General features: G+C 39.3%; 2 protein-coding genes across 12 annotated transcripts; one reads left to right on the top strand and one right to left on the bottom strand.

The window, feature by feature from the left end:
- Positions 1–46,185: 46,185 nt before the first annotated feature.
- Positions 46,186–63,468, bottom strand: C18H5orf22 (chromosome 18 C5orf22 homolog). 8 transcript variants are annotated; one of them, XM_030041659.2, is made up of 10 exons: positions 63,384–63,429; positions 63,289–63,341; positions 60,699–60,844; positions 59,348–59,497; positions 55,246–55,708; positions 53,159–53,221; positions 50,811–50,932; positions 49,825–49,891; positions 49,081–49,220; positions 46,510–47,670 (listed from the first exon to the last, which is right to left on the bottom strand). In XM_030041659.2, the coding sequence occupies exons 1-10, from the start codon at positions 63,397–63,399 to the stop codon at positions 47,538–47,540; spliced, it is 1,353 nt and encodes a 450-aa protein (XP_029897519.1). In that variant the 5' UTR covers positions 63,400–63,429; the 3' UTR covers positions 46,510–47,537. The 8 variants fall into 8 exon arrangements, with proteins under 8 accessions (XP_029897521.1, XP_029897522.1, XP_029897519.1 ...); XM_030041661.2 differs by lacking the exon at positions 46,510–47,670 and adding an exon at positions 46,186–46,370 and having other exon boundaries at positions 63,289–63,468; XM_030041662.2 differs by lacking the exon at positions 46,510–47,670 and adding an exon at positions 46,186–46,367 and having other exon boundaries at positions 63,289–63,468.
- Positions 63,469–63,491: 23 nt separating this feature from the next.
- On the top strand, positions 63,492–139,888 carry DROSHA (drosha ribonuclease III). 4 transcript variants are annotated; one of them, XM_030041655.2, is made up of 33 exons: positions 63,522–63,565; positions 64,951–65,123; positions 66,231–67,088; positions 70,366–70,458; positions 71,429–71,660; positions 72,576–72,717; positions 75,558–75,712; positions 78,776–78,856; positions 81,639–81,725; positions 81,833–81,919; positions 84,920–84,991; positions 87,161–87,242; positions 88,307–88,381; positions 91,762–91,931; positions 96,546–96,670; positions 99,880–99,979; positions 102,976–103,083; positions 107,788–107,895; positions 110,337–110,475; positions 111,148–111,208; positions 113,149–113,208; positions 115,185–115,284; positions 118,060–118,162; positions 120,631–120,701; positions 121,781–121,825; positions 124,865–125,022; positions 125,879–125,984; positions 129,677–129,818; positions 130,786–130,868; positions 130,982–131,085; positions 133,146–133,238; positions 134,081–134,127; positions 137,102–139,888. In XM_030041655.2, exons 3-33 carry the CDS (start codon positions 66,238–66,240, stop codon positions 137,230–137,232), a joined length of 4,011 nt encoding a protein of 1,336 aa, XP_029897515.1. In that variant the 5' UTR covers positions 63,522–63,565; positions 64,951–65,123; positions 66,231–66,237; the 3' UTR covers positions 137,233–139,888. The 4 variants fall into 4 exon arrangements, 3 of the variants coding, with proteins under 3 accessions (XP_029897517.1, XP_029897515.1, XP_029897516.1); XM_030041657.2 differs by lacking the exon at positions 64,951–65,123 and having other exon boundaries at positions 63,492–63,565; XR_005930801.1 differs by lacking the exon at positions 63,522–63,565 and having other exon boundaries at positions 63,810–65,123; positions 130,960–131,085; positions 137,102–137,204.
- Positions 139,889–144,179: the final 4,291 nt, after the last annotated feature.

The following is a 144,179-nucleotide window of genomic DNA, read 5'->3' as shown; positions in this document are numbered from 1 at the left end:
CAAAAATGGAAACACATTTGTGTTAGCAGCTCCCTTGCTGGTTGCAGCACTCAGTGGGACCAGGCTACTCATGGTGTCAAGGACTGCCTATTCAAATGTTTTTCTCCTATGGGATAACTAGTTCTGTAAATATGGATCTGTCAAGAGAGTATAGGTGCATGGGTAGTTATAATGCAGAGACCATCTTCTACGCTTGTCTGTTAGAAGAACCCTTAACCCTTCAGTGCTGTTAAACTGAAGACATGCATCCTACAAATACCTGTGACATCTATGGAAATAGTAAGACAGAGTCCATATACTTTGGTGCTCAGGTTTTGCCTTGAATCTGCCTCTAATTTGTTCTGTTGTCTAAGAAAAAGAACAATCATTTCTTCAGTTGCAAAAAGAGCACCCAAGACTGTACCATATTTCTGTTTTCTCTGTTTTGATGTGGTCAGTTTTAAATGTCATCTTACCAGCTTTCAAGTGAAAAAATAGTAGTTTGGTCATTAAAAAAACAAAGTGAAGAAAAATAACCATTTGCCTGTGCAATTTCAGTGATTTAACATTGAATGTCCACATTAAGACAACTAGACCTGGCTTTTGAGATGCCACAGACTTAATTTCCCACTGACCTGAGTGGCTTTCTGCCCGACACAAACCTCAGGCATAATGCAAAACAGGAACTATAGATAAACAATCATCCCACATCCAAATCTCAAGGGTTCAGATTTGTCCCCCTCCCCTTTTCCTGACTGCTATTAGTCCATGTGTTGCTTATTTCATCTTTGGTTAGGTAGAAATGCAAAAGGGAAAAAAAGAGAGAGGGAACAGATCTTTTTATATATTATGTTAGTTTTACATAAAGCAACACATTATGCTTCACTTTTGCTTTGCAGTCTCAGCTTGCAAGAAACAAAGAGTTTCCTTATCAGAACTGTCATTTCTCATCTGTCGTTACCAGTGAGAATTGAATCTCTCAGTACCAAGTGAAAAAAAGGCAGAGATTTCTAACTCAGATGTGTGATCTTATATCATAAACACTTCTTCACATGTATCAGAACTCTCTGGTATGAGAAACACATAACCTGGAGAGACGTCACCAGGACCACAACTATGACACCACACGCTCCTGGACCAGCACCTCAGCTGTCTGCCTTTGACATACCCCTCTTACTACAGATTTACATTACTTAATTCCAATTTGATTCCACTATCATGCCCAGAAACACTTCACAGTGGAATGCAAACATGAAGACATCAAAATGGAGACCCACCTAAAACCAGTTTATCATGCAGTTAATGGCCTTACAGAATAGCATAATATTAAAGGCATTTATTCCAGTGATTTGTCTACAGGTAAAAAAGCTGAACCTCCTGTACTGACTTGTCGATGTAAGAATGCTTTGGCTAATCTAGTTTCTTTTTGTTTGCACTTTCATTAGTCTTTGAAGTTAAATAACAGCCTTGCACAAATTTTGACTGAAGGAGCACTAATAACATATCTTAATGAATTCCTCAGTTTCCTCACTTCTGTTTTATACCTTCCCTGCCCTGTAACCTTCTGACCACAGATGCCACTCTTCCTCTATCTAGCTGACACTCCTTCCAAACCCATCTCTTGTCCCCAAACTGACATCCCAGTTATTGTTCACTCAGCTACTTAGAGTTCTTTTCTTGTTCTCCATACCCCATTTCTTCTGAATCTATTCAATCTACTGTTTATTAAATTAAGCTCTCACTACAAATTAGGTAAACCAAACACTGGGCTGCATTAGGAGAAAGATGGCCAGCAGACTTAGGAAAGCTATTATCCCTGCTCTGTTCAGCACTGGTAAGGCTGCCCTGGGATACTGCATCCAGTCCTGCACCTCCCAGGTGGAAAAGAATGTGGAGAAATGGGAAAAGGTCCCACAGAGAACAACCATGTCGGACAGAGCCTGTGGGCAGGTGCCCTGTAGGGAGAGGTGGAGGGAGGTGGACTGGTTAAATTCGCTGAGATGAGACTAAGGGGCATCTAGAGCTACTTAAAGAGCGATACAAAGATTATGGGGCCAAATGACTCCTGATAGTGTCAAATGATACAACAGGAAGCAGCGGTCTCAAATTGTTCCTTCAGAGGTTCAGATTTGGAAAAACTTTTTTCACTAATAGAGTTGTGCAGCACAAGAACAGGTTATGCAGGGATACTGTGAGAGACATCTCCTTTGTTGGAGGTTTGGAAGACCTGGTTAGACATAGCCACAGCTGACCCAGAGTCAGCAGTAGTCCTGGCTTTGAGCAGGAGGTTGTTTTAGATGACCTCCAGTACATCTCTTTATGACCTGTGATTTGATTAAGCTATGCCAGCCACCAGTAAGCTAGAAAGTTTATTTTCAATTCCTAGGGAGCAGATAATGCTGTGACCCACAAAGACCCTTAACTGAGCTTTAGTAATAGACTCAAATTCAATGGAGTGAAACAGCAAAACAGAGACAATTAAGGTAGAAAAATATTTGTGGAGTTACCAAACATCTCAACACTTTGTCAGCTGTTTACTCTCATGGTTTTTATAGAAAGGGAAAGAAATTTTTTTTTTTTTTTTTTTTTAGTTCCTTTTTCCAGTTTTTTTAAGTTTTGGCTTGTGACTCGTTTGTCTTTGCCAATAGGCTGCCTAGCTCAGTTCCTGTTGATGAAGATATTAGGGTGATTAAACACTTCTTTGTGGTGATTTAAGCTCTGTTTTGTTTTGAGATCAGGGAAGCAAACACATTGTAGTGTAAGTGACAGACAAGAGAAAAAAAATCTTTTTTTTATAAGTTGTGTGGTTGGATTTACTGCAGAACACAGCTCTGTTTCCATTAGCAGAAGCTGATACAACATGTACTCTGGATTATCTGATGGAAATCAAGTATTCTTCAGCTTTTAGTTGGATTTCAGCCCTGACATACAGTTTTAACCTTCATGTCACTGAAGTCAAAGGGAATTCAGTCACCAGCCAGAAACTGGGGACAAAAGATGAGAATACAAGAAGCTAGATCAACACTGAAACAGTAAATAGAATTTAAACATGTTCAACACATTCTGTAGGTTAATATACATGGTAAATCACAAACAGACTGCCTCTGCACCCTCCTAACAACAGGACTGTATTGGAGAACACTGTATAAGGGTAAATTGTTTCCAATAAGTAAGGGTTATTTTCAAGCCCCATGACTAAGTGCTTAGAGAATGGATTACATGTTGAAAGATTAGCAAAGGTCTGGTCTACCAGCTAAGATAGCAATGCTAGAGGAGAGATACTCAACACCTTCCAAAGATAAGTGAATATGAGTAGATTTTCTAAATGACACATGAGAAATGTGATACACCAGCACCACTCAAAATTGCCTTTTTCAGCAACATTTTTATGGAGTGGTATTTAAGGTATGTCTTAACCTTTTAGAAACAGGTCCGTTTTCAGAGTTCCCTTAAACTGGCAGTGGAGTTATCTCAAAGTACCTAGAAGCTCTAACTCTTACTGTGTTTTTGAAGAAAACATGCCAAGTGTATTTCTGCACCTTTAGCTACATAATACTCTAGTCATTTTCAGCTTAAACTTAATTTAACTGAAGTATTAGGTCCCCAGAACATTAAGACACTACTGAAATAAAGAATTCCAAGATCAAAGCCGACTGCTTTGTGATGAAATCATGAAGAGATGGAATCAAATCACAAAAGCACCTTTTCCTCCTCTCATACGTATGCTGTCCACCCACCTCCGCACTGAATACTTTGCCAATTATATTGGCATTTCATGTTGTTTTTTCTATGTGATTTGGCATTGCACTTTTTTCTGTTAGAGTGGTTTGTCCTATTTGGCCTAAATGTGAGCCTTTGCCTGGGATCCATTTTATAGAATGAGCTCAATTCTATAGACAGCTGGTGTATTAGTGCCACTTTATCCTGCTACTGGGGCTAATCATGAAATGGTTATTGCTCTGGATTTACAGCCTTGCAAAGAGTTTTATATAAGAAGAAGGTTAGCATTGTAAAAGTTATTTCCGTCTATATTGAGAGAGTTAATTCCCTCTCTGCAGCTGAGTTTTCCCTCTCAAGTATGATTCCATGGTAACATACACACAGCTACTGCAATGGTGAAGTTAATCTCAGAAGTTAATTTTTCCAGTTGCTAATGTTCTGCAGCAAATATTTGTTCTGCCCAACAAAGTCATAATCAATAATGCTACTTGGTCCTCCACTCAACCTGGCCATGACTAGAGATTTAAGCCAATATGCTCTTTTGCTTTACAAGCTGGGTAAAGAAAGTGAACCTGAGATTGTAGTTAATATATATATAAATAACAAGAAACAAATTAGAAAAGCTGCACAGTATGGAGGGTAATTTAGACATGTAAAAGGCTATTACACATTTAAAGAATACAGTGCTCAAAACAGCCAAAAAAATTTTCCTTGGAGTTTGTTTTTATTTATTTATTTAAGCAAAGCTGGTATAACACACATTTAGCAAACAGAAAAGATGAGTCTTCAAATTGCATTTCTGTCTTTGGTTTTCACAGAGCTGACTACACTTTTCACAGGAATTTTCACTACAATTTTCACTTGGAACACAATTCTGCTAAGGTTTTGCTTAGGGTATTTGTGAAAGAAGCCTGGGCTATTGATAAAAATACTTGGGGTGTAGCTCCTTCAGACATCGAGTAACTTCTTCTCTGACTTGGTTATTCCAGTGTTGTGGCTGCCACAAATAGCATACAACCTCCCTGACCATGCTGGCAAGATGAGGGAATCCCAGTACTTTACGGACCTCCTCCCTGACACCACCCTGGCGTAACCTGGAACCACAGGGCCAAACGCATGCTTGAGCTGTCGCCCATTCCTTGCTCCTGCTGCTGCAGCACTAGTTAGGTCAATGCCACTTCAAACCTGTGAGGCCTTCTTGCACCTTAGGGTTTCCCTGTGGGAAACTTCAAAAGCTCTCCAGCCAGTTATCTCAGTGTTTCTATATACCACTGTTGTTAGAAAAATATTTAATCCAGGCCTCTCTTGCCACAGTTTAGACCCATTCCTCCTTTCCTACCTTTTGTGGATATGCAGAACATATTTTTCCAGTTTGACCTGTCTCTTTGACAGTCGTTATGTCACTCCTCAGTCTCCTCAATGCCAACAGCCCTAGCTTTCTTTTATACAGAGGTACATGCAATCATGTCTAACAAAAAAACAAGCTCTCTGTTCTATGTATACTTGCAAAACAAATGTCAGGATGTCCAAGTACATAGCATGAGTTATATAACACAACACATCCAGCACACAATGTGTCTACGTTTGCATTTTCTTGAAAATAACAGCCAAACAGAAAACTAGGAAAAAATCAAGGTTGCTTAGTGGGAAAGGTTTCCCTCTGAAAAAAAATTAATGATTAAGGGGCTCACTCAGCATGATACTTTAACATATCATCCTTGAAGATTTAATGGGAGTGAAAGTTTCTTACCACTGATATATTTTTTTCACAACTTTGTTTTTAATTTAGCAGACTTCACACCTAAATTCAAAGGAAAAGAAAAAAAAAAAAAAAGGAAATACTTTCATGTATTATTAAAGAAGTTGGGTTTTAAGATGTTGAGATCCTAGTAGCACATAATAGAAATAATATTTGGCAGTCTTTGTGTTACTTTTACTTTCTGATCTATTTCCTATTATCTTCTGCTTCAAGTAGTACTTTTACAAAAGACCGCTGTACAAAAGAGACTAATATTAAGAAAAATACAGACTTCTAATGTCTAATGGATATAAGCTTGGAGGTAAATATGCTAAGGGAAATTAGAATAAATCATACTTTATAGGTAATGCACCACAGAAATTTAATAACTGCTCCAGGGGAGGGGCAGCAGTTCCAAAATTTGAGTTACAGGAGGTGGATAATATCTTGAAATAAGAAAGTCTTGGTATCCTCAGTGCTATGCACAATCAGATGTTAAAGCATGTTCTGATATCAGCATTTGTGGAAAATTTCAGCCGACATCTTATTGCTCACATCAGGGTCGTTCCTTTATACCGGGAGGACACCCACAAGTTCTTTGCTGAATAGCTTTGATAATAAGTGAGCTATAGGATTTTAGTATTGAAAGCAGGATATTCTGTGAGGTCCCCCCTTGAGCATCAGTGTTGATATAGAACATCCAGAAATAACTGGATAAAATAATAATTATTAAAAACATCGTAGATATTTTATAACTGTCAGTGAAAAATCTAATTTGTTAGACTCTTTGCATATTTTATGCATTTAACATGCACTGTAGGTGGAGTCTATGATCAACTGCAACTGCTTTCCAGTTAGGGAACTATACTCCCAGTACTAGTATGAACATTTGTATTATGCAAAATGTGGTTTTGATTTGCTCAAAAGCTTCCTAATTCTGGACAATCTCAGGTTAGCATTAATGTAGTTAGATCAGTTTAGGCTTGTAGAATATAAGGAACATGGTATTAGTGAATATTCAAGAAAACCTTATTCTTGAGGAAATTTCCCAAAACCTTATAGGAACTCTGTTGCAGAATGAGAATCTCCAGAGGGGCATTTAGTAGCCTCTTTAACCAAAAAAAGCCTTTTCCTTCTTGCCTTACTGTAGATGGATTCCAAAATAAGCAGCAAATAGGAACGGCAACTGACAGATTTTTTTCACTGCAACTCCCTTTTTCATATTCTAAACAAGTGCACAACGAGCCTGTGGTCCTGCTGAAAGTAGGATATGACCAGGTTGTTTTAAGAACTATAAATAAGGATGAATTGGATTTGAATTGACAATCTTTTTTCTGTTACTCTTAACTTATAAGTGCCTGATGTTATATAAATATTGTCACTTCTTAATATCTAAGTATGAGAGAGAAAAATGCTTGTCTGTTTTGGTTGCAAAGACAGCCTTCCAAACATGAACAGCTGCTATTTTGTCTTGGCCTGAAAAGCTCAGCTTTGGGCTGCATACACATTTTCCATTAACATCAGTGTGGCATTAACCTGCAAGTAAAGTCATAGCTAAGGGTCACATTTGCAAACAGATGAGATGTACACTTAAATGACCACTTCTGTTTGCAGGCAGTATGAGTGTGAATCAGACAGTTGCATGTGTAGCAAGCCAAATGAGCAAATGCTAGAAAATTTCAAGCACATTTTCCCTCCCCAAACAGAGATTCAGAATGAAATGCTAAGTATACTAACGGGTGAAAATTGCTAGTGCTTTATCATGTCCAACTTCCCATTGGCAGGGACTGGAATCAGCTGTGAATTAAGTTATTGTTATTCATATTGCTGTTCATGTCCTTCAGTCTCTGCAAATGCCTAAAGGGGCTTAGGGGAGTAAGGTGTTCTGCTGCCATGGTTGAGAAAATGCAACTGTAGAGTCCTTTGAGTGTCTTTGTTTAGAGTAAAATGTTGATATATTCAGCCTGAAGACATCCTTCACCATTACATTTGCTAGTTAAGATACTTTGTAAACAGTCTAAACTGATGTGCTAGTCTTCAATATGATACAGAAGTTTAGTAAAGGTACATTTTGATAAGTAAAGAAATCAGACTGAAAGTAAGACTTGTAGTACCATGTAGGGTCAGTTTAGCTTTAGTTGGTAAAAGGATTACATCAAAAAGAAAATTTTATTCCTGACCTGGCATATAGGAATAAATAAAGGTTGTTACTGAGTTATCTTCAGTTTAAAACTGTTAGAAACAGGTATGTACAAACCCTTTAAAATGATATGGCAGCTTATTCCTCTCTTTTTAAAATGTAACTGAAAAAGACAGAATACTAGGGAAGAAGATTTCGAAAGACTCCAGGCTGGTTGACAGAAGCATCTGTACCTTTAAAAAGTCTGTTATATGCAATCCAGTAAAGATCAAATGATGGTAATAAAGGACAAGGGATATTGTTTTCCCAAAAGTTTCAGTAAATGGGACCCATGTTTTTGTTATTAAGTGATCTTCTTTCTCTAGATTTTAATACTTCAGAATCATCGAAAAAAGGCTGCAGAATAACTACACATTACCTGTACTTGATAGTAGTTTTTTCTATGAACAGTAGTAACTATATAGTGTTAATAGAGGCTGCCCAGTCAACAGTTTTCTACATGTAGCTGTACAAACTACTAGTAAATGCTGAAGTCCATTTAAAGAATCAGTCTCCTCCCATCCCCTCACTTCAGTTCACCATATATTGCCTTCTTGGATAGTCTGAGATGGCGCATTACGATTACAAAGGTAACTCATTTCAACCATAATTAACAGCTAAGCAGAAAAGCAATTTTTAAGGCTCTTGGTACATTATACTACTAATGGATTTTCATGATCATAGGTAGGAGTAATTGAATTTCCCAGCACAATTTAGAATTATAATAACCATATCAAAGAATAACTACCTAAAAATGAACAAAAATACATTACACGCACACTCTTCTCATTTTTACAGCTTTGATTAAGCCTTCTCCCTGCCTTTCCATTTATTTGGTCACTTAAAATTGTATGCTTATGTAAAAAAAAGTATATATCCATTTACTGTAGTTAAATCTGTGTCAACGGTATAAAAGTGCTTAATAAAGGAAATAATAAAGAAAAGCGAAATAATCCTTGTGAAGTCATTATAAATTCCAGTAAGGAAAAAGATATATTTAATTTCTCCCCCTTTACTTCCCTCTTTCCTCCTTCTTCCCAACCTTTCCTCCAGCAGCAGCACTCCAAAATACATTTCAGGCCCAAGAGACAACATCGTAGTTTTCAGAGCCATTTGATGTAATAAGCAAAAGTGGATGGAATAAGAAGAGAAGCATGCAATTTAATGCAGCTCTGACCAGCAGAATGTCATAGCAGAAGCTTGGAGGCTTACCAGTAATAGGAGTTGGAAATTCTAGAATTGTCTCATAGACAATGTCATTGTGATAGTGCTGTGATCCTAATTATGTCCACAGTTTTAAAATCAAAAGGAACATGTCAACAAATGACAAAAATAACATTAGGGCACACCTGTGATCTCTTCACAGAGGTTTATTTTGTTCAGCCAGACTGAAGTATTACAAGCATCCATAATGCTATTTATAAAGTCAACTCTGTCCTGGTTTCAGCTGGGATAGAGTTAATTGTCTTCCTAGTAGCTGGTACGGTGCTATGTTTTGAGTTCAGTATGAGAAGAATGTTGATAACACTGATGTTTTCAGTTGTTGCTCAGTAGTGTTTAGACTAACGTCAAGGATTTTTCAGCTTCTCATGCCCAGCCAGCGAGAAAGCTGGAGGGGCACAAGAAGTTGGCACGGGACACAGCCAGGGCAGCTGACCCAAAGTGGCCAACGGGGTATTCCATACCGTGTGACGTCCCATCTAGTATATAAACTGGGAAGTGGGGGCGGGGAGTCGCCGCTCAGGGACTAGCTGGGTGTCGATAGGCGGGTGGTGAGCAATTGCACTGGACATCATTTGTACATTCCAATCCTTTCATTATTGCTGTTGTCATTTTATTAGTGTTATCATTATCATTATTAGTTTCTTCTTTTCCGTTCTATTAAACCGTTCTTATCTCATCCCATGAGTTTTACTTCTTTTCCCAATTTTGTCCCCCATCCCACTGGGTGGGGGGGGAAGTGAGTGAGCGGCTGCGTGGTGCTTAGTTGCTGGCTGGGGTTAAACCATGACAAACTCTCAACATGCAATACTCCTTTAAGGAACAGCTCCAACAGATCTGTCTCTTCAGGTGGCTCTTTTACAAAATTTTTTTAGGAGACTTAGGAAAAAAACCACAAGGTTTTCCAAAGAACACTTACTGGAACATCAGAAATATGACCTATTGGTTTTCCACTTATTTGCTATGGGAAATTATGCTTGACTTTCTCATCATTGATCTTGAAAAATCAGTCTTTTAAGAGAGCTTCAAAACTTACAGGAGGAAAGCAACAAAAAAGTTAGTCAGGCAGGCATCTTTTTCTCATAGTGGAACGTGAACCAGATAGAATCTAATCTCAGAGTATTTCTCAATATTGCCTTGCAAAGTCATAGCTGTTTAATAGCCATCCTCTGGTTGTTTTCTCATTTGAGCTACCTGATGATACCAAATACTAGAAGCAAACATAGGTTTTATTAGAGTTTATTAGCTTTTGTTCCCAGCCAGTTCAAGGATGATACCGTTCAAAAGCAGAACAATTACTTTCCAGCAGTTTGGACATTCTGAAAAGCAAGCTCATAGTGTCAAAGGGGCAAATCATACGTGGAAATTTGAGTCTGAAACTTTAGGAAGAGCTGCAAAGTTGTAACTGTGACTGACAGCACTTTGTTTAGGAAGTGTAATTAGTGACCTTTTTGCTCCACTGCAGGGAAACAGTCCGTTTTTTCAGCTTGCATCAGCCACAGTATTCCCATACTCCTTTGGCCAGTAGTTGAGAAAATAATTTTCTTTCTTTTTCAGTTGTCCAGTTGTGTGTCTTCAGTGACCGCAATTCATTTGAAAAGGCAACTCACATGTACAGGCAACGGTCATGCACCGAAATCATTGATAAGGAAACACAACAGGAAGCAGTTCTCCCATCCCAATTTAAAAATCACAGCCCTAAGCTCGTGTGTCAGACACCTCTTCCCGGTCAAGCAACTCATGTGTTTCCCGCATGGGAAGTTAGAGCAGCAGCCCAGATGTGCCCGAGGAGACTCCCCCACACTCCCCAAGCTGGCACGGAGAGAAGTTAGGATGGCATTTTCCCCCTGATTCTGGCTGGTTTCTCTCTGACACGTAAGGAGAAAACACCCTCATCCCCACTCCCACTCTGCGAAAGTGGGGGAACAAAGCAGCTGACCGCAGCCCTCCGAGCGTGTTCTCCAGGGAACAACGAGCCGCGTATCGCAGGCCTCGCGAGCATCACCCAGGCAGGAGAAGAGAAAAGATGGTGAGCTAGGCCAGCTGACTCGCTTAGAAAGATTTACCAGACTGCCATCGGCTGAGGGCGGCAGGCACCAGGTAAAAGGAGAGCTTCTTTCTCCTTAAAATCCCTTCCAGCGGGGTGGGGTTCAGCGCCGCTTCTCACGCACCCCTCAGGCTGGCCTTTACTGTAAGAGAGGCCCAGGGGGCCACGGGCTGGCGACGTCCAGGCCAGCCGACGCCTGCGGCTGGGCGGTCGAGGAGGCCGGTGGCCGGGCCAGGACCAGGGCCGGGGCTCCAGGGCAGGTCCCGGTCATGAGGGGAGGCCCCCACCGAGGCCTCACGCCCAGCTCCCGCCCGGCAGCCGCAGCCCGGGTCCCACGGCGGCGGGCAGGCCGAGCCCGCTGCCGCCGGCAGGTCCCTTCCCCGCCTCGGGAAGGTCGAACAACGGCACGACCGCCTCCGCGCCGCTGCCGCTCGCTCCGGGATGAGTGCCTGCGGGAGCTCCCCCTGCGTAGCCCAGCTAGGGAAAAGAAATGCGATGGTGCTGAGTAATTCGTAACGCCATGCCTTACGTCCAGCTGGAGCTGGAGCATTAGACGACAACTGCTCCGAGGGACTGAGACAGAGGAGGAACAATTTTATATTTAACTGAGAACCTAAAGAAAACAGGCTTGGAAAAGCTCTTTAGCGGGCGTCGTCGAGCGCTGCAATTTGTGACGTGTTAGCTAGACCCGTTTGGCAGCCTGTAACAGGTGGGAGACAAGGGTGCGCATCCAGAGCAACGCCAGACGGAGACGAGTGGGCCCTGTCCTGCTACGGATGTTCTGCCACCCCCCTGGGATGTGCGGTAGGTCTGCAGCACTGCGGTGAAGCTGCAGTCAGAAAGTGAAAAACCAGGATGCTTCAGCTATGGCCTCGCATTTCACAGTTAGGTCTGTGGCCAGCAGTGCAGCTGTGATCCCTGTGGAAAATAAAATACAGAGCTTGCATTCCGTTCAAAACAAGGCCTGTTAATTTGTTACAAAAAAAAGAACAAACCCCCAAACACCAAAACATACATATGCAAAAAAAACCCTTCCTTTTTTAAGAGCAGCCTCTATTTCTGCTTGCTGAGATGATTTCAAGCTAGCCAGTTTAGGAAATGTGGGCACTTCAGCTGCAAACTTTGTTGGCCAGTTGTTGCCACAAAATCCATCAGACATTTGGGCAGTCTGCACTGAGCCTCAGCAGCCACTGGGCAAGTCACTTGTGTGAAGGCTGTCACAACTCCAGTGATGTCTTTGATGCAGGAAAAACATGTAAAGGACAGGAGTCTCACAGCAAGATTAAAATTTAATAGATTTAATTGCAGCTTCTGGGTGACACTTTGGAAGAACTTATCAATTCAGTTGCTGATGAATTCATTTTAATATCCTCTCCTGCTTTTTGACCTATGTGATAAGGAGTAAATCATGCGTAGCCCTGAATGACAATTGACACCTTGCAGCTGCTGAACATGCAATAATTAGCTTTTGTGAACTGACCTGTGTTGCCATGTGAACAGATATACAGATTCAAACTCTAATGCAGGCAAGAGGATTTAGCTGGTAGAACTAAACTCCAGCAAATGTTGGTCTCAGGGAGAGTTCACAACCATCACCACAGTTTGTTGACAGCAGCCAGATTAATTTTGACTGCCAGAAAGAAAATTAGTTGGAACCGATGCACAGTAACAAAGCTGATAGCATCCATGGTTAGTAAAGGCAGATTTTGCTTCTAGAGCTTCCTGTTTATTAACAGGTCTTTACAATGCACCCAAGAGATAACACACCTTTTGCAGAGGCTGAAAGGTGAACTACAGGCTGGGTCTCCATTTCTCTATTTAGACTAATCCCTAACCTGAATTTACTGAGGTTCACCTAGAACATCTATTCAAGGTAAATATGTAGCACTAACTTGGAGAACCAATACCATTTTTTACCTTTGAACACCCGGATTTTAAAGTTATGTCCATCTTACTGCACATTAATTCTTTCCCCCACAACACAGCCTTTCTAGTTTTATACCTTCCCAGACACAGCTGCATTTCCAGAACTGGTCTATGACTATCCAGTTTAATTTTTATTCATTGTGAGAGAAGCTTTGTGTTTGCCTGATATGCCAAAACCTGCTTCACAGGCTTGAAATATTCCCAGATATATTCCTTATCCATTCTGAGAGGGATGGGATACTTGGTATCTCAGCTCAGCATATTTAAGCCATAGCTAGGCAATTCTTTTGAAACTCATTAGATAATTGGCTAGCCCAAATATTGTAGACATTTGAAAAAAATTGTCATAGCGAAGTGTTCAGAGTGGTGTTTGAAGTTTAAGTAGAAAGTATTTTCCTCTCCCCTGTGCTGTCATCCTGCTCCACAAGTAAAAACATACAGGAAAGAATAATAATGAAAATTCTGTTTCCCAAAGATTTGATACAAAGCTTTCCTTGAACAATGTAAGATCTTTTAAAATGAAAAAAAACCCAACTACCTAGCATTCCTAGCTGTGTCAGACAGTTATAAGCTACGTTTATTTACATGTACATAAGTTTTATCTCTAAACCAAAAAGATAATAGGCTGAGATTAAACATTTGGATCAACAGTTGTCAGACCTTCTCAAATGCTGAGGCTTACATGGGGCATGGATGTATAGGCAAGCCAGAGTACATTTACAGATTTGTGAAGTTATAAAGTAGCCCAAATGTTATACCCAATGGCTATGTGATTTAGAGTGCCAAAGGTTTATGATTTGGAGACTTTAAGTGATTTTAGTTCAAGTCAGTTTCAGCTATCAAACAACTGGGTTTCCTACAGAATATTTTTCTGATCCACATGTCTGTGCCTTTGAAGCCTGAGCAGACAGACAGCTAGAAGCTGATAATGACAAGGAACACCACAACTTTCTGATTTATTAATATCTGTGGGTTTACAATACAGATTACCTGGATTAATCTATGAGATGTACATCCAGTGGAAGAACTCAGAGAAAGCATTTGTGCAGTGGGTGTTGACACATGCACAGCCTATAGCAGAGTCCTGAAAGTCACTGGCTTCCCTGTTACCACGTGACAGAGTGCCTCTATCCTTGAGAAATAATATTTAATGAAAGCCATAAATCTTTAATATAGTTTAATCTAGTTTGCACTATACACCATTGCTCATCTTCTTTTGCCAACTCTTATCTTCTGCATTATTGCCGCCACTTGAGCATTTAACTAAAGTGGTATTTAATATTAAACTACAGGGTTCATCACTTTCCTTGTTATCATATCCTTCAGCACGCAAAGATATATTTTCATTAGAATCAACACTAACAGGTGCTTTAATTGATGTTAGGTATGCTAGGTCACTAATCTAATGGTCTTCGCATTGTCTTCTCTGTATGGGTTAGCTTCATGTATTAATACAAACTCTTTTTGAACTGAAGATGTGGGGGTTCACAGTTACAGGACATTAACTGTGTAGCATTTATTGATTTGTTAGGATTATTATGCATTCATCTTTTGTCAATGAAATAATTTTGGAAGAGCTTTTTCAAATCTACCTATCATACACAATGATATGTACATTTTGTACACAAAATGAAACATGGTAACCCGATTTTAATTCTACTAAAACCAAGAAAATAGGTTCTTACAGCTGTACAGAAGGTGTATTCAAATGTATCAGCACACAGGTTCAGCTGAATTTGAACCCATTGTGTTAATTTGTGGTTAAGAAATATTGTAGTCTATAGCTGAGCTGGGTCTTAACAGCAAAGATAAATCTTAACAGAAGACATCTCTTGTGGTAAACTGACAGATGTATATTCAGCTTCACTGGGCTTCTATCTTCCTGTTACATAGGTGTGACATTTAAACACTACTTAAGAGCTTGTTACTTTTCACTAAGGTGCTCTGAACTGTCAAGAAAGACCTGCAAAGATATCTAGACTTGCAGACTAGAGCTGCCAAAAATCTCCTGGCTGGTAGAATTTGCAGTAGCACAACGCTTCACTATGAAGCACAATCAATTGATTCTTAAGTGGCCATTATTTGCGAAGTAGACAGTCTGTTCATTAGTGGAACTGATGAAGAGTGAGATGTTAACAGAGAGTATTTTACTGCCAGCTTTCAGAGCTGCAAGAGGAATATGCAGGGGGAAAGTGAGCCTTCAGAATCTCCATTCCTCATCATTACAGCTACATCCTTAGAAATGCAAAGAAAGCAGAGGAACAGCTTTGATGACTTGCCAAAGGATGCCTTTTACAGCAATTCATGCCTCAGTCTAATCATATCATGGTGCTTTTCTTCAGATACCAGTTTGAGACAAGTCTAGCCACTAGGCTCTTATGCCCCTATTTAGCCTTGATTTATCAGAAGTTTATGATTCTTTCTCATACGGGAAAAATCCCAGTCTTTTCAAAAGTGCAGAACCATGAACACACGCAGCACTGCTGTCTTCTAGTTGTAGAAGGTACATGTCCTTCTTTCACAGCCCTACACAAAAGTGGACTTGATACTACCTGTGAAGAGTTATCAGGGTGTATGAGAAACAGCTATCTTCTCCTTTCAGCCCCTCAGAGGTTAACCCTTGCAGTGCAGAGATATAACCTCCTCCCTCACTGCAAAACTCCTTTGCAATCAGGTTTCGACCCTGAACCTTTAGAAGTATGGTATGGACAGCTACAGTTTAAGAGAAGGACGAGTTACCAAAGACAGTAACAGTAAGACTTTTAAAATGTCAATAATTGGTCTTAAAGGCTTTATTTTGAAGCTGTTGGTGAGAAACAAGAAAACAGCCAAGTATGGCTTCATTTCTATCACCTCTGCTCAGAAACTGGTGAATACAAAGGACAGGATGATGGACCTTTCCATGTCTAATGGATGATAGGGTGAATTCTCAGTCGTACTCTTGTTCCCCAGCCTTGGAGGGGAGTTTCACCTCAGGCAGAAGGATCACTAGACCTAAGTGTTTAGCAAGGAGGTATCAACATAGGATTTTTCTCCATTCCATGAGGCTCTAGAAATTCCTAGTTCTTTTGGATGTTCCAGTGACAACATGAGGCAAACTGTAGCATTTGTTTAGTCATTTGACAGACTGCCACATATCTCAGGAGTTCAGGCAGGAAGTTAAAAACAACAATTAAGACCCCCTGTCTCAGTAAATTTGAGATACTTGAGGAACAGATCTTTTGGGGTGAGGTTTTGTCCCTTGCAGACCAGAGCCTACCATGTGAATACATTTAGAAAAAGCTGCAACAATGTTTTAATACTGAAAATATTATGTAATCGAGCTGTTAAGCTCTCAGTCCAAACAAACCTTACCTTTTCAAGCCTGATGTACCTCCACTTACAGACAATAAATTTTAAACTCCATTATGACATTTTGACAATCATAATCATTTCTTCTGGTTACATCTTCCTGCTAACATGCCATGGGATTTGCAGAATTTACACTACTACCACAGTACCTGTAGCACACTTGTTTTCATTAATATTTCAGATTCTCAGAGACCAATGAGGGATACTATTAGCTCCAAGTACCATGTGACATTGAAAAAGAATCTCTAACTTATCTAAATTTTATCTGTGACAATCTGCATTTTAGATATCAGTTGTGATTTCTGCTATGTTCTGCATCTGTTCATAGTTTTGGCTTGTATCTGTTCCGTGCTGCAGTTTTCTTTGGGTTTATGCCAAGCAGTATATGTCTGAATATATTTACAGTTTATTATTTATTTAAGGAAACTTGGCAAGATAAGTTTGGGTTTTTTTTTTCAGTTCAACAACATTTCACAAGCCTTCCCTCTGTTCTTGGAACAGGCAGTTTGAAATGTGAGAATTTGGTTAGAACTGAACAGTTTCTTCCATTTTCTCTCAATGATACCTTCCAGTATATACCCAGTGGTAGCTGTAAAAATACATTACAAGTGGAAGCAAGTATGCTCAGAATAATTTGTTTTGTCTGAAATTGGACATGCTCAATGCATTGTAATAACACAATTTCCTTTTTTTATGTAGATTGTGTACAATGGTGAAATATATATTACATCTGATGATCCCTAAATAGTTAAGCAATTGTCACAGCACTGACAAATCACCACAGAGCAGAACATTTAATGCAGCTGCTGGGAGCCCATATTATCCTGCAGAAATAATAAATAGGTTGCCTATTCATCAACCGCCTCAGGTTTTTATTCCTAAGTAGTTTCTTTCAGTAAGAAGTCAGCTCATCCATTGCCCAAATATATTGACCTACAGTTATTACTTCTCCATTAAAAAAAAAAAATCAATGACATGACCTGTCTCAGTCTCTTCACACTGAAGTACTATAATATAGAGTCTTACTTCTGAATGAATCAATTGTGCTGATATAGACAAGAATCTCTTGCTTTAGGCTTGTGACCTCCGACCCAGTAAAGGCAACAGAACTCTTTCTGTCAAGGACAATGGGTGAAAAATGGGGTTCCATTATGCATGAGTAGCTCAATCATTTATTATTTTCTAAAAACAGGCTCTCGAACCTATGCCACCATCTTCTCGCAAAAAAAAGTACAAGCTGGTACTCAGCTGCTTTTGAGGTTTATTGCTAATTTTGTTTCTGGTGAGTATATGTGGTTCTCCTTCTACAAATCAAGTGACAGTACTGCATGACAATTGGACGATGACCTGCACATTTCATGGGAATGCACTGGCTATGAAACGGAATCACTTCTTTTGCCTGGAGTTTTGAAGTGCCACTTGATTAAATCAGCCTCAGGCAGACTTGGAGGCTGGAGTTCTACTCCCTCCAAAGCAATTAATGATGCTAAGTTACAAAACTTAAAGCAAAGCATTACATAGCACAGTAATTTTAAAGGGAATGCATATCTTGCAAGACAGATGCTCCGTAACTTAAAAGTCTTGTTTAATGAAATTAGATATCTGACCTTCTGCATTGAAATGTGTCTTGAAGAACCCATGCTCCAGCCCCCCAAAATCACATCCATTTTTGCTGTTCTAACAGCAGTCAAAGGAAAGGGGTTATGAAGTCTCTTCACTGCACATACCAACTTAGTTAGTTAGAAAGCTTACAGCATTATCAGGCCCACGGATGAATACACAGTGTTACTGTGTTATTGACAGAAACAGCAAATACATGGATTATCCTTTTAGTCAATATGTTCCTATGACTTTCTCCGGAGGAGGTGGTGTTGCTGTAGCAGGACTACAGTCTACAGCTTTCTCCTCTGAAGCTGCTTTTTGAAGATAATAGGCTACCCCAATCTCCTCCATGTCATCGCAGTCTTCCCAAAAATCTCACAGAAGCGTGGCTGCCCGGCCCACATCACCTCTGTGCTGCTCCTTGCACACGCTGATACCAACAGACTTTCTTTGAACACAAAAGCGTGTTTTACCCCAATGCTCCCTTCTCCAGCTTTCATAATTTGACTCCACTCCCTCAGCATCTCCAGCTTATGTATCTAGAAACCTCCCTCACCTCCTTGCAAGCTCTCAGCCCTGTCCCCAGCCTCTCTCTCAAGGACCTCTGGGAAGGGAATTTGTAAGCTTGACATACTTGGACCCTTACTGCCCAACACCTGACAATATAGTCCCTTGCCCAGATGCCTTTTCCTCTCTCCAGCCCTGGATTTCCCTTATATTCCCAGTGTAGCAGCCAGTACTTTCTCAATAATCAGAGCCCCTCTGCTACAGGAGCAATAAGGAAGTAGTATCACCTGCTTGTCCTTGAAGCCTCAAGTTGTTCTGGCAGCAGCCTAACCCCCTACTTTCTCCATCTGTGCACAGAAGACTACTTTCCTTCCTTGGCTATGACAATTTTGGAACCAATGGCAGTCCTTGATCTAGAAGATCTCAGTTATAGGATCAACACTCCTATAGTAATCCTGGACTTATTTGGCTTGGGAGTTCTACTCAAGAGATTAACACTGTCACTCTTCCTTAATGTATACCATGACTAATGCTTGTCTTTCCCTTAAAAGCACATGTAGGCATAAAACAAGATACAGAACCTTAAAGATTTAGATGTTTTCTCAACTGCCGTAAGCATGCAAGTTGAACTACAACATTAATATTTAGATAAAGCCATACATTTTTTATGGTCTTTGTGATCAAGTAAATCCCCTGATGATATTGAGAAATTCTGCTCTGTAATTTCTAGTTATGAAGGAGAATTCATAAGACTCTTTTTAAATTGAGATGAACAAGAGTTTTGACAACTTTGATCATTTCTGTAGTTATGCCACTACTTTTTATGCAGAGCCAAAAATATGAAATAACTTTCAGTCACAGATGCCTCTCCTAGGCAAGAGAACTTTTGAGGTGTGCTTGTACATCATTTCCTGATGCATGGAAAGAACTGAAGGTTAAGTGGCAACAATCAATACCTCCCCAAACTGCTTCACATTATTTTAGCTACCCTAAGGTTTAAACCCTGATTCAACATTTTCTAAGTTAAGATAATGAAAAAAGAAACTTTGCAGATATTTTTATTTTATGAGAGCAACAGAAGTAAGGACACATTTGAGAATTATAACCGAAATAAATTGACTTTTTTTTTTCCCTTGCCCCTTCCAACCTAATAAAAACTGCAGCATCCCAAAGGTATGTTCTCTATTGCAAGAAGACTCCTATTTTGATGGGTTCTGTAGAGCATAAATAACCTTCCCCAAACTGTGGTGTTTATCTCTGACATGAGGCCTGTCACCCAACGTAAACAATAGTCTGCTCTTAATGTCCACTTTATAGCTTTGTCAGGGCTTGCAGCATGGTTTTGTTCAGTCTTTGAAGAATCTTCTGTAAGAGGTGATCAATTTTTCCCCCTGGTTCACATGTTACTATTTAAAATGTATTGTGGTGAACTTTAAATGAGAGCATAACAAATTAAACTAGAGGAGTCCCTAGGCATTTATAATGTTAACAGCTGGAGGACTATAACAAATATTTTTCCAACTTAAAAAGCTCTAGCTCATTAAGTGTGAAGGAAAGTTCATTTCAGATCTTCAAATGCAACAGCCTACTAAATAGTCAATTAACTTTTGAGTCCTGTCTTGTTCTCCAACCTAAATGTTAATAGAACTCTATTAATTGAACATTATACCTAAGACAGAACAACAATCCATTTCATACCTAGTAATTGTTTAAATGAGCCCAGTTATAGGCCACCTTTAATGCCACATGTATTACATTCCTAAGTTCAATGCATGTACTGTCTGCATTGCTGCCTTTGAGATTAAGTTCTGTGCAGTAACGAGAACAATGATTATGCTGCAATAGTAAGAGTGATGGTTACAGACAGTCAAGGCTACATTTCCTTTCACTTTCATAGCAGCAATTTTATCATTTCACCACTTTTATCCATTGCTTACTGTTTTCAATCCTGCATATTGCAGTTGGTATACATGTGGCTGTTTGTCTTGATTTTTTATGTTCTTGAGGACATCTTAACATGCAGAGTCCACACCTTAAAAAAATGCACTTGGGGAAAAGAGCCACAGGTTGAGCTGCAGCTTGAAGCACAGAAAGTTTTTTGCTCTGCAGAACTGTATGCTTCACTGTAAGTAGCATTAGACATGGCAGAAAAATTTTCTGCAAATTGCTCAGAAAAAAAGAAATTCCCAGAAGTAGAGGTAGGGAGATGATCATTTGCAAAGAAGCTTTTAAACTGAAAGGTACCATGGGTGGAGTTTCAGCTCAGATACCCCACTACAAAGCAGGGAGTAGCTCCTTGTTGACACAGGATAAAATTAGATGAAGTGATATGACACTGTATTTAACTGTATGCTAGAGATCTTCACAGCCAAGCTCAGGGGTCGAGTTGCAGAGACGGAGTTTTCTGCACTCCATCATTTCTCCTTACTTATAAAAGAAGGAATATTAACTTTAATTAACAAGATATACTGAAGAGGGAAACTCCATAGATTTGAGGGAGGAAGATACTTGCACTAAGGAAAGGGCGTGCACAGAAATGTTCAGATTCCAGGTATATATACACCATGTTATCTTCAACAGCAACGGCTACTGCTTAGTTTTTAAAACACGATAATATTTATCACAGGTGTTTCACGGATATGCACGGATATTTCACAGGACAGATATATTTTGAAGAAAAAATTCTTAAGTGGAAAATAATGAAAAAAACCTTGTTCACCAAAGGAAACTGCAGCCAGTTATCATAACCCTCCAGAGAGGTGGGAGGCTGGCAGACCTGAGCCTGAACAGGGATTCTGTTGAACAACTTTCCTTGGGCACGGGGAGACTGAACTAACTTCAAAAGACCTTGTTTTCACCCTCCTTAGCTTCATTTTTTTCCTGTTCTTAGAGGAGTTTTACTTGTGTGTAACTGACTCCTTGAGAATTAGTTTCATGAAACAAGAAGTGCCAGATCAGAAATCCCCAACCTCACTCGAGGTGCAAGGACGCAGATCAGGACCACCCTGAGGATTTAACACTCAAGCATGGTGCTTAGGAGCTGCATCTAGCCTGGGAAATAGCCTCCAGGTCCAGTATGTTTAACTGCTTTTCCTCTGAAGCTAGTCACACTATACCCAGAGTCAACTTCTATCCACATGGTAGTGAATTCTGATTTAAACAACATTGCTCCTACTCACTGTCCTGCCCCAAACCTCAAAAAGCATATCACATTTTGAGACAACATGCACAACCATATAGAGAGAGAACAGAATCTATGAAGCTATTTTGTCCAGGACAAGAGCCATGCTAATTTATGCCTTGGAGAAATCAATGTTCACTGTTGAATCTAATGCCAATAGCTTGACAATTTACATACACCAACAGCTTTTACAAAAAGAAAGAAAGGGCAATAGCCCATTTTTCATTTTTCTCTGCAGTACACTCCTCCCTCTCTCTTTCTACAGAGTAAAAGCACATCTTTAAAATGTTATTCCCTTCCATATCTCCTTCTGAAAAAATCTCAATTTTTATTCTAATATTTAATTGCTATACCCTCTCACTGGATGCTGTGCCCTTTCAAGCAAGCAATACAGGCCTGCATTTCTGTTTCTCTTGTGAAAGTCTAATCCTACTCTATAAAGTTTATAGATTACACTAGCATTTTCATATCTTTTCTGTTTCAGAAAATCAGAATGTAAAGATAGTTTTAAATTTCTTTTACTTGAAACAGAATAAGAATCAGTGAGGAAAAAATGTAGCTTCATCTTCATCCTGAAGAATGGTTTATTTCAGAGAAGAGAATAAGATGGTACCATAACTGTAGTATTGCAAAATGCCAGTTTCATTCAACCTGTCTCCACAGGAGAGATTCAGTACAGATGGATTTCAAAACAACAATGAAAATGAAATGAATGTTAAAGAGCAATTCAGTTCCTATGTGCAATCTCAAGTTACTACACTCTTCGTATTCCTATGTGAATGCAATTTGCTGCTTTTATTCTAGCATAATTCAATTGTCTTAAGAACTAAGATCACAACCTCTTGAGCAGTGAATGAAGATAACAAGAGCTGTTTAACCTGGAATACTAAAATTATATCTGAAGGCATTACCTTCTGAGGAGACAACTGCCTCAATAAGTAGGTACCATGAGAAATGTTTCCTAGCAGAATGTTTTTACATCATGACAGTTCTTTCCCAATTCTTGAGCTATTTCAGCTGAACAAAGTCTGAGCCAGTACCTACATGTATTCAAAAAAATAAGAATGCTACCATCTTTCCTGGTGAGTTTCCTTGTCTGTGTTGGTGGGTTTAAAGCTCTCGAAGATTCATCATTTTATACAAGATGGACCAGGATGGATTAGTACAAGATCAAATTTCTTTAAAACAATTAGGCATCTCCTGGGATCTTTTAAAGATCTCTGGTCCACATTATGAGAGAAAATGCTTTCCAAAAACATCTTGAAGTTTCACTCAAAATAATCTCCCTTGAATGTATTATGCTGCTGTTCACATCCAGAGGGAAATTTGAGCAACATGAGAAAACGGGGGATAGACACTGTCTTAATGTTCAAGAAATTAAAGACATTTCAAACCCAGTAAAAAAGTCTAGATTGTAAGACCTAGTAAGTAAAGACTTGACAGAGCAATATATCTTTGTAATTCTGTAGAGGTGTCTGCTTTGAAATAGATATTCTTAACCCCACCCCTGCCACTTTACTGGCATTTCCATCCACAGCTTAGGACCACCTCCTGGGCAGCTGTCAGCAGAGGGAAGTAAGACACAGGATTTACCTGGGATGTTCCCTGAAGAGAGCATTGCACAGTCCATTAAAGGCTAATATTAGCAAGAACCTTTAGCAGGCAACAGCATGCAATCAGGCTTTTCCCCAAAGAAAGCTTATGTCCTGCTAAGGAAAAAAACCAAGTTATTTTACACGGTGTATCAGTCTATGTGCACTCCTTCCACGTTCTCAGAGAGGTGTTTTTGACAGGACAAGAGGCAATGGGTGCAAACTGAAACACAGGAGGTTCTCTCTGAACACTTTTTTAGTGTGAGGGTGACCAAGCACTGCACAGGTTGCCCAGAGGGGTGGCGGAGTCTCCATCCTTGGAGATACTCAAAAGCTGCCTGGACGTGGACTTGGGCAACTGGTTCTAATTGGCCCTGCTTGAGGAATTGGGTCAGACCAGGCGACCTCCAGAGGTCCCTTCCAACCTCAGCCATTCTGTGATTCTGTTTTTACTATTTTTGGGGCAGGTCCTGTGCCAGGAATGCACCTGGAGAGAACCTGGCTTACATTCCCAGATCTTTAAACTTCATGCAGAGGATGTAAGCATTTATGGAGCCTCTAATTTTCCAGGCTGAGCACTTCCCAACCCCACAGGGTTTCAGGGCACAGAAGAATAAATACTCATTTTCCTGTAAAGGACTGGCTGAAATCCTAAAGGCTTAGTAAGTAGCAAAAGAGAAATTTTAACTCATTATTCATTTCTGAAGGATCTGGCTGGAGTCAACAACTTCTGTTGAGCTCTTCTTATGCAAGGTGACAAATTCCTAAGTCTGAATTTTTATAAAGATGGTTTGCTAATGTCTTCTGATAGAAGTTCGAATCAATCAACACTTCACAAGGCTTAGGACTTGATTGCTTTCAGGTTCATGAAGTCTGCAGGCTGAATATTCAAGCAGTCAGGCCCTCTGACCGTTCTTTTGAGTCTCACTGTTCAAAAGCAGTAAAGATCCCAGGGAAGTAGCTTCATTCAGAGTAAAATGTCACCCACTCTTTCAGCAATTTTGCTATCACCATGTAACACCTGTGACATCTTGAAAATGTACTGCCTTGAGCCTTTTAATTACTCATGTGAAAGCTGAAGTAGTTCTCCCAATAAGGCACTTCTGGTTGCAAAACATGAGATGGAAAAGTGACTAAGACCCATTTCTGTGGCCAGCCAATAGAAAGCATGAATCAAGATGTTCCAGGCAGCATCAGAGCTTGCTCAGTCTAAGAAAACCTCAGGAGCTCATGAATCAGATGCAAGGAAACAGTCATCTCCACGCCTAGCTGCGGTCCTCTGTCAAGGCTGAGTTGCAAGAGAAAGAAGCACAACTACAGAGACAAGTAGCCTGAAGGAAGGCTCTTTTCCAGCTGAAGACCAACTTTCTCAATAGCTAGGGAGGAGGGAGGAGGATGCATGTGCAAAGAAAAAGTGGCGGCAGCAGCATATGCTTCCACTTGACAGTATATGCATAGACAGACCTACCTTCATAGAAGTGAATATATTTAGCACATTAGCACACAGTTCAGCACATTTCTGGCAAATATTTATAGGTTAGTCTGCAAGAAATGATGTTTAGTCAGAGAAACAATTACTATTCCAAGTACAAAATGAGGAGGAAACATTATTCAGTAACTATGTGAAAAAATGAATTGTATTTGTGCCTCCTTTTATGGGCACTTATGTAGAAGTATCAGAATAAAATGTTATTTTAACTTATACTGACATATTATTTCAATATGTATCTTTATTACACAAAATATGCATAATAGATCAATGTGAAGTGAATTTTATTTTAATTAAAACTTTCTTTGTATTTATTATGAAATCCAGCTCATGAACACTATTCACTACTTCTCATTCACTATACCCTTTTCATTCTCAGTGACTCACTGAGCACATCCCCTAAGAAAGGGAATACGATCAGTCAGGAGCTCACAGGTCAAGGATGCCTGCTCATAGGACAGTACTTCGTTGGGCTTCATACAAGAGAAACTCGAAGTTTGTTAATGTTGAAGTTTTCCAAAGCCTGAAGTACTTCCAAGCATAGGACCCATGATGATGCTAGCTGCACTTTTTTATTGTTATTGGAGGACACCATTCTGAAGTGATGAAGTAAAGATACAAGCTGAAAACATTGTGCTGTTGCAGCAGTTGTGCTGAGGGGTGGAGGAAGGCAGGGACAGCCTACTTTCCCACTGTTTTTTATAGAAGGAAGCAGAATCAAATGTGCTTGCTTTTTGCAAGAATTATTCTCTTACAAGAACCAAACAGACTCTAGATGTTGTTTTAGCCATTGCATGATTTTAGAAGAGCAGCAGGACTGAAGGGACCCTGAGGATCCTCTGAAGACAATGCACAAAAGTGCTTGTAATGACTCCTGCATTAGTAACTCAACAGGTGACAGTTGCCTCCTGCCCACAACTGAGCCAGTGCCGTTCTAGGAGGTAAAAACATTAAAGTATTTTGATTAAAATTGTGGCAGTCATTTTATTCCAGTCCTTCACAAGAACTGCTAATTCTTCATGTCTAACAAACATACTTCTACCTAGCAAGTGTACAGTTAGAACCTGTTTATTAGCTGTTCCCAAAGGTAGGGTAGAGCTGACTCCATCTACTGTGTTGATGATCAGGGGATACATACAGCCTGGATTTCCCATGTATGGCTAAGGAATCAGCAGGTAAAGGCCAGCTGGCTTTGGCAACCAAGAGAATCGACATCGGCAATCAGAGTTAGGCTCTAAGTAAGCTAGTCCCCCAAGAACTGTTGGCTTGCAGGACCTACAGTTCTCCCTCAGCTCTTCTGGAGGTCAGCAAAACACCTTGATTCTTCCTGTCCTGTGTTCGGGATGTCCTTGTTCCTGAACCCAAGGCTCCTGCAGTGAGATGCTGGAGTCAGACTGGCCTTCCAGTCTGTAGTATCCTAGTGTAACCTATACGCTAAAGCATTTCTGCCTGAGAAGACAGCAATCAAGTACCATTTTACCTCATTAGAAAGCAGGAGATTTCACATGCAAAAGCTTTGCATTATTGAACTGTTCTCTTACTTTAGGAATACTGGCTGATTCCCTAGCTAATAAGGAGCAGTAACAGTGAAGAGTATATGCTGTTGACTAAGGACATGAAAAGCAGGCAGAGCAATTTATGAGCAACAATGCTGGAGTATTACAGGAAGTAAGACCTCACTTAAATACAGTTAATATTAGGAAGCTCTCAGTGACAAGGTCTCAATGCACAGATTTTGTAACCTACTAAAAAGTCTGTCCCCATCCTTTTTATAAGCCCCCTTTAAGTATTGAAAGGCCGCAATAAGGTGTCCCTGCAGCCTCCCCTTCTCCAGGCTGAACAACCCCAACTGTCTCAGCCTGTCCTCACAGGGGAGGTGTTCCATCCTTCTGATCATTTTTGTGGCCCTCCTCTGGACCTGCTCCCACAGGTCCATGTCTTTCCTGTACTGAGGACTCCAGAGCTGAACGCAGCACTCCAGGTGGGGTCTCACCAGAGCGGAGTAGAGGGGCAGAATCCCCTGCCTCGACCTGCTGGTCACGCTGCTTTTGATGCAGCTCAGGATATGATAGGCTTCTGGGCTGCAAGTGCACATTGCCAGCTCATGCCTGGCTTTTCACCCACTGGTACCCCCAAGTCCTTCTCTGCAGGGCTGCTCTCAATCCCGTCATCCCCCAGCCTCTCCCTTTATTTCAGTTGACCACCACATTAAGTGGTATTCTTCAATAACAGTCAGTTTCCCAATTTTTCTAGTTATTTCTCCTTCATCTCTAGGATTCCACTATCTAAGTGAAAGTTCCTGCCATTTTATTTCATGCTTTCTCATTCTGAGGGAAAAAAGGGGGATATAATGCATGCAGCCCCTGGCTACATACATTACAATATTACACAGTTCCCATCCTGAGCAATAAGAGAAATCCCTGGGTGACCTTTTCATTATGAGGGCACCCCAAGAAATGAGATATCAGCCTAAAAGGATTCAGTGAACAAATGCTGTTTACTCAAGGCTACTGAGATTAAAAAATGTGCACTGTTCCAGGTTATTTTGGCAGCCCTTCCTAGTTTCACCTATATAATCCAGAAAATAGCTGGGACTGGGCAGCTAATTTAATCAATAGAGTAGTTTTCTTTCATAAGCAGAGCGCTAACTCCATGTCTCACTTAACACCACTAGTGTTTTGAAAGATCCAGGTTTCCAGGAAGCACTAGTCCCCACAATCCCACTCATGCTTCCCAAATGCACCCTCCAGTTACTCTCTTCAGTTTCAACAGTCTTCTTCCACCTCCGAGTTGATTAATGAGAATAAACTCAGTGGTCCCCAGTCCCTACTCGTTATAAATATGCACATCACAGACCACTCTCCAACACAGCCTGACTTCAGGCAGCTCCTCAGACCCATCCCACAGCTTCTTCATCCTCCTCTGCTTTTCCCTTCTCACCATGTCACACATCCTCTTCACCAGCTACCATCTGCTGCAGCCACTAAACGCCACTTCTGCCTCGTTACAGCTACCGATTCACCCTCTGAACTCCCTGGCTCCGCAATTATACGATTTCCTCAGTAGAAGTAGTGCTTGTGACATCTCCTTTTAAAGGTCTGTCACCATTCTTAACTCGCTTTCTATCTCCTTTATATCTGGGGAATGTTAAAATTGAAATATAAGAACATTTGATGAAGTGTAAAAATCTAAAAAGAGAGCTATAACTAGTTATACTGAGTTGGGGAAAACTGAAAAAAGCCTGAGGGTCTCAACTCTCTGGTGAAGCAGCTGTTGCCCTTAACAGCAGGTAGTTTAAAGATCAGAATTAACAAGTACCTAGACATCTCTAAATGGCACACTAAGCACTGCAAGTAAAAGTAAATGAAGTGTTAAGCTACCCATGAAAGCCTTTCATTTTCTCACAAGAACGAAGAAGTATATGACTATATAAGACCAAAGCAACTAATTTTATTTACAGATCTAGAACCTTCCAGAAGACTGAAAGAGGAAAGCCTGTCAGTAAAGGCCTAAGATAAGCTACCACAGCAATTAAATACTCCAGGAGAAAAAAGGAAAAAAAAAAAGACTATATAATTTTTATGATTATCTCCAGAGTCTTGTGTCTCAGTGTGCAGTTAAAGACTAGTAGGAATGAAATCTGCTGTACACATATATTACTGATCACTTAATTTTTATAGGAGTTAATGTCCAGCCCTTTTAAATGTCTTGAGGTCCCAGGTTTCACTTTGCAAGATGAGGTGGTGAGACAACCTTTAGCAGCTGTTTTATTTTCTAGTAAAAAAGCCTTCTAAAGTATCAAAAGGGCTTAACTTTCAAAAGGGTCAAAACTGTTATAATGTTCCTTTAACCCATAGAAAATGGAATAACTATTGTCTGCAGTAAAGGGCTGATTCAGTTGTTTTTGTCTTTGAAGCTGTTGCTGCTATTGCCCATGATGCACGCTTTCCTGATTCTCCTCGGACAGTCAGGCAATTTCTACTCAATCTCCAGCAGCGTGAAACTCATCAGTTCCAGATTACCTGGAAAACACTGTGTAAGAGCCCACATTTCCTCCTAGCATCCCCCTATCCCATTGTTAGAAAAACCTCCGAAACTAGTAAAAGTATATTCACATGTGAGTGTCATCAGAGTCAAAGTATGTCTTTCTCCCAGGCTCAGTGTTGCACAGGAGTTTCTTATCTTGGGCAAACTGTGGTGCCAAGAACAGCTGTATCCATTGCACTCCGAGTGACTGACTTTAATTTTAATAGTGTTTTCCTGCTGCAGATGTTCTGGAGCTGTCTTTGGTCCTAACAAACCTCTGGGTTGCTGATCCATGAGTTTCTTCTTCATCTCTGACTGCTGCGCTCTTTCTCATGGTTGTGTCCACATTTGCTGTGTTTGACCCTAGACACACAAGGGGTGACCCCTGGGATAGACAGCTTTAGTCCCCGCCCATGGCAGGCTGGGTGAAGATCGAAGAGACTCAGATCGACCAGAACTAAGGAGGCTTCTTTCCTTGTGCAGTTTTGTCTTCTGCGTGATGCCATTGTGTCAGAGAGACTGAGCAGCTACTGGACTTCTCTCCACCACTGGGAGGTCCAGAAGGGCTCTGTGTGTGTGTGTGTCTGTGTCTGTGTCTGTGTCTGTGTGTCTGTGTATTCTCTAGAGTCTAATAAAGAGTTGGCTCCTGATGCTGTCTTGCTGGGAGCATTTGTAAAGTCTCTTCCCGATTCCTGGTTTGCTTTTTACACAGAGCTTATGGGACGGTGAGGCTGACAATCATCCGCAGAGTTTGCTTGAAGCAGGTCAACAGAGTCAGCACTTATTTGGGGGAAAGGGAACATGGAGGACAACGGTCACACTCACTCCCACACTGTGGTGGTAGATGTCTCACTTCTTTAGAAGGCTACACATATCTGAGAACTTCTCCAGCTCTCCTCCAGACCGAACTGTTTCTCTGTCCTCCACCTTCAGAATGGATAGGACTTAAAGTGTTAATTCAGCTCCTTTGTCTTGATAGCTTGTTACAGAGTGCAAGTAACTAGGTCTGTCACTGTCCCTTCCTTCCAGGACTGGAGAATCAGCACCAGCATCCTTTGTTGTCCTGAAATCTTCCTCAGCTTATGAAGTAATTAAAGCTTCTAAACCATAGGTGGGAATATTTTTCTGCCCTATGAAATACCCATGTTACTTGTGTGTGTGACTATATATGATCTCTGGTTCTGGAAAAAAAAAAAAAATAGAAAATTGTTTTGTCCATAAATTTCTTCTCAGATTTATGTTTTGCAACTGGAAGCTCAATTTTCCTAATGTGGCAAATACAAACAATACATTATTTTCCTTGTATGTTACATTCTTATTTTTAAAGAAAAAAAAATAAATTCCCTCTCTCTAGCTATCATTGTTTGAAAACAATACATACAACTTGACCTTTATCAGCAGACAGCTCATATCTAATGCTATTCCATCCTTAGGAAATACATAATTCTGAAAATCAAACCTATATCATCAAAACAGTATTAATCCTGCTGGCCACAGGGAGAACTCTCAGAGAATAAACATATTTAAGATAATGTCAAAGGTACTTAATATATTAATAGTCACCCTTTCTATAACAGCTTACTAGTTCCTGTGTTTTCACTGGTCAATCAGAAATACACAAAGAATCAGGGACATAAAAATTCTGCAGTAACAAACATGACAAATGATGGAATAATAGTTCCTTCTTCCTTTTCTCTTTTACTCAGTGGAATACTCACTGTGATTGAGAAGGCTGAATAAAGTGTAGGTTGATTAAGATTGATGTATGTCTAAAAGATGAAGTGCTACACACTTTATGATAACAGATTGTGCATACAGTTATAGATCTGCACTAATGTACATATAAGGGATTGTATTGTACAGATTCCAGCTCTAGGATTTAGCTTCTAATAACAACAAGCTGTTTGTAACTCTATATAACATGTTCTACAAGTAAATCTGTAAAGCCATTGATGACATATTATTCATACCTGCCCTATACTTACAAGTTAAATGGCATAGTAACTTGTCTTAAGTGATTCTTAATATGCCATGTTGCAAAGTGTGATCAATACAATGATCGCTTTCTTTTTATACCTAGGTAACAAGCTGAACATAGGATGGTCATATTCACATAATAAAATAACTTTCTAGTGGGAACAAATGAGTACTGGCCTGATTTGAAAGTCATCAAAGCTAAGAAATGAGCACAGACAGTAGAAGAAAGCTTTCAGAAAAATATACATAAATATTATCAGGAATAAATAAACTTTTTGGTGCAAAACCTGAACATTCTGGAAAGCTATCTTTCATTCATGCAAAAAAGCAAACAATTGCACATAGCAAACTAATTTGTAAAATCCAGAAGTAAGTCATGCTTTTTTACTATCAGGGAAGAAAGCTAAATGTAGTAAATAAATTATTTACAATAAATAATCCAGCTGTTAAAGCCCTTTCATAAATTTTATTGATTACTCCTGTGGAACTATGGACATCACTAAAAGGGAGGTCTTGGAAGGAAACTTGGAAGCTGTTGTGACTTGCAGACTACTGTGGTGGGCTTTTTTTAAATGAACTTTTTTTTCTTTCACATTAGACATAAAATATGACAAGGACTGCTTCTGGAAGAAAAACACAGAAGAAATTAAGTACAATAAATCACCAACCCACAATTGTTAAGTTTTAGGCAGTATTTTAGCATCCTGGTTGACAATGTTTTTCTTACTACTGCTAATTTTTTTTTTTTTTTTTGTATCAGAAAAATGTATTTTTCTTCTGAAATATGTAAGTTGGAACATTTTGATATTATTTCAACTAAAACTTTTCATTTTTCAGCTGAAATTATTTTTATTCATGCATTTCCTTAATGTTACTCAAAAAAAACATTTCAAAGACTCCACATTGAAGCAAACACATTAAAACCATAAGCAATTTTGACCAATTCAGTATGAAAAATTTTTACAAACTAGTAAAATTACAGATAAAAATGCTGAAGTTTCATTATTTCCAGTTGTTCTGGTTTCGGCTGGGATAGAGTTAATTGTCTTCTTAGTAGCTGGTATAGTGTTATGTTTTGGGTTCAGTATGAGAAGAATGTTGATAACACACTGATGTTTTCAGTTGTGGCTAAGTAGTGTTTAGTCTGAAGTCAAGGATTTTTCAGCTTCTCATGCCCCGCCAGCAAGATGGCTGGAGGGGCACAAGAATTCGGGAGGGGACACAGCCAGGACAGCTGACCCAAACTGGCCAAGGGAATATTCCATACCATGTGACATCACATCTAGTGTATAAACTGGGGGGAGTGGGCCTGGGGGGATCGCTGCTTGGGAACTAACTGGGCATTGGTCAGTAAGTGGTGAGCAATTGCATTGTGCATCACTTGTTTTGTATATTCCAATTATTTAAGTATTATTATTATTGTCATTTTATTATTATTATTATTATTATTACCATTATTATTTTCTTCCTTTCTGTCCTATTAAACTGTCTTTACTTCAACCCATGAGTTTTACTTTTTTTTTCGCCGATTCTCTCCCCCATCCCACTGGGTGAGGGGAAAGTGAGTGAGCAGCTGCGTAGTGCTTAGTTGCTGGCTGGAGTTAAACCACGACACCAGTGAATCAAGAAGGAGGTGGATTTTTTTTTAAATGACCCAACCAATATTTACCAGCTATAAGTTATAAAATTAGACATCAGAAATTAGACATCAAAACACGAAAGGGAGAAATGGAAATTGAAGGAGCATCTTTTGCAGGGTAGGGAAGGACATAAGACACAAAGGAAGGGGATAATACAGCTCATTTATATTTGGGAATGTCTCCTAAAAACACTTTTAAGTGAGCAGCCTCTCTTCTCTTTCCAGTCACTTTTTAAAAGGTTACTGACCTGTGTCAGGTATTTACCAGAGTTTCCTCAGAAAACTGAAGAATCACAAGCAGCACCAAAAATAAACGCATTAGTGGGAAGTCATCCCCAATAGCATTTAGTGCTTTAAAAGTGTTTCTTCACCATGGGGCCAGTCCCAGGCATTTTGTTTACTGAGCAGTCCTCCTTTTCAGCTGTTGGACCTAATTATGAGGACATTTTGGCAAAGGGCTTAAGCGGCACAACTGTATAACTTACCATTCTCTCTTTAATAAGATGTCTGATGATTTTAGTGTTACTTACTCTGGATTGTGCACAGGGTTGTGACTTAAAGTAAGATATTTAATACTATGGCATCAGAGGTGGCTAAAGTAGGATATTTAATACTACGGCATTCAAGGCTTAGAGGTGTCTTGTGCCTTATGTGTTTTTAAGGCTGAATGCTGGACAGGGCTCGCAGCTCTAGCGCACCTGCATTTCCTGCTGTAACACAGAACCCAGGACCAGGAAGGGCAAAAGAAAGAGCCTGGAAGTCCGAGGCGGTAAGAGTAGCTTTCCGTTCTCCTCTTGCCTGAATTGAATGAAAGAAACTGTGTAATTGATTAACACAAAGGCAAATTAATAAGAAAGGTGTTTTTCAGAGTGTGTGAGGCCTGAATTACTATTGTCTAGAGTCAGAAAACAGCAAGTGAATTAAAGGCTTAGAAGCAAAGAGGAGAGAACCAAGGGGAAGGAACTAGATTAAAATAAAGGATAAGCAGGTGGGAGGGGAAGGAGCAGAGGTTTTGTTCCTGGGACTGCTTGCCTTCTTGAAATCTGAGAAACAAAGGAAAAAAAGGGAACTACTTCTATTCTTCTGCACTGTCTAATGATAAATGAAGTGACCTGTTACAAAAGAAGGAGCAGCATCCATAACCTTGTCAAAGGCAGGAATTTTAATGCACAGAATTTATTCTGTGGAACCTCCAAGAACAGTATCTCTTTCCTAGGGAATGAAGGACTGACCAATTTTCTTTTTTTGCTGTCAAGCAGCCTATGAAAACTGTAGTGTATCATCATACATGTTTTATAAACATATTTCTATTCTTCTTGCAATTTATAAACAAGGAAACAAAATATGCTCTTAGTGAAGTATTTCTGTCTCACGTGATATTGTTGCCTACATTGAAACTTTTGGTCTATCTGGGAAATGGAAGTTACTAATGCATCAGCTTTTGATTTGCACTTCTCAGGAACTTTAATGAACTAGCTGTGAGCAGTCCTATATTTACTTGAAATAAAATAGCACTTAGAGGCATGAAAACAGAATCCATCCAAGATCTGGTTTTAGTTACAGGAATTTACAAAATGCCACACTTTAACAAAAAAAAAAAAAAAAAAAAAAAAAAAAAAAAAAAAAAAAGAGAGAGAAGAAAAGAAAAGCATTATCTTTCTTTTTTAATGTTCAAAGTGTGAGGAAGGACTAAGATTTAGCACATCAGAGTTACTTTTTGAGAAGAATTAGCCCTGTATGCTGACTGAGGAGGACCACCCAGCTCCCAGTTTAAGGACTAGCCTAGAGCCAAGGTAGGGAAGGATTCGGAGAAGCAGTGAGCTGCCTGGAAGAAAGGGAAATTTGAGTTTGGGCAACTGGAATTACATAGATGATAGCAGAAATTCAGTGTTAACAGGAATTGGGTAGCTGGTGACCTGCACTACCTTTAAGAGAAGAAATAAATAAAGCTGAAGTAAAGAGAAGAAAGCCCCGAGGCAGGCTTTGATGCATTGAAGTTGGGTATTTGAGTTAGCTTGGACACTAGCGTTCAGAGCTGAGCGAAATCAAGCGGCAGGGAAGGATCACATTGTGTGGGGCAGAGCATTCCACAAGGCTTTCATACACCTTGCAGTCTTACTAAATTTGTGTTTTCCAAAACATGTTTATGGCAATAACAAGAATGGCTGGAAGAGATGCTGGGCAGCAAGCAGAGTAGAGAGAACATAAACATTAGAACAGAACATAGCATAGTGAGTTTCAGTGTATTAGCTCAGCTTCATATTAATAACGTTGCTGGGAGATGTTTCTTGACTGACTGACACTGTACACTGAATAAATCTAAGATTTAATATCACTTAGGGCAGGTGAGAGACAGACACATGTTAGACCTATTTAGAGTTTAGAGAACTTTTAGGAGTTCCAGCCCTAAGTTTGCATATAATGGACCTCATTCTGTAATGTAGTGAAAGTCAAACACAAATGTAATACTATTTTTCTCTGTTTTGCCAAGGGCCTTGAGTAAAATTATATGCTAATGATTCTGCTAAAGGTAAGCAATCCCATAAGAAAGCTCCCTAGCAGTCCCCTGTGGTAGAAGATGTGCAAAACCATTAGGACATTTATGGAAACTGCTGAAAATATGTAACTAGCATTTAGTGAGGAAGGACCAGAATAATTTGTCTCTCTCCAGTGAGGTGGCTCCTTCCTTGAGAGGGCTAAATATCACTATTTGAAATTAAGTATGCCCAAAGTGAATTGCAATTAAACTGTAAAAAAAAACCAAACCAAAAAACCAACCACAAAACAGAGCCAGATGAAAATTCAGACCAGAGCCATTTCTTGAATATTTGGGGATACGGCAAGTAGCAGCTTTTCCTTGCAGAAGAGAGTTCCCTTATCTGAGATAGGAGGGAGGTAGGAGTCCCTGTAAGGCTGCAGGGAAATGATCACCAGCGAAGGGATCCAGCACCTCCGTGAGCTGTGCTTGTGACAGAGAAGCAGGGCAGCCAGCGGCCCGCAGACTGAAAGAAAAGTACGGAATTAATCTGCCTTTGTGGGGGTGTTACGGTACTCCCCTGTGGACCCAGCCAGACTGCCTCTGTCCCGACATGGGTCTGCAGCTGAAGCTGATGAGGGTGAGGGAGGAGGTCTGTGCCAAGGCAAGAGCTGGGACTGGGTTTGCTGGGTCCCGACTTCCCATCTGCACTGGGGTGTGGGAGCTGCACCGCCACTGCGGGCACAGAGGAGTTCCTTCTGCAAGAGACACTGAAAGCTGAAGGCAAAAACCTGATGTTTTTCCCCTCACCTACCCTCCCGAGAGTGGACGGGACATGCAAAGAGTTTGTGGCACTAATGGGGCCATCAGGTGGGCCAGGAGGAGCCCTTCCAGGTGCTGCCCACTGGAGGCATAAGAAGACAGGACCGTTATCCCAGCTCTCCTAGAAATGGGTCTCTTCCCCCAACACTGACCTTGTTGAAGAGTGATTTTCTTCCTCAACAGCAGCAGCAAAAGGAAAATGCTCATGCAGTTGACTCTTTGACCCCCACAGTCCAGCTCTGTCGGTGGCTAGGGAGATCAGCTCACAGTGCAGTCATCAGGGAAAGGGAAGGGACAGAGCTGCCAGAGACAAAGACAGAAAGCCTGCAATGAGGGGAAGAAAAGGTAACAGAGGGCACGGTAACTTCAGCCATCTGACTCATCCCCTGTCCATTTTCCCTGAAAAAGCTCATTTCATTCGACAGTGCCAAGCAGGGAAACTGCAGTGTGGCTGGGGTGGAGAGCTGGTGATGCACAGGGAAGACAGTCTCTGCTCAGTATAACTGGTTTAAGACCCTATTTTGTATTGCACACAAATGCGTGATAGTTTTACTATTCATACCAAAATGATCAGGCTGATGGTGCGTATTGGAAGCTGAGCCACAATTAAGATAGAGCATATCTCTGCACACTTCTGCTGCTGAGGAATATCTGTAAATGCCCTCCAAAGTGGGCATCCTCACTCCTCAGTGGTGCCAAGGGGAGCAGCAGAGCTGGTGGGGGCATCTAACTGCAAGAGACAATGTGGAGCTGCTGTCTTATACGGCACTGCTATGCCGATATCCCCAGGTGAGTTTATTTCTAAGGGGCCTTCATGTCCCATCCTTCCAGCACTGATTAGAGGTGTTATGCATTACAATTTTGTTGTCCTGCTCTGCATAGTAGATATTGAAATAAGCTGAGAAATTGACGCAGACACATGTAATGGAGGATTTGTACTTCTGGCCAATAAATAAGTCATATCCAGCAGAAGCAATAAACAGAGATACCTGTTTCTGGTTTTGTTTGATTACTTTTTGCCAAAGTAGAAAAAAAACCTTGCAAATGTCCTCATAATGTAGAAATTAATGTATTTGTAATTATGTAAGACTGCCATTTTCTGGAATGTATTGCACAGTCATAGATTTCTGATTATACCAATCTGACATTCATGAACTGTGCCTGAAAGCCACAAATAACTTGGCTAACACATAGACAATTCATGATGTTACTTTAATTCTGCAGAACCATAGTGAACGTGTGTGTCAGCACAGACAGGATGCAGGAACAACCACAAAACCACAGACGAAATGCAAAGAGTAAATTTATTTTCGTTAACCTCACCAACTGGGGGATCCCCAAAGCAGCACCTAGGTAGAAGCACACAAGGGGGGATGCAAGTACCACTGAGCTTGGTCCATGCTAGAGGATCCCCTGGTTGGCAAGGTAATGAAACTAAATTTACTCTCTGCATTTCATCCATGGTTTTGCGGTTGTTCCTGTGTCCTGTCTGTGCTGACTCACACATTCAGTGTAGTCGGCAGGATCCAGGAACAGCTATGCCATGAATGGCAAAGAAATCAGGGACTGGGGAGACCATGACGGTGACTCCCCGTATTCCGGAATGGCCCAATACTGAGTGCTGGATCCCCATGGCCACTTTTCTGGCTACATTGGCTCCGCCAGAAGCCTGGCCTAAAATAGATGATGGGCTGGTCGTTACCACCCAGACAATTGAAATGGCTATGTGTGGATTGCCATGGAAAGTGGTATCAAAGTCTTCTCGCAAGGTAGCAGGTAGATTGGGACGGTTATTAGTCACCAGTCTTAGAGCTCTTGATTGTGAAGTTGTAGCATTATGGAGTAAAATGAGAGAGTTGGAAAGGGAAGTCGGGACTTTATAAGATGCAAAGGTGATCACACAAGAAGTAATCACTACTCAAGCAGAGTGGTGCCATGGGCTGCAAGGTACTGTGGAGTGGTTGGTAGCATGTATCACTAATAAATGAAGGGACAGATATGGAAAAAGTAAGGTTTCAGTTTCTCAAGTTTGTGCTCTCACCACAAAACTTTTGTGGGATCCCAAGGAATGGGATGGAAATATCTAGAGTGAATCTTCGGACTCCAAGGTTGAGTTTAAGTCGGATTTAGAAGGCTGGGAGGTGGTAGAAGCACAACCCCTTATAAAAATGGGGGGGCAGCAGGAACAAGGGGTTGGGGGAGTACAGATCACATGTATTTACACCCCAAAAGAGTTAAGGGAATTTTTAGACATACAGCAGCAAAACAGCAGGGTCGGCGGTCCTCTAGCATGGACTGAGCTCAGCAGTGCCTGCATCCCTGCTTGTGTGCCTCTGCCCGGGTGCTGCTTTAGGGATCCCCTGGTTGGTGAGGTAACAAAAATAAATGTACTCTTTGCATTTCATCTGTGGTTCAGTGGTTGTACCTGTGTCCTGTCTGTGCTGGCTCACACAGTGTGCTCCAGTTGAGATATGCTACCGTGATTTTAACAAAGAAACATCCAGACATAGCTAAAGACAGATAAATGAGTACATAAGAAACAAATAGGACTTTTATTGAAGTAAGACACCCATGTACTGTAATGGTAGTATTTACAGTCTTAAGGCTTTTATCCAGTGCATTACAGTAGGCCCTGTACCATTGCAGGGAAAATACCTATACCATGCTTGGGTCACAACTGTTATTAAAAAAAACATATTCATAAGATTAGAAGGTTTTTTTTTTTTCCTTAAAAATTAGGTACCTTATGATACTTTGTCAGTGCATTCTTCATGTTTTCGTATTTTACTTAGAACTATCCTATTTCTTTGCAAGTTTTTTTGGACATGCATCAGCTATTAAAATGGTAAAAAGTAGTGATGAGCTTTGAATATAATAGAAAATCCTTAAATACTCAGGAGGGAATTATCCCACTGCTTTTTCATGATCACAGTTTAGTCAGGGGATAGACTTGCAAAAGTTCCAGGTTTCTTCCAGCTTACTTCCTGCCCTCCGAGCAGCTTTCAAATGATGCATTTATTGCTCCACCTAGTGACCATAACAAGTATCTCCACGGTCAGGAAGGATTCCTCAGTTCAGGAAACAATTGCAGCTCGTGGGGGTGCAGGAATTGGAGGGTCACAAGAGGATGGTTAGCTGTTTAAAGGCTTTGAGCTGCATAAAACCGCAAAGCAAGATGATTTACTTTTCCAAACATCACTTTTGGATGACATAGAAAGTGTCTGCAAAAAGGATAGTGGTGAGTGATGAATCTAATGCTAAGCTGCATGAAGCTGCAAAGTGTTTATTTCATCCCAGTGTGAGATGCAAGTGAGGTTTGAGGGGTTTAAAATACAAGGAATAATTTCCAGTGCAGTCCCTAACCCAGGGACTAGATTAGGCTTGACTTGCTGTCTGAGCTTCTAGAATTTCTTTCTGGACATCCTTCACTCCAACCCTAAGACCACTCTTCTAACTAATAATAGCTAATTCAAAGCCTATCACTTTCAAGTCTCATTAGGATCATTGCCTATTACAGTATGGTTAAACTAGCAGAGCCCTAAATGTTTGTTGACCCTTGGGGTGACTTTTGACTCCTTCTAGGGTCTTTGGTTTCCTCAAGCAAAAAGTGAATGCTAAGTGTGATGAGCTCCTACATGAACTGGGATTCCAGCCTTTCCAGAGTTTTAATAGACTTCTTTTTATTCAGGCAGAAATCTAATAGCTGTGTCTAGCCCAGGATGGAGTGGAATGTCCTCATATACTGGCTTTTCTTCTGTTGTTTGAAACCAACAGAAAATTGTAAAATTCAATTTCACTTTTGTGATACCAGAGGCATGTGTGCATTCATAAAAATAAGACCTGGCCTCAAGAAGTATGCTTTTCAAAATGTGTCCTCTTGCACATGAAGATGATAATATGGATGAAATAGGTGACATTTGTAGTCAAGACATACCACTTGGTTCCCTTACTACTGCTGCACACTAAGAAATTTGAATTCATATTGCCTCTCCTGGTTTAGTACTAATACCCAGCTACTGTAGCTTAAGCCAGCTGATCTACACTGTCCTCCTCTTCAGAAAGTCTTCTGCATTCCTTCTGGTTTTCTTATGCATATGTAATCTATTTGTGCCAGAAGGAAATAGCCAAACTTCCTAGAGCATTCTTGCTTTTTGTACCCACACAAAGCAAAAGAAAGCACACGTGTTACCTTCTGCTCTTCTGAGCTTGAAGTCTCCATTCAGTTCAGCTTTAATTCTCTGTCAGAGGAAGCCAAAGCTTTGCCTTTTCAAGACTTGTTATAAAGTTTGTGTGTTCAAGAAATTATTGCCCATTTCTGGATGGCTCTGTGGCTTTCCTTCTGAGTTACCTAATCCTCCATCCATGCATAGATGCAAATGCAGTCATTGCCTATCTCCAGTTCATAAGGCTGCACCAAATACTACATTTTAAAACATAAATATCATATTCAAGCAAGGCTAGCTATTCTGTGCTTCAAAGCAGTAGTGGATAAATGCAGTTTTAAAAGGCTTTCCTTCTTAAAAAAAAAAGGCTTGTATTGCAAACAGGGTCATCTTAAGTGACTCCTGTGTCGATATCTCAAAGAGAAAAAAGCATCTTTTACTGCAGTGCTGAAAAATGTCAGTTTTATTCCATTTCTTGACATAGAAGAAAATCAGTGCTGATGGATTTAAGAATAAAAATGGAAATGAAGTGTCATTTTAAACAGTAATTTAAATTATAATTGTAAGAGAATCTCCACAACATTCTCAAACTTGCACTTCATTGTAATATGCTGCTGCTGTTCCAGGCTAATTAATCCAAGTCTTTTATCTAATTACAATGAATAAGGAGTATCATTACGTGTTCAAAAGATCATGTATAACTGGTATGAAAGTCTCAGAGCAAATAGTAGGTCTAAGATTAATGTTTCCAGGGAGACAACCATCTTGACATGCAGACATCTTGAGAACTACTTAACATAAAAACTTTCTCAATGATGTTTTCAGTTCTGTTCCCAGAGTCATCCTGGCAATGTCTTGATTAAGGTCAAGTAAGTGCAAAAGAGTAATGGTACAATTTCAAAAAGCAGAAGCAAGTGAAGATGCAGAAATCTGTTTTTGCAGTGTTAACCAAATTGGGGGTGCGCTATTCCATTCAGATGGCAAAGACCCTCCAGAAAACACAGCAAAGCAAAGGGCAAATTAAAAATCTCATCACTCAAGCTGCGGAGAAGGGTTCCCTCTCCTTTATTCCCCTTTTAGACGAGTTTCTGCCAGTGAGCACAACTTGCATTCCCTACCTCTTTAATCTTTGCCCCTCCACGGGAGGTGTAGCCCACCAAGCAGTTAATCTTGAGGATTTTTCGTCTGAAGCTGGAAATCTCGCCTGACAGAATGGTAGCCTTCCCTGGCAAGATCAAAATCTTGATACGTCTAAAACCCAGTGTAGCTGACGTTTCCGGGGGCCTGGGGGCAGCTGAGGCAGGGATGACCCGAGTGCGTGGTGGAACGTCTCAGCCCGGATGAGTGACTGCCAGGTGTCCCCCAGCCCTGGTGTGAGCCCGGCGTTGTTGTGCTTTTCCCCCTGTGACTTTGAATGTGCCGGACCAGCAAGGGGGCCCAGTGTGTCTCCCAGTTCATTTCAAGAGGGTTGCGGTCTACACGTTGGTGACTGTGTTCGAGTGGCCAGTCATTGCCCTGTTATCCTAAGCCCTGGTCAAGGGGCTTTACACAGAGCTGAGCATGGGAAATTTTATCAGTAATTTAATTATTACTGCTGCTTCTGCAGTAAAGGCTGGAGATTTCTGGAGTTGTTCTCTATGGTGCCCGGGGTTTGCCCAGGCTCTCAAATTTTAGAGGTTGATGGAGTTGTGAATACCTACCTGTACTAGCAACTCTGTTATAGGTGCTATTTAAAATCAAATCCACTCTTAAAATTGACAGCTGCTCATTCCTTGCAAAAAAATGTTACTGTATTCTTTATTTAAACTGAGTTAATTATAATCCTGGTGCCTTCATGGTGGTGTTTAAAAGCACTATTCTGATCAAATTTCTTTAATAGCATATCTGTACAAACCCGTAAATGGCTTAAGCTTGTTTCTAATAATTTTATTTTACCAAACACATACTTTAACTGTATTACTTAGGTGTAGTACTTAAGTAGGTAATGCATACTTCCAGTTCATTTAATTACAACCTTTTACTTTAACCTGAAGAAGTTCTTTACAATGCACCTTATTTTTTTCTTTTATTTTCTGAATGAAATATGTGAAATGTTAAATGCAAAAGTGTCCATTCATATTGGGATAAGTAAAAACTTATATTGCACTGACGTCCTCTTGCAAGAAACAGAAAAAAAAACAGCTGCATCTAGGACACTGAAAACATCCCCATAAAGAAAACTGTTACTTTGAGTACTTGTTGCATTTGTTTTGACAAAGGTCCTGGCTGGTGAAGTGTTTGCCTCAATATGTTCACAGTAAAGTGGGTCAGAGGAATTTCTCACCCATGTATGTTCTTCAAGTGTCAGCCTGTGGCAAAACTAGCTACAGGAGTTAGGCAAAAAATTAATTGTTGGTCATCTGGAGGGACCTGCAGAGAAAGGTAGAGTGGAAATTTAAAAAAATATATTATAAAGTACAGGTATGACCTTCTACAAGTAGCCAGCAAGTGAAAGCAAGATGAAAATGTTGCATTGTGCCAGACAAAAAAACCCAATGAAGATAGAGTGCCTGTTGTCTGACAGAATAAAATTTGGATAAGAATGCTTTTTCGGTAAAAAACTTACTCTTGACGAGTAAATTATATGTTGTAAAACCCACTTGCTATGTAGTTGCTAGATACCTCATGACAAGCAAATACAGCCAGGCTCAGCAAAGGTTCTTTAAAAGTCACCAAAACATGTTATAATAAAAATTAAGCCCTTGGGCTGAAATTCAGTTTTACCCATCCTAGCCTGAATAGGTGATGAATCAGGCAGTTTTTCATCAATGCTATGGACAGACAGGTTCCTGGGAAGGCTTTTGTTGGCTTTCCAAGCTTTCCTCTAAAGCCCTGCAAGCTGGCTATTGCATAATCATATAAGCAAAAAGCAACCCCACCTGAAGGTGGCTGGTTGCAGTCCACGTAAAAGACAAATAGCGACAAAGTAAGTGAAGGAAACATCAAATTATATCATATCTGTGGGAAACTGTGGTATAAATAGACCAGATGTAACCCACTAACACAAGGAACTATGAACCTGAACTGGAGCTTGAGCTAGACTTTAATTTGGCATAGAGCATCTGTCAGAGGAGTAGATGCTGGTTTATAAATTCAGCCCGTTCCAGATGAATCACAGTAAGTCTTTTCAGCCAGAAACGCAGGCAGCAAAGTGCTCAGTAGCACCTGCTTCTCACCAGTTCTGTCCTCTTTCTCAATGATTGCCTTCCTGGATGCCTACTTCCAGACTGGATATGAGCTCTGAGTTTCCCTTCCCTCTGTTGTCTTTGGGAAAAAATGAAGACTTAATCCTTTCTCCCCAGATTAGCATCTCCAAAATGAATTTGTTTGTACATCATTTTCTAGTATGAATTTCAAAGTACTCGGAGACTTTGCACTCGTACTTTATTAGAGAGGGATAATTTTCATGGCTGTAAGAATTATCTTGTCCTACTGACAGGTGCTTCTGAGAGTGGAAATTAGTGCATTGCCGATTGCAGAGAGAAATGAATATGCTCCATTCAAGCAGGAAGCTGTTTCTGCAGCGAGGAAAATATCTGAACCCTGAAAAGGCAAGTCTAGCAGTAAATTTTTTTATAACATGTCAGCAATGAACTTTCATCTTTCTAGTGGCTATGTAGGAGGAAGGACACAAAGGGCAGAAATTTCAGGTAGATTTTTTTGGTACAGCCAAATTCAATTAGCATCCAATCTCAGACAAGAAAGGCATGTAGAAACACTTAATTTTGCCTTGTTGGCCTTCCTTAATACTTCTGACCTGAAGGCAGCGGAAGGGAGGGCTACAGACTGCACAGTATGTGTAGAAATGCCCTAGAAGCGTACTTTGTTGTTCTGCCTGGACTCTAATACCATCCCAGGAGGTACCCGCTGTTGCAGTACCTTCTTGCCTTGAGAGCAGATTCATCCTGTCAGATCTTCTGAGAAGGACCAGCTTGATCCAGTGCCCCTCAATAGGCTGGGGACCAGCTAAAGGCCCTTCTTTTGGTTAACTTTATAACAAGATTGAAATTAAAGGTCTTTTTCCATCAGGAAGTCATTTTAATATCTAATAGCTTCATTTTGAAAGCTTTTTTAACTGTCTGAGGGCTATTAAGAATGTCACAAATTTATCCATTTGTTTAAAAATTCTACAACAGAATAATTCAAAGGCATTTACTTTGCCCTTTCTTGAGCTCCTTCCAGACCTTAACTACAGATTTCCTCTCTTTTTAAGTGTTTTCAGTAATGTGCATGCCTTTTGGCTATGAAAGAAAAGCAAGCTGTTAACTGAAGAGACAACATTACAATCTGCAGTTCTGAAGTAAAACTGGACTAGCTGATGTTTGTGTCCAACACAACATAAGTATGTAAGAGAAAACTGGTAACATTGGTGTAATCTTTTCCTTTATTGCCTAATATTGCATTTAAAACTAGCTTTTTTCTGTAAAGGTGCCATTGATGAAGGTGACTTGTGACAAAATCACAAGTATGCTGGTGGAACTAGGAGGCAGATTTGTGATTTTTGTTAGCCTTTCTGAACATGTGTAATTGAATTTGGATCTCTAACACTACTGCAGGGCACATTTCTCCCCACACTCCTTCCCATTGCACTAAAGGACCAGTGGTTGGTAAAAACTGCTCCAAAGAGGCAAACGTTCTTTCCACTCAACTTATTATGCAGTGATTTATTTCTGACTCACACCTGGCCCATCTTTCTATAAAGAATAGGAACCAGCTTCAGAGACTAAATTTGTCACTCTGTCTACCCAGTAGGTGAGGACACATCATGGGCAGATGGGGTTTTGGGTTTCTGTCTCATGGGGAGACAGAAGTGAGGGTTTGTGTTTGTTCTGAAGCACAGATCAAATGTTGTGAAATACCGCAATGAAAACATGACATGGCATTGTGCTCGACAGAGGTCAAGCCATCCTTCTTCCTTCATTCAGAAAAGCACAGAAGAGGGGGAACTGATTTAACAGTAAACTTTGCAAGGCATGTGATTTTTCTGTAAGGATCTTTCCTTGGGACAAGTAAATCACACACTGTAAAAAGCAATGGGCCCACACACCTGTCAAATCTCACAATGTAATTAGGGCTGATTCCTTTAAACCCCCCCAACTTTTACAACTTTTAAAGAAAGTACCCCAAACAGCTTGGGTAAAAAGGAATTCCCTTGTTCTACATGCAGTTTTACCTTCTAAGCCTGTGTTTGGAGGGGCTAAGTAGCCTTGTAGCATTTCTATCAGGAGGTAAGTTCTTGAAGAAGAGTATTATTTCTGCAAGAACTGCACTGTGGGACAGCAGTCAAGCAACAAGGCTGCGGATCAGGAATTCTGAGCCAAGAAACTGATTTGATGCAATATCATAAATAAAGTCCATATCTATATATCTAGATCTAAATCTAGATCATCTAGACTGGATGGTGGGGTTAACCCACCACACTCAAAAGCAAAGAGCTCATTAGAGGACTGACAGGTCTCTTTCCTATTGTAGTCAGAAACACGGACCAGACAACCAGCTCAACAGCACTAACTTTTCCCCTCTGTTCCTTCCCTCCAGCTATCCTGTGAGGGTTGTCTGCTTTATTGCATTGTCCTGTATGGCCAAGGACCTTCCCATTTCCACCGTTACTCCCTTTGGAAACAACTGGAGAATTAGAGAGTCAGTGGCAGGGCTGCATCCCTAGGACTGGGCTGACCTGAAAGCCTGTGCACATCCCAGCAGTGAGAAAAGCAGGTGCAGGACAGACCTGAGGGAGGGTGAGGAGAAGTCACCTTGGTGACAGTCATAGCTCCAAGGCTGTGCTGTCTGGGCCATTCCCTGGATATCTGAGCCCCCAGGAAACGCTCAGGACAGCTTCAAGGACCTTGATGGGATGGACAGGTAACAGGGCTCCACCCTGCTGCTACTCCTCACACTTCTCCCCTGATCCAACGTGGGGTGCTCCATGGTCTGCTGTTCCTTCAGGAAATACCCACCTCCTCTGGTATGGTCCTCTCCCCGGGGCTGCAGGGAAACCCCTGCCCCAGCGGGGGGGGGGGGTCTCTCCCGGGGCCGCAGGGCCATCTCTGCCGGGGAGGGGGGCCCGGAGCACCTCCTGCCCTCCTCCCGCTCTCCCCTCGGGGCTGGCAGGGCTGTTTCTCACCCCGTTTCCCTCAGCCCTTTTGCCCTTTCTTCCCCAGGCTTTCTTTCCCCGAGGCTGAGGGGCTCAGCTGTGCCCGGCGGTGGGGCCGCTGGAGCCGGCGGGAACCGGCGGGAACCGGCTGGGTCCGGCCCGGGGCAGCCCCGCCTCTCCCCTCACAGCCGCCGCACCCGGTACACGCTGAGGCGCTGCAGGTGCTCTGCTTTGAGACATGGAAGCAGAGTATCAGTTAGACAGGCAGAACTGTGCTATCACACCCTGCACACTTCTGCTTCTGGGGCTAACATAATTCTCCACAGTGCAGAAGTACCCCTGGCACCTTTGATCCAACAGGTTTTTTTGTTTGTTTCCTACAACCTCATTCAAAGCCCAGCAAAGAGCATCTCTTACTTTAAAGAAAACAAAAAACTTTACTCAAGCAGTATGTCATCTGAGTCCACTTGTTTCTGTACGCAGCATATGGGTGTTTATAATTTATGAAGTATTAAGCATCTTGGATCCAAGGCTCGCCACGTCTTTGTCACAGAATGCATAAGCACGAAGAAAATGGGTCCATGGTCATGGAATTTATTCTACTGGAAGAAAGATTTTAAAATTATTCTATATTTTCAATCTATAATATAGTAATTTATATCAACAGCAGAAGTAGTAAAAACTGTAAGAGTGCACAGTCTCTGTAGAGCAAATACTAATGTTAACAAATGAACTTAACTATTTCAGAAGAAATTACAAGCAAAATTTATTCATAATAAAAGACAATATTCTAGGTGGTATTTTCTCTTTCCCATTTCAGTTTCATTCCCAAATAAATCCTGTGGGGTTTTTTTCCTCTGGAAGTGGCAGTTTTCTCTAGAACCAGATTGCTTTCTAAATGAAATAGTTTTAAAACTGTTATTTTCCAAATAGCAATACTGAAATGAGTGAAAACCTGGTGCAGAAGGTTTTGCTTCTGACTTCAGTCAAGTTAAATCTCTGTTTCTGAAGAAAACATCAATTCAACTCTTTACAGGATTCAACAGATAAAAGCATGCAAATGCACACATACTTTTTGTCCTCAAAAATATGTAAAAATGAAAATACCAAGCTAATGTCATACATTAGGGATATTATCTGAGTCACCAAGGAAATAGTCTAAGGCAAAATAAGACTATTAATGCAACAGAGTATAAATATAAATGATATTCTGTGGATGGGGCAGAAGCCATAAGCTGCTCTAGAGAAATGATAGAGGGATGCCTGGTCATCTCGACCACAGCTGTTAAGAAAGATCACTATGTAAACTTAATGTCTTGATGGCATTATTGAAATAATTTTTTAAAAGATACAATGCAACTCAGGAACATGTTTGTTGCTCACCAAACTCCATCAAAACAAGTTTAATTACATTAAAGAAATCCATTTATTTTAAGAAATTATATATATATATATTTTTTTTTTTACAGCCACTTAAAAGAAATCAGGTGAAAAAATACATTTTATAGACAAAAAATAGTTTATCTTGCACTAATTTTATGAAGCACGACAGTAAAAATAATAATCACAGAACTAATCTGAACAAAGCCAAACAGGTAACAGTTCAGATGCAGCTGATTTGGAGAAAGCAATGCAACTCAAAACTAGCTGTTGGTCAGCTTGGGTTCTAGTGCCACCTGCTGAAACAATGGTATTTTTCCCCTTGCAACCATAGCTAATATGCAATTTAAATTAATTCACTGCATTAGAGGGCAATACATCAAGAAAGGTCACAAAGAAGATGAGGTGCTTGAGTAATCTAAGTGCACATCCAAGGTGCCATACACCGAACCTAGTAAATTGAGAACCTTCTCTTGAATGATGTCAACCTGCTCTGAAGGGCAATAGTCATCCAAACTTGATCTGTAACAAGGAATTGAAAAAAGCATGAGAGAGTACAGGTATCACCACCATCACCACATTTTGTATTCTTGTAATGCTCTGTGTCTAGGCTGAAGCTACTTTCAAACCGTGGTGAGTTCTGCCTCCCAGTATTCCTTCAAAGCGTAGTGCTGTGCTTCTCCTCACTACTTTCAATGGTAACAGTTTGCATGAAGTTGAATAGAAAGTCTGGAGCAGATTAGGAATGTGGCCTATTCTTCCTTCCAATTCTACTCTCTTCCTGACTCTGACACAGAATAAGTTGGCAGTCAAAGTTCAAGCAAATGATCCAATTAAAGGACTGATGGAAAGTTAAGATTGAAAAATTCAAATGCTACTAGTTAAAATAGGTAGGAAAACTTGAAAAACAAATCTTCACAATCCCTGTGATACAACATTTTGTACAGTATCTATTAATGAACTGCAAACAGACACTAGTAAAAAAGCAGAGCTGACAGATAAAAAAATCCAAGAAGTGTCAAGATCTACATAAATGATTCTCTATTTTCTCTCCAACAGTGGATGATGACCCTGCAGCTGGCACAGGAAATACAGCCTTCTTTTACTGTAGGTATTAGCCATACTATTTCTTGTTGACAAAAACAATTTCATGTCAGCTTCTGCTATTGTTGCCTGCCCTTTAATGGCACACTTAGTATTTTTGAAGTGATTAAATTACAACAATTTGTCAACAGATACACTGTGGTCTTCAAATTAAGTTTTCCCAGGGCAGATCCCTGGTTCTCCCAGGTCCCTGGCCTCAAAGTCCACCCCGTTCTCCCAAATAATACCCGTACAGTCCTGGAAGTATAACTTTTACCCCATGCAAAGCTTTACTAGAGCTTTCTAGAATATAAATCCCTTTCAGCCTATCAGATGAAAACCACTTCTATCACAAGTTTCACTGAAAACAGAAATCCTATCTGTAGTACCATAAACCCTAGAGCAAGAGAGTAAGGCATGTGTGATTTCAGCCCAGGCAGGCTTGTCCAAGCTAGCTTTGCTCTAACTAGCACAAGTAATAAAAGTAGCAGACATCTATGAGCCCCAGTGACAGCTATCAATCTCAACACACACAAGGCCTCATCACAGGCTTTATAAAGCCTGTGCTGAAGCTCATTAAGTCATCATGTTTTCACTGCTTTTGAAATCTGTGCTAGCTACTCTAAAGCCCAGTAAAACTAGCCCTCAGCACAGAACGTTCCCTTAGTTGTGTAGATACTGTCACTGCCTTATGATCAACATTTTCAACTGTCAATTTTCACTACACTGTAAGGCTTCCACTTTAAAGCAGAATTTAACATGTGCCAACCAGTGCTGTATTGATAGAATTATTTAGCTTTGTAAACACAGTCTGAGCATTTTAAAGTAGAAGTACCTACAAAGTCTTACCGAGCAACTGTCACAAGTGTGGGCTTAGGCATATCTTTTAGTAGAACTTTAATGGATTGTATGAGCCCTTCGATCTCCTCTTCAGTGCTAACATGGTGAGGAAGCTCCATATAATCACAAGTCAGACCAGCCTGATGGACCTACATGTAAATTAAACAGGATTTAATTTCTATTGATGAATTATTGATAAAGTTTATCTGGGTAAAAAGTCTCTAAGATACCATCCCTAGCCCAGTAGGTAACTTACACCTCGTCAGGCAGTTAAGAGTTGTTTTTTTTTCCCCAACTTGTTCTTTAAACAAAAAGAATAAAATTCTGGAGGTTGTATGGATTGTTTCATTATCTCCAGTACACTGTACCTCTCCTATGAATTCAGAGTATGCTGCAGACCTTGAAGATGACAGGTCTGATCTTTTACAAATAGCTACCTTAAGTTCTATAAAGTATATGAACAAACCCTGGTGAAATGAAACCTTCCTTCACAGGAAGCAGCCTGAGACATCACAGTCCTCAAAGATCACATTAATATTGCCTAAATATAGACAAGCAGAGTAGAATTTTAGAAGCTTTACGAAGAAAAGCTGGCCTAAGTAATAAGACATAAAAAAAACCCCAAAACCCCGAAAATCTCACAAAGTCTTGAATCAAGAAGCAAGTCTGAAATGAAGCATGATCTTTTCCCTCCTTGTTGAAGCTATGCTTTTGAAATCTGTCTACTTTCTGCTCTTTTACCTAGTCACCTACCATTTCATAATCTGGGCTCTCCATCCTGGTTTTCAAACTGTGAACTAGCTGAACAAGCGACTTCATTCTGGAGTGAAAACAAAACCAGAAGTTATTACATAAAGAGCTGGAAACACATATATTTACCTCAAGAGGTTGAAAAAAAAAAAAAAAAAAAAAAAGAAAAAAGAAAAAAGGAGAGAGAAAAAAGAAGGAAGTAGAAGTTATCATGGCCTAGGATTTGAAAATGTAATTTGCCCCTCTGTGTCATCTTGCACCTGAGAAAAATTTAAATTATCAGCACCATTGTACTGTTTCACCAGGTCTTTCTTACAAAGCCCCTATATCTGCCTCTGACAAGACCTCTTTGCACTTCTTTTAGGGTAGACCTGGAGAGAAGCTGTTGTACCTCAAAGTCGTATGAACTTGATGGGAAATGCTCGTGGTCAGTGTTACACAGGTCTGGCAGTAACTGCTGCATTTGATGGGGAAAATGAGGGATTTTCCTATCAAGGGAAAGCCCAGACTTTTGCTGTTTCTTTTCAGCTGAAAACACTTAGTTTAAAAGCATAGCAGATGCTGCTGAGATGTTTTGTGGACACTGTTGCTCAGGTACAGCTTTTCATTCACTTCCATTTTTCCACAAAAAGCAGAACCTTCGGGACAACCAAAGTCCTTCTCCATATCATCTGTAGTTTGTTGCTTTTTTGAGAGCTCTGCTTCACACAGATCACTAAATTTTTAGTCACCAAACGTGCCTCCCTCCACAGAAAATAGAATTTGCATGAAGCTGTACAAGGCTGATCTTGGAAGGCTTACCATGGCATTGAAGACAGCGGATGGCCTTTCCTTTTGTTCTGTCTGACTCTTCCCCCTCTAGAACTAAAGGAAAAATGGTAGCCTTGCATAGATCCTATCCAGGCTCTCTCCTTTTCTGTTAGCAAAGTGCTGGGCTAATCAGTTCCCAAACTACTGTTTGCATTTTAAGCCATTTAGAAGTTTCCTACCCAGGACACGAAGCCCACTTCTGTAGGGTCTCCTCATCATCATTGTCACACAAATCTGCAAATGCTGCTTCCAGATCTTCTAGCTGATGAACACGGTTTTCAACACAATCCAGCAAGCCCTCCTTTAAATAAGCACATACAAAAGTATGTTAGGAAAAAAAGAGGTAGGAATGTCATGGCTTACACTATGATTTAAATTCTGAAATGGTTGATCTACTGGAAGTGGAGAATCAGAAACAACTGATTCATTACTACAGAACATTTTTTCAAGAGGATCAGAATGAATGCCTGCAGAAGCTGTTATACCTTCAGAATATCACCTCTCTTTGCTCTGTCTTTCCCACAACAAATAAGTGCCACATCTACATTCCGGCAGTATACACTGGGGAGAGCTAAGAAAACGTATATGACCAATTGTTAGATTTGTTTCTATAGAACTGAAATGCTCAGATGAGTACAAGCTTTACATTTTTATAATGAAAGGAAAATTTAATTTTTTTATGTTTAAAAATAACATATTAAGTCAAATGGATTTTCAGAAAAACAAAACAAAATTTGAGATTTTGAGCTTCTTTCAACTGCATGCCTGAAAAGACATGGAATTAATTTAAAATGTCAGTTATTGCTCTGACCTGCAAAGCTTTATGCCCCTTCTTAAAAAGTTCAGAACACATAAAGAGGCAATCTTCTTGGAGTGAGGCTACGTACATGAATAGTTGTACATGCAAACATTTGCAGAAAGAGATCCTACATAACGTATCAAAAGAAAAACAATGCTTGGCATATTTGGTATTAAAAATGCTTAGTGCAGTGGTGTGTGAAGGAAATTAAAAAGCACTTTGGAATAGATAGGTAACAATTAAGAACACAACAATTCCCTCTTAGGATTCTGCTGTCTGTATCATATAACAGATGCTGCTTCTTTTGGCCAGTGATGTCAACTTTAGACTAATTTTTAAGAGGAGCTGAGGGGGTATCAATCATTCATAAAGTACAGATTTATGATCCTATCCTGGGGTATGAATAAGACACTTTTCTAAGCATCACCAGTAACTAACCTTAAAGACACGTCCCATCACCCTCTATGCTACTTAAAAACCAAAACCAAACAACACCCCCTAAAACACCACAATAGTATAATGTAGTATGATACAAATGTAACTGTACTCAGGAATTTTAAGAGACTAGAGATCTAGGATATTTTCTGAAACTTTGAAAAGCACAAAGTTCACTCGTTTTCTACCTTCAAATCCTTTAAATTGACTGTCTCACTATAAAACCATCCATGAATCTGGTCTTGCCTTGTTCAGTTCTATACCTACCATTACACACTGTCTGCTAACCATTTCAGTTGCCTCCTATAAATTTGTTGGCTTTTGTAAATAACTTATGCCTTGAAATCACATTGGGAACTTAAATCACAAGCGTTTACCCCTTTCACATTTAACTACCTTTTAAATAGGTAACTTTTTATTGCCAATTGACTAAGAAATATGAAAATCAATTTCACAACCTTCCCCATATCTCCATTTCTTTATACACAAAAAATATTAATATTATATTTTTATATATTATATATATAAATAAATATATAAAAATATATATAAATAAATATATAATATTAATTAGGATTCTTTAATCTGTGATAATTGTATGTGTTGAATCTCTCTGTAATAGTGTTCAGATGAGATTATGAAAGCAAAGACAAGATCTTGATTAGAAATTACTTGGTGTAGTGACCATTAACATGGCTGTCTCCATGGTTTGGGCTCAGGGCTGAATGACTGTTTTGGCAGCTACAGCAGACTTACATTTCCATGATTCAGAAGCATACAACGAAAAGTACATTACAGTGGTATAACTGTCCTTTCCACATCTAAATAAATAGGTAAAATACCAGTTAGGCACTCAGCACAGCTCTGACTATCAAAGAAGAGCAAATATGGGAAGGAAGGGGAGAGCCTGGAGGGAAGCAAAAAAAAAAAACCCCACAAACCACCCCCCCAAACAAGAAAAATACCCAAACCAAAGCCCTGTTGAGCCATAAAATGAATAAGATTGCGGATCATTTACTATGTTTTCATTTCTTCCTTGTCAATTACCACTTGTTTACAGAAATTAATTTTCACACTCGTGCTAAATATTTATGCAGTTCACACGTTCAAACAAAACATCTAATATGAAAGAACTCCTAAGATGCTGCTAATTAGTATTCAGCATGCTGCATAGCTTAATTGGAGACCACTTAATTAAGCACCTTTCATAGGTTCCTTTCTTGTCGTAACTGATTTTTATTGGGTAAACCAAAACAATCATTCTCTCATACATCCCACACAGAAATACCATACCTCTGTTGCATTTCTATGAGGCTTCTTGAAATTGTACAACTCCTGCAAAAGCTCATATTCTGTCTTTGGAAAAAAAAAAATAGAAGAGGCAAAAAATTAGTCTCTTCAAATGAGAAAGAAAATCCTCCAAGCCCTCCTTCAGAAAAAGAATTTGACCACTAAGATCATTCCTCTACTCTAGTACTGCAGACAACTCTCTATAAATGCAGGTGAGGAAGAGGCTGTGAGGCTTGAGAAAGCAATACTTCATGGCCTCAGCCAAACATTCTGCAGTTGCTTAACTTTAAACCTGACTTCAAGAACACAGCTTTAAAAGCTAAATATTTACAGTCTGTTAGTTAAAGAGTCTCTGAAACTAGACATACATGTTGCTGAACTAAGGTCCAATAAGATGCTCAGTAAAACTGAGATAATAAATTTAGGCAGACAAAACCAACAGGAAAGTATGATTGTAAAGGAAAACAGGATAGATAAAGGCCTCAGGCTAGTTTGACAACAAGTTCACAATTTGGGCTTGTCAGCCCTACTCCTTAATAATATTCAGGTTTAATTAATCAAGGATAAACAGATCTTACTATTTACTTAACAGCATTAAAAGGTGAACACTCATGGATTTTTTAGAGCAGAGGAAGAAAGGAAGGGTAGACCATTCAATTTTTACAGAAATACAAAGCATCTTTAGAGCAATGTTTTGGATTTTAGACTTTTTTGATGGTAAGACAACACTCTTCTGGATTGGTGAACTATATTTGCTTTTTAGCTTTTCCTTGGATTCTTACATTGCAAGTGTTAACTTGGGAAAAATTTTCGGATGGAGTTATTGTAATTTACAACAGAAGAAACAGTTAAGAAATATTAACTGCAAATAAAATCATTATATCAAAAAAGGTACACTGGGCGCTCTGCTCTGTGCGAGTACACATCTGAAAGCGGTTCCTAGAACTGAGAACCTATCATAGCACAAAACCAACCAAAAAAAAGCACAAGAAACAAAACAACCCCCCCCAAAACTCCTCCGTTATTTTATCCAGAATGTATTTCAAGCCCTAAGAGGTGTATTGAATTTTATTCTTATATGGCAAGACCCTCACAGTGCTTTCCCTTTGCTGTATGCTTCTCTCTGTGATTCAGAACAACTGGCATTGCACATTGTCTGAAGATACTGCAATCATAAATACTGAATATCAGAAGCTAACAAAGGTCAGGGATACTATATTCACTCCTTTATGGTGAACAAGGAAGCAGTAGTCTAGCTGAAACTCAAAGATGTCAGATGTTCTCCAGCATAGGCTGAAGTTAAAACAGCGTCAAGAAGAGACATTTAAATGCTAAAACCCATCACAATATTGCAGAAGAATTTGTAAACCTAAATGCCACACCCAATTTTCAGGGCAGATTAGTTAGTTCCTAAAAATCCTGTTCACATCAAGAAAAGCTGCTAACTGCTTTGCACCTTTGAGGATCTACTTATTCATGACTCTATCAGGTGAGCTACCTTTCTTGTGCAACCAAGTTATAAATGGAACACAAGGCAGAGTCTTAAGCTCAAAGCCATGGCATCAGAGACAACAGCTGCTTACGTATCCTTACAAAGGAAGTAAGTGTGACAGCCCCTCATCAGGACAAGTAACCACTCGCTGGATAATCAACACCACCATGCCTTTTGAAAGACAGAGTCTCCCGATACCATTGTGGCTTTCCAGTAGCATGTTATAGGGGGTAAAAATTGATACAGTCTGTCATCCCTCCCTGATGAATCTTGCTGTGGGTATTTGCAACATTACCTTTGGAAACCTAAGCATAGCTTTTATGTCCCAAGCAACAAGCAGAAGTGAGCCATATACCTCTGAGCTTGAATGTGCACTCAATACCAATTTCAAATGCAAGGATCTACCCTATTAGGTTGTTGTAATTCTCTGGAACATACACTCCCTTAGAATGTCTCTCCTTCAAATGCTACCATGAATCATTAATCATGATCAGCTGATCTGCTAATTTATCTTAGATGAAAGTTTCTCCACAGACATAAATGCTAGGGCTGGTACTCTTTTGTCAATGGTAAGAGGCCTCTCTATTGCCATGCTTACCTGTGTGTACATTTCTTTGAATGGATTTTTAACTGAAAAAAAATCTAAATCAATGTCTAAAACATATGCATCCCCTTTCTGCAGTACTTGGCAGACATCTTTAACAACTTCCCTTATTGGGCATTCACTATTTCCAAGAGAGCTTGAAGCTGAGCACTCTGACAAGGTTTCTGCCCTGTTCAGGGCACTTGAATTTTGTACTTCCTTTTTCTTCACACTTGGGGTGCTGTGATCAAGGTCACCAGGAGCCACTGATGAAGAGGCAGAGGTGGTGCTTGCTGTGTCATCTGTGTTTAGCTTCAGTCTCTTAGCAGACGCTACTTCACCATTTTCTTCATGGCTGTTTGATGCTTCAGTAGGATTGATGAGAATGACGTGTAAATTTAAGGGCTTCTGGTTTTCTAGCTGATCAGCAGGGACATAAAGACCATCACTTAAAAAGTAATGATCTGTACCTGTAACCCTACAATTGACAATAACTCACAGTTAATACATACCTTTGCAAAGAACTTAGGAAAAAGCATGCACACTTTAGGGATCCTGAGAAGAATGAATAAATGCTTGATGGGTAACAAAAGCAATGAAACTGTGTACACGAAAATATTTATTTTAATCTGCAGGTTTTTAAATTGAAGTTTTTTCTACTTCTTTATTGCTGAATAAATACATTAAAATTCACTCTATATTTTTTATGATAGCCCATGCGGTTTTAAGGGATAACAAAAAGATTCTACATTATGTGCTTCTAAGATAAATTTGCCATTGAACTGCACTTTAAAGACCAAATCCAGAATTTAACAAGATATTGTCAATATTATGGCATATAAGACTGCAAAGCTATGGATATTTTGTCTTGGACTGCCTAATTTTTAAGGAAAATTCTGTTAGTTGTGTTTGAGAAGTGCCCCGAAATCCATGGATATTGATTTAGTAAAATATTATAAATTAAAAGGTAGCATTTAACTTTTTTTTTTTACCACCAATATAGATTTCCTATTCTAAGTAGGGGAGAGCCAGTAACTTGAGGATGAATAGCTGCATATCAATGGAATCCACTTAATTAAAAAAACCCGACCAAACAAACAAAACCAACACCACCAAAACCTCCACTTACAGTGAAAATTTAAAGAATATAATTTTCAAGCCATATTTCAGTACATTAAGCCTTAAGCATCATAAATTCAGATTAAAAAATAAGCTTAAGAAGTGTGAATTTCTGCTCACTTGTGTTAAGGCCTCATTTGATTACAGGGTATAACCATCAATCAACCACAAAGACAAATAATTCCATAAGCAGCAGAAATTTGAAGCTTAGTTCCCCAGTGTCCTCTGGCTGGATTATCCTGAGCTTGCTAAAATGACAGCCTGGATAACAACTTCATCTTGTTGATGGGGCATTCACAGGGTCTTTTCTCAGAAATTCTCCAGGGTTCAATATGAGCTCATGCTACCGCCTTTCCCTTGGTGGGACACTAACTAAGGTATCTATTGCCTATCCAGCCACCTGTTGTCAACAAAAAGTTTTAGGAAGTTCATATTTCTGAGGATTCCTTCCCTTTCTTCCTTCATGATTTTTGTAAGCCTAGAACCTGAAGAAAAGGTACCTGACCGTTTTCAAAAGGCAGCTTGAAATGCTGTTTTCAAGATTGCTAAGGCGACCAGAGGATCTGTGGGAAAGCTGTTCAGCCATCGTGAAGTATTTCTGTATGTGTGCTAGTTCTCATGGTTAAATGTAACTGAAAGCACCAGCTTTTGTCTTATTAGTGAGGTTTACTTTAGGCCTCAGATTCAGAGTTGTAGAGCTTTAGTATTTTATTTAAGGTGGTAAAACAAAGCATTTCTCTGCTGTCTTCTGTTAAACTTGCTTCAAAAGATTTATTCTGATATGCTGGCAAGAGACTTGATTTGTAAATGTCCATTCAAGCTACACAAAATCACAATGCAGTGCATACGGTGAATGCGAAATTGTCATGGGCTGCATCCTACTGAATGATGAGGGGATCTGATCGGAACTTGAATCACAGAATGATTAAGATTGGAAGAGACATCTGGAAGTCTCTAGTCAATCATCTGATTGAAGCAGAACTAACTTCAAAGCTAGATGAGGCTGCCCAGGGCCTCGTCCAGTTGAGTTTTGACTTTATCAAAGGATGGAGAATTCACCACCTGCCTGTGTACCTGTTTCAGTGCTTAACTAGTAGATTAACATCAAAAAAACCAAACCAAAAAAACCAAACAAAAAAACCCACACCAGAAAAACAGTATCATGGCTGATACCAAGCCAAAATTTTACTAGAAAGACCAAAGAGATACAAGTTGAACTGCTTTCTCCCATCCACAGAAAAAGAAAGAAGGGGGGGGGGGGGGGGGGGGAGGGAAGCTTTACGTGCATTAAATGCCCAGTTTTGTCACAATAAGGATGACAAACTTTGTCCTGATTGGTACATTTAGGTTCCATTTAGAAAATAAAATAAAAGCTGCCCTTCACTTTCTGTCCCGTTTTGGTTTGTTATAATTCTACTGAACACAAATCTCTGAACTTCATGGGTCAGTCACTCATACTGCATTTAACCGTGTAAGCTCACCCTGAAGGGAAACTTATCAAAGGAACTAGCTGAAAACAGCTGAATATCAGTACAGAATCAAAGCAGAGCAAGTGATTTTTTTTCCCACATAGCCCAAATGTGACTCCTCTCTCTCTTTCGATCCAGAACAGTAAAAAAAAGTTTGTCTTAAAACACATAGTTTTCTTAAACATGTTACTATGAAATAGAATTGTGCAAAAAGTAATTATGAACTTTGTGACATTTGCTAAATAATAGTTTCCCCTTTTATTTCAGGTCAGTTTTATCAAAGTGATCTTATTTACTTAATTGTATCTTTTTTTTTAGACTGTACTATGAGTTAGGTTAGAATTTGGCATTCTATGATTGAACGGTAAAGCAAGGAGGATATCCCATCAATAATTCTGTTTTAACTGGAAGAGAAAATAATGGATGCACTACTGATAAAGTTGAAAAATTAGGTTTCCCTGAAGCTTAAAAATATTTAATAACTATTACCATATGATCATATGTATATAATCCTTGCTATGTACTCACTGGGTGCAGTACAAGGTGGGTGAAAAACTGGCTGGACCAACAGTTCCATGGTGGTGATCAATGGTTTGAAGTCTCACTGGCAGCTAGTTGTAAGTAGTGCTCCTCAGGGATTGTTACTGTTTTGACATCTTCATTAATGCCCTCAGCAATGCACTCAGAAAGTTTACAGGAGGCACTGAACCTAGGGGTAGCTGATACACTAGAAGGCAAGGTTGACCTGAATGACCTAGACAGCCTAGAGGAATAGCCTACAAGAATCTCATTAAGTTAAACTAAGATAAATACAAGGTCCTGCACCTGGGACGGAATAATCCCATGCAGCAGTACAGGGTCAGCATAGACAAGCAAGGACCTGCAGAACAGGAACTGGTAATCCCAGTAGAAAGCAACATGAGCATGCGTGAGCAGTACACCCCTGCAGTGATGAAGACTAATCACAAAATTCCATTGTATTAGCAAAAGCATAGCCAAAAGGTCAAGGGAAGAGATATCTCCCCTTACTCAGCACCAGCGAGGTCACATTTGAAATAATCTGCCCCCAGGACAAGAGAGACATCAATAAACTGAAGATCTAACAGAGGGCTGCTAAGGTGATTAGAGGTCTGCAGCAGGTGATGAACAAGGGGAACCTGAGGGAACTGGGCTTGTTTCGTTCGTCCTGATAAGGGAAGGCTGAGGAGGATCTAATTGCTGCCCTCTGTTACGCAAATCCTCTGTTAAAAATGACTGCTTTCTGAGATTTTTTTTTTACTTTAATGAGAACTAATTTAAAACCTGGGTAGCTGAAATGAAATGTGAATAGCTAGAATTACCTATTAAAAAAAAAAAAAATTAAGGCACAATTTTCACTGTGCGCATTCACACAGATAGTCACATTAGGTCCTAAGCAAATCACACATACAAATTAAATTTTCAACTTTATCCAAGAATATAAAAAAAATGCCCATGAAAAGCTGTAGAGATAGCTTTATATTACTAGTATAAGACAGCAGACAATTTACCTCATTGTTGTTGTTGATATGTCTTTCCCAATCAAAAAATTGTGTTTTCCTTCTGAGATCTGCTGAGCCCAGGGTGGGTGAAGCCATACTACTTGAGAAATATGGCCAGCGTAAACAGCAGGCATAATCCAGTTCTCAATACTTAATTCACTGTCATGTATGGAGAAAGACAGGAGCAAACACTGTTACTTTCCCTGTAAGTAAAACATGGTCAAGAACGCCACAAACACCTTCCACGTCTTGAAAGCCCCCATGCAAATCATCTGAAATTAGAACTCTGTGTAAGGGTCACATCATCAAAGAAAGAAAAAGAGGGAAATCTTTATTCGCGAGACAGACAAAAATCTCTATAGTAGATTTTAAAAAGTTAGGATTAGAGAGTGCAATCAGCTTCACTTTTAGCATGGCACTTTGATTATAAACTACATGGATTTGTTGTCCTTTTTCTTTTGCTACATCAGACAGAGGAAAGTGCAAGGAGCATCACTATTCTAAATAACTTCAGACTGACCTCATGAGAGTATTTTATTGTAAACTGCTCTAAGTACATTTTAAATATAATCTCAGTGATTAAAGTAAGTCAGTCAGCAACTACAGATTAGCATCTTTCCTCATTATCAACACCCTTTTTTTTTTTAGGTGTATGATATAGCTCATAAAACTTCTTACTCATCCAACAAAGAGAACAAAATATTGACTGTGGGTAGGATGATACAAATACTTACACACCAATTGCATCAGCTTGTCATTGCTGTAAATCACCACAATACTGAAGCAATCAATATTTATTTTAAAACGGGAAGAGAAAGACAATAGCAGAGATCACTCTGTGGCTTGTTACCTACCTACCTACCTAAGAAGTTGGGGGAAAATATTGGTCTTAATGATCTTGATAGGAAAATCTTGTTCAGCTTCACATATTCACCATGTCAACATAAGATATGTTATTTCAATCTCAAAGTCAATTCTTCAGTGTGAAGAGAGAAAGGCTGTCTTAAAACTACAGCTCTTCAGACAAAGCATCCACTCAAGAGTGCTCTCCTGTTACCCAGAGGAACTACCTGGGCTAGTAACATGATATACTACTGAACAACTAAACAAAGGAAATTCATACATCTTAAATTGCTTGATATGCAACATAAACATTTGACCACGTTCATAAAACACAAACATAACTTTTTCCATTCCAAAAAATAAAGTTTTCAGCAAAAGCGAACAGACAGAAGATACAACTTGAACTTGACTTAGATCTTTTGTTCATACTTCCTATGCAGTCATACCAATATTCACTGTAAAACAAAGGCAGCAAGAAGTAGACTTAAAGTATTCTGATGCAGTAGCCCAAAATTACCTAAAAAGAGCTTCTTTGTCAAATACGGTGTCTGCAGGCATATTCACAGGAATAAGAAGGTCTGGATGGGAATCAAGATGAACAAAGCTGATGTTACTGGCAGGAAGATGCTTTGAACCAATGGCACGATAGATGAAAGGCAGCACCTAAAACAACATGAATAAAAATAGTTCAATTATAACCAGTGGGCTGAAAAATGCAACAGCTTTAACAGCAAAAACACTAGTCCCACTCTTACTCCCTTAGAATTTGGAATAGAGGGATGGGGAGACAGAAGACAATATAAAGGGAAAACAACTCCAGTGGCAAGAGAGCTCATGAACTCTAATCACTATGAGCCCAAGTGTTCCATGTGAGAAGCTGCTGAAGAATCACAGCTTTACTTCCTCTTTCCTTCTTTATAGAAAGTCTTGTTTGCAGTAGCTCTTCTCACTAACCATTCAACTCAATTCCTAGATTTTTTTCATTTACAACTGAACACCAGGAATGCCTTTCCTCTTCTGCAGAACACTGCCCCTGCATTGCCTTCTCCATGCTAAAAAGCTTCCTCACCATGCACAGGTGCTATGGAGATAAAAACATTTCATTACTTGTGTTTTATAAGTTAACTGATATAGAATGAAAACTGACCCTACCATGACTTAAACTTTAGCTTATCTTCAAACTTATCCCCCTTGAAGAAAGAGCTTAGTTCCTAATCCCTACATGACTTAGTGGCTGCAATAAACAGACTACCTTTCTCAACTGCCCAACTTTAACCCCCGCTGAAGGTCTTCACTGAAAGGTGTGAAAAACAGGAGATGAGGCAACTCATCAATTTATAGCATAGTAAATCACTGAAGTGCAATAATGTAGGGTGGTAAAATGAGAAAACTGATGGCTGATTCATGATACCTTTTACACTAAACTAGAGTACATGGAGTCTGTCCCACAGTTACAGGAAAAGTAACTGCTTTAGCTGCCAGAACAAATCTAGCAAGGATTGTGAATCACAGCCTTATTATATAAGGAATGTGAAGACTGTAAAAGGACTGGGCAACAAAAATTCCATTCGATCTCTACATTACAACAGAAACTGAGCTACTGTTTTTGGCAAAAAAATTATTAAGATGACAAATCCTGCGTACTACATGGGCATAGCTGTAAAACATGACTGACAGCTGAAATTTGAACTGTATTCCATCTGTCTAGGAACAAGTTCCCCAGTTTACCCACTACACATGCAGTAATATGTATACTACTGTAATAGTAGATAAAACAAGGTTAAAAATAAGAAGGGTTCCCTCATCCATGACTTTTACGTCTTTGGAAAAAGCATGTAATCTGGCCTACCTGAACAAACTACAAGCTTTGCAATTAAAGTTTCATCCCAGGTAAGTGTCACTACAAACTGTGAGACTAGGAGAGAATGGGGGAAGACGCAAGAGATTGACATCTCTAACATTGCAAGTTCTGCTGCTTTGGATTAAGAACAAAATTTCCTTTACACCAGCTGTATTATTAATCAGTGCATGATGCATGTAGTGACACCTTGCTTTACAGGAACATCAGTGTCAGCAAAGGACTATATAAAGTTTCTGTGAAGTTCTTACACTTTGGGATGAAAAGCCATTTATGTTTTACGCAAGACAGACCGATGCATATACACACATATACTGAAAACACAGTGCACACGTTTAGAATAAATAGATTTTGTTGCGCTAATTGAGAATAGAAGTATAGAGAATAAAACAAAGAATAATCATTAATAGTAATTATCTCAGTATTCCTATCACAGCGACACTCTAATCCTGGGTTACCACAAAAAATCAGGTATCACAGCATCATATATTTCAGTGAGTCTTAGCAAAAGTGATCTGCGTTACTTTTTGCTACTTACAAATTCAGAACATTACTTTCTTTAATAAACTTCATTACGCTAAAATTGTCTGTTTGCAAAGAATCTGCTTACTTAGGACTACGGCCTCAGCTTATGCTAGTATAAACAAACCATATGGGAAACCAGAAACAACAGTTCAAAAGCAATTCCTTCTTCACTCCCCTTTTAAATTACTTAACTAAAACCGCAAAGTTCCAAATTTAACCTTTCTCATCACGTGGCAGTCAATCTCCTTGTTAGCACGTGATTACATTTACCAATTTGCTGCCGACACGTAGGTCGACACTGTGTAGGTCTGAGTTTCCAAGTACCGCACTAATGCCTAGCTGATTCTAAGGGCAGTGTAATGTAGGTATTGTTTCCTTTTAACTACGGCAAAGAAGAAAAGGAACCAAAAAGTCACCCATAACCGTTAAAAAGATGCCAAAATCCGATGATGGCATTTGTTAACTTGAATCACCGGGTCGGGAAGGGAATTCAGGTCACCTGGGCACTGAACTCGGTTTATGTTTCCGTGGTGAAAGAGAACGCAGGGGTGAGGTCTGTGCGCGGCTGGGGAGGCGGGCGCCGGTCCCACGGCACCGCCGGCAGCGGGCAGACCCCGGTTACAGCGCGGCAAGGCCCGTGCTCCCGAAAGAACGAACCGAAGCTGCTCCCCATGCACCACCACCCGAGGGACGCCCCGTTCCACCGCTCGGCCCGGCCACTCACGTCCTGGTGGTCCTCCACCACCCACACCGGCAGCGCCGGGTAGGCCCGCAGGCAGCCCCCGCGGGACCGCGAGCGGGCCCCGCCGCCGGCCCCCGGGCCCCCGCCGCTCATACCGCGGCGGCTACGGGCCGGGCACGGCGAGGCCCGGCAGCGCGGCCCGCCCGCCCTGCCTCTCTCCCGGCGGGCGCTGCTTCCGCCCGCAGCGCCCTCCCACCGCTTTCCTCTTCCGGAGCCGGCGCGCTGCGGGCCGGGCCGGCCTCGGCGGCGGGGCGCCAAGGTGGGCTCGGCGGGCCCGGCTGCTCGCCTGGGCCGGGGGGGAGGCCGCGGGGCGGGCTGGGGCTTCCCTTGGGCCGCCGCGCTCCGCTCGTGGTGCCGCGGCTCTCCGCGGAGGAGCCAGGCGCCGGGGCGGGCGGCGGGGAAAGGTCCCGGGGGCGCGGCGGCGGTGCTGTGGCGGGGCTCGGGGCGGCGGGGCCCGGGCGCCGGCGCCTCCCGCGGCAGCCGCCCGGCCGGCCTGCGGCCGAGGAGAGCTCTCCGTGTGGGGAGCGGGGCCGGCCGGCGGGAAGGCGGCGCGGGAGAGCCTGCCCGGGCGGGTGCCGGTCTCCCTTCTGTTTTGCGCCGACCCTTCGGTGGCCGTTGGGAGGCGGCGGTGGGATGAGGCTGGGTCTCGGTGCCCTGTTGCTCTCTGCGGCGCGTCTGCGGGGAGAGGAGTTTTCCCGGTGTTTTTCAAGGAACCTCTGTTACTTTCGTGTGACGGCTTCCACCCGCGCAATAAATTTCCTGTCCTAGGCGACGGGAAGAGGAGAGTTTGTCCCTTCCAGTGGTTTTGAACTTACTTACATTTAAATGAAAACTCGAACGTGACCGAAGTTTGCAGCAGAGGGAGCTTTAAAATAATTTGGGTTTTGAAAATAATTTCATCTATCTTTTTGTATTTTTTTGCGGCAGTGATTCTGTGCGTTCTGAAGCGGTGAAATTAAGGTGGTAGAACCAGAGCAGTTCTCTGGTGTTGGGGAAGACTTAGACCTCTATTTGAGAGAGCTGATAAGCAAGACCTTTTATTTGAATGCTATGACATGTTAAAAAGAAATGGCTTTAAGGCAAGGTGCTGTGATACAGTGGTCTTTGCTTTAAGTTGTTTAAGGTAGTAAGAGTTTAGCTCAGCCTGTTTAAATAAAACGTGTATGTAAATACCAGCAAAGTATAAAACAGTTTTCTTTTCTAGTACAAGCCTGAGCTATGTAAGGTCACGACTGGAGAACTAAAGCAAAATGGGTTCAGCATCTAATGGATTAGAATAATGACAAAAGGTTGTGCTGTTGCCAGACAAAATAATGCAAGTGGGCTTTTTCCACTCTCCCCCCACCCCGTTTTTTCTTTTTGAGAGCTCTTACAAGGTTGGAGGGTACTGATCAGGCACAGGCTGACTGGAAGGAACAAGTGGCTTTACCATCATGGCCGCTACCTCCCAGAAACACAGGATTCTCACTTACTTTGGCCTTTGGTTGCTCTGGAGAGGGAATGAATGCCACCACCACCACCAGTTCCAGTGGCTTCCACTAAGGCCTGTGTGTATAAGGAGAGACTTAGGGTGCTCATGGTTCCTCCTCTGATGTCAGTTCTTTCCCCCTTCATTTCTTTTCCTTTCTCCCTCTGGTTCACCAGAAGCTGTCTGTTGTCTCTCAGCAAGCTACATCTTCTGCAGCAGTGGCACCAGAATGCAGCTGAAAGCAGTGCTCTGAGCAGTCCAGGTTGGCCATGTTGCATGGTAGCAGGTGGGAGAATATTCTGTGCCTGTACTTCAGCATTAGCAAAACCTTAGTAAAAGGCAGTAAAAGGTAGGCTTTGTTTTCTTTATCTGGTGATCTTTCCAATTATGTTTGTGTCTTTCCTTTCGTTCTCTCTCCCCCTTATGGAAAACAGGATTTGACTTCTGCGACTGCTTAACTAATTATTTTTTTCTCTGCCTCCATTCCAGCCAAGACAACATGAATGATTTTATTTATTTTAAATGTTTTTTTTCCTTTTTTCCAGTTCTTGAAACGTAACACTAATTAAAGAATGAATTTTAACTTAATGAAGCACAGTCGTTTTCATTTATAAACATTAATACAATGCATTAAATAACATGCATAGTTTTGAGCAAGACTTAAGCCTACTCGAAGCAGTGGCGATTGCTGGAAAGGTAACAGGGCCAGGCAGGCAGCTGAGGGATGTTTTGGGAACCACTTATTTCAATGAAATTGGAGTAACAGCAGAGTCTACATAATTTTTTTTTTTTTTTTCTGGAACCTGTAAGATTCTCATTCTACAAATCTATACTTACCTAACTTAAAATACTTTGAAGTGTTCAGTCCTTTACTAAATTGGGGTCTCAATTGTGAATGTAAATTGCTACTATCTCATTTAAAATTTACATGATTTGTTGGACCAGGTAACTTGCAATGAGGTGTTAGTAAAGTCATTCTGCCTGAAGTTTAGAATCATGTTCTAGAAAGTCCTCATTGGGGGACTTTAGATGACAATTGCAGTTGTTAAAGTGAGTGGTTTCTTTGGTATGGGGTATCTGAAGGCTTTATATCAAAGTGTCTAGTGAGTACTAGTAGTGGTGCTTGTATCCTTGGCGAGTCATCATATCAATCATTTGTTGAAATTAACATTGCCCTAAGTCAGAGAGCATGGTCCAGTTTGGGTTCTGGATTAAAGACAGTAGAGTGCTTTCATGGATTAGACGCTTAAAGGAATAAAAGGGGCATAAATGACCTGCACTAGAGGTCCAAGGAGCACAAAGATCCCAGTGAAAGTCAGTGGACATCGTTCACTGTTTCTGTTAAAGGAAACTGCAGAAACTCTAATTTCAGTGCTTTGGGAGTAGTTCCTGCAAATGCATTAAGGACATGCTACAAAAATTGTGTGACACTGGACTTTTATTTTCCTCATTAAAGGTGAACCATGTCTTTCCATTCCGGGCGAGGATGTCCCCGTGGTCAGGGGGGACCAGGAGCAAGAACTTCAACACAGACCTACCGCCCTCAGAACCTACGGCAGCTTCACCCGCAACAGCCTTCTGTACAATACCAGTATGACCAGCAAACTGCCCCTCCAACAACTTATTCAAACCCTCCAACCCCTGGTTACATGCCTCCCAGGCCAGACTTTGTGCCCTATCCTCCTCCAGTGCCCCCTTCCACACAAAATCCCATCAGCCAGTGTCCCATGAGGCCACCATTTCCAAACCACCAGATGAGGCAGAGCTTCCCGGTGCCTCCGTGCTTCCCTCCCGCTCCTCCGCCAGTGCCAAATCCTAGCAACGCTCCTGTGCCAGGAACTCCTGCTGGGCAAAGCACCTTTCCTTACATGATGCCTCCTCCCACGGTACCGCATCCTCCCCCCCCACCAGTCATACCACAGCAAGTCAACTACCAGCCTGTGTACTCCGCAGGGTATTCACAGCAATCGTTTCCACCGCCAAACTTCAATAGCTATCAGCACAACTCTGGCTCCTTTCCGAGCAGCGCTACCAACAGCAGTGGTGGCAGCAGCCATTTTCGGCACACGAGTCAGTACCAGGGAGAGAAGTCGCAAAGTGATCGACGATCTCCAGACAGGAGTAAGCACTATGACGAACACCGACATCGTGAACATGGTCACATCCACGGTGACAGGCATCGGTCCACTAACCATGGGGATCGTCGGGATCGAGGCCGGAGTCCAGATAGGAGGAGACAGGAAAGCAGTCGGCACCGGACAGATTATGACAGAGGAAGGATATCACCTCACCACAGAAGTTATGAGCGTAACAGGTAACTTGAGGTACTTTCTGCCTGCAGAGGGAGAGCTGTCATCATTGTCCTATAGTATTTGTTTGCATCAATGTTCTTCCCTCACTCTTGTTTTTCCCTCAACCTCGGGAGGTAGCCAGTACTCAGGTCTGATGGAGAGAGCTACTGTTTTGACACCTTTCAGGTATGCTGCTTCTCCCTCACCTTTGTGAGCTGGCAGACTTGTTGCCCTTATCCCTGGAGACAGCTGGAAGCAAAGAAGCTCTCATTTGAAAACTGAGCGGATTGCTGAGCGGTGTTCTACTCTCGTAGGTATTTACCATAGAAACTTATGCAGATGTGGCATGAAGGTAGAGCTGGCACAACTTTGTGCAAAGGACTGTGTTCAAAGTTGAGCCTTACAAATGATTAAATCCCAGCACTTCAAATTTCAAGATTGAGGTAGCAGAGCTAGGGTTCCAGGTGTTACTTGAATTTGGTCTTTCTTTGAGTGAGCCCTGTATTTGTAGAAAAACAGCACTTGGTGGTGTTTATAGCCTGATAGGTGCACATATCTAATCCCTGCACTGAGGTGGTTTAGTGAAAAGCATGTTGTACGGTGTTCTTCGTCCTGCTCTATCCTCATTGGAGACCAGTGCAGATGTGTGCAGATTTCACAGGACCTCCCAGTGGGTGCTTGGACCTGCCTCTGTGATTCTGTTCAGGGTGAAGACCTCAGCAAGCCAGCCTGTGATCTCAAGAGAGGACTGAGGTGAAAATTAGCATACACCAGTTAAAAGAAATAGGGAAGTTGTAGGCTATGTTGACATCTTAGGATTCAGATGGATGAGTGCGGACTGCTTATTTTGGGATGTGTCATGAAGTTTCTGTCTCTCTGCTTTGTAGAAAAACAGCTTGCAAATTATGAGCTGACCTAATGCAGTTTGTGTGGTGTTTTAGAGCAAACCATCATCAGTTAAATCTTTTCAGATGTCTTAGATTTGCTCTCTTCATGGCTCTTTTTGTGTCTAATGATCTAGGTCACAACACTCAAAGAGAGATACTGGAAAGTTAAGTACTTAAATATTTATGAGGGCACCTGGATCACATGCTGTAATTTTAGAAGCTCTGAGCTTTCTCATGTCACATGTGAACATGAATTTACGCATAGTGCCTGTGGAAATGAAGCCACTTTGATTTAGATATGCAGAGATTTAATTGCAGAACTGTAGACGGATGTATTCAAGACAAAACCAAAACAAAACCAGCCCAAAAAAACAACCCAAACCTCACGTTCAGTAAGTTTGCTTTGATTTCCAAAAGAGGATTTTCCTAAAACTGAATGCAGCTGGCATTAAGGCACTGGCCTTTTCTTGTATGGTGAGCTTGTGGTATTTTCCGCCATTTGTAGGTGACTCAAATATTTGCCACATAATTTCACAACTTGTTGTTTAGAATTTAAAGTTCAGTTTTAAGTTTTGAAAATGCATGTTTTCAGCAGCTTTCCCAAACATTTGTGGAGTACTGCTTGAGGCCAGCAGCTTCCAGGTCTACTTGACAATGTATCTGCTTATTTTAACGAGAACTCTTTGCCTGTCTTGGTGTGGTTTTTTGCACAACTTCCGTCTCTCAAGCAAATCAGGTGTCATAGAATATGCTCTCTCTGAAGACCGAAATCCATGCTTGAAAAGGCACACGCACAGAAGGATGAATGGGTGTGGGGAAGAACAATAGATAATTTATATGAACTTTGTGCTTTGTAAATTTTCATTCTATTTCATGTTATGCATATGGATACATGATATATATGTTCATAAATAATCTTGACTCATTCTGTTAGCCCACCAAACCACCTGAGGCACATGTTTATAATTCCTTGTGTATCAGCAGACTCATTTACTAGAAGATTTGACAGATACACAAATGATTGTGGACTAACAAGTTGTCAGCTGTTAGCAGAGTATGAAAACTGCCTGTGTAATCTTTGCTGCCTCATGTACACAGTAATTTCATAGAATCATTTAGGTTGGAAAAGACTTTTAAGATCAACAGGTCCAACTGTTAACCTAACACTGCCAACTCCACCACTAAACCATGTCCCTAAGCACCACGTCTACATGTCTTTTAAATACCTCCAGGGATGGTGACTCAACCACTTCCCTGGGCAGCCTGTTCCAGTCAGTGCCTGACAACACTTTGGGTGAAGAAATTTTCCCTAATGTCCAACCTAAACCTCCCCTGGTGCAACTTGAGGCTGTTTTCTTTTGTCCTATTGCTTGTTACTTGGGAGAAGAGACTTGACACCCACCTTGCTACAACCTCCTTTCAGGTAGTTGTAGGGAGCGATAAGGTCTCCCCTCAGCCTCCTTTTCTGCAGAGTAAACAACCCCAGGTCCCTCAGCCGCTCCTAGTAAGGCTTGTGTTGTAGACCCTTTACCTGCTTCGCTGCCCTTCTCTGGACGCGCTCCAGCACGTCAATGTCTGTGTTGTAGTGAGGGGTCCGAAACTGGACACAGTATTCGAGGTGTAGCCTCACCAGTGCTGAGTACGGGGGGACAATCACTTCCCTGCTCCTGCTGGCCACACTATTTTTGATACAAGCCATGATGCTGTTGGCCGCCTTGGCCACCTAGGCACACAGCCAGCTCATATTCAGCCGGCTGTTGACCATTCCCCCCAGGTCTTTTTCTGCTCGGCAGCTTTCCAGCCACTCTTCCCCAAGCCTTCAGTTAATTTAAAGCTCTTCTGCCCCAGAAATATGTTTGGGTGGTCAAATTCTATATGTGTATGTGCAAGTTGAGTCTTGTAGATGAGATTCATAGTTTCAGCATGATGAAGCATTTCTGTGTCTCTCAGTTTTTTGTCTGTGCTTCAGGTGTCTGTCAGGAAGAGAGGGCTTGCCTGAAACACTTGAATGGTTGCAATGCTTACAAAACTATTGTGCATGGAATAGGTTTTCTTTCCCTTCCTTGAGGCATTAAGAATGGTTAAAGATACAATAATCTTACCCTTTGCCATTCGTAACAGAAGAGGAAGAATAGCAACAAGTACTGTGGTGAATTTACAGAAGTTACCTCTGTATGGTATGAATTAACCGTCATAACGAGATAGATGGCCTTATGACAAAGACGGAAGAGACAGGTGACTATCTCTTACAAATTTCTGGAAGGTCAGCGTTAAGAATGTCTGGGTTTTCAGCAGTCAGCATGTGTGTGTCATTTAGCATAATATGATCTCAGCCTGCTTCTGTGCTCCTTTCATGTGTGGAATGTATGAAATACCAGATTTCTCATTTAACTTAAGTTTTGAACTCTCCAAGGGAGCGGGAGAGGGAGAGGCATAGGCACCGTGACAGCAGAAGATCACCATCACCAGACAGATCCTACAAAAAAGATTACAAGAGAGCAGGAAGGTAAGGAAGGTTACGTTCGGTCTTTTGTGTATTTGAGGCTCTGTGCATCTACACGTGAGTTTTTGTGTGTGTATATGTGCATATGTGCCTGCTTTGAAACTCAGAAAAGAGTGTCTTAAATTTATAACCATCTGCTTATATGTGCAAATGTCAGTTATCTCAAGACCTTGTAGAGTTAGAAACAGGATTAATCTCTGGAGAGAGGGCTTCACTGCTGTATCCTAAAGACTTCTTACATCTGCTTCCATTCTGGAAAGTACCAAGATTATTTAAGGTTATTCCATGTTTAGATCATCTTTTAGGAGCTTTTTTTATATTGGTGCTCCTTTCCTTATGAATCCTGGGTAGTTGAAATCAGTGCAATGTTATTGGCTTTGTAGGCAGAGGAGATAAAAAAAAGTAGTTTTCCTACATTCAGCTTTTGAAAGCATTACTCTTGCAACACATAAGGAATATCACAGCTTGTGTTGTTCAAAGGAGTGCCAGAGTTAGAGTAACACAAGCAGTGTGGCTTCTGTATAATCCTTCTAATAAAACCCTAATTCTTTTCTCATGCAAATAGTTTGTGGGCTATGTATTAAAACTTCTTTATATTTTAACTTTTAGTTGTGAGTGATGTGACTTTTAGTTTTTAGTGATGAGTTTTCAACTTTGGAACAAAATTAAAAGAAAGTCACTTAGAATTCAAGTAGGAATTTTAATCTAAAATAGCATGTATTTTTTCATTCTGATTCTTGAATAAGGTTTAAATTACAAAAGTGCTTTCAATTTTAAGTCATTTTTTATAGTAGGTCAAACCTACAAAGTACTCTAATCTTTATGGTGCAAGTTAAAAGCAGGAAGAGGCAGGTGGATTTTGCTGTATTTGTTTGATAGAGTGATGTACTCATCTGAAGCAAACTGTTTATTATAAAACTGTCACTGTTAAAATAATAAAGACCATTGCTTTTGTTTGGTTTGTCCCACTAAGCCGGTCTCCAAGCAGAGAGAGAAAGAGACCCAGATGGGAGGAAGACAGAGAAAGGTGGTCTGAGAACCAGAGCTCCAGCAAAGAGAAAAATTATACTGCTATCAAAGACAAAGAATCAGAGGAGAATGCATCTGAAAAAAATGAAGAGGAAGATGAAGAATTGCTTAAGCCAGTCTGGGTTCGCTGTACCCATTCTGAAAGCTATTATTCCAATGACCCTATGGATCAAGTGGTATGTTTGCGAGAGAACTCTAAAATTACTGTACACAGTCCTTTATTGATCATTTGATTACTTGATTAATATGAACCCTTCAGCAGGTTCATGTTTTGTGTCGTGTAATCCTTCTCTCCTCCCAGCCATCTCAGTCTTTTAACCTTGTTAAGGGCTTTGTTTGTTGGTATTCTTCTCTATTTTCATCAGTTTCTTCTGTCTGTTTGCATTCAGATTAGTGGTACATGGAAGAGGGGTACTTTTTTTGTCTCCAGGAGGGAAGTGTGATTTTTTTTTTTTTTTCCATTATACCTGTGTTTGAGCAAAGATGCCTGAAGCACCATATCTTCACGCAACCTTGGAGACATTTTGTACAGAAGCAGGAAGTCAGGATTCTTTGTACTTGACAATAACACTTGCTGGTTGAGTAGTGATAGAGGGGGGGAGGTTTCTATGTTTTTGTGGGGGTTTTGTGTTTGTGGTTGGTTGTGGGGTTTTTGTGAGAATGACATGGAGAGTGAATTCATGGTGATTCGAAGCAGGCAACAAAATGAGCTGGGTCTTGTGTTTCTTGTGTGTGATAAAATTCTTTTTAATTGTAAAATACTTTCACAGGTCTCCTGTTTCTTCTAAACCTGTTAAAAATCAATGCTGAGCTGTACTAAATATGCTTAGCCATAGCTCTGCTTTGTTAGGCCAAAGGTTTGATGATAATGCACTAGCAAATGAAGTAATTTCTCTGCTAATTCACCTGGTGGAGCAATGTATTGATACACTAAAGCCTTAACAAGTATGTCCATGTTTCATTGAACTACACAGATCTGCCTTTTCCCTCTCTTGCTTTTCATCATGAAACACTGGTACATGTTGTGTTCACGTGTTATTTCAACACTGTCTTTTTTTTGTTGTTGTTGTTCTGGTTTTTTTAATTAACAGGGGGACTCTACTGTGGTAGGAACAAGCAAGCTCCGAGATTTGTATGAAAAGTTTGACGAGGAGTTAGGAAAGCGACAGGCAAAGGCAAAAGCAGCCAGGCCACCGTGGGAACCACCAAAGACCAAGCTGGATGAAGATTTAGGTAGGCAGAAAGGATAACAAAGCTCTGAAATGGAATAATCTGTAGTTAACATGGTTTTGGCAGTTGTGTGTATTTAATAATGTTGTTAGGTTAATCTCTATTTTTTAAATCCTTCCTTTGCATTGCATATCCAAGGGAGTTTTACTGTTGGTTTTGACTGAAGTAGAGCTAGATTCTTTACCCAGAAAGCCTAAGGGAAAATGGAGAGTATCCAGCACTGCCTTATGCTAAAGTCTCTTCCATGGCATGAAAGCACCCTGAGCATGATCAGATAGGCGAAAGCATGGTGCACAAGAGGCTTTGAGGAGCTCCTGGTCTTGTATTTCTAAAAAGAAAGGAAAGGTAGTGGTGATAAACTCGTATGGCTGCTTGTTATGGCACTGAGTTCATCTTTCTTCTGGATTGTACTTTGGTTGTGCAGCTCTGCTTGGTATGATCTTATGCAGAAGTATCAGTTTTCAAAACATAGTTTATCTGCATTGTCATGCACCACCTGTATGGATCTTCTTGCAGTGAAATAAGTCTGTTAACTTTATCAGTTATTGGGGAAATACTGGCTGAATTAGCAGGGCATACTTTTTGACAGCAATTTGTCTACTCAGGAGTCAGTGAAAGCTATTTTTTAATTTTGTTTTGTGAGAAGTGTTAGCTGTTCCTTTTATACTTCCAGCATTTCAGTGTTTCACAGTGTGTTTTTTCAGTCAGTTGCATTACTTCAAGAAAGTCTTAGGCATATCACATTAATTTAGATACTCTGTTGGGCTTGCCCTTTAACTGATGCTTCATGTTTGCCCATTGAGCTGCTTCAGACTCTCATATCTGAGCTTAGTAACTTTAAAAATCACATAATAAATATTCTAAAGTTGACATACGGGTATATAATGACATGGTCAAGATACAATAAAGGTGAAAGAAAAAAATAAACAGATTAAATAAAATGTGAATTCAGTTTTGTAAAGGAAATGCCTTTCTTACCATTTTTTGAACAGTGGATTTGCATATATTTAAATTCAGTCAAGATCACTAGCAAAGTTAACTGTAGGGTTTTTCAGGAGGTATATTTTCATGTGGATGAAGCAAGGACAAAACTGCTACATTCAACATACCTGGGTAAAGCTTTACTTCCTCAGATCTCTGCAGAAAGATTTCCTTTGCTGCTCCAGGCTAAAATATGAGAGGGCCAAGAGCAACTTACCTGTGTTTCTTTATCCACTCTTTCTGGAAGACCTGAAGGCTCTGTGTCTGCACTGGTCCCCTGGGCTGACTTGGTGTCTGTGCCAGCTTCTACAGCCATGCTCCTATAGTGTCTAACAGTTTGTCTTATTTTGTACTTAACTAAATGCTCTGTTCTGCCTTGTGTTAGCAGTAGTTGTGTATTGTAGTGAGATTGCAATACACTGCAAGAGCACTTTTAGATCATGAAAGGCTGATTTCAATATGTGAAATCCAAAAGTTCTGCGTTGGTCTTTCGGAACTCCACCTTACTTTCACAGGTCCCACACTCATTTTGCACCTAAAATTAGACTTATACAACTGATTAATGTTTATCAGAGAACTTTTAAAACTCGAGTGTTTGCGAATATTTGTAGGAATATACATGTATGCACATTTAGACAAAACTTGATTTCAACTGAGCATATATGACCTATGTAAACTATATGTCCCAAGGATGTATTTTAATAACACGTTACACTGAATTATGGACTGTATAAAAATACATCTTAATTTTTTATTTTTCTTTTAAAAAGGAAACATTTTACTAGTAATATTTTCTCATTTTCTCTCTCCTTTTTCTTTTAACTAAGGGGAGTCTGATATTCAATAAATACACATTTTAAACCATAGTTTCACAGTATTTCAAAGCACTGGCAGTGTAGTAATATGTTTTCTCTTAAGTCAAAACTTAGAAATGGAAGAAATGTTGCATGCCTCCTTCCAAGAATAATAAACCTTACTTGCATCATGGTATGTGTCTTGGCCATGAAGGTACTTATTTAAATTGGAGCTGGAGAGATTTATGGAAATGAGTGATATTACGTGCATAAGAAAGGGAGTTGCTTCTAAGTACCACAGGAGGTTAGAGATATGTAAGGAGGAAAACTCACAGAACAGGGCTTCTGAAAAACTTGCGACGGGATTCACTCAGCTAGTAGTAGTTCCAGGTTTTCTTCTTGTCTGTGGTTTCTAACATGTGATAATGGATTTATTAGAAATAATTGATTTTGAAAAATGTGTCTAACAGTACATGTTCTATAATAATTCTACACATGTGCTGTTTCAAAACTCTTAAATAGATAATATTCTGCTACAGACAGGAACATTTTTAGGTAAAATGAAACTAGACATAAGCACTTTGCTCATAGCAAGCAAAATTAACTTTTAAACAGCAAGAAGTTCTGTTTAGCTCATGCTAGTGACCTTATGTGTATTCTTTCTCTTTTCTCTCTCGTGTTTTTTTCCCTTCCCCCCTCTCCCCCCTTCCTTTTTCCCCTTTACGGTAATACTTGTGTTGGTTATAGCTCTATAATCTTTATTGTCAAGTAACTGAAATTGTTATTCCTCAACTGATCAGTGGTGCTCCTGGACAGCCAACAGCAATCTCTCATGCATGCAAACAGATGCAGTTGTTATAGGCATTTAATATCCATAGCATTTGCTGTAATTTTTAATTAAAAATGCAGTTGCTGTTTCTCTTTTTGTTAGTGTGATTGTCATGCACAGCTTTAATAACTTCCAGTATGCCACAGTTAGCTATGTCATGGTAGAGAATGGATTGCTATTGGAGAAGAGAGTGTGTGGAAGTGTTTTTCAGCTGACTTTATTTTTCCTTTGTGAATCAGAGAGCTCCAGTGACTCAGACTGTGACTCTGAAGAGGACAGCAGCTGCTCTAGCAGTTCAGATTCAGATGTCTTTGACGTCATTGCAGAAATTAAGCGTAAAAAAGCACACCCTGATCGTCTCCATGAAGAACTATGGTACAATGATCCAGGACAGGTATGGTGAGAGGAAAAAGTACTGTGTGTCTGAAAGTTGTTCTCCCCTGTACACCATAAATTCTGCGTTGTTCTCAACCATGCTGAGTGACATCTATTTCAATACGCATTTTTTAACCTTCTTTCCCCTTTTCTCTTTCATCTTCTTCAAAGCACTTCACTTTTGATTTCAGGAGTGTGGTTGTAGCTCATGAATCCTGGGGATTATTCAGCTGGAATCATATCTGACAGTGTTAATAAAACCTGAATTGCTAACAATGTACTAATGCTGTCCTCTTAGCCCTGAGATAAAGGTACACAGATGAATTCTGTGATGGAGAAAAGGCAACGTTTTTACCTCCTTTACAAATTTTTCACCTAAAAGCTCTCACCTCATAATGATAAATAATGTTTTAAATATGCAATTAATGCTCCTAATTTCTTGTCTAATGGTTCTTTTGTAATTGCATGGAGATTATAGTTCTCATTAAATGTAATTGCTGAGCTCATGAAGTGTTGTTTTGAATGTATACATGGCACAGAAGACTAGTTTTTGTTTGCAAATTTGCCGTCTTCATCTTTCTTACTTAAATATTTTACAGTCTATTCTAACTCCTTGTCAAGTGGCACCTCAGTAAATTTATTTTTCTGGCACTTTGTGTGATGCACGAGTTTAGCATGCAACAAATCATAAAGCGAAGAGTTACTGCAATGCTTATTGCCACTGTGGTAATTCAAAGGTCTGTTGAATATTCTATTACAGACTCATATTTATGCTTCTAGTTAAAAAAAAATAATAATTTGAGCATAGCTAGGTGTTTTTATTTGTATGGAAAACAAAATTAGTGAACTGTTTGGATATTTAACTGAAAAAATTGTGTAGCTCTTGGGCACACTTCAAAGTAATGTTCTAGGCCAGAATATTAGCTAAATAAAAAGCAGTGGAATAACTGTAGTACGAATAGATTCAGGAATGTGTGGTTTATAAGTTTCCCGCTGAAAAACTTTCTTTCCCCAAAACTTTCTTGAGGCTGTCTCTTCATCTTTCTTGAAGAGGATGAAATCAGATCATGGTGAGCTTGTCAGTGCTGTACCTCTTCTGGGTAGATTTTATTTGAAAATATTTGAAATTTTCCTAGGTATTTATCTAGTATGCCAAAATGCTTTCTAACTATCACTACATAAACCAGGATTGATTGCTGTGCACACTGGCACGTACAAGTACACTGTCTGACACGGAACTGGATTTTTAGGATGGATCTTCCCAACCCTTCAATCTGAGCAGTGTGTTTGTTACTTTGGATAATCTCCAGCAGTGCTGGCAGTTGCCAGAAAATAAATTGTTAAAGCTGATGCCACCACAGTGCCCTTTTTCTTACAAGTGTTATCTGCTTGTTTGTGTTGCCCTGATGGTCAGAGAAAGTTAGAAGCCATTGCCTATGTAAAATTGTGATCTTTCAACATCATTTTATCATCACTTCTTGAGTGTTTTTACTGCATTTTTTTCCATGAGTGGTGTCATTAGGGACAAGATAGATATGTATCTGACTTGCTTCTCAAGTCCTGGGCTTTACAGGTACTTCACATCTCTCAATTTAGGTCTGTGCATTTAGTGTAACAGAGGCAGTTAGTGCTGAACAGAGCAAAGAATTAAGGATGAGATTTTCAAAAATAAGTGATGATTATTTTAATAGCCTCAGTAGGCCCTTATTTTTGGGGCAGTGATGAGCAATTTGGTATTGACTGCATTTTTTAACTCTTCTGTTTTGTGGCTGTATAAGCCAGTGAGTAAGTATGCTTTTACCTGTAAGCATGATTCAATTTCATTGAGCCTGTACTTTCCTCAAGGGTCTCAGAGTGTGGAAAAAAATGTGTGAACAAAAAGCCATCGTGTCACTCTGTTGTTGAGATTACATGACTTAAGTTCCCAAAGGAGATGAGATGTGCCCTACTTCTTACATTCCTTTGCATGTATGCGTTGTGCCAGCCTGAAGAAATTAAACCGAGATGAACATTCAGAGAATTAACATCAAAACTAAAAAGTTGCCTCCCTCTCCCAATTGTCTAAAGACTACAGTAACAGCAGTTTGGTTGTTCTTGCTCCCTGAGGTATCTATTGTGTGATGATACTATTTAGCCCCACCATGGATGCTGTTTACATTTTAAGGCTGCTTATAATGGCATGGAAAGTTCTGCTGGTTTTTGTATTGCATTGCAAGGTTTTGGGTTTTTTCCTAAGTCTAAAAAACATGCTTCAGTCCTTGGATTCAAACTTTGAAAAACTCCATTAAAGCCTGGGATTGGGAACTTAATTCGTTTCTCTGGTTTGGTTCTGGATTTTTTTTGTTGGATTTCTGCAATGGGCGTGATGTTAAGAGCAGAAAGCTTTAGGGTATTGTAGTAATTGATAGTCTGCATTGAAATTGGTCATAAAAGTGGAAAGAAAGACACTAGCTGTATACCGTGTGCAATGGCCCTTTTTGGTATAGCTACTTGATGCACCCATAGAGAATACTGAAGTGGATATTTTTTCCCCTTCCTCTTTTTTACTCATCTGTTCATAGGATGGATTTGAAGTGTTCCCATTAGTTCTTTAAAGTACTGAGGAAAAAGCTTCAAATGGTCTGCTTTGCATACTTCGGGTGATAGCCTTGCCTGCCACATGGCAGAGAGGTTAGTCAGGGACGGGATTTCAGTCAGTGAACTTAGTGGAACTGTTTGAACATGGAGATTTCAGCATGTAAATATTTGTATACGCATATTTAGGGCCTGAATTTTGTTTTAGGCAGACAGCGTGCTGTTTGTACGTATAAGAAGTGGAAAAATGTATATGATAGTAGAGTGGTACAATTCTGCTGAGAGCATTTTTCTGTCTTGTGCTTCTGAAACCGTGATGAAGTTCTAATGCGATTGTGCAGTTTTCTTACATTAGTCTATACTGTTTTCAGTTTTATTGGCTTAAGAACATCCACTTAATCTAAGCATGACAGGCTTTTAGAAGCATCAGCGCTCTGGGCATTAAAAGCAACACACTTTTCCAAAACAATTTTTCAATAAAAACAGAATCCTATTTTGTTTTTGACAGATGAATGATGGACCTTTGTGCAAGTGCAGTGCTAAAGCCCGACGAACGGGAATAAGACATGGCATTTATCCTGGCGAAGAGGTAAGTAATTCTAAGAATTGCAATTATGAGTACAAACTTGCTGCTGTAAGGTCATACTTGGGTTGATTTGAGTGTTTTTTCCATGATTTACACGCTGAGTAAAAACTCCTGTGCACCTTTAAATCACTTAGTTGTGTAACCTTACATTTAAAATGCAATACTGGTAATGAAATCTACCTGAAAACTACGGAAAACTTTTGCCTGCATTTGTTTAGTTCTAGGTGCTGGTTTTGGGTTTTTTTAAAGTTTCTGAAACGCAATTACATTAATAAAAAAGAACTTGTGGTCAAAGATCTACCATCTTCAAGTGGATGAGTATATTATGAGGTCCCTCTTTGTGAAGGGATTGCTTTAAAAGTAAAAGTAAGTAAAACAGTAATTCTGCTGCTGACAGGAGCAGGAAGCTTGTCAGGAGGTGTTCTTGCCTTAGCACTAGAGTGTGTCTGCACTGCAAACTGTCAAACAGTCTATTACCTTCTTTGTGAATACGTGATTAGACAAAATGACTCCATCAGCTTCCTGAAACACATTTCAGAATTGTAGTGCCTTTCTTTTGAAAAATGTTGTTGAAATAGCGTTTGGTTATTTTCCTTAGACATATTCATTTGTACAGAGCATGCTTTGTAATCAGTATTGTTTCTGGAAATAAAAACAGTGCTTGGATGACCTCAAGCTTTTTTATTCTAAAAAACTTTGTTTTTGTGAAAGAATTGGAGAACGTTAATATGTAGGGTTTACAATTTACCTTTTGTAATTTTTCTTGAAGAATTTAATGTTTCAATATGCCTTTTTACATATATTTACTGAAACATTCTTTTATTTCTCTGCAGTTAAGGATTTATGAATGTTTCTGGAAATTATTCCAGTTCAGAAAAATAACTTTGGTCTGAAGCTTGCTATAAATCACTTCAGTTCAGGATCAGTTCCTCCCCACATTGTCTTTAGTGTTTTTCTTGCAGAGGAGGAGGGAGAAAATTTAGGAGGACAAAACTGATACGTAAAACTTGCTGCATGAAGGCAGCTGCTCCCTGGAGCAAGGCCAGCTGGGAATTTGAGGTTTCAGAAAATCTTCTAGGATATCATCATAGAATCATAGAACTGTTTGGGTGGGAAGGGACCTTAAAGATCATCTAGTTCCAACCCCCCTGCCGTGGGCAGGGACACCTTTCACTAGACCAGGTTGCTCACAGCCCCGTCCAACCTGGCCTTGAACACTTCCAGGGATGGGGCATCCACAGCCTCTCTGGGCAACCTGTTCCAGTGCCTCACCACCCTCACAGTGAAGAACTTCTTCCTGACATCTAATCTAAATCTACCCTCTTTCAGTTTAAAGCCATTACCCCTCGTCCTATCACTACATGCCCTTGTAAAAAGTCCCTCTCCAGCTTTCTTGTAGGCCCCCTTCAGGTACTGGAAGGCTGCTATAAGGTGTCCCCGGAGCCTTCTCTTCTCTTCTCCATGCTGAACACCCCCAACTCTCTCAGCCTGTCTTCATAGGAGAGGTGCTCCAGCCCTCTGATCATCTTCATGGCCCTCCTCTGGCCTCACTCCAACAGGTCCGTGTCCTTCTTATGTTGGGGGGCCCAGAGCTGAACGCAGTCTCCAGGTGGGGTCTCACCAGAGTGGAGCAGAGGGGCAGAATCCCCTCCCTCACCCTGCTGGTCACGCTGCTTTTGATGCAGCCCAGGATACAGTTGGCTTTCTGGGCTGCAAACACATGCTGACGGGTCACGTTGAGCTCGTCAACCACTATACTAGTTCTCTTCAACCAATGTACTAGTTTTTACAGTGTCATGTAGATAAAACTGCCTAGCTTTAAACTACCTGGCTTGTAACTGTCTTGTCTCAGCAGTGAGAAGCTCAATTTGGGGATGAAGAGCCAGAGTAATTACCCTGCTTATTGGATAGGTTTTGCAAACTGCACAGAGCTGCATAGTGGTGTAGCTATCTTGCCATCTGAATCAGGCCAACTTTTGTAACGCTGTTTAAAGTAGTACCCTGCTTGCTGCAGTGATTTTTTTCATTTTTTTTTCCATGCAGACAGATGTATTCCAAACAGGCTGGTGGCAGCCTTTGAGCTGCAGCAAATTGGATGTAGGGCATAGTAGAAACTGGTTTTGTCTGACTCTTGAGGATTTTAAAGGTCTTTAAAGGTCCTTTTAAAGGAGGTCTTTAAACTGGACTGCTTCAGAACAAGCTGGAAGAAAACATTAATTCCAGGTGTTTGCTTTTGCATCAGAGTGCATGGAGGACTGGCTGCCTTTGGACCTCACAGGCAGGCATTACAACCTGGCAGACAGAGCAGGGTTACCAGAGCTGCCTGTGGTGATAGACTAATCCCTTCTCTTCAGGCCCCAGATTTGCCCCAAGCAGATGAGTTGATACCTGTTTATCTTGATAGCATACTTTGAGATTTTCTCATGTGAGGTCGAGGTTCATTTTTGTAAGCTTTTTAAAATCAGTTTCCTGAAACAAATTAGACTGGTACGTAAACAACTAACTGCTGTGTGCAAGAAAGATGGAGAGTCAAAAGGAAAATGAAAAAACTACAGCAATATTTTTCACCTTTTTTTCCTTTTGAATAGCTTTAAAAATATTTCTGAAAGTGAAAATGTAGATAAGGCCACATTTTCCCTCTTCCCAGAATGCTTAATTATGACTACCTGCTTTTATTTAATTTTTCCTACTGCATATTTCATGGCTATTAGAAATGCTTTATTCTCTCTTTTAATCTAAATTTGCCTTGACTTTACACATAATTCTACTTATCTCTTTCTTTAAGCCCATTAAACCATGTCGCCCCATGACCAACAATGCTGGAAGACTATACCACTATCGAATTACTGTGTCGCCTCCCACAAACTTCTTAGTAAGTACTTTATAAATAATTCTAACTAGGACTCTAATTTTATTTCCAGTGATGGAAGTAGTACTGCTTCTTGCTTACTCCCTGGTGGTTTTGTTTGCTTTTTTAAGACAGACCGACCTACTGTTATTGAGTATGATGACCATGAATATATCTTTGAAGGGTTCTCAATGTTTGCACACGCCCCACTAACAAACGTAAGTATTTTCATTACTACATACGTGGGATTTGTTTGGAAGGCAAGCTCTTTCTGCCCTTAAGTAGAACTTCTCTAAAACAATGATATGTGTATGTTACAAACATCTCGCCAGCACTGGGGACAGGGGAAGGACATTTGTGCTGATGAGTCTCAGGTTTGGTCTTGACTAATTGTGGTGAGCATTGTCTTCAGACTGTGATGTTTTTACATGTTTCACAGTTTGGAAGTAAAATAAATCATGGAATAACTTGTTAATTGGATTTAAATTGGGTGAGCAGGTTTGTTAAGTTGGAAAAGCTTAACAAAACGGCAACATCAACAAAAAAAGGTTTTACCTTTAAGTGACAAATGGACTTTTTTCAGACATCCACTCTAAAGGGATTTCTCTCTTCTAAAAACTTAACTAGACGTATCCGCTACTTTCCAACATCTGTTCAGCTTCTTCAGGAACTAGGCAAGTTACAATTTTTATTAAAAGCTGTATGTATTTAAAGGCAATTAATTTCATGCTTTGAAAGCAAATATAACAAGAAAAGGACATGATTGGTCCCTCACTGCCCTGCTTTTCCAATATAAGCTGAGTTAGCCATATCTGGATGAAAAATATGCAAAGACTTAATTTCTGTACACTTGAAGATTTTTTTGGTATCTTGATATTTCAAGAACTGTTTTTTCAAATGCTGTAGTGTTTATTTGTTTCCTTCATTTTTCTACCTATTACTAGCTACACCACCAATGCTAAAACCCAGTATAAGAATGGTTGTCAGTACAGGACTGGGATGTAAGAATACTGGAACTGAGAGGCACTGAGAAGGACGTACTTTTTTCCTGACAGCTTGCTTATGTAAAACATATGACAACACTTTACTTTTGGTGAGCTGGGGAAAGGACTCATGTTGACAAGAAGTCAGTGAGAGAGTGGAGTTCAGCCTGTGGCGTGGCAGTGTGAAGCAATCCTGCCCAGTAACATTAACTCAGCCTTGGGGTTCAAGGCAGATTTGACCCAAGGCTTTACGTTTTCACTTTGCAAATGAGCAAAAAGGACCAGTTTCGTTTTACTCCCATTAAAAGGATAAAGAGACCACCTTATCTTTATAATTTTTGTGTCTACTGCATGACAGAAAGGCAAAGAATTATGGAAATCTTTAATATATAGAGAACAAGGAAAACTGTGTGTGATATGAGTAGTTAATGAAGATATTTTGTTTACTCTTCCTGTAAAGTGCACGTGTGTGTTTTCTCATTCCAAGTAGGGGAAGTGGTCAGTAGCAAATGATTACTTTTTTACAGAGTTAAATACAAAGCAACACTGTATTGTCAGTTCCTGTTACTAACAGGTATAAAGACCTTTGGAAAGAGTCTCTTGCTGTCTTGAGATGATTTTTGGCAACATAGAAACTGCTGTTTGAGAGACATTTTGGAACACATTTGATAAAAGGGAAGTGGCAAAGGGTAGCAAAAATAGAGATCTGAACACCAACATCTTTGAATGAACCAAATTTCTGTAATTTGACATCTTAGCTTTGCACACAGTTAGAAGTCTTGCTACTGTTATTACTATTACTCAGTAATAATTGAGCAGGTCAGATATTAGGGAAAATGGTTAATACAGTCATAAGAGAAATTATAATTTTCTTAATATAACTATCAAAACAATTTTACAGTACCAACCACATGTTCCTTTGCTATGTATCTGCTTGTGTATGTGGAACTGTAATTCATGGAGATTTTGGTTGTGGTCACTTCTCTAAAGCATTCATTTTCTACTCAATACAAAGAAAAATACCCCAGGCTACTGAGTTTCTGAATCAGAATATCTTCCCCTGGTTGAACTTACATGTTAGAAAGTAAGCGAACGCTCCCTGTATTTTTTTTTTTTAAAGCCCCCCTGATTTAAATGTAACAGGATTTCCTCTCCTCGGATTCTAAATGGGACATTTCACTTCCAAGGTTTTTTATTCTTGTATTCACATGTCATATTGTATCAAATTGTAGGAAATGCAATTTTTTGTTTGGTTGTTCAGTGTAGCTCCTTAGTTTATCATGCAGATATCAACAGATTTTTGTAGACAAAATAGTCAAATGCTTGACAGTGGGCTGCAAGAAGATGCAAGCAGAATATTGCCCCTGTGCTAATTCCATTGATTTCAGTGCAACCCCAGCGCTGTTCAGATATTTATTTGTCTGCTTATCAATGCAAAATAACCTTGTGTTGCCTCACTTTCACAGACCGTTGACTTGTTCTAAGATTCTTTTATGCTTGCAAGGCCAGTGAATAGTAAAACTTGCTAAGAGCTGTAGATGTGTAGGGCAGGATTAGGCATTTCTGTAGTCTTTCAGAAATTTAGCTTTTTTGCTTTAAAAAATCCCATTTAAAACAAACACATACCTTCAGTAGTCCATGGACTTCGCAAACAAAGGAGCCTTTTTTCAAAGGTGAAAAAAATGAATTAGATGTTTGTCTTACTAGTTAGTTGAGTGAACTTCTGAGAATATTTATTGGATGAAATTAGTATAAACCTATAAATTTATCCTGAAGTTCTTACATTGTGTTGCTATAACTTAAAGCCATATTTTAAGACAGTATAGCTAACAGAATTGGCAGTGTGCTAAAAAAGCCTTGCCTTCAGGTCACTGTATCAATCTGACATGTTGTGTCACCAACAATAAATTCACTTCCAAATATACAAGTGAGAGAAGTTACAGGTTTACTGAGCTTTGCTTTTTCTTCTAAACAAAATTTCATCTCCAGTAGATGGCATTATTTAATCTTCCTTTACCATCCCTCCTGTCAGCACTGTGTTATTACAGAGGTGGAATTTAGAACTGTTACTTCTCTTGCACATGCTTGTGTTCCTGCCTTTGCATGATCCCCCAGAGCAGCTGTTTCAGTAAGCGCCCTTTTCAGCAGACAGTAATGCGTTTGCAAACAAAATTGTATTAAGTATACATTTGATGCTGTATAGTTTTTCATGCTGAATTTCTATTTTCCTTCCAGATTCCTCTATGTAAAGTAATCAGATTTAACATTGACTATACAATTCATTTCATTGAGGAGATGATGCCTGAGGTAAGAAGGATAATTAGTCAAAAAGTCAGAGTGGGTTATGAGTTGTCGATATGCTTAGTGGATTAAACTCTTCAGAATCCCATCTTGTGAAGTCTCCAAGAGACAGGCTGTATTCTGAACAAATGGCTGAAAAGGAACTTGCACTCACAGGTACTAGCATAAATCCATCTACCTAGGCTATCATATATTAAAATCAAATAGTAAGAAGTGCTTATATCCATAGCTTCTTTTCATTTTAAGTTATATACACTATATGTCAGGTACTGTTATCTGTAAGCTGAGTTAGGCATTATCCTTCTTTTACGGATGATGAAAATAAGGCATATGGAGGTGCTGGTTTGCCAGGACCATGTAAGTCAATGGCAGAGCTGAAACTTAATCATGAGTTTGAAGCTCTGAAGATTGCTTATCAGTACTTAATATAAGCTGTTGCCAAAACAAATTTCCGGTAGATACAAACAAAGCACATTGAGTTCATAATCTTTTTTTTTTTTTTTTTTTTTTTTTTTACAAATTAATCTCTGGTGAAGCCAGTTTGTGAAGTAAATTGTTGCAGTGGAACAGCATGCATAGGTACAGAAACACTCCTGCATATTAACTACAAAGATCAGTGTTTAATTTGGTCACATTGTCTCGGTTTAACCCCAGCTGGCAACTAAGCCCCGCACAGCTGCTCGCTCGATCCCCCCAGTGGGATGGGGGAGAGAATTGGAAGAGTAAAAGTGAGAAAACTCATGGGTTTGAGATAAAGACAGTTTAATAGGTAAAGCAAAAGCCGGGCACGCAAGCAAAGCAAAACAAGGAATTCATTCACCACTTCCCATGGGCAGGCAGGTGTTCAGCCATCTCCAGGAAAGCAGGGCTCCATCAGGCATAACAGGTACTTGGGAAGACAAAACACTGTAACTCCAAATGTCCCCCCCTTCCTTCTTCTTCCCCCAGCTTTATATACTGAGGGTGACATCATACGGTCTGGAATACCCCTTTGGCCAGTCAGGGTCAGCTGTCCCGGCTGTGTCCCCTCCCAAGTTCTTGTGCCCCCCCAGCCTCCTCACTGGTGGGGTGGGGTGAGGAGCAGAAAAGGCACTGACTTTGTGCAAGCACTGCTCAGCAGTAAGGAAAACATCCCTGTGTTATCAACACTGTTTCCAGCACAAATCCAAAACACAGCCCCATACTAGCTACTGTGAAGAAAATTAACCCTACACCAGCCAAAACCAGCACACACATTTACATTTTTCTTGTTATATATCTCTCTTTTTTGTTGCTCAACATCATTGAAATATATGCAAGAACTCTGAAATTCCTCAGCAAGATTAATGTGATCAAAACAATTCATTTCTTGTTACTGAATCTGCTGTGTTGTCTCCAAATCTTGTTCTAAAACAACGAATGGCCACCAAGCAAAATAGGCAATTTGACATTTTTCTGGAATCCTGGTCAATTGGCTACAGCACTGTTTGCAGACCATCTTTACTAATGCATTCTTGCGAAAGAGATAGGTTTTTTAGGTTTGGAATTTACGGCTGGTAGCACAGTACAATTTATATCAACCTGGCCTGATTTTGTTCATTAAGGAAGGTTTTTTAAGTTCCTTCATTTCTGAATGAAAGCTCTTTGCTTTAAAGGAGCTGCTTCGCCACTTGATGAGAAGAATCTTTCTTTTTTTTTTTTTTTCTCCTTTTTTTTTTTTTTCCTATCCTTTCCTGTTGGCTTTGTGTTGTACTGATACGTTGGTATGGAAGTGATCATGGTATCACTGATTTATAAACATTTAATATGAACACGTAGGAAAGTGAATTACAAGAAAGATCCTTCTGAGAAATATGTCATCTGCTTAGCTTACTTGGGTGAAAGGGTTTTAGTGCATGGTGAGCTATCGCAGATTGATAATTTCTGCCTATAGTGTTGATTTGGACATTGACTAAAGAGTCTTCATTACAATGCTTTCTTGACAGTGCTTTCTGAAGAGATCAATGTGTTATGTTACGGTAGGTGATTACAGATATATCAATACTGTTTCCAGTGTCTAGCAATTGAATAAATAAATATGAAAATATGTCAAATATGAAAACACTGTTTTTTTCATTGTTTTATTTAAATAGATGTGAGTGGCATTATTTGTACTACAATATTAAATAATTCTGGTTTATTTTTTTCTTTCCCCAGAATTTTTGTGTGAGAGGTCTTGAGCTGTTCTCTTCATATCTATTCAAAGATATTTTGGAACTCTATGACTGGAATCTTAAAGGTAACTTTTAGGGAAAAAAAACCCATACAAAAAGCCAATTAATTGCAGCTTTTGTAAATAGAACTCTATTTTGTTGTGTTCTCTGGTTTAAAAAGAAAAAAAGTGAGGAGGGACCTCAAAAGAACAAGTCAAATGCTGGTTTATGCGAGAGGGACAAACTTCCACTTTGTTCTTCAAGAAGATGAAATATATTAGAGTTCATTAGTGTGGGCTGTAGCAATTAAAATGCACAAACTTGGTACTGTATTCCTGCAGACTAAACTTCTTCCTTAATCCAAAACTGTTCTTTTTAATCAAATGGTAAATATTATCTCTGTAATATTGCACAGTATCGTGTGCCTGGTATTTTGGAAGCCAAGGTGTCAGGTAAACTATTCTCTGTTTTTACAAGCTAGCAAACAAGTTACTCGTACAGCATTTCTCTACAGTCAACTTGCAAAGCAGTGTCATACAGACAGCCATAGAGGGATAACGTATCATTATAGTTGAATGTTTTTGACTTGACAAGATGAAAATACATGTTTCTGTGAAGACTGTGACAAAGGAGAACTTCAGGGATGATTCTTCCCTTGGTCTAAAAGAAAACCGAGAATATCAAGGGAAATTCACTTCAGTATCTGTAGGTGTGTTTTGGTGTCTTGACTTTGTCTATGGAGATGCACTCTGCACTTATGCAGTTAAACAGAGGAGCATACAAGTTTCACACATTGTGTGTAGCCTTCTTTGGTTTGATACTAGATGTATTCTAATATCAATGTTACTTTCATATCACTGGTTCTGATTGTTTGTTCTTTTTTAACACCAGGTACTTACTGGTTTTGCATGCAAAGCTTTGGATGATGAAATAGGAAACAAAAAACCCACAAAATAGCATCATGGAAATTTCCTTGTTATCTTTGTTGTTGTAACCAAAAAAACTCCCCACTAATTGGGAGGGACTAATAAGCTAGTGCATCATTTGGCATGTTTCATCATCATTTTATCTGCAGCAGGGTGGTCTTTTTTTAGTTCTTTTGCAAAAACATTGCAGTTCATAATTTTTCTGTGTTTCTTTCATATTTAAGGTCCTTCACTTGAAAATGATTCTATTAGCTGCCCCAGATTTCACTTCATGCCACGATTTGTGAGATTTCTTCCAGGTAATGTTTGTATTATGTAGCTTTATGGAAATCAGATCTGAAAAAACCAACAACCCCCCAAAAAACACACCCCCATTAAAAAAAAACCACACAAAAACAAAAACAAAAAACTTGCTGCAAGTCAAATGGTTCAGTCAGTGTAGAGTTCTGGTGCTTCCCTCTGAAGTCTTTAGTGCTTGCTGGCAGTCTGGATGGTTTACTCAGAACTGGGATTCATATGGTCAGGCCAAGTCTCGGTTCCAGCTTTTGTCTCTGTCGTGGTGATTTTAGGCAGTTCTGGGTCATCCTTGTCCTGCCCTGAGATGGAGCGGTGGCATTTGAGGAGTGCTATTACCTAATCTCACATGTGAAACTGAATTTAATGTCCCCTCTGCTCTTCAGGGTACGGTGTGATTGTATTAAAATTCCTGATGTGCGGTTTTGAGTGTCAGCGTGATTGGCACCCCTGAGCACATGTTGTTCTGATTGTTTCTTTCTTTATCTTAATGTAAGCTTAGACCTTGCAGCAAATGTTGAACGACAGAAAAACACCATTCTGGTGCAATTCAACGCTAGCCTGCCAGCCAAGGACAAGCTTCAGTGTGGAGCGTTACGCTTATTTTGAGTGAACAGCTTGTGCGGGCATTTAACACATCCTAATGTACTAGGACGGACTTTCAGTTGATATAAATGTCATGGCTCCATTGAAAATGTGTCCTGCTGAGATCCTGCCAGTGATTGCTCCAGAAGGGTTGTGTGGACAGGAGGATGTGTTTCAGCTGCTGGAATGAGGGTGCAGAGGAGACATGGAACAATCTTCATCAAGAGGGCTGTGGCCTGGAGGTGCTCTCTGCTCTGGGCTTTGAAACTTAGTTGGGCTATTAATTATAGCTGTAACTAAATGAGGTTTGGCTCGTTACTGTGGAGAGTACTGATGGCTGGATGACTATATTTCTAATTGTTGTTCCTTCCTGGCTGCACAACACTGTTCAATCAGAAGCAGAGCTCTGAGGCTTGGTAGCAAACATTGATTTGGTTCTGCTGAAGCAATTTACAAAATAAGCCATCAAGCCACATGTGGCTGATTAACTTGACCTCATCACAAAATGAGAACGAGTTTGACCTGCCTGGTTTGTGTAGCTTGAGGGTGTTTTCCTGTTAGTTTGGGGTCTTTATATTCTGATTTGTTTTATTTTAGTTTAGAAGTCAGCTCTTTCTGCACAGCTGGATTGTTTCCTGATAGGGAAAGATAAGTCTCGACAACATGTATTCCTGTGTGTTTTCTCTTTAAGGTTCCCAGCCTTCTAACTATTTTTAAATGTGTCTTTTTCCTGCTATTTTTGCATATGTAGTTGCCTTTTAGCATCTTTATGACAGATTTTTTTTTTTAATGAAGTTTGCGTTTTGTATTGATTATTTTCTGTGATGTCCTTGGAGATTTTTAATTTCCAGAGAGTGGGAATCTATTTCCTCCAGGTACGTTTGCAGAACATTATACATCTATGTCTATTCAAAGAAGATATATTGGTGTAACAGATCTCCACACATCCATCAACTGTCTCTTTAACCACAGAAATGAATTGCTGATTTCCCATCCCCTCTACTTTTCTTTCTTTCTTATTTTTCTCACATGGTCTAAAAATATGAGGTTTGGAATGTCAGATTTTCTATGTGGATTACTTAGAGACAGGCCTTGGATAGCTCTGAGCTAATCATACCAGGTTTACTGAGTGCCACAGATGCACAGCATGTGGAATAGTTGCTGTATTGTATTCATTGTGATAGATTTTTATGATGATAAATATATTAAGAGAGTAAAAGACTAGAAAAAAAACATTTGAGGTCCCTAGTACTGCATGTTCTGACCCAGGAAAGGTCAGGTCTCTAACTACTGTTAAGCACAGCTATCTATAGTAACCTGTATCCTTGCTGTAAGCAGTGTTCAGTGAGTAAGGCTACGCTTTTTGGTTTTTTTAGTGATTGTTGGATATGGGCTACTTCTTGTGTAACAGTATAATCTAGTTGCTGACAAAGACAAAAGTCTTGTAAACTGAGTCCCCCTTTAATTTGAAGGAAAACTTTGCACATTTAAAAATCTGCCCCTGTAGCTATTTGGAAGTATTTTCTGTTTCCAGTGAGGTTTGGGATGTATTTTCCCTATTAAGGTTCCCTCTTGGAGTTTGAATGAGGTTAATTGTTCTAAGAGGCCAAGTTACATCATTCCCTTTCATCTTTTCTGTACCATAGTGCTGTAATCCCAGCTGAAGTAAGAGAAGTGCTTGTTCCCTCATGTGTCTTGTAGAGGACATCATCTTATGCAGCACTGCTGTTACAGAGCAGTTCTGCAAGGCTTTTCCTGTGTGCCTGGGATCCCATTCCTTGTGCTGTGGCATCATCCACCACGTTGCTCTAAGGCTTTACTTCTGGTTTTTCTCCATTCCTTTTTTGTGTGTGTGTAGTGATAGAGAGAGTGTACTCAGTGGCAGGACCAGATTGCTCCTGCTCCCTGGGGAAAGGAAAACAACGTTTGTGCTCTGTGGGGATGAAACTTGAAGATGCCTCCATACTACAGATTAACACCCTGTTGTTGAAGGAGGGGGTTGGAGAGATGTGTGTCAGAATTAAAGCACTGTACAAACATGTCTATCTTTTAACTCACATGAGCAAACATACTGAATTTGAATAGTCAGTGTCTTCTGAGTGGTGGTCTGTCAAGACCATCACTTGTTTTTCCTGTTTGCATCTTCACATCTGCAACTGGCTACCTGGAGCCAGTCAGATGTTTATTATACTGTCTTCCTTTGTTACAAGCAGCCTTTGTTGTGCATGTTTCCTGGGGTCTCAGAAGTATTTAGCAGTTTTCATGTGCCCTTGATTCATTTAGTGACAGATGACAGCATGAGGCTCTTTAGTCTTCATTACTGCAGGTACGGCATGTAAGCGCTATAGATGAGTTTAAAATGCAGGGATAACTTGCTACATTCATCCAGAAGTATCCTGTAAAATTTTGAGTGTTCTTTAAAAAAGCTGCATAAAAGCCTAAAGGCTTTTTAACTACCATTGTAAAAAGAATTACAAAAGTGTGAAAAGGAAGATATAACTGGACAATGTAACTGATTCTTCTGCCTGCTCATTTTAAAGTTTTTTAAGGCAAGTTAGAAACTTCAGCTTTACAGTATGATGAAACTGTTACTCTTGCTACCATTACTGTTAGTGCTTCCAGTTTAGCAAAGTGTTTATGCATGTGCAGTATTCATCAATAAAACATTTGTCAACTTGCTTAAGCATTTTGCATTTCATTTTGCTCATCCAAATATCTTATGTGTTCTGCATATTTTCTCTTTTGCTCGTACTTTAGGAGTGATTATCTGAAATGTGTTTTATTTATTTATGTTTTTAAGATGGAGGAAAAGAAGTACTCTCGATGCATCAGATTCTTCTCTACTTGTTACGATGCAATAAAGCTCTGGTACCTGAAGAGGAGATTGCCAACATGCTTCAGTGGGAAGAACTGGAATGGCAGAAATATGCAGAAGAATGCAAAGGGATGATCGTTACCAGCCCTGGCATGGTAGAGCAAATAATTCTGATATATGAAGAACCCAATGACACGTGCATGTCTTGTTTCAGAGGGTTTGCTACAGGCTGAATTGGAAAGGGAAAAGATGACGAATGACAGTTGCAGATTGCTATAGGAACAGTTCATTGACTTTTTCCAACCCTGGGAAGAATTGCACCCGCTGCAGCTCTACTGAAGGGCAGATTTCCAGATGAGCACTGTTTCAATGTGTGCGTTAAAAGGAGTGGCTATATTTTATGTATGTGAAACTGTAGTTTGCTCCACTGCTTTATTACTTTCTCAGAAAGTCTTTATGTTCATGATCTCATTCTCTTTTCCCTGACACAGGACCAGAGAATTAGTAACTATTTGCTATTTTCTTTCATCTTCCTCTTTTGACCCTCCAGCTCTATTTAAAGTGCACTGTCCAGATTCTGCTGTGAATATGGAAAAGGTGTTTTTTGCCTATGTGGTTTTTCCACACTGTTTCTATGTTGCTCTCACTCACACTGAGGAATTTTGTGTACGTTAATGAATGCATCCATTAATTTTCAGTACCAAGCTTGAAACCCCTATGGCCTTATTATTTTTGGTACAATTAGTATTTTAAAGCATATGTTCTCCTTTCAACTCCAGTGTTTATGTGAATTTAGCCCGGTTTTCTGACTTTCACACTTAAGAAATGTGGGTCACAAGAATAGATGATATCTCCTAAAAGCTGCAGGGTTCTGTGTGCGTGGTTTGGTCAGTATTGCAAAGTAGTATCTCAGTGTAGAGGCATGTTTTGGACCTAATATTTTAGACTGCCATGCAGCTTTCTTGGTTGTAATACCTTTCTTTCTCCTAATTCATTTTCCTCCTTTCCTTATAACTTAGCTTCTGCAGAAAGTGTGACTTGGTATCATGCCTCAGGGGAAATTTAGTTTGCTAACTGAAAAACCTGTCCCCAAACTGCAGCCAGGGTGACTTCCTAAGTATATTTTTCAAGTTCATATTTTTAAGTATGGTAGTATTACATTTAGTAAACTACTTTATAAGCTAATCATAACTTGGGCAGGATAATTTATTTTTCCCTTGATTTCATTCTGAGTGTTTTCCTTCTGGCTAAAACTTTCTAAACCACAAGGAGAATAAGAACATCTGTGGGAACATGAAATACAGAATACATGTGAACTCTCACTATGGAAACTTCTACCTGAGCTGGTTAAAACTGAGTGCTAAACCAGAATCTCATAATAGAAATTGTTAGACAGTGTTAACTGCTTAACTTCACATTGCCTGTGGTTTCTGCAATACAAAGCACATGCTAGTGCACAAGTCATCAGCATCTGAGTGGTATATGCTGACATAACTTCAGTGGTTTTGCTGAAGATCTGCTGATTTCAGCTAGTTGAAAACTTGCTTTTTTTGTTTAGCATGAAGGAACGCATATATGCTCCTTCCTTCTGTCACTGAACTGTAAATGTCTGTACACACAAGGCAGTGCAGTTTGTGAGTGGTAGTGTTAATTGTGAGATTTTGTGTGATTTGTACTGACAAACTTTGCATTCTACAAGATAATGTTTTTAAAGATGCGTGTGGACATGAAAATATGTAAGCATAAAAGAAATCTGCAGCGCTTTGAAACGTCATGTTACAATGCCATCATTAGGACATGTTTTTTTTCTCAGGAAGATTGCAATGACTTAGTTTGTGGATTTTTTCTGCTCATTGCAGCATATTCAATTGGGTATGAAAGTAAGCAAAACACAGAGTATGAAAGCATTTTCTGTGCATTTTACAATGTTAGAAGATAAAACAGTTCTGTTACAGAGACAATGTGAAACTGTTTTAGAAAATGACAGCTCTTCAATTCAATTTTATCCACTTGACACAACAAAGTAAAAACACTAAATTTTATTTTGCTGCTTTCCTCCACAACATCACTTCAGAAATAATAATTCCTCTTGTGAGCAGATCTAGGTTTTATATTTGTATTTTATTTTTTTAAAAGTAAGGTGTATATATGCATGATGGAGAAGGGAAAAAATTTTGATAGGCATATAAATCCCATTTACTTAAACAACTAACAATAGTTCAGCATTATTTAAAACCATTTAATTTATTCATGGTCTTTCATTAGTTCAGTGAAACTTTGTGTTGGAATAGTTTTAAAGGTTCACAAATTTTAATCCTCTTTAATACTTCACTTGTTTCTTTCTAAAATATTGCTGCTTTTCTCACTAATACAAATACATATGTATTTTAATATACTTTTGAACTACATGTGCATGCAATCTCATCATGTCTTCTAATATCAGCAAGGCCTTGATTGGTGAGGTTTGGAGTAGGAAACAAAGGTAATGGGCCTGTGTTCTGTTAGAATTTCTTTGGTTTTGATGAGATTTTAAAAGCGAGGTTGTGATTATTAGATGGTCTTTCACAGCACTTCTTTTAAAAGAACACAGGGATAAAAATCTGGAAGAGTAACATCTAATTTGATTGTGTCCTGTCTGCTTGTGTGCCATTTATACTGCATGTTTCTGTACAGTGCTGTTTGTTCATTTAACCTTCAGAAACGGCACCAGAGAGGAAGCTAGTGTTCACCATGCTGAAGGAAAAAAGCACAGCCTAGCTACACTTCTCTCATAACTGTCAGTGAAGGAACGATTGTGATTAAGTCTTAAACAAGGAGTTCTTTTGTCCTGGTTGTTATCAGGCCTCTGTGAACGGCTGTGTAACTGAGTGACAGAACTCAAAGGCAGTGGCATATAAATTAAAAGAAAGAGTCTGGTTTTGAGTGATCCTGAGGCCACGTTTCACACAGACCCTGCTGTAGGCCTATTGAAAGCTCTTCTCCCTTTCACACTTTTGAGGATCAGATTACTTCTATTTAAGTGTCTAAAATGTGAAACATTTGAATAGGAAAATATTGTCTGTATTTTTTTAAATATATTGGTTGTAATTGGTGTATTGAGTATAATTATTGTTTCATATTCTGTTAATCATATTTTGCTGCCTTGGTTCTCAGAGGAGATGTGTAGCAAGGCTGCTTTTTTGAGGGGGGTGGGGATGGGAGAAGGTCCTCATTTTTAATGTTGAGAGAGGGGGGAAGCAACGAACAACTTTTGTGAAGATAAAAACTTTTCAAATTGGCTTTATGCAAACCCCGCAAAACCAGATAAACTTAAATTTCGGGAGTTCAAGCTCTGGTTTAGAGAACAATATTCTGCCTGCTACAAGTCCTCCACATGTTTTTCATTAGATTTTGTTGTCCTAATCCCTCTTTATTAGAAGTGCTGTGGGGAAAACCTTTTCTCTTCTTTTTATTTTTTTTATTTTTTTTAAGCCTGGCAGCATGAGCTAACTAACTTAATTTTTTTTATTTTTCACTTTTTTTGGCTGAGGAGATGTAACATTATGTTCAGGCATCATGTCTAAAGGGAAGCTGATAAGCATTTTTCCCTTGGAAAATGTTTCTCTATCTGAATGTCAAAGTTTTAAGTAAGTTTTTGGTTTTTTAGAATAGATTGGAAATGTGGCCACCTGATGAGGCTTACCTTTATTTATAGAATTGGCTTTGCTTATCCATGCAGAAAATGATTCCTGTGAACAGTTCTACCAAGGTGGTTTGAAGGGTAAAAGCTTTGTTCTTGACACAATTTTTATTGTTTTGTGAAGAGAATGGTGGGAGCTGTTTCTGTAACTCTGAAACTCATCTTTGAGAAATTCACAATACTAAATGAGAAGTTTTGAGATGCAGGTAACTAGAAGTAATGCCCTTTTTCTGAAACCTTAGACAAGCAGAAAATATTGGCCTCATCCAGCTGATCGCAAAGTGGGGAGTAAGCAGGCACATAACAAAGCAGCTTGCCAGGTAATGGAGAAAATGTTTACTTGGAGACAAACTGTGCACCTTCAACTGAGTTTTTAAATGTTAGATAAGTGATCGAGAGCTCTGTAAGCAGCATGTCTTCTGCAGTGATGTGCAATTACTCATTTTTTGTGTTTTTAGAGGTGAAGTGAAAGTTGCCTCCTTCTATATTGTCCTTTTTAACTATAAAAAGAACTTATGTTTTGAAGTATAAAAAGGACAAAAGTCTCCTCATTATACGAGACTGTATTCCTCATTCTACACATCAGCCTAGGAGCCTTTTCTAAGAGTAGCATGACAAATTTTTTTAATGCTGTTTAGTCAGTGTGATTGAATGGATCTAGTAATGGCTTTACTTGCTTTGGGAAATCAGGAACCAAACTAAAATTAGAGAGGTAACCTGATCTTAGTGAACTACTCGGGCATGTGGGAGCTTGGATGCCAGAATGCTAATCCTAATTTTATTTCCAGTGTGATGTTCGACCAAAGAAAGTTGCTTTAAGTTCTCGGAAATAATCAAATGGTAGATTTCCTAATTTGTAAAATGAAAATAAAAAACTTCCTTTTTTTTTTTGCTGAGAGTGCTAAGTCAATTAACTTTGTTTCAGTCATTGTCATTACCAAATATTTATTACAATATTAATGACTAGTTTTATGTGTATTTTAATAAGCTTGGAATAATGCTGCTTCATGGTTCCTAGATGGTGTGGGCTAGAGGCAACAAATTTTCCATGGAGCTGTTGTCAATTTTTATATTTTGTTGTTTCTCCTAGAAACCCAGCTCAGTTCGTATTGATCAACTGGACCGCGAACAGTTCAATCCTGATGTAATTACTTTCCCCATTATTGTCCACTTTGGGATACGACCTGCTCAACTCAGTTATGCTGGAGATCCTCAGTAAGATGCTTTTCCTTTCACCTTTCATTCAGAAACTCATTACTGTTGTCATTTGTGGCTTAAATAGGGCTTGTTTATGTGCTTAATTGAGTCCAACATAAAGCTTAGTGCTTGTGACATTGGACACAAGCTCTTGTAAATTAGAGAATATAAGTATAACCTCTTTTTTCTGGCATAATTCAGGATCTGCTGAAGGAAATGTGTATGCATGTGCAGTACGAAATTTCTCAACCTGAGAACAGGTCTTCTAGGTCAGACCAAAGGTTCCTCAAGCTCCATGTTATTTCTCTGAGAGGCCAGTTGCAGGTTTTCAGAGAGAAAATAGTGTAACAGGAAGGGAGAGGGGGAGAAATACTTACCCAGGCTTCCAAAGGTCTGTAGCATATGGACTTCTGAGTTAGAGGATGTATTTAGATAGTTATGTTTAACAGCCCTGAATGGACCTTCCTTCTCTAAATTTCTCAAATCACTGTTTGAGTCTTTTTATGCTACTGACAGAGAGAAGATTCCAGGTAATTGCTTCCCCAGTAATATTGTGCATCATATAAAAAAGGACTGACTTCTTTTTCAGAGCTGCTACTTGATTGTTTAATTAGATGTTCTTCAGGTCTTAGATCTAACAATGAAGAATATAGCCATTTTCTGTTTGCTTTCTTCACGACATTTATGTTTCTTGCACCCTGCCATATCCTACTTAGTTGTCTCTTTCTATGCCTTGAAGGATCAAGTCTACATACTGTTTCCTAGCTTGGAAGCTGCTGCGTCCATGCTACTTTTCTCTGTACTTTTCATATCCTTATAGAGATTGGGAGGAATGTAGTGAAGGAGTGGAGAGGGTATCAGAACTTAAGGCAGAGCTAGAAATACTGTTTCACTGTGGATTTGTGTAGTGGCATTAAAGTGATTGCTGTATTTTGTTCACAATTATTTTCTTAATTTCTGACAAATTCAGGGAACTCTTCCAATGATTTGGAGATCTGCTTTCTGAATGATTACAGACAGTATAGAGCCCATCTCTTGTGCATGTATAGTTAAGGTTGTCTTTTTCCCCATACATTTTCCTCCAGTGTCGTTTAAGGACGTTGGATTTCACCTGCAGTTTTGAGCCCCAAACACTCATATGTGCATATATGACAGACATATTCTTCTACAACTACTTGCTGAGAATTTTAGATTTAATATGGTGGGAAGTGGGAAGAGGGAGTGCTTATCCAGATAATAACATATTTTCTTTTGGCTTTGAGCATGACTTTTAATCCTCCTCATCTTTCAGTTTTCTTACCCATAAAAAGAAAATAATTAGACCAAAGAATATAAGAACCACCTCTATTTTGATGCTGAATTTCTAAATATTCATAAAGTTCTAGTACTTTGCATCGCAAACAGTATAAAGATACAAAAATTATTCTTCCCACACTTTTTTAATTTTAACTTTCTCTAAAATTTCCATGGCGCTTTTTTTTTTTTTTTTTTTCCCGAGCTGCTTACAGAATTTAGGCGTGCTTCTTTTTATCAGAGTAACAAAGCAGTTTTTGTGAAAGACCTCAGTGGTGCCATCATAAATCTCAGGCTTAACTCTGGTTTATATGTGAAATAGGTAATGCCCAGAAAAGATTTTCCTCTAGTGTGTCTTTTTCTTTGAGGTCTAATACGTTTTTTTAGTTATTGTAATTTGTTTATTAATTCTCAAACTTAACTGCAATAACAGAGCTCATTTCACCCATATTAATTCTAGTAGTAAAACGCATATTGTAGATCATAGTTTCAGGTTCTTTTTTGTGGGGTGAAACCTCCTCATGGCATTTGTTTGTTTTCTGGTTGGTTGATTGATTTGTTCATTAACTCATTTTTCTTCTTTGGATGGGGATTTGTCAGAAATAGATGTGCTATTCTGCAGATTGCAGAAATGTGGAGAGCAGATCATAAGAAAAATCTATGGACTGACAATTTTAGATGTGTTTATAGACTCAAAAAATATCAGCATCTCTAGAGGCAGACAGTCTACATTCAAGAATGCTGCAGAGAAATAGCTATGGAAAAAATGCCAATAAGAAAAGATCTGTTTGTGTGCCTGTGAATGTGGGATGCTGGGAAGATTATGAAATAGTGGAAAAGCTGCTGCTTCATTTACTGCTTTGCCACTAATGTGGTAACTTCCTACTAAAACCGCTGCTCTACGTTGCTGCTGAGGAGGATCATCTTTTATAATGTAAATATAAAAGAAAATAAATTACTCAAGTAAACTTCTTCCATCTGTCCTCTAATTCCCTGCTTCCTATTAAAAGTCTGGTTTTATGGGTTTTCTTGAAAAAACTCTACAGAGGTGATACTATTTTGAAGATACCATCATTTCCTAAGGACACAAGGTCCACGTCGAGATTCTCTTGGTCGCTCCTCCCATAGTAGCTTTTGAACCTGTTGGTCAATTGCAGCTGAATGTAATGGTGGGATGTTATCTACAAAGAGAGCAAGTTCTTACACATTTTGTGAAAATCTGTGATAGACCGCAGAGGGACTCCCACCAGGCAAAAAGTTCTGTTATTGAAGTTCATGTGTAATTAAACACCCCCAAAATAAGAAAAGGCTAGACGGTTGGAGAAAACCAGATATGGATAAGTATATGCTAACCACAGAGAAAACTTGACTTGCTGTTTCCATTCAGCACAAACCCACAGGGAATGAAACTTTTATTTCATTGTTCACAGAATGACTTCATGTTGCACGTGACTTTGTAGAGCTCTTCCTCATGTGCTTCACTGAAATGTTTCAGCCAGTGTAAGGACAGACACTTGGGAAAGGTTACTACTGCTTTTCAGTGAGTGATAGGTAAACGCTGTGGAGAAGAAGGAGTTTTCACCTGCCTGAATTGAGATGTCATGCTGCGGGCAAGTCTTTTCAGCATGCAGAAGTGGTTCTTCGGAGAGGACGGGTGGGTATCTGGGAGGCCTGGGTTCTGCCCTGAGCTTTGCTGTTCACCTCATACTGCACGCTAATGCCTCCTCTCTGCTGCTGTGTCCAGCCTGCTGGAACAACTGCAGAGGCACTGCCACCTCTCTTGGAAAATGCTTTGAGATTTTTTTTCTGGAGCAAAAAGATGCTTGTAGATGATCCGTGTGTATATGGGTGCAGCTGGTGTGTTCATAAGGACAAACGATGAGAGACTTTTGTTGTATCGACCAAAATATTTGTTTTCTGGTTTTGTCCTTCAGATACCAAAAGCTGTGGAAGAGTTATGTGAAGCTGCGTCACCTGCTGGCTAATAGTCCCAAAGTCAAACAGGCTGATAAACAGAAATTATCACAAAGAGAGGTATGCTGGGCCTTCCTGTAACTGATAATTGAGCACAGTAATTCAGGGTGGAATAAAGCCATATGACCACCCTGTTTAGGGAGACAGTAGAGATCCCTCACAAAAGATTTTCTTTTCAGGCTCTTAACACTGATTTTATTTTTATCTTTGCTTGTTAGCGAATGGATTTTTTTTTTCCTTTTTTCAGCTGTCAAACTACTGCAAGTTTTTTGCCCAATTATAAAAATGATCATTATAGGACCATAACTTCTTTATAGCCGTTGCCATTAATGGTTTCAAGAGCTAGCATAGAGAAGGAGTTTTTATTTCAGAGTGCACTTTTAGCTGGCTCATAATTTTAAACATTTCTCTTCTGAGATAAAAACTGCCACACTTGTGCATGGTTTTAAACCGTAATTTATTAGGCAGTCTTAGTGACATTCCTTAAGATCTTTGAGTCGAAATCATCTGGTTGTTGTTATTTTCAGTAATCTTTAATGACAAATGAGGTATTTGTTGAATTTTTGCCTTTCCTCTCTTCCCCCCCCCCCCCCCCCCCCGAAGTGATGAGCAATAAGCATTTCCTAAGTGCAGATGCTCAACCAATTGGAAATTAAAATCAGAAAAATAAAGTCACCTAAATATAGACTAAAGCAGCCTGCTCTCAGGTATCTATTTTTTTAACATCTTGGACTGAAGCTTTGAATTTGTCTGGTGCATGTCTACCAGGCATTTTTAATTGGACAACTTATGTAAAGAGTGCATAGAGGAGAAATTAACTTCTTTGGTACCAGATGGAATTTAATTAAGTGGTGTTGGGTTTTTATTTATTGATTAGAAACCCTGATGATCCATAGAATCATAGAATATCCTGAGTTGGAAAGGACCCATGAGGATCACTGAGTCCAATTCCTGAGTCTTCCCCAGTTTGCTAATTGTGTAGCTTTGGTAGTGGTAAATGTTTGATACTGTTGACATTGCACCTGATTTTTATTATTACTGCAAAGCATAGTATGCTGTTGCATGAGCAAGAGTCCTAGTTAACATTTTATTAATGCTGATATTAAATAAGCCCTTAGCTTCCTTACTGGTAAATGGGGAAAAAAACCAGTGTTGTGACTTAACTGTGCCACAGTTGTAAGGAAAAAAAAAATTTTGTCCCTGTAGGAGATGACTTTGTTTGCTACATCGTTCTACACTCAGAGCAAGTAGAAGGGAAGACCGTTGTTATATGGGCATCTTTTCATTATGGGCTAATGGATGACTTATTTGTAAAATTGCAGTGGATTGGATGTAGGGGGGTGATTATGTTTTGCTTCAAAAGATAAAATGCTCCTTCGGTATTTATCACTTACTGGGTGGTATGCTGATTTTTGTTTCTAGACCTTATTATCTAGGATAATGAGTTTATCAAGTAGTTTGCCATCAGAGAGGCATACAGGGCTGAAACAGAAGCTTTATCTGAGGATAACCTATGCATTTTGCCAGTGGAGATGTCAGTAACTTAGAAGGAGCTGTAGGGCTGCACCTGACTGGTACATGGGCTTTTAAAGATTATGAGTCATATATTATGAGTAACACTGGACTTCTCCTGAGTCAGTCAGCCTGAAAATACAGCTAGGTCTAGCAAACACTGTAGCACCCGTCCCAGAAAGCAGCCAATGACACAGCCTTGAAATGCGAATTTTATACAATGCACAAGGGGTGCAGTGCTGTAAGCATCTCTGTTCCCTCTGCCATTGGTCATTCATTACTATGAGGTTGTATGATGTTATTGTTTGTGACAAGGTTGTGCCTGGGGGCTTTGTTCCTCTAACCTAACTTTGAGCATTTACAGCAGGTGCATAAATTTGGACCTGAAGGCTCACTTTGAAGTCAATGGAGAGAGAAATGCGTTTCTTGAAGCCTTTTATCCCCCTTCATTGAATATAAAAGGAGCCAGGACTAACTAGCCTCCTCCCCTAGACACCTCAGTATTGAGGTGTCTGAGGTTTGATGAATCTGTGTCTGGATAGATGTGCCTCTTGGAACCACTCTGAGTCTCTGCAGAACAGAAGACAGAGCCCATTCCTGCCCAGAGATGCTCACAGGCTTCAGACTGGAAGTTGGGAAGAGACAGCTTTGAGCAAATGCCCTGTAGTGAGAAGGAGAGGGAGAGGGAGGATGGGTTGCAGCTTTGAAAAGTTTCATGTTCTGAAGAAGGAGGAGCACTGAGGGAGTCTTTACTGTTAGTGCATGCTGTGTGGGGAGCTTGCATACTCTGGGGCCTTTGTAGTATTGGAACCAGGAGATCCTGATCCAGGGATGATTTATTTTAGCTGGTTTTCTTTCATTCAATTTTTACAAAAAATATTTTCTTTTAATGATTCTGTCCCTTTCATAGTTTCTGGAGACAAATAAACTGTTTACACAACACCAAACAGCCAGTGGTCAAGGCAAAACAATTAAAAAAAAAAATTAATTGAAATAATATTGGTAGATTTCATCATAACAGGCTCCAGAACTAGTGAATGCTGAACTCCTTCCCCAGACTGGGAGTACTGACAATGTTGAACAGGAACTATTATGAAGTAGCCAAGATCACAAAACAAAACATTTCTTTACTTAGCCTGTTTTACACCTACTGAATGCTTCAAACCAGGACTACTCATGGTGACAGACTTGAATGAAGAGGTTGTTTTGCACACAGGGGTAAAGAAGGTGCTTTCGTTGTATGGACCTTAACTTACCTATATATCATCTTGGATGTATGAGTTGGATTGGTTTGTTCTGTCATTTGCAGTAAAAAAAATGTAGTCACCGCTGTCTCTTCTTGGTCTATCAAAATCCTCTGTCTACACTGTACTCCAGCATGTCCACCACAGTTTGTGGCTGGCAGTTACAAGATTTGGACTAGTCTTAGAAACTGCTCACCAAAAGTGAACCTTCAATGGGTATTGTGAACGCACTCACGTGTGCATTGATACTGCTTTGTTGTAGAAAGTTCTTCACAGGAGCTCCATTCTCTCCCTGTCTAGGAAGCACTGCAGAAAATTCGTCAGAAGAACACAATGAGACGTGAAGTGACCGTTGAATTGAGTAGCCAGGGATTCTGGAAAACAGGGATACGCTCTGACGTCTGCCAGGTGACTAAACCGCAGAGATGTCTAATGTATTTTCTTTCTCAATAGCTGCCATTTACCTCTTGCAAGAGTTTGCTGTGATTCTAGGCTGAAGAAGCAAATGGAAGTGAATACCTTTATCTCGATAAGATCTGTTGATTTAGGGGAACTATTCTAGTGTCCTGTCCACCCCCTCCACATGCCAAAAGAAGTTATTTTAAAATTTTAGTTTTCTTGCCACTCGTTAATTAGAACAAGGGAGAAGGGGTAGGAATGAACAGCTGGAGGCTGGAGGTTAACCAAATGCTGAGTCTAGCATGGAACTCCAGGGACTTCTTCATCCATCAATTGGATTGGGTTTAAATATTTTTATTTTAATGTATTTTTCTATTTAGGTATTTTTTAAAAAAACAAATTTTGCAGTGAAGCATGAATAAATATCTTTTTACTTGAAAGAAAAAAAAAAAAAAAAGCACCACAACTAACTTTTGGATTAAAACAGGTGACCCTCAGTAGAAAGATATGTTTCAGATACTCTGTTTCATATGTATGACATCTCCAAGGTACGGATCTCTGCCAGATCCTATTCTGAAGCAGTTGACAGCCACCAGCTTTGTGATATGATAAAAATAATGCAATTTTAAGATATTATTGCATTAGTAAAATTCAAGTAGTTATAACAGCCAAATAAATTTACTAGGGTATAATTGCATCATTCTTCTTTTAGCTGTTGTTTTGGAGATGTTATTTAATAATTAACAGGCTTATAATTTAATATTAACTTAACAGTATTAAGTATAAACTTTGGGTGTTGCTAGGCAAAGGTACAGGTAGAAATCCCGCTGTTATCTTAGAAGTCTGGTAAGGCCAAAGGGGAAATTCTAACAGGAGAGAAATGCTAATAACTAAAATTGTTTTTCTTCTGTCTGAAATGTTTCTTGTGATTCTACTATTGCTTCTGAAGTCAAAGAAAGAGAATAGTGGAACAGTATCTTCTCAAATAGCTGGGGAAAATTACAGCCCTTTTCTAATTTTTTGTTGTGAACTGTATCTGTTTTTACAGGTTAAGTAAACAGTGTAAATTTCTAATTTAGGAGCTTTGAAACAGTTCTGTGTTATAATTTCTGTGATTCATGTCTTAATGTCATCTTGGATATTCCTGTTTTGTTTTGTTGTTGAAGGACAGCAAAACACCAAAGAATGATGAAAGTAAAGCTATTTTGCGTTTTTGTGCCCACCTGCAGCCATAACATCTAAATCAGCCAGTTCTGGTGTGAAGGTCCTTTGATTTGATTTCTTTGAGAGGCCAAGAGTAGGCAAACTGTGTATCTGTAAAATGAAAGACTGCTGCTGTTGCTACATGCTTTTTCCCAGATTAAAGAGACTAAACCTAAATACGCATAAATCAACTCTGTGGGCAGAGCTAAAGTGCAGTAATTTAAAATTAATGCTTTTAAAAGCATTGCAGTTTAGAAGATTGAAACTCTTTTAAGTCACTCTGATAGCTTATAGTTGCTTTAAGTTCCACGTAGCAGTAATGACACTGGTCTTTGCAGTCTCAGAAGTGAACTGCTTGGAGGGGGAGGAAAAAGGGTGAGTGAAATGTTCCAAAAATGTAAAATGGCTGTGTTCTGCCAGGCTCACTTAAAGTTATCCAGTAGATGAAGTGCACAGCTTGGCACTAAGCTGGGCAGCACTTACTATGCAGTCTGGCAGGATGGGGCCATGTTGAGAAGATACCTCCCCCTGCCCCCCCCCGCCCCCATTGCCTGTATTGTTGCTGGTGTGCCCTCAACAGCTGTGTTAAGTGTTTAGGGTAAGGAGAGAAATGATGCATTTCAAAATATTTTAGCTCACCTGGTTCTTCTTAGTAGGTTCAGCTCAGGAGCATCTGCCAGCCTGGGGGATAGTGGCACTAGCTGGGAGCACCCAAGAGATTCCTTGCCTTGCCATGCCAGCTGCAGCAGGAAAAGAACATGCATAGTTAACATAGTTACAATCATATATATTTAAAAACAAAAAAAGAAGTTACTTGTATGTTTATGACCAGATGCAAATACCAAAGTTATGGGATAGCTCCTGTGGCCATATGGTTTCAGGAGACTTTCTTTTTAATCACTAGCCATTCTTTAGCCTAATACAATTTTTTAAAGCATATATTTTATTTTCTTATAAAGAGATAAATACATAAAACATCAGAAACATCAAATAGTTAAAATCCTACATAACACATTAAGTGAATCAATCAAGTATTTAGTGCCATGAAAACGCCACTTTGTCGATATAACTGCAAGAGTCAAATTAAAGGCTTTTCGTTCACTGCACCACAGCTGACAAAAATCTAAAACTATATTTCAGCCCTCAAACTTGGGGCCACATGTATTGGTATAAAGAATATTAAACCTTGATTGAGGGACTCTTTCTGCCTGGTGCAGTGGAACAGTCAGGCAGGGAAGCAGAGTTGTCCCATGAAACAAGTTTTGGGTTGTTTTTTTCCTTTGTTTTTGTTTGGGGTTTTTTTAATTAATTTCTTCTGTGAAGGAAGACATAGGAAGTACACCTGTACAGTTTATATGGAGATAAAGAGGGGTGTTCTCCTAGCTTGTAAATTACCCTCAGAAAACTCTAAATGAGTGACATGGTAACAAAATAAAATTTCACTTACACTTACTCAGTTTGCTTGGACTTGTTTTGAAATTTTCTGCCATTCAGAGATCCAGAGAGTCTTTTCCTTTCTGTTAACTAGCTACTTCCATCTGCCGGAGAAGGACCTGGGGGTGTTGGTTGACAGCCAGATGAATATGAGCCAGCAGTGTGCCTAGGTAGCCAAGAAAGCTAATAGCATCGTGGCTTGTATCAAAAATAGTGTGGCCAGCAGGAGCAGGGAAGTGATTGTCCCCCCGTACTCAGCACTGGTGAGGCCGCACCTCGAATACTGTGTCCAGTTTCGGACCCCTCACTACAACACAGACATTGACGTGCTGGAGTGCGTCCAGAGAAGGGCAGCGAAGCAGGTAAAGGGTCTACAACACAAGCCTTACTAGGAGCGGCTGAGGGACCTGGGGTTGTTTACTCTGCAGAAAAGGAGGCTGAGGGGAGACCTTATCGCTCCCTACAACTACCTGAAAGGAGGTTGTAGCAAGGTGGGTGTCAAGTCTCTTCTCCCAAGTAACAAGCAATAGGACAAAAGAAAACAGCCTCAAGTTGCACCAGGGGAGGTTTAGGTTGGACATTAGGGAAAATTTCTTCACCCAAAGTGTTGTCAGGCACTGACTGGAACAGGCTGCCCAGGGAAGTGGTTGAGTCACCATCCTTGGAGGTATTTAAAAGACATGTAGACGTGGCATTTAGGGACGCAGTTTAGTGGTGGAGTTGGCAGTGTTAAGTTAACGGTGGGACTCGATGATCTTAAAAGTCTTTTCCAACCTAAATGATGCTATGATTCCCTTCCAGCTATGTGTTCAGTTCTCAAGAATTTCACAGTCTTACTTAAACAGAAAGTATTGCCATTGGTTATTCTTGATTTCGCAATCTTTTAACATTCACCTGTTTGTATTTTCTGCTGTTCTTTCTTTAATGACATGCAGAAATCCATAACATCATTTATTCTGTAAATTATACATCATCTGCTTTGTATGCTTTTTTCTTGCATCTCTCCAAACTGTATACTCATCTTCTGTAATCATACACATTGCTCTTTCTGAAATTAATAGTGACAGCCCTCAGATTTTGATTCCCTTAAAACACGTCATTCTTTTGAATATATTCATGTCATGTCACTAATAGGAATGATTAGAAGAACTGAAATTTGATGTCAGCGTCACAGAAATGGTCACATGCATAAAATTCTTTAAATACATTTCTCATGTAGCTCTTACTTTTTACTCTTACACAAGATTTTTGACATTGATATTGTACTTGCTGTACTACTTTACTGATAAACTGTACTACTTGCTTATTTCAACCTAGATCCTTCCAAAGTCAATATTAGTGTAGAATTCCTGCTTTAAAACAACGAAAGAGGGAGAGTTTTGGTTTTGCAACATAATTAGTTAAATTTTTATTGACATTTTCCCTAACAGAAAAACATTATCTGTTTCCTAGATGATCAAACAGCAACTTTTCTGATACTTTTTAGCACATTAAGCCAGGTTATGCCAGACTACAGCATTTCAAAAAGCCCCTAATTCTTCCTCAGAAGGAAATGAAGCAAGGCACTAATAACTGTGCTTAAAAATCAAGTAGCTACTGTTGTTTGTGGAAAACTGGTTAAAGTGGTATAAAGTGGTTCTTCCCTAATGTTATGAGGCAGAGGGGAAATGCTCTTTCTTCATCTTTGGTACTAATGTAAAACTGCAGGGTGTTAAATGAGAAGGTACAAACGTATAGTGTCATATTCAGTCACAGCTTACTGAAATTTGATGTTACTATTGACCAGACATTTTTTACCTCATTCAAAATACTTAAGTAGAAGACTGGTTTTATGTATTTATTTATTTAGTCTGAGTGGGGCTGTGTCCCCCCTGTGGTTATGCAGATGGACAAATATGATTTAAGTGCTCTGATGATGAAGGTTGGGAAAATGTGATATTTTTTTTTTCTCATTTAAACCAAAACAGTAAAACTCAGTGTTGTGACTAATGGAAAGTGTTTGTATTTATAGCTCAGTCAACTGAGTACTCTGTACACTGAAGTTGAATGCTTTTCCTTATTGCAATTGTTTTTTAGCATGCAATGATGCTTCCTGTCCTTACCCACCATGTCCGCTACCATCAGTGTCTGATGCATTTGGACAAATTGATAGGCTACACTTTTCGAGATAGGTGCTTGCTGCAGGTAAGATATGAAAAAAATTAACTACTTGCTGGTTTGTCTTCCTAATATTATTGAGTTTATCCATAATCCTGCCTGCTGTACAAACTTGAGAAATGCACTGCATTGCCACAGCTTGGACGTACTTGATTACTTGCACTGCAGATCTTTCAGAAGTTTCAGTGATCCCAAGAGACTTGTAAATAGAGACATCTATTGTGCCTGTAGACACACACCTACCTTTGCTCTAGTGGTAGGTCTGGATTTGCTTGTAACGTGTGGAAAGACAAAGATATGCTTACTGAAAAGACTGTTGGGTACATTACTCGTTATTTCCATCTAAGTTCTTTTTTTAGGTATTTGTGAAGAATACAGTGTTATTCTGTAGATGACCGTACACGCCTTTGTTCTTCCTTTTATAGTCTGTTGTTTAAAAAAAGAATAACTTAAGTGTTGCCTTTTTATTTTGGATTTATAGCTAGTGAAAAGGAATTGGCAAACTTCTGTTTGACTCTTGATTTCTACAAGTACATGATGAAATTTTTGCATTTACAAACAGGGGCAGGAATTGGAGAGGAGAATTTCTTATTTGTTCTAAATGCATCCGTGTTGCATAACCAGTCATTTATGTAAGTGCATATTTGGAACTGATCAGCTCCAGAAGGCTGACTCTTGGGATAGTGGCCCCTTTCTCCTTACGTTTTTTTTCTGAAGTTTCTGAAGGGAAATGGAGATTTCTGTTCAGGATTTCCCTCTGAAATAAGCATCATCTCCCTCCACTGACTGGGGCTGAGAAAGGTGAATTTTCTTCAAGTTCAAAACATGCAGTTTCTGTATTTGTATGGAGACTTTACTCCTGAACTACTTTAAGCTTATGAGGAAATCTTTTCTCACAGCTTCTCTGTTTTCTAGAAGTTGGTTCCAGGGCTAGTCCTACTGAAAGTTACATTAAACATTTTGCATCTTGTAGGATTTACTTGTTTGCAGGCTGCCTTAGTTTTAATATGAAAGATAAAAATGCAATGATGGAAATCTTCAAAATGTTGAGACCAAACACACAAACCAAAAAGCAAATTGCAATCAAAAAGGGGAGAAAGCATGAAATCAAGTGTGTCAGCATTAGTCAAAATAATGTTTAGTTATAACAAAAGTACTTTTAAATGCTTGATCCCTATGCAAATTTATTTAAAACCTACAAACTTGTTCCAGAAGAGAAAGAGCTTTTTAAAAATGTATATAGTACCAATCACCTACTTAAGCATAGGCGATATTAGATGTGTAATTTTGCACCTGTTTCATCATGATGTATTTTTTTTTGAAGTACAGTCTGGGCAAGAAAGATTACACTAATTTAACTATTCAGAGAAGTTGTCATGTGTCATCCAGTTCAGATGGAGCAGAAGTTGAGAATGTGCAATTATGACAAACTTACTAATATTAGCGAGGAATTAAAAAGGACTTGGAGAAAGTTCTTGTTGTTGATTAAATATAATTTTACTCTCTAAAATAATTAAAATAAAAACTTCTCTAAGTCTTGTGTTTGGAAAGCTACAGACAATGTTTGAATGAACTACTGGAATGTCTTTGCTCATAGCCTGCAGCACCAGTCCTGCAGGTGTTTAAGAAGTAACCTTCTGCAGCTTGAATTTGCCAATGTGTCTCTTGTTTTATATACAAGGTGTGTGTACACATACATTTATACATGCATAATATTTTTAGGTGTGTCTGTGTAAAGGAGAAAATGTGTGAGTCTGCAGAATGGAGTCATAAAAGCTAGCTGTAGTTCTATTTACTGCTGCCATTTTTGTAGTGGTGGTGTCAGCAGCAGAGTAAGCTTTTGATAATGCTAGATGGTATAAATGTAAAACAGAAGACCAATCCTGCCATTGCTGTTCACTTCCAATTGAAGAGTGGCCCTGTATAGGCAAGACGGAAAGAGTTCTTCTGTAAATAACCAGAGATAATCCACTTGTTAGTTTTTTTGAAGTAGGAAAGTTTTATATTTAAATAACCTAAATCAAATATGTGAATGGTTGAGAAGCTCTTTTAGTTGTTCATATTTTTAATATGAATGTTTATGCTGCAATGTTAGTGTGAATATATGTTTAAATAAGCAAATGTATCAAAATCAGTTCAGCAAAACTGGTAAACAAAACTCTTAGGGCAAATTGACAGTTCATGCTTTTTCTCTTCTAAACTAATTTTTCTTTAAAGAAAAAAAAAAAACTGTTGAAAGTTAATTAGTTAAACTGATGATTGGGCATAAATGTTCTTTCTGACATCTGAAATAGTACCTCCTACACTTAAATTGCTGGAACCAAGCTACTAATTGATGATGTCACTTTATAGCCTTTCTTAAAACTAAAAAATAACAATTATTAGCTACCAGTCTAAGATTTTTTTTTTTCCTTACATTTGCAAAAATACATCTAAGACTTTTTTTTCCTGTATGTGCTACTTTATAGCTTGCCATGACTCATCCAAGCCATCACTTAAACTTTGGAATGAATCCAGATCATGCCAGAAATTCCTTATCCAACTGTGGGATTCGACAGCCAAAGTATGGAGATAGAAAAGTTCACCATATGCACATGAGAAAAAAAGGTATGCTGTTACACCACTACCATTTTTCTCTCACTGAACACTTAATCAGTAATAAAACCTTTTGTCCATTATTATTTCGTTGGCCATTGTTCTTCTGAGAGCTTCCTTCAGTGGAGGATTTCAATGGTTATACACAGACACCAGTGAGATCTTTCTAAAAGACTGGATTTTGCAAATTAATCAACAAGTAGAGAGCTGAGAAAGAGCAAGGATAATAAGTGGGAGGATGTATTTTCTTTGATCTTTGGCAAGTATTGTTTCCTTAATTTGCTGCTCAATATGGTGAGCAAACTGGAGGATATTTTGTAAAAATGTCTTATTAATGTGAAAATATGTGGTCTGTCTGCTGCAGAATATTCATTACCCCTTAAAAGTATATTCAGCTGTAATGAAGTAAATTGTTTATGTATGTTCGGAATGTCTTTTTCGTACAAAGGTGGTATTTTAATCAGGGTGTCTGAACGCAAAAATACGATAGTATTGTAATGGGACTGCGATCAGTTAGGCAGAGAGCACCTGTAAGGATTATACTTGCTCTAAGTAAACCCTGGAAATAACAGGATGATCTTGTGGACAGCAACTACAAAGTAACATTTTGAGTAATTATTTTCTAAGTCTATTCAAATTGAAATAGTGGTTGTTTATTTAATAGTGTGTTGTTTATATTTCTAGGGATAAACACCCTGATAAATATTATGTCTCGTTTGGGACAGGATGATCCAGCTCCTTCCAGGTAAGGAAAATAATTGTTTGCAAGTAGGGAAGTTGTTGCAGGGGGAGATATTTAATAGAAACAACCAACTTACTGTCAGCAGCAGCTTTTGCAAATAGTTGAAATGAAAAGTCATTTTCAATTCACTTTTATATTATGAAGACATGCTGAACCTCCATTAGCAGTGACATAGTAAATGTTTGGTCATGCCTGCAGAAAACTCCTGAGGAAGGTTTTAACAGATAATTCTATCATTTTTGTTTATCCTTGAAATGAGGAGGACTAAAAGGCTACCTTTTTGCTTTCTGCCAAATAAAATAAGATTTGTTGTTATTGTTATCATTGCTATAAATTGGATACTCCATCACGTTTCCTCACAGTAGTACCTTCCTGACATGGCACCTTGTTAACATGAGTGTGATACTGAACATGGGCTTTGCTGATTTACTGGTCCAATTTAAAGACATGCAAAAACGATTAATGTTGTAATGTAATAATCCTTAAATGACCACTAAGAATTCTGTCCAAATAAATAATGTTTAAGATGTGGTTTATAGCCACAAGCACCATATTTAGCCAAAGTGAATAAACAAAGCTCATAGGGCTAATGCAAGAAACAGTTGCATGTGGAATCTCCTAAATGTGTGAACTAGAGGGCAGAGTGTATTTTAGTTTATAACTAGTGCTATAACTGGCCTTTTAAGAGTCATCATTTTGGAGGAAGCTCGGGAATGGGAGAAGTTGAATTCTGAATAAATTATTGTTGCAGTGTTCCCCAAGTGCTGTTTCAGCTAGACCATGCCCTTTTCTTTGAGAGTCAGCCTCAAGCTTATTTCAGCCCTCTATAAGATAATGTGAGATAAGGCTAAATTGCATTAATTCTCACAAAATAACACACAAATGTAAGATCCCACTTCTGAGAGATCTGTCTTTTCTGCTATGTTGCTACACAGAGGAGTTGTAGTTTTGCTCACACTTTATTGTTTTACACAGCAGAGGTACTTGAATTCTTTCAGCCCATAACAAACGCCTGCTATTTCAGAAATTAGAGTAACTGTATAATTGTTGGGGGAGTACGAATTACGATAAAAGCTGTCAGACATTAGAGAAGGATCTTCTGGATGAAAAAAACCCCTCTGTGGCAATGGCCTTGATTCTGTTACAATCATGTGTGAAGTCAAAATGGTGCTACTTACATGCTTTGATGTGTAGAGCAGAAATTTGTATATATTCAAAGACAAACTCACGTCCTTTTTTGGCTGCTGTGTCCTGTTAGTCCTTTGTTACATAAACAGGCAGAGAGCTTGGAGGAAATGAAACTTTATGCAAAACAAAGGAAAATCAGGAGCAGTGATAGAAGAAAAGGAAAACACAGGAAATATAAGATTCTACTAGCTTAATGGCATGCTTGAATGCATCATCTTGTACAGCCATTTTTTCTTTTGAGCTTGAAGAAAGTTACAGAAAACAGGGCATTTAAAGGTGCTATGAAAAGTGAAAGTACTTAACTCCATTGTAGCTCTGCCATACCAACGAATCTGTTGCAGAGTCATCATACCCTGCTGGTGTTGATGTTAATTACGTACATTTCCCCAGTTGCATGCACAACACTGAAGACAGGCTGTTTGTTTCAGTCTCCTGGTGCTGTCTGATGGACAAAGAAACCCGACCTCAGTGCCAATCAATGGTACTGTTTCCTTTCTCCATTTATTAAGCTCTGACAGTAGCTCAGAATGGAACATCTGAAAATTTCAAAGGTGGTGGTGTCAGTCCTGAGTTTCAAGATTCAGGTAGTTGTTATTCTGTTTTAGAAATGATTGTAACCCAGAAAGGGTGGGGGAGGCTGCAAAAATGTCTATCATGGCTGATTAGCAATCAAGTCTGATTTGTTGTAATTGTATTGTGTAAATAACCAGCATTTGTTACTTAGACGATAGTAAACCTTAAAATGCCTTTTTCAGGATTAACCACAACGAGCGTTTAGAATTTCTGGGAGATGCTGTGGTGGAGTTCTTAACAAGGTAAATGGGGAATTCTTCAACAGTCCTCACCTTTGTATGTTACTGTCATACCGTTGGGCTTATTAAGCTTTGCAGTGTCTACTTTATGACTGTGTATGTTTGCAGTCCTGCCTGATACTTAGAGCTGCACATCTGCACGCAGCTCTCTTGAAAATTCCTTCAGTACTGATGGTACAACAGGGAAGATTACAGAATGAAAAGCTGGAGTTTCTGTTTCATGGAGTGCAATTTCAAGTTGATTGGGGTTAGAGATTATTCAGCTACAGACAAGTTGAACTTTGTACCCTTTTTTCAAAGGAAGGATATTTTTCTTAGCATGCCATTTTGTTTCCATGAGTTCTTTCTAGTTGCAAGTGAAAAGCATTTATTGGTAATATTGAATGTGTTGCAATTCTTATATTTCCAGTTATTAGGCCTGTAGCTTCCATAATGTCTGTATGTAAATAAAATAGTTGAGCACAAATGTAATTTATTTAGAAGTAATAACAAAAAAACATGATTCATCAAAAATTGTTCCAGTTTTGGTCTGCGTTGAGTATACTGAAATCAGTGAACAATGCAGTGATATTATCAGTTACCTCCATTGGCCTCTCTCACCTGAGTTACTAGAGGCAGGCAGTTGCACAAAGTAAAGATTATAATCCATTTTCAGCTGTTTTGTTCTACTGTTTTTAATAGGGGAGTAGTCTTGTTTACTGTAAAGCTTCTCTTTAAGCAAGTTTGTTATATGAATAACAAAACTGCCCTTATATCTCCATTCTACTAGCCATTAGCTACTCAGTATTAAAAGCTATTTGTCTATAAAGGTCTTCAGTGCCCTTAAAACCCATGGCCTTTTCTCTTGTACAACAGTACAGGCTGGTAAGATGGAAGACTTGCTGATTAAAATGTCTTGCATTTTTCATTGTCATTGTTCATCAACCATCAGTTGACTTTCTGAGCTAACTTTTGTCTCGAGTCAGAAAAAACCTGAGCTACATTTCTGTTCAACAGAGCATGTAAGCATCTATTTAAGTCTGAATTTTTTTTCCTAACTCTCTTGACTTCAGGTCTCTGCTTTTGTGAATTATGATGCTTGATTAGATTTAGATTGCTCTAAGTTTTATAGCAATTTTTGTCCTTAAATAATCCTGCATCCATCTGCACTTTTCTCCCTGTGTACTGGGTTAATAAAATATTTTAATAATTAGTGCCATCCACTGCTTTATTTGTGGGATGTTGAAAACCCTCTCTGTATTAACTTCTTTCCGACATGGGTTAGGTAGTCCTACATGAAGATATTCAGAATCATTTATCTGTTACTCAGATCTTGGTTGGATCACTGAATTACTTTTTTCTGTTTTGTTTCTGTTCTACGAAGTATCTTAGTTGCATGATAACAAATATCATTAAAGGCAGTAGAAAGTCTATAATTTTTACTCTTTTTTTTTTCTGTGGTATTAATGACTTCACATATTTGATAAATACAGGTTGTTGAGTTCTGTTCTTTGGCTCCATTAGCACCTGCTGAAGTGCTGTAAGAAACTTGTAAAACAAATACCCTGAGTGGTGGTCCAGCCTGCATCAGTAGTATCATCTTAAAGCACTGCGTACCTGCTGCACAGTTTCTCAAGGCTGATGGTTCCCTTGTGCTTTATTCCTCAGCATCCTCTAGGTGTCAACCTTGCTGAACCCACTGCTGCTGATAACCTTCAGATGATGGAACTGCATGTCATTGCAGGGATTTAGAGATTATGTGCTGCCCAGTAGAGAAACAGCACTCTTCCTCCCCTGCTGCCAAATGCTATCCAGTCAAATATTATTGAGCATTGTTCTAATGTTTGTTTCTTTACCTTACTTCAAGCTGAGTTGCCACCTTGGGAAGGGACCTGTGTTACCAGCTAGGATCTGAGGGAAAGGCACAGTTCCCTAGAGACACATGTGCTTAATTTTTAACCAAATGCTGACAGCATCCGATTTGATTTTTGTTTTGCCAGTGTCCACTTGTACTACCTGTTTCCCACTTTGGAGGAAGGAGGATTAGCAACGTACCGCACTGCTATTGTACAGAACCAACACCTGGCCATGTTGGCTAAGGTACAGTTGTACACATCTCTGTATTTGACACCCATAGGTAGGGTACTATTAGCGCGTGCGTGGACTGTTTGTTGAGGGATCTGCCTGCTTTTTGAACATCAGTGTCTTTACTGTGTTTTGTGTACAAGATTTGGTATACAGGAACTCTTTTCAATTTGAAAGTAGATTTTAAAGATGAAGTAGGACTTAGTGTTTTCTCCAAACCATGTTTTTAGAAGGAGCAATTTTTGCAGGCAGAAGGATAAGTTTTAGGATGCTTATGTTGAAGGTGTGTTTATATTTAGCTTTAGATTGCACAGGTAATAAAGTAGGTAGTAGAAATTTAGTGAAGAAAAAGAGACAAACTGGTTGTTTATAAAAGGACTTCCTGATAGAATACATGGGGAAAACATGGCAGCAGGTGGTACAGAAAGGGCGGGGGGCGGGGAGATAATTTTGTCTGCTCCTTAACCTCCACAGTCATTTTCAGATTCACTGTGAAAGACAAATATGTTAAAAAGGCTTTTGGTGAAAAGCTGTATTATCTCATGTGAAAAATTGAGATGCCTCTGAATTTTATTTCATTTAATTCTGTGAATGACAGAGTTTTTCTACATGATACTGGGGCGTGGGAATATGATACAGAAAGTTGATTAAGTCTCTATTCATAGATAATTTGGTATTCCCTTATACTTGATTTTGCTAGCATGTTTTTTAAAAAAGTCTGAGACTTACTGATGTAATGTATTAAGCTGTGCATGCACGCATGCGTGCAAACGTGTCCCCTGTGTACTGCTGATAGTTTTCAAGTGCTCTTTTAATCTTCTGTGTTCATAGTCACGTAGTAATTTAAACAAGCATATCCAGTCTTGAGATTTTGGCAAAAACTGCGTGATTTCCAACATGTCATCTTTTTGCTCCTTTCTCAGGAGAGGCATAGGGTAGGCAGTGAACACAATAATTTTTCTCTAAAGCTTTCTTTAATGATTTACATAAGCATGAATTGATTGAAATGTTTCAAATCAGGGGTTTGTTTACAAATATGGTATTGAACTGCCTGACATTTGAATTCATGTTACTATTTTAACACCTGCATCAGGAAAGCTCATATAATCTTAATGTCTGCTCACAGTCTTTATCATTGTACATGGACAATTTAAAAAAAAAAAAAATTATTGCAACTTTTTTAAACTGTATTTATTTATGTTAGATAAAACTGTAAACATTAGATATCTGTACATTCCTGATTTCCCAACTTACCCTTCTTTCCTCTTGTATATCTTATACAGTGTTCCTGGTTTCATCCCCTTTAATTATCCCCTGCAGTGTCATGTTGCATTCAGTTTATTTACTCAATGTAATTCTCAGCTCATCAATTTCTCTCGTGTGTGTGGAATGCTGTTTTAATTGAGGATCAAACAATAAATTTCTGTAGCTTCTAAGGGACATTGTAGCAGAAATTGTAAAAATAATCTGAAACGTGTTGTGATCAAAAAATGAGAAGCAAAACACATGCAAAAAAAGCTGAATGCAAGCTCCAAAAATGGAGATAAGCCATTGGAGGTGGGGGAGACACACCAACACCCAAACAACACCTGTTAACTTGAACAAATGACAATAAACTGTAAGAAGTTTAAATTCGATATAAAACAACTGATGTTCCACTTTTAATGTTGACTGTAACGAGTGCTCCTGCACTTTATGAAGTGCGATGGAACATTGTAAGTGGTAATTCCCTGTGTTCTGGAGCAGCGAATAGGCTCTCATTCATTGAAAATGGAAGACTCCTTTTTTTGAATTGAAATGTGTCTAAACCACGCACCTCAAACAACTTAGTCTCCACTTTTACCTCTTAAATATAATCTAGGAGGATGAAGTTGAAAGTTAATGAAAAATTAGTCAGTAGAAACTTACACCCAGCTGGGAAGAACCTATTCTCATCCAAACTTTGCAAGATGCACAAATCTATTCTTTAAAAATCACAGTAATGGTTTTGTGTCAAAAAGATGAATATGTAAAGAGAATCTAGTAGCTCTTGCCTGCATTTCTATAGCAGAATTATCATATATTATATAAGTTATCTGACTCACTACCTGAGATTCTGACTGACAAGCAGAACTATGGTTTAGGCAACAGATGAATGTTAATGATGCACGTTTGAAAGGAAAAAGAAAGCTAGGTGGCACTGCGGGTTAAAATATCAGTCTCCTGCTTGCAGTGCCCAGAGGCTTTTGTTACTGCCACCTGTTGGCACTCTTAGAGGAAAAAGACAGATGTTCAATGGATTGTGTCTACCAGAGTCCCTGTTCCTCACGGTTCTACTTTATCTTCTTCTTATAGGCAAAATCTTTTCCTCAGTGTTAACTCCCCTCCCTTTGAATGTTCCTTTGGCATTTCTGAAGGCAAATCACATGAGGGCAAACTACCAGCAAGAAACACAGCGCGTTGCACCATCCAGCCGGTATCAGGCTATTTTTCTGTCACACCCTCAGCCCTCCTCTTGAACTCATTCCTAAATCTCACTAGTAACATGTTTTGATCTGGCTTCCCTTGACATTTTGGTTTGATAATTCCTAGCTTTCCCACGCTATCACACTCTAGTTGTTTGCCTCTGATAAACAAATATGAAGTCTTCTAATTTTAGCGTATGTCTGAACTGAAACTATGGAGAAAAGCTTTAAAGTTCCCTCAGACCCAGTTGCCGCATAATAATAGCGTAATTGAACTCTAGTGACTAGAACTGGTACTCTTGTACTTCTAAAGCCATGGTTTTAACTCTTTGCACATATTCTGCAGAAGCTGGAACTAGATCGATTTATGCTTTATGCTCATGGTCCAGACCTTTGCAGGGAATCGGATCTCCGCCATGCCATGGCCAACTGCTTTGAAGCCCTAATAGGTAAAGTGTGTGTATTCGTGTGTGCAGACAGTTAAGTTTTAATATGTCTACATGCCATGTTGACTGTGATGGAGGAGACATGGGTCTGTATTAAGTAGTGTTAGTAAGGCGATAGTAAAGCTTCTTAAATCTTCCTCACCTCTTCACATCTCCTGCACGTATGCTGCATCTGTAACATGAGTGTGCAGTATTACAAAGAAAATCTCATCTGTATCCTGCCATTTCACACCGTCGCGGTGTAGCGCTTCTGTCCGTCACCGCAGAACTCCACCTCTCCTGCGCCACCATGGCCTGCCACCTGCAGTCATCTGGGGGGAGTAGTTCAGTCACCATGGCCTGGCAGGAAAAGTACAGGTTCGCTGCTTCCAATAGTACTTGCAGAGGCCTGCAAAATGTGGAGTCGCATTTCAGCCCTGAATTTTAAACTCTGCAGCTTGCTTTCTGAATGCACCAGGAACTCCCAACCGAGTCACCAGCCCGCTTCTTCTGTGCCCTGCTAACCTTCTGCTATGAATTAAACATGACATTTGCCAAGTAAATATTTTTGGGGCTTTGTATTTTCCTTATAAATAAAAAGCATGGTAATATGCCGTGGCTGGTGTAATAAACCTACCAAAACCCTCTAGCTGAGGCTGAAGGGGAGTTGTGTCAAATTTGCTGTTGGGCACTAAGATGCTGGTTAGTGACTGGCTGCGCTAGTCGATAAATTTATGTTGGAAAAGAAATCAGGACTGCCTGACCACGGTGACCAAATAAGCAGGAAGGCGGAAATCTGATCTGTTACATCCACATGAGCTCTATTTTAAATAGCATGTTTTATAAAACTTCATTTGTTTGAATACACAAAGCAAGCTAAATCTCACTGATTTGGCTTCATATTAATCCAAATGTACTGTACATGATATTAGCTATGGGAATGGTTTAGCCCTGATCCAGGTCTTTACATGCTACACAAGCTCCTAAAGCATTTTGTCCTGCTTTGAAAAATAGATCATAGTTGGCTTAGTTGTCAGCAGTTCTGTGCATTCTGCCTTGGGCCAAATTGCATTTCATCTTATCAAGAAATAAGAGTTTTCTTTTTAACTCTATTTTGCTTTCCGTGAGTGCTTTGATCTTTAATTTAAAAATAAAAAAACAAACAGAACAGGAACACTAGATATGTATCTGTGGCTTTGTTCATATACTTCAGCTTGTCTAGGATGTAATGATGAGGATGATTTGGCAAGCATTGTGATTTGCTAAGAGAGCAGGCTTGCTGTTTAACCTCCAATACAAAGTGGTTCACAAAGTTAATTGAGCAATAAGATTTTGTCAGGGCCATAGCTAAAATCTGGGAGCTTGTTAAGGGACTATAAAAGTATATGTGGGGTCTGGAGCTCCTACTTGAGAACCTTTCTAAAAGTCTGGTGCTTCTTCCCTGTGATGAAAATAATAACCAAATGTATAAGCAGGCTGCCTAGGACCTGTTTGAAATTCTGTGCTCTCATAATATGCCTCTAGCAAGATAGTCTTACAAACCTCCAAACTGTTCTCCAAAGAGTCCAAAGTAAGTAGTTGACCTAGAGAGGAATTAAAAGGAAAGAGAGAGGGAAAGACACAGCAAGGCAAACCATGTTCTCCCTGTATGTGGGAACATTGACTTCCTTTCTCTGTGTTCTTCATGTGGCTGTGTATTCCCTCTGCTTTTATATGGATGTGCTTACAAGAACTAGTTTGAGGTTTTTAGAAGCCCTCCTGTAAAGAGTATCAAAGGACAAAATGTTGATACTGAATTTATAAAGTGCCTGTGCAGATACAGAGTGTATATGGTACACCCGAACAATATAATATGCTAGCACAAGTTTTGCAGAGATTGTTACTAAAGGGCATGTGGAGGGCTAGTGAGGGCTGTATATGCAGTTTGGGGAAAAAAAAAAAAAAAAAAAAAAAATTATCATAATCTCCAGAAACTGAGAGATGTAGAGGTGCAGTTTCCAGTTCAGACAATGTATTATTGTGATACTGGGGAGACATTGAGGTTTGGAATAGTCCTGATACATCGTTTATATGCCAAATGTAATGTTGTTGAAAGTACAGAATAAATGACAATTATTTGCTAGCTATTGAAATGTATTTCATGGCTTTCATTATCTACATGTATGGTATAGTTAGCTGTTTACTGGAAACTACTTTTAGAAATAGATTGCTTCTGGTCTAATTTGTTTAAACTTTGCTCTTTAGGTGTATCATTTTCTGTCACTGATTTAACTATTTCAGGTTTTTCTGTGCATTTTATGACCATTGATTTATTTTGGTGTTTAGCATGCTTTAAATTTCTTAGAAAATTAGGTATTACTACAGAAAGCATGCTTTTAAAAAATAAATGTATTGGACATGAAGAAGGCAGAGATCTTTGACTTCCCTGTGCTTAGTAATTTTCTAAGTAATAATGCATTATTGACCTTTGACGTATTGGTCCCTTCATATAGGAGCTGTTTATCTAGAGGGGAGCCTAGAAGAAGCAAAACAATTATTTGGACGTTTACTTTTCAATGACAAGGTATTTATGTGTTTATATAATTTGATTTCCATTTTAAAAATAACTGAAGACATGCTTTCTTGTCCATTGTTTTACTTGAGAATCACAAATGAACAGGAATACACCTGTTGTACTTAGTTCCTGGAAACTGAATGTAGCATAGCATGTTTAGGACAGCAAGCTGCACTGGTTCAGGCAAAAAATTACAGTGTTTCCTCAGGTGTGCTGTTGGTTGGTTGGCTTAGGTAGGGAAGGGCGGGTGGCGTGGGAAACCTGCAGACTTCCATTCAAAGTGCTGCTCTTAACAACAGAGATGGGTGCTGTGGATCCAGGCAGCATGCTCTGGGGAAATGATGCACATGTAGAATGACTGTTCCTGTTTCATCAGTTAAATCATCCCACCCCTAAAAGTTTTAAACATATCTTTGAAAAAAATACAGGGGATTTCATCCAGCATTTACCCAGTTGCATAACTAAAGTCTGATCCATTCTTGCATACTGTGTCTTACATCGCTGTTAGTTGGAATTTTTCCCATATAATGCCTAAGGAAAGTAACCTGCAACAATACACGTGGCAGTGGTGAGGGGATGAATTATACAGCATTCTCCTTCTTGAAAGTCTCCCAGTCTGTGAAATGACAAAGCTTATTAGAAATAGAAGTATTGTGAAGCCTGTCGTAACTCAGTGTTTTTGCTGCTCAGTGCCTGTAGTGAAGAAAACCTATATGAAATAGAAGAAAATAAGTGTTCGGTTTTTTCTTTAGTCCTTGCCTTTGGTGAAATCAAACTTGCTATTGAGGAGTACTTGCAAATAAAGTTAGTCCTGAGGCTTAAACAAATCTTTTTCTTCCTTTAACCACTTTTTATTTGGTTCAAGGATTTTTCCACCTCTTTGACACAAGCTAATTGGGAGAACTACAGGCAGTTTGAACAGCAAATACACGATTTTAAAAATTAGTTTGCCAGCACTATTGAATTTGCAATAAGCAGAGTCAGCATCTGAAATAGTTCAGTATTTCAAGTAATGACATTTTATTTAGTACTGTGGAATTTGTTAAATGACTCCCTTGAGCATTAAAGGCATCTCTCAATGTTTGCAGGACCTGCGGGATGTATGGCTTAATTATCCACTACACCCATTGCAAGTAAGTGTATCCCTTTCTCTAATAAATTTCACAGCTCTGTTTTACTTTCAGGGATGCTTTTCCATAGGTTTTCATTGTAATGACATCTCAGAAAAAAGTAGCCAAAGGAGTATATATATTTGCCTTTGTGTTTGCTTTTGGGTTTGGTTTTTTTTTCTTTTTTTTAATAAATAATGAGTCTTTGCCTCTCTGAAGGTTAATCGTTCACCTTTCCTTTGCTCATGTTTGATATATAACTGCGCTTATACGATAAATCTAGTGAGAGGTAACATTTTGGTGGCTTCTTGTTCATCTTCTCGAAGTTGGGGGAAAAGGGTATAAAAACAATTTATGTACCTATTTTGTTAACCTGAAATTAAGACTGAAACCTTAATAGTAGGGAGGAATATTAGTTGAATGGAATAAGAGCGTGATTCTGATTTTTCTGATTTTTTTGTGTGTGTGTGTGTGTCCAATGATAACATGGTTGTTTTGGTGGTTCCAGTAGCTTTAATACCAAGTAGACACTGGAATTATGAAGGTGTCTGAAGGCTAGTTTATCCTCCATGTATTGAAGGATACAAGTTCACAAGTTGTTAGTTTACAAGGCTGGAGGTTGGGAGAATGGTTTCCCAGTCCTTGTTCCCTGACTGAATTCTAGGGGAGACCTAGAGCAAGTCACAGAGCCTCTCTGCACTGTAGCTCCTTGTCTTCACAGCAAACGTGGTAGCATTTTCCAAGTGTGCAGGGGTGCTGCAAGAATAGCTGTATTCAAATTGTCATCCAGTCAGATAGTAAGGTTTTCAGGGTCATATGAACATCTGAGAGGTTTCTTTTGTCCATCCAAATCTCTGATGTTTTGTGCAGTTGGTTTGACTCCTTTGAAACTTTTTGTGAGCACACCCTCCCAGCAGAAGGTCACTTTAAGGTCTCCATCTGAAATGTCTCATATATTTGTATGGATTTTGTAATGGGTACATAGACAAAATCTTCAGCAACAAATCAGTGCACATGAAGTGTTTTTATGACCAACTCTCTGTGAGTGTAAGTAGAAAAGAGTCTTAATGGGAAGATAAACTTTTGAGATTCAGCACCAGCTATCCTGCATGGTGTCACAAGCTCCCAAGAAAATTCTTCCTACTCTGGATTTCTTTCTTTTCTCTTACTTTATTTTATTTTAACCTTTTTATCTCTGCTTGCACAAAGAAGGCTTGAACTCCGCTTAGAGATTGGAGACAGTCAGTGTATGCAGCTTATCATTTCTTGCTACTACCTTAACTTGTGTGATGAAAGTTTATTTTCTTCCATGTCCCAGAAGCCATCCTAGCTCTCTGCTTGCCAGTAGGGGAAACACAGGCTTCTCAGGTTAGCCTTTAGGCACAGCTAGCCTGAAAAATGGCATTTTAAAAATTATTAAAATTTCACCATAACAATATGACAAATGAGATGCCAATTTAAAAAAAAAAAAAAAAGCAAGCTCTGCGTAAGATATACAGAACTGAAGGGCTGTAACCCTGTTATTTGGCAGTAGTCAAGCCAGTAGAAATAGTGATGAAAAAATAATTAGTGGTCACCTGAATAAATGTGGTCTCTTTAAAAAGAGTCAAAATGTAAAGACAAGTCCTCCCTCACAAATGAGTAAGAGATTTTAGAGGAGACAAAAACACATGTGATGATGCACATGATACTGTCTGCTGGGTTTCCTAACAGGCTGTTGGAAAGGCACTCAAAAAAGGTTTATAAAAATGTGTTTAAAAAAAAAAAAGGAATTAAAAAAACCCCAAGCAACCCCTGTGCATAATGTCAGTCCTTACAAGATTTAAAGGAATGGCTGAAACCTAAGAAATGGAGAAGAGGAGTGAAATGACCACATCTTACAAGGGATGGAGACCACTGGCAGATTTCCCTGGGGATCTTTGCTGAAGTACAGGCTATTCGCATCAACAGCTTAGGGATGAGGATGAGCAGTGAGGTGGCAGTTTGTTGACAATACCAAATTATTCAGGGTAGCAGGGACAACAGCAGGCTGAAGAATTGCAGTCTGATTGTGAGAATGCGAGAGTGACTAACTATGGAGTAAAAAAGCAGATAAAATTCTGTGTAGATAAATATAAAGGCCTGTGCATGAGGAAGCAAAAAGCAGTCTCAGCTCCACATGCAGCTGAGCTCCAAACTGACCATTATCACCCAAGCATGGGATTTTGGTCCTGGGATATGTAGTTCCATGAAAATGTCAGCTGAAAGCTCAGTAGTGTTTAAGGAAAAAGACAAACTGAATGCAATCAATTAATAGAAAAGAGACAGGCAAAAAACCAAAACAAAGATCTTAATGCCACTTTAAAAAACGGTGGCTATTCTTACTTTTCCTTCAGGCATCCTCATCTGGATGATTCTTCCTTTAAGGCATTGCCATACAAGAGAGATGCCCGGAGTGGCTGGAGGAAATGCTTAAGCCGTTTCCTAGCTCCAGAAAGCCATTTAACAGTATCACCACATCAATGACATCAGACAAGAAACTGATAAGAAAAGATACTGACCCAAAGTGATAGTTTTAATTTTCTTGTGTTATTGTGCCCTTTTGAATTTCGTATACTAAGTATTTGTCCTTGATTTTTTGATACTGAAGGAAAGTGGGAGAAATAGATTTGGGGTTTGTCTCATCTTGACATGCTGTCAGTCTGCCAGTCCTATTTAATAATTTTTTAATCTGTTGCTCAGTTGCAAACAATGTGATAATATTAGAAAACTCCGCCATGTACAATTGTATGTTTTATGAAAATAAGTAGTCCATGCTGTCCACATGTAGAGACAGGACCATGTAAGCAATGTGTTATAAGTGCCTCAACTGTTAAAAAAGCGTACATCAGAGCTCACATCCTCTTTGAGTGGTAATTATTCAAGACAAAAAGCCAGAGGAAACACGGTTTTCTCAGTTCAGCTGTCCAAAGAACGACTTGTTTACTGTATTCTTTGCCCTTGGTTTACAGAAGGCTTGCTTTCCTCTGAGAAGTTCTGAAACAGTGTCTGTATGTCATTATTTGCACTTCATTTTATTTACAGCTGCAGGAGTCCAATACTGACAGGCAACTCATTGAGACCTCTCCAGTTCTTCAAAAGCTTACAGAGTTTGAGGAGGCAATTGGAGTCATCTTTACTCATGTTCGGCTGCTAGCACGTGCGTTCACTCTGAGGACAGTAGGCTTTAACCATCTGACTCTGTGAGTACACAGCAAGAGTCCTCCTGTAGCTCTGTTGGTCCTTCTGTTAGTATTCCCAGATTGCTTTATTTGTAAACAAACTCTAGATGTTATATCTGTTCTCCAGAAGAGAATAGGGTAGCTATGTTCGTAAGTCTGCCTGGCTCAGTATCCTGTCTCTGACAGTAGTCCGTAGTGGATATCTTGGGAAAGACTATAGAAGATGTTAGAGCCATCCCGGTGGTTCTTCTGAGCTTCCTGCATCATTGATATTTGCACATCACTCCTGAGACAGTAGCAAAACATACTTGGAATCGCATTTGGGCAGAGGAAAGAAGTAAAATCATGCTCTTCGGTCCAAATGCGGCCCTTGTGTTCTGTGGTGTGTAGAGCTGCCAGGCCCCGTTTTAAAGCAAACAGTAGAACCATACCAGTGGTTACAGAGTCCAGGATCTCCCATGAGTTTAAACCCTGATCCTTTTATTTCTTGTGAATGGACAGACCTTTTTCTCTATTGAAGTTGTTGCATTCATTAGTTCATTTTCTTATAAGAAGTTGCAGGGAGAGACCTTATCCCATTACAAACTTGATGTCAACTGCTCTTCTCCTTCCATTAGTCCCAGATCTGTGATCTAATAATTGTGTTTATATGTAGCTGCCCTGATTTGCTTTCTCCCTGAATGTTGGTGTTACAACAGTAATGAACTGTGTTTTCATCTCACCTGGTTAACACTGGAAAATTGTCTTAAATGCATTTGGAAATGAGCGAGGCTCACTTTCAGATCACTCTTTATTTTAATTTGTGTGTGCATGCTGGTTTTGTTTTTTCCTTCCTGAGTGCTTATTGATTTTGCTCCATTGATGTCTCATTTTTCAGAGGCCACAACCAGAGGATGGAATTCCTGGGTGACTCCATAATGCAGTTGGTAGCCACAGAGTATTTATTCATACATTTCCCCGATCATCATGAAGGGCACTTAACGGTAAGACTGCCATCAATCATGCTCTCCGGAAGAGCAAGAATGGGATGGAGACTGAAATTATGGGAGCAGCTAGTGAATTATTCTGGATTTGATTAATAAAAGAAGCCTCAGCAACCACTGCTCTTTAATAAGGCTTTGTTAATTTTAAGTCATGAGCACTGCAATGAATAGGAAATGGTGATTTATGAGCTCAGTGCAATAATTTTTGTTCTGTCTGTGAAATGGATCAATAATTTTAAGGATGTCAGTGATGAAATTGAGAGATAAGACTAGTTCTTGTTTAAAGATGGGTGTCTTAAACCATTTATTTGAATAGGCACATCACATTACTTTTTTTATTCATGACTTCCAGTCTGTTGAACCTGCAACCAGGCAGGGTTATGCTTCCTGATAAGAAGTTTTTAAAATTTATTTTAGTCTGGTTTTCCTGTTGTCTTCAATCTGGAGCTCCTGTGGTAGCTTTTGAATTTAATTTTACTGTTGTTATAGTCATCTGTTGTTGATTACTGTAGCCTTTCAGCTTCTCTTACCTGGGCTCTGAACAACCTAGTTTGGGGATCTTTCAGCAATTTACGGTACTTTAAACATAGGGTGGTAGTATATGTAGTTTTTCTGATTGATTCATTTAGTACTGCAGCTAGGCAGCTATGGCTTTGTGAGGAATAAATTTTCTTAGACTTACTAAATTTTTCTTAGTTTTCAAGTCTTGAGTAGAATAAAAAAGCAATACATGTATCAGGAATATGAATCGAGTCTTCTAGTTAAAATTAGGAAGTAGCACTGTAAGTTTCTTAGCCACGTGGAGTGGTTTTCTCAAATCAATAAAGGGATAGCAATTCTAAGTCTCTAGCAAGCAATGAATTCAAGTAATTCAAGAATATACTTCTTGGGTCTTTTGGGCTAAAGCTGCTTACAAGAAAATAAGTACATGCTCTGACTAAAAGTAATTTTAATTTTTCTTCACCAGTTCTTAAGCTTCATTTACATTCGTATGGATTCTTCTGCACCATTCAGGAGACAGAGTAGATAAAGCCTGCACTTTTGAAGTAAAAAGTTAAAAGGGGAAGAGACTTTTAATATTCTTCATAGAAACAATAACATAAGGCAGAAATCCAAGACTTGTTGGTTTTTTTGCTTTGTAGGTGACTTTTAAGAATGTAGGCATCAGTGTTGTTACAGTAAGATAAATCTTTCCAGAACTATTTGGCAGGAAGGATATGAAGTGTTGCTATTAATGGGTGTAAATACACAGACCAATGATCAGAATGTCTCCATGTTGCATATTTTAATGATTAGTGTGTTGGCAGCTAGAACAAGTTGCACAGCCCAAGTTCGTAGGGGAAACTACAAAGAGCAGAACGGATGCTGAAGACACATAAAGATATGGAGAAGTAGGCAATGTCGAGAATAAAATTTCAGCTCTGGGGATGTGCATGCAGTGAAAAAGAAAATTGTCTTAGAATGTTTTTAAATTTGAGGACAAATGAAATGAGACTTGTGAGAAAGGAGGCTGATGATGTGGGATCTGAAGAGAAACAGCAAACACAGAGTTCCTTCTTCTGTCATTTGGGACCATACATTCGAAATAGTAACAGAACATCAGCTGAATGGTGTCTGTAGTGTTGAGGACAGTTTTGGTCAAGGATGGGAGGATTCCACTTGACTGGGAATGCAGTGGCTTCCCAGTGTGTAGTGATTACTTGTGGAGAGATGCCTGTAAATTGACTACATTTAAGAAAAAGAAAGAAGAACATAGTCTTGTCTACATATTCTGAGATAGCCAAGTGATCTGCCAAAGAAGAGGATGAAGTTTTGTTGGCTGTTGGAAGATACAGCTTTTCCTGTACTGGCTTATGCAACAGTCAATGGGTAGTAGTATGCTGGGTGAAGATGGAAGAATAAAAAAAAATTGCTTTGTAATTAGAGTTAAGCTCCAGTTGAGCATCTGTCACGCATTTCAACATCTGCAGTGATGCAGGCGGTGTCTTGCCAGGGTGTAGACTAGCTCTAAAAAACTTGCTGGGAAGGCACAGGTACCATGTTTTCCCAGTATCATTAAGGGGGACTGAGTTCCTTCCTAGATCACACTTACAGAAGAGGCAAATTCTAATATGGAGCAAGTTGATAATCACAGTGCTAGAAGGATAACTGTGGGGTTTTTTTCCCATGTCTGCTTCACTGTGTAGTGTATATGTTGCTTTTTATGTTACTACTAATCATGATTACGGTTCCCATCAAAATAAATACTCTGCAAACACAGCAAAAGAGATCCTTCTGCTGTTAGAAGAAACAGATTTTTGTCATGTGTGATACTGCACTTCTGTCTCCTAGGTTGCATATTGTACTTAGGATTTTGCTGGGGAAAGTATTGTTTATTTATCTTAAGAACATAAAAGGGAAGAATTTTGGAAATTAATAAGTAGATGAGTTTAAGCAGAGGTTAGGGAGGCAGGTAATAATCCTATCTGCAGTCTGCCTAGTTTATGAAGATCAAATTGTGAGTATCTGCTTCATACATCATTGCCAAACAAATTATGAACATACTGTTCTTTATTTATCTGTTGTCAGAGAAGAAGTATCAAGTGCAGCAAATAAATCTTGATTTTCATAAGCTCAGTTGACATGCTGGAGCCAGGTAGCATATAACTTGGATCTAATAAGCTGAGAAAATGTGATATGGAAGACAAAGAGAGAAAAAACATGTATGCAGCTTCTCAACTTTAGATTACCCATAAACAGTGGGAGAGACATTCTTTCCCTCTCACCCCCACCGCCCATAATATCCCTAACTTCTTAAATTAATGCTGTTTCATTTAAAGCAAAAAAGCAAACAAACAGGAAAAAAGCTCACCTTAACCAGGGGTTCAGAAAATTGCATGAAACCCTAAAATTCCAAAATACTCCTTTAAGCTGTATGGGATTGTATCTTTGGCAGAGCTCTGTGTTTATTTAAGCAATCTGCCTGCAGCCAGGATTAGGCACTTCAGGGAACTCTGCTGGAGTCCAGGTGTCCTGGACATTGTCATACATTGAAAATGTTAGAGCCAGATCTTTGTCAGGGATGCATTGGCTCAGCTATACCACCTTCAGTAGAGCAAACATTACGTACAGGCTGTCCAGCTATACATTTTCTTCTCTGGCTAAATGAACGGAGCGGCTTCCTCATCTGCTTGTTCTGAAACACTAGACTGTCTTGCTTTAATGTGCATTTGTCTTAATTACTGCCTATTTATTTCTTATTTGAGGGACACTGGGGACTGCTCTATAGACTCCAGAATATTGTGTGTTTATACTTTATGTGGAAAAATGTATATAACTGTGTATTACTTAAACTAGAAAAATGCAGGTTAGATGAAAAAGTACAGGACTGATGAAGAGATGGTATATGATTGCAAAGAAGCTCACAAACAAGCATCTTAAATGCAAGACATAGTTACAGAAATAATGAGTCCTAGAATAAATAAAATTTAGTGAGAAGTATTGAAACAGAAGGAAAAATCAGCAGTAGAAAGAATCAGAGTGTGTGTGTGTTTATGAAAATCATTTGAGGTGTACTAAAACAAAATGTCAGTAAACTGAGAGAAGTGAGAGGCTACAACGATGCAAGTAACTTTTTCTCCCCAGCTCTCCATACCTTTCATAGTTTGGTACTGCTAATTGTTACTATTGAGTGGAACTTCTTTCTGTTGCAGCTGTTGAGAAGTTCTTTGGTGAACAACAGGACACAGGCCAAGGTGGCAGAAGAGCTGGGTATGCAAGAATTTGCCATCACTAATGACAAGACAAAAAGACCTGTAGCTCTTCGAACTAAGACTTTGGCTGATCTCTTGGAATGTGAGTTAATTTGGTTATAACAGCTTAGTACTTATGCAGCTTCTTTTTCCTTGGGGCTTGTTTAAGAAAGCCATTAGCAATCTCTCAAATCACTATTAAAAATGTATGTTTGGGTTTTCAAATGAATTATGCCTATAACTCTGAAAACCAGATTTTTTAACACTAGCCTAGATTTTTGAAGTCTGTATGAAAGCATGAAGGAGGTGTAATTGCAGATACAAAGTTGTAGGCTTAGAAATTGAGGGGTCATGATGACCAGGTCAAAAGCATGTCTGGAAAGTTAAAGCTTGTAATCGGAGTTGAGGTACTTAACAGCAGTTTCAATGTTACATTAATATGTTCTTGTCACTGTTGGAAGATAAAGTAAGTTCCTTCAGCAGGTGGATATTTCTGTGGTTGATTTGACTGCATTTTAGGAGGTTTCAAAATGGTCATTCCACAAGAGGGAAAGCTACATGGAAATTAAATTATTTTTAGCCCATTTATAGAAGTTTGTGCTACCTTCTTTCCAAAGAAAGTGGAAGCAGTGATAAATATTCTGCAAAGCAAGCTAATCCATATCTTGTATATTTTGATATATTTTGTGAGCCATTCTTGGCTTTTGCCAGATCCTCTAAGCAAATGGGTATAGCACACAAACAGGAGTGATTTATATCTAAAATTTTTTATGGTACCCAGTAGTGATTTATTTGTAAGTTATCCATGGTCTCCTGGTTAAAATGTGAGATTAGGAGCTGAGTGTTGTTTCTAGCTCTTTAAATGACTGAGTGGATTTGGGTAAGTCGCTTAATCTCTTGGTCAACTTTATTTTTTTCCTGTGTATGCAGGATAATAATACCCTCATCAGATCACTGCTGTGAAACATAATTGAATATGGCTTTAGAATACTCATAGATACTTGTTTCTAAAAGTGCAAGCCATTAACGTTCTCCTTGGATGAGTGACAGTACCTTTTTTTTCCCCCCAGCCTTTATTGCCGCCCTGTACATTGATAAAGATTTGGAATATGTTCACACTTTCATGAATGTATGCTTTTTTCCACGGCTAAAGGTAAGATCAGTCAGGTTCCTACTTTCCTGCCACTATGTTTTAACACATTATTTTGTTTGGGACTCTTACCACAATCTCTCAATCATAAAAGCATCTTTGTGAGCTTCTTACAGGAGTTTATTTTAAATCAAGATTGGAATGATCCTAAATCTCAGCTTCAGCAGTGCTGCTTGACTCTCAGGACAGAAGGAAAAGAGCCAGACATTCCTCTTTACAAGTAAGAACTGGCATCTTATGGATACAAGCTAATTATCAGTCTTTCTTGTATATGGAGGAAGGTGTGATCAGTCACCCTATGTTTTTCCCATAGTTGGGTTTTATTGTAGTTATCCAAGCTCTCCAGTTTCTCTCTGTCTGCAGATGGAAAATGTTGAACCAATGTCTTCCAAGCTTTAGGCATTTTAAGCCATTACAAGGAAGAATTAGTAAGCATTTTACCTTGCACAATTGCAAGGGAAAATATAATTTTTACGTTCAAATGGAGTATTTCATTGGCATCATTCTACATTTGTTCTTTTAATGTGAGGAATGGCAGTATTTTAAATGAAGTGAATGGAACAATGGCTGTTTGAGTATGAAGTCAAGTTACCTCCATTCTATTTTCAGTAATAGTATGAAGTTTCTCTACACTCTACATTATTATGCAGCATAATAAATGCCTTGTGTTACACATCCTGATTGTAGGCTCTGTTTCTAATCCACAGAGTCAGGCGCTGAAGGGCAACACAAGTTTTGGACATTTTCACTGCACAGTTCAGCCCACATATGTCCTCCTGTTTAGTGATAGAAGAGCTCAGGGCAATGAACCTCTTAACTTGTACACATCAGTTAGACACCTGAAGCTGGATGGGATGGATCTCCCTTCTCTCTTTCAGTTGTAAAACAGTGTAATAGCTGCTTCAGAGAGGCAGTAATAAACTTCAGTTTGTATATTGCATCCATATCCATTCAATTAATGTAAGAATGGGTGCAATGTTAGTCCCCAAAAGAAGAGAGAAAAGCTATGAAAGTTCAAGGCTTGTGTTATTGGGATTATTATGTCAAAAAGCTATGAAGAATGAAAGTCAAAGTGCATTTGTCCCATTTACTGAAATAAAGTTTTCAATGAAATGTAGCCGTTCAGTTATAGTGACAAACAGTGCACTTCAGAAATATGATTGCTTTAACATTGCAACTGATGCTCTGCAAATCTGACTCCTCAGTGTCTCTGTATGAGGGCTCACAGCTTTGTCTTCAGTGAGGGAGATGAATACAATAAAAACAATTCCTGATTCTTGTAAAACCCACTGAGTATCAAGTACCAAATGTTTGTTTAGTTTTGCTGTGATGATAAATTGATTTTTATAGTACAGCTTAGAGCTAGTAATATGCTGTTATCTTCCTATTATCTTGTTAAATTCCTTTTCTTGAGGTTATCTATTTCACTGCAGTCAGTACTATTGCTTTTAAATTTGGGGTGGCTTTTATTTGCTTTTGTCACAGCGCGTGGAAACAGAGTACTATAGTTAGATACTTTAAAAATTCATGTGAAATTGGTGCTCCTTCCAAAAAGAAACAAGGTAGTGGACAGAACTTGAGCTGACAGTGGGGAGAGATTTGGGACAGCAGAGAGAAACAGCAGCAGAAGCAATTCATTGCATGTCTAGGGAATTATCTTTTTCCCCTTTAGATGGTTGTTGATGCATGTCCTAGACTTCAGCTCAAATGGAAAGTTTGTTTTGTGACAAACTGTAGCTTTTCAAAGCTGATGGAAAATTTCTTTGTACTGTGATAATTCAGTATGTAGAGAGCTACCATGTCCAATAGAAAGTCCTTTTAAAACCTTGCTAACTGCATAACTCTCAGGGACTAAAATTTTAGTGCACACAAGAATCATATTGGTGTGATTATTTGCAATTGCACAGCTATGCACAATTTATATGAATTTATTATAAGTGTTTTCACAGTGTTTAAGCACTTTGTGTTATACTTTGCATTTTTGCTTATAGCTTAAGGTTTTGACATTCATATGGTGCTCCCGAGTGAACCCAGAGGAATAAATATAACCAATATAGATAAGGTGCATTTTATGTAAATTTCTCCTTTTTATTGTGCACCGTACTGGTAATCTCTGGGTTAATGTGATTTATACAGGCATCTTTCAACCCTTGCTCTACGCTTTGCACTAATTTCACTATATGTATTGACCAGACTGAAAGCTTGGTGATGTATGTGCTGCAAACAGATTCTGGTTTTTAATACTTACTGCTTGAATAAATCATATCTTTCTTATTTCAGGACTTTGCAGACAGTGGGACCGTCTCATGCAAGGACATACACAGTAGCTGTTTACTTCAAAGGGGAAAGAATAGGATGCGGTAAAGGCCCAAGGTATAGTGAAAAATTAATCACATGGTGTTACAGTCTGAATGTGGCAGTGTCCAAAATGACTAGCCGTGGAGATAGACAAGCGTGTGGTTGGCTTTTGAAAAGGAAAGCTATAGAGCCTTCTTCAAGCTATTCCGAGTTTCTGCCTCAGAAACACCTGAAGGGTTCAACATTTGTATAGTTTTGGGTCTTTGAGCTTTTTTGGCCAACTTGCCTCTCAATGCTAGGTGGCTGGCAATGCTAACTGACTTGTGGCTCTCAGACTAGAAACTGCAGAACAGCTTCCAGGAAATAGTGACTTTATCTTTGGCTTTGCTACTGGATTACTGTCTAACTTAAGCTGGCAAGTTAAGGGTGCAAGGCTCTCAGGTCTTTTTTTTTTTTTTTTTTTTTTTTTTTTTCTGATGTTATTACTTCTAGGTATTTCAGAATGGTTTCTAAAGTTGCAAAGACTTCAACCATGAACCCCAAAGACCTCATCTTATTTTCTGCTACCAAATCTGGTGGTGGTTATAAAAATATCATTGGTTTTATAGCGTTCACACCTCTGTGATTTTGTTCCTTTTTTTCTCTCAAGTAAAAGCAAATGCTTCAGTGAAGAATGGACTAGAATATTCTGTTAGCGTTATTGATCTAAGTTTAAAAATATTCTACTGGAGGTGTACTGCTATTGCTCACATATTTATGGAAAGGCTGATGTATCATACACTCTGGGAATTACTAGCTACTGGTTATCCAAAGAGTTTTATTACAAAAGAGTAGCTAGTGTTCCACTTTGTCAGAAACTTTAGTTTATTCTGTACGGCTTAGATCTCATGTAACATATTTTTGTTTGGCTTTCACAGTATTCAGCAAGCGGAAATGGGAGCTGCAATGGACGCACTTGAAAAATGTAAGATATTTGAGTATCAAAGAAAATAATTTATAGTTTACATGCTTTGACTTTAGCAATGCGAGGTGCAGGTTTTGTGGGGGATAAGATTTGAACAGGGGGTATACGCTGAATGCTGTCAGCTTCTAAGCAGCAGGTTTTCCTTTTAGGACTTTCAAGACAATTTTGTAACAGATGAAGTTAATATGATACCAACAGGTATTTTTTAAAGGCAGTTGATCAGCTACAGAGGTTGCAACTTAGCGGAAACCCTGTTCGGTGAAGTCTCCTTGAGAGTTTCCATGCTTAAATATGCAGTGGGATAAGACTGCGTAGTCTCTGATGGTGTGGTTGTCTCATCCTCTAATTTAGGGGAGGAGGAAAATTACTTTTCAGTTGCCAATTTAGAAATAAAATTTGATCTCACATTATACACTACACGAGGTTAAAATCTAACAGGCAGATCCCCAGCCAATGTAAGTCAATATTTATCTGTTAAGAATGGCTTATATCAGCTGAGGATCTAGTGATCTGTGTATGCATCTCTCAAAATTATGCACAGGATAGCCAGCACGAGAGCAGTCCTTCATTGCAGTGGAGTCTCAGATATGAAAAGAATGAGTTTGCAAACTTCTTATACGAAAGAACTTTGGTCAGTTGAGTTAAAGTGCCAGGTGTGGATGTACTATAAGCAAATAGATTACAAGCATTTTGTGCAGCAGAAGCTCTCTATTCAGAAGAACATGGGGAAGTACATTTTTTGCATTTGATTCAATGGAAGAAATAGGCAATTTCTCAGATGCCAAAAGTTTTTAATCTGTTATCTCCACATCTGGAAATCTCAGAGCTTAAAAATTTCAGAAGACAATGAATCCCTGTAATTCAGAATTTTATTTATATCCATCTGCTAGGCATATACTTCTCACCACCGGTGAATTTGACAAGTAGAAAAATGTAACTTCCCTTCTCTGCTCAATATCTGCAAAATGTTACTGAAGTTTTCTTTGAGTGTTTTTTCTTGTGACAGTATCACCACCCAGAGAGCTGTGACCTTCATCTCCTATCAGTCCAAGGACTTCACAGCTCTTTTCTGACATACATATTTGTTTGAATACCATAGATCTCTAGAGGCCTGTACTCCAACCCCCCCTCAAAACAGAGGGACCAACTTTGAAGTTAGGTCATGTTTCTCAGTGCCTTGCCAGTCAAGTTTTGACTATCTTTAGGGATGGAGGCTGCACAGCTCCTATGGGCACCTATTTTATTACGTATATGTTTGTGGAGTTTATAGTTTAATTTTTTTTAATGCATAAGTATTAAGTCAAGTAAAAGTAATTTTCATGTACCTGTTTATATATGATAGCCATGATGTGTTTATTACATAAATTTCTGTCTCAACATCTTAAATGGATTATAAACAAACAGGTTGCTACCAAGCTGAGTTCTTCAGCGTTCTTAAGAATCATGTTACAGGCACAGTGCTGAAAATCCGATTTTCATTTTATGATGAACATGAGCAACAAAATATCCCAGAACTCCATTAAACAAAGCACTAGTGTTTTTAAAAGCAACAGCAATTTAAAAACAATTTTCTTTTGCTTAGATTGCTTTCTGGTTTAAATAAATATACCCTCCTATGCCCGAGTTGTAAATAACTGGTGAAAACCTTTTATTCCTGTACTATATAATAAAAGGTACAGATTTCACCAGCCAATAAAACAAAGCAGTAGAAAGTCATTCTGCTCTACCACAAACTCCTGCAGATTATGAGGCTTCTGCACCATGTTCTCTAGCTGAACAAATCTGTGCTGCCTGGGACTCAGAAAGAGGAGGAAAACGCTTGGTGCCAAGGGACTCCTCCCTGAGTAGCCTCAGCTGAATTCTCTCTCGGTAGCCAGCTAGAGAGAGAGCAGTCCTTTGCCGAGACATCTCCCAAATTTGTTTATGGCTTTAAAGGTCAGTGTAGTAACCTTTTGCGTTCATCTCAGACACAGATAGGTAGCCAGTGCTGATCCCAGAGCTCTTGGTGATCCCAGCAGGATTTACCGCCAACTGCAGGCTGCCAGGTACTCTACCAGCTCTTTGTTTTCTGACGGCCGGAGGGTACAGGTCTTTGCAGCACAGAGACACAGATGAATGTCAGCACCCTGATCATGCAGAAGATGTCATATTCTGTCAGCTGTGCACTAGATTGAGAGCAATTCTGATCAATTATATAAGCTGGGTTTACAGCCTCAGTTCTAACTAGTGTACATACATACCAGCCAATAGACAAATGTCTGAAATCAGAAGCATCCCTCCCCCTAGCTATTTCTCTGTCACCTCAGCCTTGTCTAGTCTGTTTTAGCTAGTCTTCACTCATCCGTGCTCTTAGACTACTCTATGGCTGTATTCTGGTACATAGCCAAGCATTAACTTTTTCAGGAACAGATTTTACTACATTCCATTTTCCTACACTATTACTTTCTCATTAGGAACCCTGCCATAATATGGGGCATCTAGTGGATTCTGCGTGGTCTAAAATAATAATAATCATAATAATGGAAACATCTGTACAATGCTTGGAACCAGTGGCTCATACTTTTTGGAGTGCGAACAAGACAAAAAAAACCCTGACAGCATTGACAGTAGTCTCACATTCGTTTTTCAGTATCGACCACCTGTTGCTAAGGGAACAGAATGTAAAATCCAGGTAATACCTGGCCATGTTGCTGTACCAGGATTTTATATTTTATTTTTGTGAGTGTATTAGATTTGGCAGTGCTTTGTAGCAGGGGAAACAGATGTGGAAATCGTAAAGAAACCAAAGTCTTCTGACACACAGCCCTGGTTTACTATGGATTATTAGAAATAGATGAGTAAAAATGGTAATAACATTATTCCTTCCTACCCCTAATATCATGAAAGTTTAAAAAAAAAAAAAAAAAAAAAAAGAGCTGAGGCTTTTTGTGTTACCAGTTTGTTTATTAATGTAAAATATTTCTCCTTGTGTCAGATAACTTTCCCCAGATGGCCCATCAGAAACGGTTCATTGAACGGAAGTACAGACAAGAGTTGAAAGAAATGAGGTGGGAAAGAGAGCATCAAGAGAGAGAGCCAGATGAGACTGAAGAAGCAAGAAAATAAAAGGAGGGCACAGAAGCAGTGGCATATTTACTTACTTAATAACTCTGACTGTGGCCTATGGAGACCTAACCTAGTTTCTTGCAGATGATGAATGAAGAGTGCCTGTTGATATCAAATAGAAAATCATAATCTCTTCTTTAAAAAGTGTGTGTATATATAGAATTTCTTTAGTTTGGTTTTAAGTGCAAAGTTTGTTTGGCTTTTTAATAAGATTTGTTTTTAAATCCTTTTAATTTTTATGAAAAGTTGTGGGATTCTTTTTATTATTTTTACTGTCTTGTATGAAGTAATAAAGTATTAATTTCAAAAGCCTGTAGGAGGAAAAGCTGTTTAACCATTGTTTCCTATGTCCAAATGCTGTTTTGTCAGTGACCAGAAAAGTTACTGCATGAACTCTGCTGTGGCAGAGAAACTGTTATGAGAAATTAATTCAGCAGAGCACTTAAGCATGTACCTAACTTAAGTTTTGCAGCTGAATGTACTATAGACTCTGCTAAACCAGAGCCGTAAACTTCAGGTCCTTTTACAGAAACTGGTACAGTAATTGAAGCAAAGAAGACACTCAGTTTTGTTTTAAATAGTGGATTCCACATCTGGAATGTGACACAGGTGTGTGTGGAAGGTTGGGAGGGTTTGTCTTTAAATCAGTATTATAAAACTATAAAAAAAAGAAAAAAATTAATATGAAGCAAGAGTGTGGCAACTTTTTTTGTAGAGATGGTACTGAGTTTACATTTACAAGTTTAGTTTCATTCTCAACTTCTTGCTCTATCAAACTGGTGTCTACTTTGATGGATTTCTTTGTCCAGAAGATACCAGTGTCACCATAATAGTCAAATAGTGTATTAGAAACTCCATACAGGTGCTATTCCAGATAGGTTCATTGACAACTGGTTGTATCCAAAGGAGCGCAGAATTTGTCCCCAAGGTGTAGTTCAAAGGTGGCGTACAGTTTTAAGTCACCCAGTTCCCTTGATTTTTGGTGTCTGTGGCTTCTATTGGACAGTCGGATGTTTCTTCTATAAAAGCTCTGAATGGTACCAAAAGTGGAACATCCACTGTGTCTGTTGGTGGTTTTTACCACTGACTACCAGCTTCATTGTAGATGTTGGTGTGTTGTTCGTACTTTCAATTTGCCTGCGTCGAGCTATTCGTTTCTGTTATGCTGAGTTCTAAGTTAAAACAGTCCCTTAGTATGTATCGTGTAGTCATTTCTCTATCTTTCTCTTCTGCTAAGTGAAACAGATACAACTCTTGTTTTCCTTAACTGCACGTTTTTTTCCTGCTTCAGATCCTTTTTGGTGAGTCATTTATGCATCTTTTCTGATCTAAGTAACACAGATATATGTGATAAGATACCAGGTGGCTTCGTGAGTGTGGATGCATGAGTCTGGCCCAAAGAATTCATACAGACTCCTGGGAGAAGACTTGTGCCCAATGGCCACACTATGCTGAGCAACTAATTAAGCAATTGTCTGAAGCACCTTTCTATAGGTGTGCAATGGGCATCCGTGAAAGCACTTTATTGCAGGTGCCAAAGCAGATAGACACAAGTGTAGCTCGGAAGTTCAGACTACCCAAATGTCTTCCCAAAGTTTCACTGCTGAGCTAATCAATACGTGTATTTTCATAAGCGCGTTTTTGTACACATGCAATGCGAGATGCACTTAAATGTGGTTTTTTTAAAACTTGACCCCACAGCACTACCTCACTTCTTCCAGCTTCTATGATTGCCTTTTCATAATGGATTGATGCTTTAAATCCTTTTCAGAGGATGAGAAAAAAACACAAACACCACCTGTGATTTAGAGAGTGATAATAAACCATTAAACCATAAAGGAGGGGATAAAAACAAGATAAAGGCAAGGAGCTGCTCTCTGCTGGATGCTGCTGTTCTCTGACTTTTGAGAAGTGATTGTAACTTCTTATAGCTTCAGTCTGTAAATAAAAAGCTGAAATGCCTCTGAACAGCAGCAGGCTTGGAAAGCAAGCAGCAACAACTCCCCTACCCTCAAGTCTTGTATTTCAAATTCTTTTGTATAATTGCCAGTGTGCTTCTAGCAGTAAGTTGAAATGGTGCCTTGGTAGATGGTTATGGGTAACTGTGTACACCATTGTTTTATTTTTCCCTCTTAACTGTGACCAGATTCATGTGTTTAACATGTAGAACGTGCAGGTGACTTCATTTTCAGGTGTATAGTTGCTTTGCAAATTTCTCTCATCGTATCCCATATCACCAGAGTACCCCAGTGGAATTGTTAGCTCATAGTTTAACATTACTTCCATTCTTCCTATACATCATTTCACTTTTCAGCTGTAAGAAGACTGTGAGCTTATTCATAAATATTTGCATTAAAATAGATTGAATTTATCAGATATGCTGTTTGGGGGGAGGAACCCAGAACTGTTCTCTTTTCTTCTTTGGCTCAGAAATTGCTTGAAAACAAACAAACTTTTAAAACGATTTCTGCATTCCATTACTACAGTTAATGAATTTTAGGTCTTCCTCAATAAAATGTAGATGATAACCATTTTTTCATGAGTGGACTATTTTCCCTTTTTTCACTGTATAAGCATGGGCTAGGAAGATTGCCTGAAGAAATTTTGTTTTCCTTGTCTTGAGGGCAGAAAACAAAATAAAAGGTAAAGAAATTCATGTTTCCTTTGTCTATGTCAAAACCATGGTGTTTTTCTGTGTACACACTGCCTAAAACCAGCGGGTGTGAATGTTTCTGGTAATTTAAAGAGATGCATAGAATGTGTAATGTGAGCACAGTCCTTAACACTCACTAAGGAGAGAAAGTTGTTTCTTTAAGTTGCCTTAAATTTGGGAAAAATGATTGCTGAGCTCATGCTAATCAGTTGAACAGCTGTAGTTTATAACTAGGCAACTCTGGCTGCTTTTTTGGAAATGTGAAGGTGTCTCTGGCTTATTGATAAAGTAAGGTCCTTTTTTACTTGCTCCAGAGCCTGATCTGTTCTGACCTAGAGCTTCTCATGCAAGATCCGTTGACTTGATTTGGGTACAAGTAGGTGAGCGAAGAACAAGACCGAGATCTGTGTGGATCCAGTAGATCCTGTGAGCGCACTTTTTTTATTTTTTTTTTTTTTTAATGTGCATATGTACAGAGCATTGAATAGAATTGTAGCTCATTTGATGAGGAATTTTAATTGAATTCACATGAAATTCATCATTGTTATTTGCAGAGCCTAAGTTCGCTTTGTAAGATTTCAGTTTCTGGAAGATTTTTTTAACAAGCGATACTCAGAGAACCATGGTCTCTAAGACTGTTGTAAACATTGTTGCTAATAAAGTTTTCCAGAAAAGACTTCAGGCATAGTTGTTACTTGCTAAAACAATTTGGGAAGATCAAAAGGCAAATCCTGATCATCTGTCTCCCTACTTCAAAGACTCTGATTATACAGGCTACATATTTAAATGAAGTAAGCTGTTCACTTGTGAAGTTTCTGTTTGGTGGAAGTTTGGAAAGCCCTGTAAGAGCTTAGGGAGTTGATCATCTACGTTGTACCATTGTGCATTGTCTTTGATGGGGGTGGTCTTGCGATAGAAATTTCCGTGACCCATACATCCCACCCTGCTGCTTCCCCTTCCCAGCCCACCCCACCCCCTGGGTTATGTATTTGTCGTTGAGCATTTGAAGTAGTTTTGCCTAAATGGGGACTAATAACCAGAAAGTGGTTCCTGTTTTGTTCCGTGAAGTGTAGTGAAAACTTGCAGTTGAAGTGTGCTCTGCTGTCTTCTGTTGCCTGCAAGCCTAAATGCTTAGCTCTTGGAATGACTGACATGTTATTGTGAACAGGCACAGAAACGAAATGTGACACGTCTCGTCATTGGTTGCTGGTAATTATTCTTGGCCAGTGAGCCATGGTGTCAGGGGACAGGCATTCTGGATTCTGCTGTCTGTTCTTTCATTCACAGTTAAGCAAATGCAGTGAATAACCTGCAAAGCAGCTGCAAAATAAACTGGTGGCTGCGTAGTGAACTTGCGTTTACTTATTAGACTCACACAAAAGAAAAATTGCCATAACAATATGGTAGGCGGAGCAGGGAATCGGATCTCTCACCTGTCATGGACACATCTCAAAACCATTTATTCTTATTGCAGAGCTGCTCGTTAGACCATCTCCCACTGAAAAATAGGTTAACTCCTTGTATTTTGAAGACATAATTTCTCTTTGTATGAAGACGCTAGTTAAAATGGATTGCAAATCTGGAGATGTACTGGTCAATTCAACTTATAGACAAGGTGGAGCAGAGGGAAAGGAGCATTGCGTCTTGCTGACTGGAGTGCATTGGCTGGTATCGGCACGCTGAAAGATCTGCCAGGGTGTCAGGAAAGCAGGGCAGGCGGAGAGGCTGACCCCGCAGCTGCAGCTGAGTGTATCGGCCAGAACAGGTGGGCTGAGTCTGTGAAGAGAAATTAAATGAAATACCTCCCCTGTTTTTAAAAAGTCAAAAGACAAGGACTGCTCAAAGACAAAGAAAAGAGTGACGACTTCTCCAACTGTCCTGGATTTTTTGTTTCTACGCCTGGTTCTTCAGGTACCCTCAAATTTCACGGATTCTTTCTGGGGTCCTAAGATGAAATAGGTTTCGTGTTCCAGCCACTCAGATTTCCCTATCCGTCAGGGAGCAGGTTTACCTCAGAGGCCCTTTTCTTCACCTGCTTCCTGCAGGTAACAAAGGGAGCACCAAATTACACCTAGCTAGTGAGGTTTTGGGTGTATTTCCCTTTGTCTAAATCCTCACCGCATTCCTCAAAAAGATTCCAAAATCTTTCATGAGTAAGCGTATAAAGGATACACCTGTGACTTGCAATACGATCATACCCGAATGCCTCAAGCATGTGATTCTGTCGCTGTTCACAGCGCCGGTGTGGCAGGAGTGAGGGACTATTCCGTTGCTGAGAGATGAAAACAAGGACAAAATTGTCACTTGGGTCCAGGCTTCAGGAGGTCCGTGGTAGGGCAGCGATGCCTCACCCGGTGGATGCCTTGGTCTGTGGATTAAGTATCATCTTTTCTTTGAAAGCCTGCTACGTTTCTCTTTCCGTGCCTGAGTGTATCTTTGAGAGAGAAAAAGAGAACTTGGCCGTGCAGGCTGGGCACTGTCACCCTCATCCCTTTTTCCTGCGGAGTCTTGGGAAACAATGATCGAGAAGATCTCTAAAACAGGGGACTCTACTATGAGAAGCCAGAACCCAAAGAGCGTGTTGCTTGTACACCTTTTTGGAAAAAGTAAATAAATAAATAAAAACTTCCACTTACAGCAGACATTTCAAAAGTAATCCATTAGCAAAGGGCAGACTCTTGAGCTGACAAATTGTGAACTTTTACTGCTGGCAGAAGCAGCTCATACGTCGGTGATCCAGAAGTGATGCAGCAGTGATGGGTGAGTGTTTGTCACTGGACGTAGCCTGTTACTTTATTTAAAGATGGGGATGGTGGTCATGGGAACCCACGGGACCCCACTGATGCAAGCTGAGCCAACATTTCTAAAAAAAAAAAAAAAAAAAATTACTTCCCTGCAGATTTCTTCCTGTCATTACTTCAGCCATTTACTGTGTCAGAACAGTTCTGACATGGTGACCAGTTTTTGCTGCCAACTAGCATTACAATTCAAATATTGCAGCTCTGTTTCCAGAGGGATACTTGAACTGGCAAACAAAAAGCAGCCATCTCCCAATCCAGCAGCACTTGAAAATGCTAATGTTATTCAATATCCAATTATAATTTTTTTTTATTAAAAAAAAGAAAAAAATCTAATTAAAATTCTCAAAGATAAGAATTTTTAATGACTTCATTGGACAAGTCATCCAAAATTGCTGCTCTTACCTTCTGTTCTTGTGATTATAAGCGTTGTCAAATACATGAGAGTCTTTGAGCTTTGTCATCATTAAGAAAAAATAAATATCATGCTATCCAAAGGAAAAAATAAGAAAAAAAACCCCTGTTTTAATCTTTGATGTTTAAAATTCCTGTCATTCAACACTGTTTTCTTCTTCCTTCTTCCAAAAACCAAGCCAAATATTTCAAATGTTTTCCACCTGTCAGTATGTGTCAGATTTTACAACCAATATCCTGTCTCAGTAGGTGTCTGTACACTAACCATCGAAAGCAATCTATGTGTTATTACTCACCATTTTTTGAATCAGGGTTTGACCAGACATCCAAAATGGTGGGACACTGCCAACCTTACAAGCCCTCAAAACTGTCAGAGAACTGTATGGCTTTACCCAGCAACTGGTTTTCAAAACTTCCCATTCCTTTTGCTCCCATTGCTTTCAATTTTTTTTTTTTTCATTTTTCAATGTTTTCATTGTTTGTTTATTTGGTTTTTAATGTGGTCCGTAGCACTACTGTCTCCTACTTCAAAGTTACCTGATCCTTACTTTTGGTTAGCAGATAAGGCATCAATTCCTTGCCCACTGTGAGAAAATGAATAACCTTGAGCTCTTTGCCCTTGCAAGTCATGCCTCAACATTTATATCAGAAATCAAGTGCCAACAGCGAGAACAAAAGCTTCACTGCGCACCCATGCAAATAAAATACTGAATCTTTCCACTACAATTTTGGGGGGATTCTGTCGGACGTTTTAAGAGAGATTGTGAGGTCTTCAGGCATGTAGTGATGTACTTTTTGCAGTTTATGTTGCGAATTTATGCAATTGGATTAAGTTTGGCATCTATTTCAGCTGGCAGCTTATAAATGGACATTTATACATGTAAGCAAGGAGAGGTAAGAAAAGGCAGAACTGTTACCAAAAACACTAGGAAAAGGCCTATTTCAACAATGCTGAGAAGCAGATTGATTTGGACAGAAAAATTTGTTAACAACTTTCAAATATGTACTGAAAAATACGGGGTTTCGTTGTAACGTAAATACAATTCTGTGCCATGTGCTTGAGATAATGATGGCTTTAGAAA

This window comes from Aquila chrysaetos, chromosome 18 (assembly GCF_900496995.4).
Source record: "Aquila chrysaetos chrysaetos chromosome 18, bAquChr1.4, whole genome shotgun sequence".
Taxonomy (NCBI): domain Eukaryota; kingdom Metazoa; phylum Chordata; class Aves; order Accipitriformes; family Accipitridae; genus Aquila; species Aquila chrysaetos.
This window is presented reverse-complemented; position numbering and strand designations above follow the sequence as displayed.

Bases quoted from the DNA above. Each gene is read 5' to 3' on its own strand.
- C18H5orf22 (XM_030041658.2), bottom strand. From the start codon at position 63,399: ATGAGCGGCGGGGGCCCGGGGGCCGGCGGCGGGGCCCGCTCGCGGTCC. The intron at 59,498-60,698 runs GTAATTTTGGGC...CATACATGACAG, and splicing joins GACAAAGAAGCTCTTTTTAG to TGAATTAAGTATTGAGAACT. The intron at 55,709-59,347 runs GTAAATTGTCTG...TGTCAATTGTAG, and splicing joins ATATCAACAACAACAATGAG to GGTTACAGGTACAGATCATT.
- DROSHA (XM_030041657.2), top strand. From the start codon at position 66,238: ATGTCTTTCCATTCCGGGCGAGGATGTCCCCGTGGTCAGGGGGGACCA. The intron at 72,718-75,557 runs GTAGGCAGAAAG...TTTGTGAATCAG, and splicing joins CAAGCTGGATGAAGATTTAG to AGAGCTCCAGTGACTCAGAC. The intron at 103,084-107,787 runs GTGACTAAACCG...ATTGTTTTTTAG, and splicing joins TACGCTCTGACGTCTGCCAG to CATGCAATGATGCTTCCTGT.